We start from the raw sequence: 143,233 nt of genomic DNA on the forward strand, positions 1-143,233 counted from the left end.
ATTCTTAAAAACACTTTGCTAATGTGTAGGCAATTTATTAATGTTGATTAACACCTAATTATGAGTATTTAATAATCAAAGTAACTCTGTAAGTTCAAGTATACAATAATTTTTGCACCATTTGCTTAATTTTATGAAACTATCATGATACAAATAAAATTAAACACTTACTTTATAAAGAGATAATATTAAATATTACCATAATTTCTAATTAGCAGCAATTTTAAAAAACACTTGAGAAAAACGACGATTTTTTTGAAAGCAAACATGTTTCAACATTATCAGAATGCCATCTTCAGTGCAGAATGGTTAGTGTTAAGTAATATGATACGTAATATGATATGAATAAATTAATTACAATGATTAGGATTATGATTTAGTTACAAAATTATAAAATATTTACAGAAAAGGAAAAGAAAAATAAGTATTAAGAACTTATAACGTAAATATAGTGTTGTAGTGGTGAACTTGGATATTTAATTTGGATTAGTTTTATTAATAAAAAAGAATTAATAAAATTAATTTATTCATATCATATTACGTATCATATTACTTAACACTAACCATTCTGCACTGAAGATGGCATTCTGATAATGTCGACAGATGTTTGCTTTCAAAAAAATCGTCGTTTTTCTCAAGTGTTTATTAAATATTACACCATAATACTGTAAAAGGCAACATTCATTCTGATGTTATACTTGAGAATTCCATTATGAGTGCATAAGGAAATCAGCAAAAGTGTGTTATGCAATAATCTTTATTTAAATAAGTTACATATTTGATAAAAATACGAATATTTGTTTTGTAGTTGCTGATGAAATAGTTGATGATGTTTTGGAAGAACAATTAGATTTGGAAGAAATCAGACTAACAAAGACTCAAAATGAATCATTGTGCACAGAACCACAGCTTGGAGAAGAATCGCATTCCACAACTTTGGTTGGACAGTCATCTATTGATGATGCAACTTTAACACCACATGCACTAGAGAACCTTCAAAATTGTGATGCTTTTGAGATGAATACTTCCCAAGGTTTGTGAGTACTATATAGTCTACTTGTTCTTGTCAGTCTTTTTATGAAAAGGATGCTCTAGTTACATATTATAGAAGAAAAATATCCACTAATTTGATGTTCAATTAATATTTCATGAAATGATGAATGGGTATTGTGATAATCGTGCAAAATATCATTGGGAATTCATTCAAAGAATGTGGATGAATGGAATTTGAAAATAGAATAGTCGCAAATGATGTGGCTTGTCACCCATCTTTAGTATATTAAGTGTTGTACATTGCAGGTGAAAGTTTGCCGTGTGGTTGCCGGCTTAGAATTGCGCCAACGTATCCTCTACGTGTCGGAAAAGACGACTAACAGGGGTTGGTGTAAGGAAGGGCATCCAACCGTAAAACTTTTGCTCCAACAAAATTCATGAACTTTGGAAAAGAAGATATGGCCCCCAGTCCCCGGCAGCCCTTCAGTGGGCAGGGGTGCGAAGAACTCCGGATCGAATGTTGGTGGAAGTGTCACCCTTCGGTAGGTACAGTGAACGTTGGGACAATGAAGGGAAAGTGCAGAAGTGGCGGACATGTTGAAGAGAAGGAAAGTTGATGTGTGTGGGTTTCAGGAGGTAAGGTTTAAAGGTGAAGGTACGAGAGTCATAAAGGGTGAAGATAATGGAGCGAGATTTAAGTGGTTTTGGAAGGAAACGGAAGTGGCGAATGGTGTTGGCTTTGCGATAAGAGAGGATCTGGCGAAGTCGGTTGTAGCAGTGAAGAGAGTTTCGGACAGAGTCCTGAGAGTTGATGTAGTTATTGAGGCCGAAGTTGTGAGTTTCGTTGTGGTGTGCTCCGCAGGTTGGACGAAGTGAGGAGAAGGAAAAGTTCTACGACAGCGTGTATGCAGTGAGAGCAGACATTAGAGGGCGATGTGTGATGGTGATTGGAACGACATGTGGGAAGAAAAGGATACTGTGCATGGAGGTTTTAAGGATTGGTGATATGAATGCTGAAGGCAAGGCGTAGGTTACAGCAGTTGTGGGATGGTGGTAGTGAATACGTGGTTTATAAAGGAGAAAACAAGCTGTGACGTAGTATTGGTGACAGTAGGACGGTGGTGGATTTTAATTGAATGAAGAAGAAGTAAAGAGGATAAAAAGTAATTGCAGGAGAAGAATGTGACTGCACAAGCTGCTGGTCATGGACTGGAGAAATCAAGAAGGTGAAGGAAGGTTGAGGGTAAAGGCAGGCTTAAGCTATGGATTGATCGAATAAGAAGAAACAGGTGTTTCGTGACAAAATGCGACATGAATTGAGGTGAACAGTGGAGGAATGGACGTGCTTGGAGAAGGGTGTTTAAAGGCAGCGGAGAAGGTATGTTGTAGAAGTAAAGGCGGTGTAGTAGAAGAACAGGCATGGTGGTGGGATCAACGAAGTCAGCAGAAGTGATTGGCGCGAAGAAGTTGACATTTAAAAGGTGGAAAGTCGCGGACTGAAGCAGATAGGATCGATACATCCGGTTCAAGAAAAAGGCGCGAAAGGAGGTGGCTAAAGCGATGAAGGCATCGAAGAAGCTTCTCGTAAAATGCAGGAGAATGGACGAAAGCGTTGTTTAGAACGGCTAGAAAAGCAAGAAGGAGGAACGATATTTTAGGTGCTCCGGCGTGCAGAACCACGATGGGGAGTTGAAGGTGTTATGGAGACAGGTTAGAAGTGGAGGGCGTACTGTGACCGTTTGATGAATGTGAGAATGAGGTGGAATGGAGAAGTTAAACGGATGAAGTTTGGGGCCGTGGAAATAGTGACTGTTGATGAGGTGGCGGCGGCTCTGCGCAAGATGAAGAAAGGAAGCAGGACCGAGTGAAGTGGGTAGCGAATGTTGGACAATTAACTATGCGTGAAAGTTGTGTAATGTAGCGAACGAGGTTTTGAGGCTCAAAGATGCCGAGTACATGGAGAAAGAGTCTAGTGGTCCCGCTGTACAAAGGAAAAGGACAGCGACGGTATGTAGAGATTACAGGACTATTAAGCTGATGGAGCATGCGTTGAAGATAGTAGAGAAGTGTTTGAAAGAAGGTTGAGGGAAGTTGTTCGGATGGGGAAGAGCAGTATGGATTCATACCGGGGAGAGGAACGACGGATGCGTGTTTGGTGTTGAGGAGGCAGCTGGGAATTTTGGAGAAGGACAGAGACTTGTATATGGTGTTTGTAGATTTGGAGAAGGCGTTTGATAGAGTTCGAAAGGTGATCAGTACGCGCTGCGTAAGAAAGGTGTGACAGAGAATATGGTTCGGGCAGTTATGGAGACTTATGAAGGTGTAGAGGCGGTGGTTACGGAGGAAGGTGTTAGATCTGGTGTTTTGAGGTAAAAGTTGGTGTTCATCAAGGTTCAGTCTTGTCGCCGTTACTGTTTGCTTGTGTGATGGATGTGACAGAGAAGTGAGAAGAAAGAAGGATGCTGGTGTTTGTTGTATGCAGATGACATTGTCTTGGTGGCGGAGTCGAAGCAGAAAGTCATGGAATGGTACCGAGAATGGAACGGCAATAGAAGTCAAGGGACTGAAAGTGAATGAGGCAAAGACGAAGGGCATGAGATGCTCGAGGCAGGTGGAGGTGAAGGACAGTGATAAATGGCCATGTGGTGTGTGTGGGAAAAGAGTTGGGTGAATTCGATAATGTGTGGGAAATGCAGTAAGTGGGTTCATGGAAGATGTTCAGGTGTCCGTGGTGCATTGACAAAGTAACTGATTTTGAGTGCGGGACGTGTCGAAGTGGTGGGCGAGTCGCGATTGAACGGTTTTGAACTGGGTGACGTGAGTTTGGAAGGTGTATCGGGTTTAAATATCTGGGCGATGTGTTAAATGATGGTGGAGGGTGCGAGCAAGCGGTGAGGAACAGAGTTCAAGCAGCGTGGTGGAGTTTAGAGAGTTGTCAGGAATGTTGTGCGGAAAGTCGACTTCGTTGAAGCAGAAGGAGAGAATTGTACAAGGCATGTTAGAAGTGTTTTTGGGATATGGAGCAGAGTGTTGGGCGCCGAAAGCAGAGGACCTGAGAAGATTGGCGTCGACGGGAAGGAAAATGCTTAGGATGATGTGTGGTGTAACATTGATGGATAGGATTCGAAGTGAAGAGATTAGAGAAAGAGTTGGTGTTGAGTGTATCGAGAATTGGGTAAGGCGCCAGCGTTTGAGGTGGTTTGGGCATGTGAAAGGAGGGAAAAGTGCTGAAATTCGTAGAACGTTGCATATGAATGTTGATGGAGTCACAAACGAGGTAGACCAGAAAGAGATGGATGGATGCTGTGGTGATATGAAGGCGATGGGTATAACGAGAGATATGAAGAAAGACGTTTGGCGTAGAAAAATTCATGGACCGGTCAACCCCCCTGGCGGGGATTAATACTGGCCAGTATACAAATGTTGTTTGTTTGTTGTTTTGTATTGCAGGTGAAAGTTCTGAAGGGTCTACTTTTGTCCCAGAAAGTATGGAAAATGAGGTTATGGAGCGAGAAGTGTTGCTTATTCCTCGTTGCAATGTGAAAGCTGACTTGCTGCACTATTTTGAAAAAGATGATATTTTAAAGAAGTGTGTGGATGTCAAGATGATTGATTCCAGAGGTGTTGAGGAAAAGGGCGAAGGAGTCGGCGTTGTCAGGGATGCATTTTCTCTGTTTTGGAATGAAATAATTTCATGTCCGTCGAGGATGAACGAGTCCCAGTGATTCGTCATGACGTTTTGCGGGAGAAGTGGCAAGCGATAGCTAGAAATCTTGTGTAAGGTTACACTCAAGAACGCTATTTTCGAATCAAAATTTCTTGCGTTTTCTTGTGCTCCTGTCTTTTTGGCGAAGATTATGTCTCAGAAGTTATGTACCTGAGTTCGTTTATGAAGTGTGTTTCGACCACTGAGTCTAGTGTGGTTAAAAATGTACTTTCTCATTCTCTTGCAGTTTATGATGAAGATGTACAGGATTTTTTAACAGGGTTTGAGTGCAAAAATATATAGCGTTTATACAGCGTTTGCTGTATAGCTTTTTCCCTCGGTGTTTTCCCGTATAGCTTTTTCCCTCGGTGTTTTGCCGTATAGCTTTTTCCCTCGGTGTTTTGCCGTATAGCTATTTCCCTCGGTGTTTTGCCGTATAGCTTTCCCTCGGTGTTTTTGCCGTATCTTTCCATTCCTTCCATTTTTTCCCTCCCTCCTTCCATCCTCTTTCCATTAATTTTTCCTCTTTCCCTCGGTGTTTTGGTATCCTTTTTCCCTCGGTCCACCAATCATATATTCCCTCAGTTTTGCTGTAAGGATTTTCCTCGGTGTAAGCTTTCCCTCGGTGTTTTGCGGTATATAGCTTTTTCCCTCAGTGTTTTGCCGTATATATGTTTTTCCCTCGGTGTTTTGCCGTATAGCTTTTTCTCTCGGTGTTTAGCTGCCGGAGGTATTATGTATTCCAGGTCGAAAATCGCGCAAATATTTGTGTTTTTAACAATCTTATAAAAATTTACACAATAGCTGCTTTTATCGGCCTCGAAATCGTCCCAAAGGTTTGGTGTTTTTATATCACCTAAACTCTTCGATATTTTAGGCATTTTTCGTCCGTACGTATCTACAAGCTTCTAATGAAACGAATGAAGTCACGTTAGACGAGATTGAAAGAGTTATTGACGAAGCTGACAGGTAAATTTTATAAGAATTGTCCTCTTATATTAATACAGCGCAAGATAAATTTTTAAATTCTTTTTTAGGTTTCTATTGGTACGTATGTCTTGAATGATTCAGTGACGTAGTTCTAGTTTATTTAAGGTTCAGTTAAGTCAGTTTTAGAGTTTACTGACACCATTTAGGTCAGTTTTAAGTATACCTAGGGCTTATCAAGTTATATTTGATGCAATTAATACATAACTTTTGAAAGCAATTCCCTTTTATTACATCGCCTATTCGTGTACTCTTTTAGCCATTGTACGCAAGTGCTTACATATTGGCGTCGGTTTTGTCTTTCTGCGAATAAATGTTTTAATTTTACGTATGTTTTAAAAAAAATTCTGAAATAACATCATTCAGCTTTGTTTTCCTTTTCTTCTATAGATCGTCTCTTCTTTCTCATTTCTTTTGGGCAATGTTTTCAATTCTTCAAAGTTATAAATCCTCGATCAATTTTGGTTATCTTGCAAGTAGATGAACAGTTCAATAGTGTTGTTTACCGTTAGATTTACATCACGTGACTGAATTTGGCTTTTTCTTTGTTGTATTGTCGTACCGTGGTATTGTATCCTAAACACCATTTGCTTTTTTTTTAATATACCATATCTTATAAGGAACATTCTACATCGAACAATGTTAGAAATGTGCACCACCACTTCATCAACTTTTTGCATATAGTTTGCGTTATTTCTTTACAAACATTTTGTGTAACTGCATGGTCTTTTGCACTAAGTTCTTTCCATGTGGATTTGTTTAGAACAAAGGTTAGTCAGCAATAATGTCTTAAGCGTGTGTATCAAACTTGTACATAATGAGCGCTATCATTGTGAACAAACGTAAAAGCAACGTAACACTTTGCGAAGATTTCTTATAAGTTTACAAGAAGAATTTTTGCTTAAATTTTATAGAATCAAATCACTATAAAGTAAATCCCATCCTCAGTAGTAACCATGCAAAGGATCTTGAGTGTGTTTTATTAATCTGTCATATAAGATATTAAGAAGCGTCAGAAAATATTTGGAGAAATACTTACATGCAAACCTCCACCTATACAGGAAATGTTACGCAAATACTACATTCACTGCATGATGGTAGTTCTAACAGTTCTTAAAAAGAACTGTGAGTTACAAACATTCTATCACACATGCCCAGTATTATTTGAAGTAAAAGATGTTTTGCAAAAAATAACTAAAACAACTATAATCGAAACGAATAAATTTAAAAGAAATTTTTCAATTTTTCTTTTTACATGTATTGCTGATTAATTTCTAAATTCTCTTCAATTGATTTAATCGATTAAGCTCATGAGGATCATTAGACTAAAAATACATGGAACGCTACCTTAAGAAAATAATTAAAGCCAATTCTTACACCCAGACACGCGAGGTTTTACACCAGATACGCTTGTGTAGTGTTTCGAGATTCTCTCGCGGAGTGAAAATTGATTGACTACACACGCGTGTCTGGGTGTAAAGTTTGGCTTCAAAAAATTATTAGGCTTTTCTATTACTGGTAGCGTTCCATGTATTTTAGTTCAGTGGCTCAGATCGACTTCCACATTTTCACAGGCTAAAGAAAACCCAGCTGTTGACCAAGCTGCGTACGCGTTTTATATTGTTGTTGTGTTATAAATGATCGACAAAAAACATTTCTCTTTTTTTTTCAGTAAAATATGTTCAAAGGAAATATTATTAAAACTAAAACAGACAAACTGAGTTATTTCCGTGCAATTTAATTCGTATATTGTATGACGTCAGGGACGTCGGAACGTCGATAATTGAAGGGGGAGAATATTCATATATTCGTAGTCACATCTCCTAAAAAACAATTGATTTCAAAAGAAAGTAATCATCTGAAACACACATGTATGAATATTTGCCCTCCCCCCTATTATCGACGTTCCGGCGTCCATGTAGAACGTTGAATTTCTCCACTAACATGTAACTTGCCTTTTCAAACAAACTTACGTATGACAAATTTCAGTACCTTTAACAAAAATATATGTATGCTAATACTTCAAACTAGAAATAGGTTATGGTCACAGATTTGGTTACGACATTTTAGTGCGCACAATTCTGAGAGTACTGCAGTAGCCTGCCCTTCCAAGTAAAAAGTAGGTAGAAATACTAACTCACTTTAACTTTTTCAATTGTAGTTCCTGTCTCATCAGCTGCCTTTTGAATATTGTTTCATGTTTCTCCTTTGCCATTCCCTGATCGTAATAAGACTTCAAGATAGCTTTTTGCAAGTCAGTTAATACTTCATACTGTTTTCCAGTTGCCGCCATCTAGATATGGTACACGTGTGTCGTGTGCATGTCGTGTGTTGATGATATATAAATTGGTGCATATATAAATTAAATATGGCGTCAACAAGAACGCTTAGAGGATCTCCTACATCATATAAATGCGACGTTCTCAATTTGAGAAGTCTTGCTTCAGACGATTTAGAACATGCGACACGGGTGATGATTTGAATTTTTTTCAAAACTGGCTTTTAATGACAAACTGTTATTTGTAAATAGACGTCTTACCTACAGATATGTAGAATGATCTGCAGGTAGTTAACCAATCAAAAGTGACATTGCTTACTTATTGAATAATGATGTAAGATAATTGCATGACATACATGATACACCAAGATTGCGTGGAGCGTGGCGAAAAGATAAAACTAGTTACTTACAGACCAATATCTAATTAAATGAGTGAAAAGACGTAACATTAGAGTCATATAATTACCTAAATCACCTCTAATTTTTAAGGAAAATATTAGAAAATTATTATTTCACCACAGCATTTTTAACTATTTTTTGACGCTTTTTAAATAGACAATGATTATAAAGGTTCTTTTAAAAGACATAAAAGCTAAAATGTTTTCATTTTATGTTGAAAGTTTCATTAGAAATAATTATCAAATTTATAACATCACAGTCTTTGGAAATTCTTTATGGTTTTATTTTCATCTCAGTAAACGTTAAAGATTTATTGTTTTTTTTCCAATAATACCGAACCACACCACTCCAACTGCTGTATGCTTCACTATAGTAGTGCCCATTCAGGTTAGATTGATGACAAACATTATACCACCAAGCACCTTTCCAGCATGAGGCACAGTTTCCACTATCTTTATCATTATCTGAATCCTTGGTTGAAAACGCCATGCCATTATGATAATGTAATGAGTCTCCAGCAGTTCCTAAGAAAAGTAATACCTTTGAAAAATCGCATTTAATGCAGTTATAGAATTCTTTTGAACTTGCAGAAACTCCCCCAAAAAGGGTTTTATGTCGTTGGTAGAAGATTTTTATAGCGGTCGTTTGTTTTGGGGGCTTTTGTGAGATTTGCCAATCAGTTTTGTTTTATTTTAGTAGAAGAGGAAGGACTGATGTAAGTGTTAAAATATATTATATAACACTGAGTTTTCATTTCACATATTCTGGTGCATGTGGGAGATCCAACCACAATCACATTATAATATTGTTACCATTTGTCATAAAGTTGTTATAGCTGACTTATTTAACAACTTGCTGTAAATCCTTTTTCAAAATGGAATAAATAAATTGCAAAGGTAAAATTTGTCAAAACTCTGACTTTGATCCTACTTTCATTTCCCAGAACATTATTTCTACATCCAGCCTTAACTCATTGCTCTCACTCTTATGTTAAGTAATGAATGATATTTAATTTGTATTATAATAGACCTTTAAAATTCTTTATTGACTTGATGATATGCCTGTAGTGTTGTCCGAGACTTAATTTATATTTATGTTTTTCATTCTTCTTTATATAACTTTATCCAAGGAAACTTTAATGAATTTGAGTAACGTTTATATATGTATAAAATAATTAGGAAGTTTATAATTTATGATTTTCCGTATAAAACAGTGCTCGATGCCCGAGAGCAGAGCGTAAATAGTGATAAGAAGAAGAAAATACACAAAAACTACAATTTCATCCCGACAAGCCTGTTTCGTGATTTGCTCACTCTTCAGGGAGTTAATGATGATTAATTCATAATCCCTGAAGAAGTATCTAGCTGGCTGTCAAGATATATGAATTTTAATAATATCATTATATTATATATTTATACCTATTTATAAGGTAAAATAGTTGGATGTCCCAGGCTTGTGACCGGTATAGCAGAGTATAACTCTGGGACTTGCAACGTAAGGCTCTCTGCTTTTGAGTAGACTTGTTTTGTTTACAAGGAAGAGGAGTGGAAGGTTAATTTTTCAATGTTGTTAGATAAGGTCGTTATTGTTTGTAGTTGTTGGATAGAGCATTATGCTATCATTTTTTTATTTATACATAAATAAATAATCTGGGAATGGAAGCCTGAATTTACAATCATATACTACAGGCTTGCATGCATTTGATATTTGACATAAAATGTTTTAATGTTCATTTAAGTCCACATAATTTAGCAATGTTTTAATCCACGATGTTTAGGCGCATGCTCATTACTTGTTTACAAAGCTTCAATTCAATTTTTATTTAATCTTAATGCTATGGTAAGCACAATCCATGAATGATCTTTTATTGTAAGTCAAAAATTCTTGTCGTAGGGTGCAACTTAGTTATTCACACAACAAAATGATTTTTTTGTCTGTTTAATGTATTTTGTTGTAAGTTTGTAAGATCAAATTGATTATATTTTTTAAGATCTAGCAAGACTTCCGCTCAAAGTCAACCATTAAAATATCTATGTTTTTCCCAAAATTGCAGACCTGTCTACGCAAACTGGAATCACTCGAATCATTCCGACGTATAATGCTTACATCAAAATATTGCTTAGAAATTTGTCCATAAAATGTTTATATTTACTAATTGACTCACCAGAATGTGCACCAAGACTCAACTGATATTTATGTGTTTCATTCTTTACAGCAAAAAAATCATATTCAGCATATGCTTTGTTTCCTGACCAGTCTCCCAGGTCAACACGAAGTTTATTTCTCTTGGCTGATGTTAGTCGGTATATTTTATTCAATCCAAGCCAGAATTCAGAAGCAAGATTACCAAATCCTTGTGTATAGTTTTTCCAATCTCGATAAAAGTCTACTTTTCCATCTTGACGACGTTGAAACACGGTCCAACCTCCACCAGATGACGTCATATCACAGAAGACACTGAATCTGCCCTGGCCATCTGGATCAATTTCATAAACTCCGTTCTTTCTTTCACCTTTTTTGTAGAGACCTGCACAGTCTTTTTCCTAAATAAAAGTTTTATTAAAAAGCTATTGCAATGTACGTCTTATGGGTTTTGTAACTCATTAAACCTATAAGCAAATTGCTACGCAGCTTTCCTGCGCATACATCCATTGTGCTGAATAACTAGTTTGTTCATTTTATAATTAAATCTAAACACAAATTAGAAATAAAATTGACTCAAGATCATTACAATTGCATTCTTATCCTTGAAATCAGGAGAATTTCAGTAACTTAAAAGATCAATTTATTTTATAGGGATTCTGTGACCTGTGGCGTGTTTAATTTATTGTAGAAAACAAATATATCTTCTGATACTGTCAGTTATCATTCGGCTGTCTAACGTACATAATGCAGAGCATGTTTAAATAGAAAGGTTGGTATTAATGGCTTGTTACAAAAATAGATGCATTCAACGTCTCCTACCGTAAACTTTCATTGAAAGAGCACAAAACCTTTTTAAACTGGTCAAATGTAGTAGAAACAAAATCTTGAACATTTTTGAATTTTACATTTTATATTAGAAATTCACCAATGCACAGTTTCCATGCATAAATCAGTTAATATTATTATTAAACATTATTTAGGATGCTACAGGCGTGGTAAAGTTGGTTAATGAACTACCGTTCCGATTTATAGACAACTTTCTTTATTAGATTAAAGCCCAACTTTTTATTTAGGTAATGTTATCATATTTTTAATATAAATGATTGGCAATTAAGCAGACAAATTGAATGATATCAACTGATTCGAAACATCAACTGATGTTTTTATTTGATGAAGACTTAGCGAGCATTTCAGTGATCATTAATATATATCTCTTAATAAAGGAATAACAATGTAATAAGTACATAATTTTCCACCAGCTATATTTTCAAAATGACGTTGGTATTTTATATTACATTATATTAAAAATGCAAGAAAGAGTAATATTTATCGTGCGTTGCTTTAATCCAATATGCTTTAACCAATGCAGTACTAAAGAAATTTTAAAAAGAAAAATATGCCTGCAGGATATTACGGGGGTTTGCAAGAAGATGATTTCGAAAACGAACACTTGATCAGGCTAACAAAAAAATGAGCAAAATTTTCTTTTTAAAAGAACTTTAAGTCAGATTTAATATAGTTTTGCACAACACTTACGTAGAAAAAATTAGCCTGAATTATCAATTATTTAAAATAAACGCAAAATGCCCACTTAAGAAACATTTTCCAATCAACTAGCTAATTTCTTTATTCTTACCGTCGGTAGTTGAGTTTGATAAAAAGTCCATTTTCCTTCTGAGGCAAGTTTCGTTAAATTGCTGTTTGTTGTCATGTTAGTAATTTGGCAGTTTATCTCATGTTCTTTTGCATCAAATAAGAAATTGAAGCCAACACATAGCTTCTGTTGATGACATTTCTTGAAACATTCAATGTGATTGGGAACAGTATAAGTTGAAATGATATCTTTCGGTGAAAGAGTCTCACCTTAAAATAAAGAACAAAACAGAATACATTACAATAGGTGTAAATTATGCACAAAGATAACAAAGTCCATTTTCTAGTCAGTATATACAAAATAAAATTAAAATTTACAAAATTCAATGAGACAGGAAGCAAAAGAAAGTCCCAATTATCTTCGTTTCTCAAAAGTAACCAATCATCATTTCTGTTCAAACGTAAACGCAAAACTTTCTGTACGTATATTACATAGACGGGGTGATACAATGGTAGCTACGACATTGCCCTAAATTTGCCAAACTGTATTTTGCGTATGAATCGTCATCAGTAGATTTTTTAGTAATTTTCATGACAACAATCATAAAAACATGAAAAGGAACTTATTTTGTTCATAACATGCCATCCACACGGCAAAAATATTAAGACTTTTGCTGCCTTAGTTTATAAATGAGATATGAATATGTTTTTAATGTCTAGGGTCTTAAGTTTTAGAATTTAAAAAACACGGACATCTCATGTAAATTGAATACAATATTTTCTCATATTGTATTATGTTAGCGAGCTTTGATTGGCGTAGAAAAAATTTTTGGCGATCAATTACTTTCCCGTTCTGTCTGTCTATTACACGTATAATTTTAGCTATAAATGTAAACAAATTTTGTTAAGCAAATATCAAAAGTTGCACAAAATGTGGAACTCGAACAGAGCTTGTAAATTTTTTTAGTAATTTTCATGACAACAATCATATAAACATGAAAAGGAACTTATTTTGTTCATAACATGCAATTCACACGGCAAAAATCTTAAGACTTTTGTTGCGTTAAGTCATAAATGAGATATGAATAACGTCTAGCGTCTTAAAATGCCTGAAACTTCTCTCAGGTATGAGGGAGGGTGGGTGAGACAACTCTCCAATCTTTACAATCTTTGGACTAGTTGTGCGAATTTCAGGAGTTTGTTGGGAAAATTTTCATAATTTCACAGTTCCATTATTTTAAAAAGTACAACTGGCAAGGTTTTGTACTCGTGTATATAAAATATGATTACAAACCATTAATAATTTTGAGATGAAGCCCTACAAATTCTTTGGCAAATGCATGACGTGTCAACATGTTTTGTGGAAACTCTGTTTAATTTTACTGGGAGAAGCTCAGCGAAAGCACCCAATAGTGTCAATTTATCGTTAGTTTGCAACATTAAATTCTTTGATCGTATGTTTGTATAGTTGTATTCACATTATTGTGCATGTTACTTTGTCCGTTTTTTTATCCGTGTATAATTTATTTTCTCCTAAGTCCAATTTGTTTGACGTAAACAAACCTGAGTTCAACGAAGATTCAAATTCACACGGGCTACTTTTTTGCATTTGCTGACCATTAAAACCCAGGTTTAACCTTGGTTTGACTTAACCCATATCAAGAAGTGGAATGAATTAAACCCAGGCCAAACCTGTGTTAATAGTGTTCACACGCAAAAAAAGGCATACAAGCATTCATTTGAACCTGGGTTGAGCCCAGATTAGCTAATGTCGTGTGAATTAGGCTCAAGTTTGTATCAACGTATAGTTAGTTGTTTTTACTTGTAGTGATTGATGAATTCATGCATGCATTGTTAGATGTAGAAAGTCAATATCAACTTTAGACGTGAGATAGATTCTGTAACACAAACATAAAGATGAGAAATTAAGAATAATGTACGTTATCCACCTGCTGTTAACAAAAAAATTCTTGGGCTACACTACATAAAGACGCCTTCTATAAATAAATTTAAATGAGCGGAAACTTTTAGGCGTATAGTTTTATTGTATTTCCAATTATATGTTCCAGCAAAAGTGTAAAGTTATGCTTGCAAAACTGCATGATTTTGATTAAGCGTCAGTGGTGGCAGATAAAATTTCTGATTAACAAAACTAATAAACTTTATAACTATATATCTATCGGATGATTTACCTTTACAAGCTTTTACCTACCAAAGTTTTTACACAAGTTTCGGCATTGAACGCAAGCAATATACGAAAATGAGTCGAAGAAATTAAAGACACAAAAAAGTAGGTTTTATTAGTCAGATGTGATGACACAATTTCAAAAAAATTATTTTGCTGACAAATCAAACTAAAGACCAACAAAGCTAGATAGAAAGCTTTGTTTCAAGTCATGTAATAAGCCAACCAAACTTGTCTGCTCGGTCATTACCGTTAAATATTGGATTTTAGTCTTTGAGTAGATAACCTCGCCGTACGGGCTCTGTATAAAGCTAAAAAGCCCTTGCTCGGATTTATCTTGGTGAAGACCTTGAGCTTTGTTAAAGGTTCAACGAAAAATATGTTTCCCTCGCGTCAAGTTAATAAAACATAAGAATGGTTTTTAAAACACACGCGTTTTACGACATACGAGTTTTTTATGTCCTTAAATTCATTTACGTAATTATATCTTTGTTATATTGTAACATACCGTTGTTTTTTGTCTTTATAAAAACACTTTGTGAACTTTGACAAGCATTATTTGATGCATTGTAGAAAGCAACTATAAGAAAAATCACAAAAACACGCATCAACATCTTGCATAAAAGAAAGAAAGACTTTATGTTTGAAAAATGTTTTTGGAAACAATTATATAGCCACCATCATGAAGAATAAATTATATTTTGCACATGCAGCTGTGTTCAATTTTCGTAAGTTACATAAAACAGCACTTTCCCAATATTTTGGGCATGTTTCAAGGCCATAAAAAGCCGATTTTTGTTTAGCTCTTGGAAGCTTGTAGAAATATTTCCTCGCTTGATGATGATGGAAAGATTGGTTTATTGGTGAACAATACAGTAAAACATTGTTCACATTAATTACATCCTATGTGATACACAACACATTAAGTTAAAACTCATATATAAATCATTGAGTACTCGAATATGTCTTGCTTTCACATATATCATAGTTAATAATTAATAAAAGTCCATCTGCTTTGCTAGCTAAAACCTTTGCTAGCTACAAACCTTTGCTATCTAAAAACCTTTGCTAGCTAAAACATTTGCTATCTAAATCCTTTGCTAGCTAAAACATTTGCTAGCTAAAACCTTTGCGGGCTAAAACCTTTGCTGGCTAAAAACGTAGCTTCTACAGACGTCCTGTTGTGTTTTGTGGTTTGAAATAAAATTTGCTAAAGTTCCATCATGGGTTCTTTAATTACGAAATCTAGCTATAATATTAGCGATAATGCCCGAGAAATATTTTTATTGTCAAGTGAATGCAAATTAAAGCTTTTAGGGTACAATTATTGACGTGTTGTTTTTATTATTAATGTCACTATACAATAATGATAAATACTCAGTTCATTAATAACGACAGTCACTCAATCACAGAACGGTCATGGGGACTGGGGAGAAACGGCAAGGTCACATGGGGGGGAGATCTTTTTGGGAAAATAGTGTGTTTACAGGTGAGGTATTTACATGATTTTGTGATTATAGTTGAGATCATACATTGTGACTGACTGAGCGTACGTACGATGTACGATTAGCTAGAAAAGATGTACGTACGATTAGATGATACAGACGGTTTCCTTTTTTAAAGTTGCCATAATCTTTGATTTTCTGGTATTTTGAAAATAAATTTACAAAATATTTTTGAAGACACGGCTGCTAATTGGTTGAATGCCCGAAAACCCCGTGTTTCAGAAACTCTATTACAGTCTCGTAAAAGTATCACAGATTGCATGGTTTGTGCGGAAACTTTTAATGAGACAATTTTTCAAACAACATGTCAATAAATTTGTGTTTTTAATATTGCTTTAATAGGCTATTTTATGAATGAGATAAAAAACATATGTACTTGTTTCCATTGAGTTATAGAATTACGTACTTGTGAAAGTGTTTGAGCAACTCAAAATTGCTCGGAAGCAATCGCCGTCGCAATTCGTGCAAGCTGCCACGCAACTTTTTGTTTCTCTCAAACTTTCTCGCGTGTAGAAACACGGAAAATATTTTCTATTTCTTACATGATAAATGAATGCTTATTTTTATACGTAGCTACACACGTATGCATTACGTTTTCCTTCTCTGTTTAAGCTACTACTACTAGTAGCAGTCACAGTCTGACAACGATGCTAAAAAATGCACGCTCCGTGCCTGATAACGTCGTGAATGTTAGCACATTCCAGTAAAAAGAACTGAGATCAGGAACTTGTTATGTTAATAAGAGCTGCCAAAATATGGGTGGCTTGTTGTTGTAAAAGAGTTAAGATGTGAATGATGTGATTTGAGAGAGATCAACAATAAAAGGCAATTACTCAAGCTCAATTTGGACTTCCTCGAACTAATTGTGAGAATCGAACGAAATTCACCTCAATAAAGATTAAACATCTACGTCACGATAGAATAATAATGGCTTCTTATTTTTCTTGGGTTTTTCTTTACGAAGCCTTTGGACTACGTAGCCATTACTTAAAAATTACGACAAACAAGAACATTATATTGAAGCAATTGTATAACGTGTAGCTCCTTACTCATTTGGACACACAGTCAACCAACCACAGTCAATTAATGTCTCAAAGTATTGTATTAAGTAAATACGTGACTGATTTGTTCTTATGTGAATTGTAAAGTGTACTTGTTCAAAAATCTATTGTTTTCATTCATTACTTAAACTACTGAAAAGTCATGCCTAAAACATATACAAAGTTTATTAAACTGGAAATGCTTATGTGCTCAACTGATATTTTATGATCAAGTGTTGCTAACATTTTTGTTATTTTGTTGTTGATGTGTTAGGCACGAGGTTAAAAACAGCCAATCACCAGTTCTCTTCTGCCATAATGACGTACAACCAAGTAATGATTTACAACTAGGTTATTGTGAATATTACAGACTCTTAATAATGGTAAATATGACTTAAATACTTACAAGAAACGTGTTGGTTAACGCAAAGGAAGATCTTGATGAGACAAAAATTCGTGTGCTTGATTTCGAATATTCTTGTTATAATTACTGGTCAAAATAATAGAAAGATTGTTTTCTTTTGAACCACAAATGAGGAAAAAAGGAAGGAATGTCTTTTCATCTTCGCGCTGCGTAGAGCTGTCAAATATTATGATAGTAAGATTTCCGTTATGTGCAACCATTCTCTTTGGCGAGAACAAGATTGTTTCATGACAAACCAGATAATATATCAGATAGTCGCATGAAATGCATGATAAATCCAAGATGGCGTGAGAACGAGGCAAAAACATCAAAATTTTTTGCAATTATCTTTCACCACCAACTTCAAAGAAATAAAAGAAAAGACGTCACCGCAAAACTATATCATTAAATCTACTATCATTTGGGGAAGAAAAAAATTTATTTTTTCACCACAGCATTTTTGAACAATTTTTTCCACGCTCTTTTAAAAGAATGATGTTTGTAAAAGATCTATTAAAAGATTTATCAAATGTCAATATTATGCGAAGTTTCATAAGATATATTCATTAAAGTTAAGGAAACACAATATTTGAAAATTCTTTATGGTTTCATTTTCATCTCTGAAAACTTTAATGAGTAAAAGTTTTTCCAATGATACCAAACCACACCACTCCCACTGTAGTATGCTCTACCATAGTAGCGCCCATTCAGGTTGGAATTATAACAACCTTTATACCACCAAGCACCTTTGTGGTCCGTGGCACAATTTAATCCATGATACTTATCATTATCTGAATCTTTTGTGGTAAATGCCATACCTTTATGATAAGATAATGAATCTCCAGCAGATCCTAAGAAAATTAAGAGTTCCTCATAAACTTGTATTTAATGTTGTTATACAATTCTCCTTTTGAACTTGCAGAAATTCCCCTATCTAGGGTTTTATGCAGTTGGTGCAAGATTTTTAGAGTCTTTCTGTGGTCGTCTTTACTGTGGGGGAAGGGGGGGTATGAGAGTTGTCAATCAGTTTTTTCCTCATTTTGTATAGTAAAGAAGGAGGACTGATGTAAATACCAAAATATATTATATAGTACTAATTTTTCATTTGATATATTCAGGTGCATGCGGGAGATCTAACGACAATCTCATGAATATTGTTACCGTTCGAAGGTAAAATTTGTTAAGCTGCTGCTTGACTTCGATCTCACTCTCATTCCCCAGAACATTATTTTTACATCCAGTCTGACTAATGACTGGTGTTTAATTTTTATTTGAATAGCACTGCAAAATTTTTTATTTACTTCATGATATATCTGTAGTGTTGCCCGAGCTCATGCTCATTACTTGTTTACAAAGCTTCAATTGAATGTTCATTTAATCTTAATGATACGGTATCCACAATCCATGAATGATCTCTTTTTGTAAGATTTTTAGAGTCTTTCTGGGGTCATCTTTACTGTGGGGGAAGGGGGGGTATGAGAGTTGTCAATCAGTTTTTTCCTCATTTTGTATAGTAAGGAAGGATAACTGATGTAAATACTAAAATATATTATATAGTACTAAGTTTTCATTTGATATATTCAGGTGCATGCGGGAGATAAAAAGACTCATGAATATTGTTACCGTTTGAAGCTAAAATTTGTTAAGCAACTGCTTCATTTCGATCTCATTCTCATTCCCCAGAACATTATTTTTACATCCAGCCTGACTAATGACTGGTATTTAATTTTTATTTCAATAGTAGTGCAAAATTTTTTATTTACTTCATGATATACCTGTAGTGTTGTCCGAGACTTAATTTTATATTTATGTTTTTCATTCTTCTATGTGTAAATTTATCCACGTAAACTTAAATGGATTTTAGTAACGTTTTAGGTTCTTGTCACGAGTTCATAAAAAAAAACTTTGCCTTTTTGTGATGCATATATATTGGAGGCCTGAATTTTTAATCATATACTACAGGCTTGCCTTTTATATTAAATGTTTCAGTGTTCATTTCACAAGGGTGTGAATTCTTTTATGTACAAAATAATTTTGTTGTATTTTATTCCACGATGTTTGAGCGCATGCTCATTACCTGTTTACAAAGCTTCAATTGAATTTTCATTTAATCTTAATGATACGGTAACCAAAATCCACGAATGATTTCTTATTGTAAGTCAAAATTGTTTTCGTAGGGTGCAACTTAATCATTCTCACAACAAATGATTTTTTATGGTTGTTCAATGTATTTTGTTGTAAGTTTGTAAGATCAAATTGATTATATTTTTTAAGTTCTAACAAGACTTCCGCTCAAAGTCAACCGTTAAAATATGTATGTTTTTCACAAAATTCCAAACCAGTCTGCGCAAACTAGAATCACTCGAATCATTCCAACGTATAATGCTTATATCAAAATATTGTTTAGAAATTTGTCCATCAAATTTTTATATTTACTTATTGACTCACCAGAATATGAACCAAGACTCAACTGGTATTTATGTGTTTCATTCTTTACAGCAAAATAATCATATTCAGCATATGCTTTGTGTCCTGACCAGTCTCCCATATCAACACGAAGTTTATTTCTCCTTGAAGATGTTAAACGGTATATTTTATCCAATCCAAGCCAGAAGTCTGAACTAAGATTACCAAATCCTTGTTTGTAGTCTTTCCAACCTCGATAGAAGTTTACACTTCCATCTTGACGTCTTTGAAACACATTCCAACCTCCACCAGATGTCTTCATATCACAGAAAACATCGAAATAACCCTCGCCATCTGGATCAATTTGATACACTCCGTTCTTTTTTTCACCTTTTCTGTAAAGATCTGCACAGTCTTTTCCTTCAGATCAATGATAAAGAGGGAATTCAAATTCAAACCCTTCTTTTCTTACAGAGCTTATAAGTTATATACGTATGACAATAGACAGTTATATTCATTCCCTTGTCTTCTTAAAATAATTCTTACCTTCTATTTGGGTTCGCATGAGATTTTTATTATTCTTGAAAAGCTCTTTAAATTGTTTTTCAAGACTTTTTAGCTCCGTTTGGGCAGTTGCTATTTTTGCTTCAAGTATTTTCATTTGTAATGATAGCTTAATCATTTTAATTTCAAACTTCTTGATTTGTTTTTGTAATTTTAAAAGCTTACCCCTTTGTTCATGTGTGTTGTTAATTTTGGACTGAAGCTCTATCTTAAATGTTTGAAGGTGTTTGTTTTGCGTGCCAAGTTTTTTGTGATATGCTTGAAGTGCAGCTATTTGTGCTTTTATAGATGCAATTTGTGTCTTTAATGTTACATTTCTATGTCCAGATTTCAAAGTGCGTTTCATGTCGAAACTTATTGATGAGAAATCCTTTTTTGAATGATCTCTTACATTGTTTGCTCTCGCTCTATACAGAAATAGAAAAAAAAATAATACAAATTACAATAAAATCATCTTTTATACGACATATATTACAAATATGTAATAATTCACCGCCTTTAAAACCTAAAATGTATTTATTACAAACATTTACATTCAGTAAATTTAAAACAAGTTTAAAACTTACTCTTGCATGAGAGCACCAATGCAGCCAAATACCCACAATGCACAAGTAAAGTTCGTCATCTTGTGAACTATCTAAAGCCAAAGCAAAAACTCTGCGTGCAGACAAGATAGGGGAAGCTCTATTTATGTGTTTTGAAAAATGTAAAATTCTTAACAACTTGATGGCGATAACATGTTTTTCCTGCTAAGTATCTTTGATCAATTAACTTGTTTCAGCAAATCTTGAGTTATGAATAATTTATTCTTAAATTGTGATAGCCACTTAATTTTTGACTATAAGCATGAAGTAAACTGAGCTTTTGTGCCAGATTGATTTTATACTTACTAGGGAACTATGTTTTATACAAAGTTCAGTTTGAAAATTGCTCGCCGCTATATTTTTTATTGATTAATAGCATATTAATTGATAAAATATCAGACGGATAACTTCGAATAGATTTTATTTAGGAAATGCAGAACACCAGAATATCTCTTTATGATTCATAAAACATACGAAGAGCAAACGTTAAAACCTTCAAACTCTAAATAAAAATTATACAATATTTTAGTCACGTTATTTTGACCAACAATGCTGCTAAACTATGAAATACATGATTAAGAGTAATTTTTTAGTAGATGTAAAGATTTAAAGTAATAATATAGCTGGTTTGTTATGATCAAATTCAATTAAAGCGTTTTTCGAATTACAATTCGTCCTACTACTGAATAGTAATATTCTGGAATGTTTTATTGGGGTCTGCCTTTCATTATCCAAGTGTGTACACTTATGTATGTATGTATTCTTCACAAATTTGTTCAAAACATAATTCGTTTTTGTGAACAGATAAAGACAGTCGTGCATTTAGAAACTCAAAAACAAAAAGATCAGAAAAGTTCTTTGTTGTTATGCATTTTTCAACGTAAGTGCAGAATTCTATACCGTCCAACGAAATTGCACATAGTTGTTAATAATAAAATGTTATCGTCATGGAGATAAGAGCAAGAAGGTTTTATAGTATTTGTTAGAACTTTCTAATATGGTTATGAATCAACATGAAAGATGAGCTGACAATCAAAACAGAATGAAAAATGTACCAGAAGCACATCTTCAATCAAGATAACTGTTCTTTTGGCGATCGGTTTGTGATATATAAAAGGCACAATAATACCTTCACATCATAAACTATTTATTATAAGTCAATTGTTAAATTTCTGGTATGTTAAATGATAAAGCAGGTATATTAAGTTTTGAGAAAATATTTTTGTTAATATATCACCACTTTTTCACGAGGGTACATTCAAACGGCGTCAAAGTTTGCAATTTTATTCTAATGCCAAAGTCCATTATGAAAAGTGAAGAGGCAGCTAAAGCCGTTTATCTTCATATAGGATGGAAAAACTCAATCAAATAAAAATTAAACATTGTACAAAGAATTAATTATTTTGGTTATCTTTGAAATAACAAAATGAATTTATCGCAATTTTGAAGGCTTTTCTGTAGCATTTTTGTTTAAGTATGTATGTAATTAACTTTCATTAACATATCTATAACTTTATACTAACGACAACTTCCTTTAGCACCATTCATACCTGACTATTCAATTTTCTAAATCAAAAGTGTATAAACTCAATTAAAAAAACAACAATTTTATAGACTTTATTATTTCAATCACCTCATTTCAGATTTTTTCTTGCTTCTGTGCTTCATATATATTTGTTGTACAGATTGCCTGCCCATTACTGGACGTTAGTATTGTAAAGAAACTGCTGCTTCTGCATTTTTCATTTCTCCATGAAAACACTGCTCAATTAGCAATGCCATTGGCATTACATATAAACTGATAAAAGGATTCAAAGAGGATGCTTGTAAATCACTGGTATAATTGCTTTTTGCTATCATGAATTAAGTATTCTCAAATTACAAAAGTATTTTACATAAACGTTTTGTTCTAGTAAACAGATAATACAACAACTTATACATACATTTTAAATTGACGTAGTATATAAACAAAAGAGGAGTAAAGTTAACATATAAGCTACGAATACATCTCCAGAAAAATTTTGGTATTGAACTTATTGATACACACGTTGTTGTCACGGAGACAACAACAGAGTTTCGTGAATAAAATTTTGTACATCGATCTGTCCAGCATTTATTACTTTTAAGAATTACAAAATACGTTAATGTGTTAACGTAATAAGAAATGCAAAAATAAAACTTCAATGAAAAATATTTGTACAACTAGTCTGCTCCACAGAAATTACTGGTTTGATATTCAGTATAAGGAATGCGTAATTAATGAAGTGTTTACATTCTGGTAGATTCAGAAATAAAACAGGTATGTTAAATAACGCCTGGAGAAGAATTTTCCAAAGGTATAACAAAAATTTCACACGTAGGGTTACAAGTTTTGTTAAGTTGTGTTACTAAAATAGAGTAAGAAAAAACAGAGAGGCTAAAACCTTTTATCTTCTTAAAAAAAGAAATACTAAAATGAACAAAGGTTGAATTTAAATGATGCAAAGTACTTTGACGCCATTAAAGAACAGTCAAAACATTAAAAATATTTTATTGCAAATTAACGCTAATTTATCTTGTTTCTTTCGTAATTCCTTCGAAGCACATATCTCTGAACCAACATCAACATAAACTATTAACCTTGCTCATTCTTAAAGATCTTTCTGAACGCGGATTGCTCGCACTTGAATCTGTAATTGTTTGTTCAAAGAGTGCAATTGAAAAATTTCAGCAATACAACAGCATTAATACTAATACATATACTACAACAGCATTATTACTAATATAATGCTGAATTTTTTTTTAGATTATGAAATTTTCGGACTATATCATGAATTATTACTGGTTTATGTAAATGATTTCGAACCCAATCCTCTAGATGTCTAACTACCGTGTCACTCCATCTTGAAAGGTAGCAAAAAGCAAATCTCAAAATGAAAAACAATCTAATGTTCAGATTTCATTGAATTCGCTTACAGAGTCAAATACCACAACGGAACTGTTTGCATTACAAGAGAAATCACATTAAAACTAATAAGCAATCAAAATTTGTAACTTAAGACAATCTACCTGTCCACTGTTCAGTCTACAATGCGTCTTCCTGTCTCTCAGCTTTTTAGCGTTCATCAATCAACGTATCTATAGAGCAAAATCTAATTTTTGCAAATTATTTAATCATAAATGTGCATGCATATGTTTGTTTAATAACGTATAGACCTAAGACTTTAAGAAAAACTTCCCTAAGAAAATTACCTGGAAAAACTCCATTGATTTGGAATTATTCGATCTGTTCATTGTTTTGACTCAAGAGAGATACTGACTCAGTAACCATTTTAGAAGAAAACAAGGCATGTCGTTTGTGTCATGTATTCAGTCAAAAAATAAACAACACGCGGGCATTAAGCACACAACTTAAAATATTTCGGCATATGTCAAATAAAGCTTGTATTTTGATATCTTGAAACGTCCCAATACGAATCAATATAGCAGCATAATAACTAAGAAAAAATATTTGGTTCTTTCGAAGTATAAATTGAAAATAGAGTAGTTAAGGCTTGTTGGAATTTATGTATGGATTGAATTTAATTATTTTCAAATATATAATCATCAAGCATTACAAATCAAGTCACTTGGCTTTGGTTCACAAAGTCTAACACTTTCTTCACTTAAAGTATTTATGTTCTATATGGAATTTATTAAAAGCTTAATTTAAATTGTCTCTTGTTCTGTATAATCTGTAGTTTTCAAGATTGTGAAAAATATATGGCACAAATACAAAGAGCCAAGCAAAGAGAAGTTTGTTAAACATGTTTAGATAAGACTGTAAGGTTGTATTTCTTGAATGCGTTGAAAAGCATTAAGTAATGACCAAAAACTAAATCGCGTAAAGACAGAAAAGCTGTTTACATTACACTTATTTATGTTTGGATTTATAACACAAAATTTATTTAAGGAGCATTGCAGAAACCACAAAAAATACCTGCTTGTAATTTTTAATGATTTGTATGAGGGCCTTTTTACTCTTTTTAACAAAGTTTCCGAATGGGTTCCATGGTGGTTAAATTTGAAGAAAGGAATTTGATGAAATAATTCATGAAACCGTTGTACTTCTTTTACCGATGTGGGGTACGCATTTACATGTTCGCCCTCATTTTCTCTAGGCTGATCTTCATTCCGTTTCTGATCAAGAAATATGGCCTGTGAACGCTATATTCTCCATTTTAAGTTTGAGCTTGCCAGGGCTGAGCATAATTCTTCCTTCCCCCTCTTTCTTTCATTGATCAAGGATATTCATCAAACATAAAATCATGGTCTTCTCTGTCGCAATCCTTGTGCCATCAACACCATTTATAAAATAAACACAATGAAACGCGTGCGGTGATTAGTCTAGAGCCGTGTTTACATTTACCTTTGCAAAACACATCTGAGCTCAACCAATCAAATTAATCATAACAATCCATTAGTCAAAGAGAATTTGCAAATCGATCATGAATACATTTTAGAGGAGAAATTAAAATTTTTGTCTTTTTCGCATTATCATTATTATATAAAAGAAATAAAAGATGTTTTTCGTGTTTGCACTGGCTTATGCAAGCCTCAGAGACGTTTGTGAGAACTCGAAAGCAGGTGCTTTTTGACCTTTTGCATTGCGACTAACTAAGGCTTGGTTAAATTATTTTGAAAGATCTCGACTCTCAGGACTGAGAGACTAAATTCATGGTATCCGGAGCCATCTGCAGCGAGTTTGGGAAGGGAAAATAATTGTTAGCATGCAAGATTCAGTGTTTGAGTTGTAGTGAAAATATGACAGAGTTAATTGTGGAGAGAACTTTTCCATTAGAAGATTCACCAAGATCAAGGACAGGTAGCTGAAAGCACTCACTCTGGAGTAATTTCAGCATTTGGCAAAAGAGTGGATGTTTAGGTGCTTTAAATCACTCTTTGCTAAAGAAAATAAGACGTTGAAATCATCATTCAAAATTTACACCCTTTCAGTCAAAAATCTGAAAATGATCTCAAAGCTTACAGTAAATAAAGTATGTACTCATAGTCAGATCCAACATCATATATGGTAAATCAATTCTTGACTAAACGGTCTGAACCCCATGTGATTCAGTGTGGTTCATCAATACAAGGATTAGCCAAACTATAGAAACGAACAAACATCATGTTACATTTCGTGTATGAAGGAGTTTGAGTGTTCCCTTTGATGCTTCTACAAAGTTGATTGCACCAACTTGCTGTAAAGATTATGTGCAGAAAATTAGTGTAGTCAACTGTGTCGACGAGAGCCAAGAAACGTATTTGTTTCAAAACTTGTGTGCAAATTCATTTTTCTGGTTTTATTAATGGTTCACTCTAGCCAACGTTGGTTGATGGAGGCTCTATAAGGATCATGCCTATGCCAAGTAAGGTTGTTTAACATTGTAAATACCATTCTATGCATTTATGTGCCCATTACCCAAAATGCTGAAATAAAACGTTAAATGTGGTGATGTGTATTTAACTATTAACTTATATTCTCTGCTGATAACTTTGTAAGTGAATTGTATTTCAAATGAAATAAGTAGGCCTAAAATGAATATATGAATATACAACCACCGACCTAACCATCCTCACTCCCCAATGAACGTTATGCCTCTGCTTGAATGACAGCTATATACAGTGTTTAAAAAACTGGAGAACACTGATTGATACATACATATTGAATTAGTTTGCTGCATAAATTTAACAGTATTCTATAAAATTCATATCAGTTTCATGCATTGTCAAAGCCAATACTTCCCAAGGGAATGAAATAAGACCTGTCAATGCTGTTTAATTTATGCAGCAAAATAACTAATTCAATCTGTATGCATGCATAAGCGTGTTTCGACGAACAATTTCGTTGTTTTTGAAGTACCTTATATATGTCATTACAACAATTTCACACATAGAGAGAATACAAAGATGTAACCAACTCTAATAAATTGTGTCTAACTTCAATGTGTGTGTGCTTCGATGTAAGAGAATATATTTTCATTTTCGGCTAAGATGATCATCTATTGATGGACAGTTGACAGCAGTTAACTTAAGTGACTTTAGACGACTTCATGCAAGGATGGTGATTATTTTGTCGTAGGAAACACATTGGTAGGGTGCTTGAGACTTCATGCAAGGATGGTGATTATTTTGTCGTAGGAAACACACTGGTAGGGTGCTTGAGACTTCATGCAAGGATGGTGATTATTTTGTCGTAGGAAACACACTGGTAGGGTGCTTGAGACTTCATGCAAGGATGGTGATTATTTTGTCGTAGGAAACACACTGGTAGGGTGCTTGAGACTTCATGCAAGGATGGTGATTATTTTGTCGTAGGAAACACACTGGTAGGGTGCTTGAGACTTCATGCAAGGATGGTGATTATTTTGTCGTAGGAAGCACACTGGTAGGGTGCTTGAGACTTCATGCAAGGATGGTGATTATATTGTCGTAGGAAACACACTGGTAGGGTGCTTGAGACTTCATGCAAGGATGGTGATAATTTTGTCGTAGGAAACACACTGGTAGGGTGCTTGAGACTTCATGCAAGGATGGTGATTATATTGTCGTGGGAAACACACTGGTAGGGTGCTTGAGACTTCATGCAAGGATGGTGATAATTTTGTCGTAGGAAACACACTGGTAGGGTGCTTGAGACTTCATGCAAGGATGGTGATTATATTGTCGTGGAAACACACTGGTAGGGTGCTTGAGACTTCATGCAAGGATGGTGATTATTTTGTCGTAGGAAACACAGTGGTAGGGTGCTTGAGACTTCATGCAAGGATGGTGATTATTTTGTCGTAGGAAACACACTGGTAGGGTGCTTGAGCCTTCATGCAAGGATGGTGATTATTTTGTCGTAAAACACACTGGTAGGGTGCTTGAGACTTCATGCAAGGATGGTGATTATTTTGTCGTAGGAAGCACACTGGTAGGGTGCTTGAGACTTCATGCAAGGATGGTGATTATTTTGTCGTAGGAAACACACTGGTAGGGTGCTTGAGACTTCATGCAAGGATGGTGATAATTTTGTCGTAGGAAACACACTGGTAGGGTGCTTGAGACTTCATGCAAGGATGGTGATTATATTGTCGTGGAAACACACTGGTAGGGTGCTTGAGACTTCATGCAAGGATGGTGATTATTTTGTCGTAGGAAACACACTGGTAGGGTGCTTGAGACTTCATGCAAGGATGGTGATTATTTTGTCGTAGGAAACACACTGGTAGGGTGCTTGAGCCTTCATGCAAGGATGGTGATTATTTTGTCGTAAGAAACACACTGGTAGGGTGCTTGAGACTTCATGCAAGGATGGTGATTATTTTGTCGTAGGAAACACACTGGTAGGGTGCTTGAGACTTCATGCAAGGATGGTGATTATTTTGTCGTAGGAAACACACTGGTAGGGTGCTTGAGACTTCATGCAAGGATGGTGATTATTTTGTCGTAGGAAACACACTGGTAGGGTGCTTGAGACTTCATGCAAGGATGGTGATTATTTTGTCGTAGGAAACACACTGGTAGGGTGCTTGAGGTCCTCTAAATTGTAGAGTCTGGACTAAAGATTTTTACAATTATATCCAAGATCTGCAGCGGTAAGTTTTCCAATATCAATAATATGTATATTTTACATCAAAATATAAATCTCATGAGAGTATACTGATTTTACTTAACAGATAATTGGTGTGTTGAGTTGAGAAATGTCAATTATAGAAGCTCCAATGCTCAATTAATGTAATGTTTAAGTCTCTTTTACTATATTTGTATTTACGTTTTGCCAAACTACTCCAATACAAAGAGAGTTTCTCAATAGTTACCTGCTAGTGTATGGTTGTTTTAGAGCCTAAATTTTTTATGAATTAAGGACATAACAGAGACTGGAGATTGGGCTATAAATATAATGGGAGGCTCAATACTCTATGTTTTGTATGATCTCCGAACGTTGTGAAAACAAACTACTACAGTCTACAGGGCTTGACATAATTTTAACTGTTCTGCAGTTTATAAAGTTGATGTAAATGACCTGTGTCTAGCGAACCTCTAGGGGTTGACTAATATCAGTGACATTTGGTGATGTGTGTATAGAAGTGATGTACTCATTTATGTACATATTATTCGGTCAAATGGATGAAATTGTGAAAAAGAAAGAAACAATCTGGATAGCCAAAGTTTCACTTACTTATGATTGATGAATCAAAAAATTAAAAACGAGAAGATTTCAAGCATGGCGGAACAACATTTTATGATAGGAGCACCAAGTTTATGAGCAATTTTTTTTCCATGGTGACTTTTCCAGTATTTCAACTGGTTATGATGGGATTTTTGTCTAATGAAGTTGTAGCTTTTTTGTCGCATTTAAATTTTTTTGCAATTCATTATTTATTCAAAACCTTTGTTTAAATGTTAACATATTTACCATATTTAACCATATTTACCATTTACCACAATACATTAACAGTAGAATAACACAGTTTGTTCATATATTCTTCATTGACGCAGCTTTTTACAATGTTTTGAGTTGGTAAAGTTTTGTGACCTCATAGCGATCAACCGACCTCTTCAAAATCTTAACTTCGTCAATATATCCTGCATGAAGATCTTGTCCATAAATTCTGCCACCAATAACCACATCGGAGTTGCTGCTGACGATGTTACCACGACAACAAAGGCTATCGATAAGAGCGAGACGATTGTTGTGGTAAAATGAGACAGTGTGTCCGTCATACGTCATCACGAAATGATGCCAGTGATCGATGAATGGCATTGTGATGTTGTACCAAGATTTCCTGGATTGTGACGTGACTAAAGTAGCTCTTATGGTGTCCATTGTCCCACCGTTATTGGAAACAAGGATTCCCCAACTTCCAGTAGAATCACTTTGATTATTGATGAAGTTGGTGATAATATTGCTTGATATACCACCTGACTTTTTGAACCAAATACTGATTGTTAAACTTGAAGCCCACTCATATCCATTTAGAGTTGGTACATGTAGCTCGGAAGAACGCGAATTGAATTTGGCAGCTCCACGAACGATTCCACTTGATGATTGCAAAACATCTTTGGATTTACCATAATGTAAGGCATTATTACCTTGGCATACATCTCGCAATGACTTGTCAAATTTGTAATACGCGATAATATCCTCGTTACATTCATTGTTTTGAATGTATTGACCTGAAATGTAAAATGGAATTTGAAGACTAAATTATCGTTAAGTACATCTTTTGCAAAGGATACTCAAAGAATACTTGAGGGATACTGAAGGGATATTCAAGGATAGTCAAGGGATACTCAAGAGATAATCAAGGGATACTCAAAAGACATACAAGGAGCACTCAACAGTATATTCATATGCATTTCATGCGTTAATTGACTCTATCTTGTACAATGTATATTGATGTAGAAAACTAATTTGAAAATGTGTATCTTGTTATTTGATCTCTTATCAAATTACTTATGCAAAAGCATTAATTGATGCCATTTGATAACGACTGTCACAAGTTTCTTCACGAGATAAACACGTTTGCACGAGATGAATCATAAATTTAAAAATAAAACTGTAATTTACACGATTATATAAACTAGTATGGCAAATACAAACTAACTTTTCATGAAGTTACAAGTAAAGTTACAACTTCTTCTATCAACTTTTTATTTTTATATAGTTTTAATTTTAAGCATTTTAATGCACAGCTGGGTAGGTTTAAGGTAGAACAATACAAAAACAAACGAAAACGAAAATTCTTTGTTACCTTTAGAATAATCATAATGCTACACATACATTCAAGGGATAATAATTTTACAACATATCAAACAAAAAATACTTTTAAAGCCTTTTTAAAAGTCAAGCGCTCAAAAAATGTTGCACAAATACTTGCAGGAGTTTATCACGAGATTCTTTTATGTTTTAAACACGTATTTAACAAATGCTTCTTTTACGCGCATTATTTACTGCTTTTCTGGAGAAAATGAGTGAAATAATTATAATTGTGACTGACAATTGCAAAATTGTTTTGAACTTTACGAGGACATTGCTGTGAACGAAAACAACACAAAAAATTACCGGTCATACGCAAGTATATCTGTGCAGTATATCAGGGTGTTCAGCAATCAAAGAAACAAGATAACTTATGATTCTTTGAAAGGAATCTATGAACTTTATTTTATCTTACACGTAAAAAGGAAGTTTGTGACAACAGTTTCTTTCTCGTCAGAGTAGAGTTTGAATGCACAAATCTTACCTATAGCGTCTTTAACAAAGCTCCAACTGCTCCATGATAAGGACGAAGCACTGCTGATGATCATACACACCACAATGATGTTTGCAATTATAAAAGATTTTGCCATTTTTTTTTGCAGGTCATCTAGTATTGTCGCAACTGCTCGTTAGCAATGAAATATAATCAAAATGCAATTGATATAAATCCCTTGTTTACTGACGTAACCTCATACAACCAGAACTGGGTCCCATTCCTCTGGCTTTCTTCTGTCACGCTGACATTTGATAAACAATTTTTATTTTTCTTTTGTCAAATGATACTTGCCAAAGAGTAATTTTACAACATAAATGCATGGAAATTGATGTCCTGTAAAGTAAGCTTTTGCAAAAATTAAATTTATTTGAATAGAGGGAGCAATTATTCCAAGTACGAATATGCACACGAGAGAAACCGAAAACTGAGATAATATTGCAAAATAATCTCTTTTATATCGACTGCAGGCTATACATATTACATATGTTATTCGAAACCACCTTGAATGACTTTCACGAAGTGGCTTGGCGAATGTAAAATTCCTCATTTGCCCCATGAACTTGAATCAACAATATAAAACACAAATGTAGTTAAATATCGCTGCTTGAAAGAAGCTTGTGATCAGAATCGCCACATGATCGTTATGAGAACTTTATCAAAATTTTCATCTGTAAAATATGCTATCTTGCTGTCTATTTTTTGCATTAGATAATTAACTGCAAAACGAGTACAAATCAATATCCTTTACGCAAAACATATAAAACATATTTTATTTTAGTGATAATTTCAACAACTGAGTAATTAAATTAATTAAGAATACATTGACTGTCTATATAATTCCCCGTAAATTAATTCCAATCATGCAATTACCTGATCATTGTCAATAATTCTGACTGTACCATATATCTCCAAAAGTAATTTAGTAAAGCAAAGTGCTCTATAAAAGGGATAGAAAAATAATCATGAATGTAATTATAGGAAAAAGAACTCAAATTATTAATTAATAATTAATAATTTTTTTCATAAAAACATGTTGAAGCACGGAATAAAACAGACAAATTTCACTTTTTAATACCGTAATTACCAAAATGTTTTTGTGTTTTGGGGAATAATTCATGATGATTTTTATGATTGCAAGATCAAAAGTCGGGATTGTTTTTAATACTACTTTGTAATACGACCTTTGACTTTGTGAAATCTTGTTAGGTGAATTGTAGTAAAGAGAATTCTAGTTAGGTGAATTCTAGTTACGTGAATTATAGTTAGGTGAATTATAGTTAGGGGAATTCTAATTAGGTGAATTGTAGTAAAGAGAATTCTAGTTAGGTTAGATCGAGTTAGGTAAATACGTTATTAATTCGTCTTACAAGAACAATAGAAGTTGAGGAAAACATGGTATTACATAATTAAAATCTGATAAAAATTCAACACAAGAATGAGTGTGGTTTTATAACAAACAAGATGCTACAAAGGCAAGTATGTCATATACTTCAACGCACACAATTCTCATTTAAGTATAAATACTATTTGGTATCTTTGACAAAACTCTTTCAGTTAAATTTATTACAATTCAACCAATTTTAATATTTACCTGGAATATTTAACCCAGTATGGATGCTGCTCCATTTTTTCGTTGCCATTTCCTTGCTATTTGTCGGAATTTAGAAAAACGCCTTGGCATTCTTCGAGGAAAAAGTGGGGAATGACGTGGCCATGTCTTAAAAAACTTGGGGGAACGGTGTCGTGATTGTCCCGAAAACTTAGGATACTTTTGGTACTTATTTGGCCATTTAAGTCCAGGTGACTTTGAGTTTGGTGACAGATTTGCACGTCCAAAAGCAAGATTCTGTAGAAAAATAGCAAAAAAGTTTCAATTCAAGAATTACCATACGACAATTTAAAGACGCCAAATATTTTAAAAAACATCACTTACTACAGGTCAGTAAAACGTTTAGGGGATTAGGAATGAATGACAAAAAATTAGTTGTTTGTTGAAACATGCATATATATTTGCAATAAATGAAAAATTTGTAGACGGCTACGACGAACAATAGCTACGTATCCAAAAATTCAAAAATTAAACGAGACTTAACTGTGAATTGAAGTTTCATTGCAATTCTGAGAGTTACTGAGCAAGGAAGCTAAGGAGTCGCGTGATTCCTTAGTGGCGTAGTCAAATTACGAAATAGAATAAAAGTTTTATGTCACTGTAATTGATTATTTTAAACCCCATTGTTTCTCCTTAGTCATTGAAATGAAATCTATGAGCATGACGAAAAACCAACGACATAACCATTATCGAAACAAAGATGACAAACATCACCACGATCTTCATATTATTAAAAACTATAATGCTTAATGTTGGTTCCACGAGGTGATTATAAACACACACAAAATTGGAAACGGGAATCTTGATGTCACATAGTCCAACTCATATCATAATTTCAAAATTCTCATGAGTTTTTCTTAGCCTATCTGTAGGGTTTGGAGGAATTTGTCCCTTGGCAATAACCTAACCGATTTTAAAGGGGATCTTTAATCAAGGAGATCGGCAAAATACAATCGTACCCATTTAAAATCATGGCTGCATCGCGTGAACGCTTACCATAATCTATTTACAATAATCTATTCACAAACCTTCAGCTGTGACAAGAGGCCAGATCCCATTTGTTTTAAGCTTGAAACGAATGGAACACCTTGTATCTAAAAAAACATGAACACAAAATGAGCGATGCTGTTTTTACTCCCGCTATACATGCAGTGTAAATTTTGATGTCTCAAATTTAAAATACGAATGATTTCTATAGTTAATTGCATTCATTCTTTTCCCAATAAATGAACATTATTATATGCATGTGTTTTGAGAATAAAAACCAGGCTGATTTTGCTAATACATCATGGAAAAAGGTCCAAATTGTAATAAGCCTTGTACGTTTTGAGACAAACGATTTCAGCAACAGTTTCGTTTGATCTTCATGTACTTAAACATGATTATCATTTTCCATGTTAGTAGTATCAATGTGCATAGTTTTGTCGTGACATATTTATTAGTATATGTACTTTCTGTTTTCAGAAGATGGCAAACTCACCTTGCATTGTCTCAAGCACTGAAATTTTACGTCGTTAGGATTAAGTAATCTGAGGCGACACTTGAAATCCCAGAAACCACATTTCATATTGGAGTTACATGTTTTCTGAAATATATAAATATTGCTACTTGTTCTGCATTAATGTCCTTTACATACAGCTGCACTTGTATTACGTATTTTTTACTTTAATTACTTTAATGCAATATGAACACTGTTCTACGCAAATCTGGCTTTTTCATGTAAAAACAAACTAGTCAAAATAACCAAAAAATATTACTCTTTTCAATGCACTTGAACAAACCAATTATTATGGTAGTTTTAAACATTTTATTTTCATTGATCATAGTTGGTAGTATAGCCGGGCTGATACCTTAAAGTAATAAGGTATTGCAATTTAAGCATTGTAAAGAAAAAATAGTATTAGATAAAATTGTATTAGTTTTGTGAGGGAGCTCTTGGTTTCTACCCAAAGACTGTCTAGCATTTACTTTTTTCTTCAAAACAATGAATGTTATAAAAAGATTGTTACAGCCATTGTATGTATGAGCACAGAGATAATTTTTGGTGTTCCTAAAAGTGTAGCAAAGGTGCTTAAGACAAAATGCTTGCACTTTGGTGAAAATAGACCAGAATGATTGAGAAAATTTAAAAATACCTTATGCAGAACAACCCGATATCACATACCAAAGATTCTACATTTGCAATAGATACGAGACATCTTAATACATACTTACCATACACTTGAAAAATTTGTTGAATTTTTTCAAATGTTGGTCCTATAAAACATAAAAAGTTGAAACAACGACATCAAGACGACCATACATTTTAGAAAAAAACATACCTTGCAGTTCTTGGTGCATGATACTAAAATATCATAACACTTGTACACTCCTCCGCTGCTTTCCAAGCATTCGGCAAATGCTTCTCCGCATTTTTTCTATTTTATAAAATAAACTTAAAATCAGCCCTTTTTTCCTTTGGCATGTATACTTGCGTGGTCATTGAAAAGAGGGAAACTCTTATCTAGTGGTAATAGGGGGCTTGTGAAAGAAAGAATATATTTAAAAACTTGCTAATTGTTCAAAAATTAAAACCAAGTTACTGATGCTAATCCCACGAGTGCGTAAGCATGGACAATTTAATCAAATTTCATGCTTTGCCAAATGTGTTAGAAATGATATTGAATTATCAGGAGCTAAAACGCATGTATGTGAGCAATAATGGTGATAACTGCATGACTATGTTAACGTCTAAATGGTATAGAGTATCGAATGGCCTAAGGGTCGATCATTCTGCTTATAAATATATATATATATCTAATCAAGCAATGCTTTCTATATTGGTTGCAACAGCTAAGAGCTTAAGTTGAGATATTGACAATTGATTTAGCCATGGTAGGCATGGTTACATGAATACGTTTTATTAAAAACAAATTAAACCGCCGGAAACATATGAAACTGAGCCAATTGCATAGGTGTAAATCCTGGGTTTGACCAAATTAAATACTGCTACCTTTTTTCTCGCAAAATAAATACTACGCCCTTTTTTTTGCAAATAAAATCCTCACCTCTATCTTAATCTTAAGAGCCAATTTGTGTCTCAATAAATTTGAGAAATTTTACTCACCTTGCATTCGACAGCTTTGCTTATATTTGGTAAATGTTTCTTCTAAAAAATAATTATAGACAATCAAAACTACATTATTACTATACATAACCATACAACGCTATTCTTACCTTGCATTTCATGAAACTTGATTCATACGTTTTATAACATATATCTTTATCTTTGCTGCTCTTCAAGCATTTAATAAACGATTCTGTGCAATCTACCTGTTTGATGAAACAAATTTTTAAAATCAGCCAACTTGTTTCATTTCATATTGTCTTACATGCATAAACTTTTTGCTGCAGAAATGATTTTAGAGCATCAATTCAGACCTTTATTAGCACGAAAAATATGGATTAATAAAAGTTTGAATCGAAATACTCAAATTTATCATTCAAAATTTAAAAAACAAACCACTTCCCTTTCAATTATGATATATTACTAGCAAAAATAAAAAGGCGTTTATAACCATGTGAAGCTGGTCAGTTGGTTGTCGTTTAGTTTTTTGTCGTTTTTTGTAGTCGGAAAAGATTTACAAGAATAGCTTTCGTGGGTCTCATGGCAAAGATACTTTTAAAGTAAACGGTTTGAACCCGGGAGTATCTTTACATGTTTGTAAATGTAGATCGTCTAGGTTGGTATAGTCCTGAGAAGGATTGTTTTTGTTGTTGTTGACTGACGTTTCGACAACCTTAGCGGTAGTCGTCTTTATTTTGACTCTGGAGAGCTTTCGGGGGTCTCATGGCAAAGATACTTTTGTTAAATCAAGCCCATAAAATATATACTTGTTTACAAATCATCGTACTGTTTAAATTAACAGCAGTAAAATGAGATTAGAGTTGATTGCACATTATTTTTACAATTGCAAATGATAAAATTTGAACCAATTGAACATATGCAAGAATTTGTTATTTGGGAGCACTAACCATACATTCTTTGAATGGTGAAATGGAACTCATTGGATAAGAATCGCTCTAAAATTTTAACGAAATTTGTCCGTTATTTGTAAATTGATAAAGATATCCTTCATTAAATTTTTCCATGCGTGTATGAATAGTTACCTTGCATTTCATGACGCATAAAGGCATCTTTTGAAAACACATAGAGAAATCTTCTGTACTATTTAAGCAGTTTATCAATTCATCGGTACAGTTGTGCTGTTGAAAATAAATGCGAATTATAAATCACTAAAAAGTCTAGTAAGTGTTTACAAAGACTTCAAAACAAAAGAACACTTTCGATTTTTAAATACAATATAAACGTTTTTGACTTTTAAATTGGTATACAAATGCTTAGCGGTGATTGGAATCTTCTGATTGGTTGACTCAATCATTTCAGATCATCAACAACAAACAACATTGTTATTTTAGAAAATTTGCCGAAGTAATAACTTACCATACAAGTCATGCCAAGAGTGTTGTTCGCAGTGAAGTTCTAGAAATACGGATGGTAAAAAACTAAAGATGGTAAATCTGTAAATGAACCATAATCCAGGTCTACACTCGTGACGCCACTTTTGAAGCTCAGTATTACTGTGGCTTACAAAATTGCATTCAAGACCAATTTTTTAAGCTTAAGATGGATGGTTGAGATAAAAATTGCAAACACAAGAGTAATACTTCTCGAAGCCGTGAAAATTAATAAAAATTGTCATAAAATGGAAATAAAGTTTAGCAACTGTATAATTATTGTGATGAAAATTGAAATTAGAACAAAAGCATTAACGAAAGCTTTCAATAACTCGTAAGAATTTGTTTTCTTTTCGCATTAAATCCTTTGATTACGAGCATATTTCATAAAAATGGCTATCGGGCTTGGGTCACAAAACTCCGTGGTGAAAATAAAAGATGACATAGCGAGAGCATAACAGAGCAAAACATGAAAGTTTCAGCTGACAGGTAGTTTTAAAAATTGGTTGTAATTCATCGGTTTTTCTCAGAATTTTAGCTAAAAGGTCCTTATGAATATTATCGTTTTTGGTACATGACTTATGTACTGCCATTCTTTATAAAATGCTCATATACCAACCCATAGTGAGTCAAATCTTGTGCAACATTATTAGCAAAAAAACATTTCATATTATTCATGCTATGAGCTTAACTTTGTTGATTTGCCATTACCAACCTGCCGACAATCATTTATGCAGAGTTTAGCTTGCTCCACACATTCTTTAGGAGATCCTTGCGTCATAATGCACTGCGACACAGACATAAAGCATTTTTTCTGAAAGACATATTATTTCTATTGATTTGGCCTCAAACAATTTCATATCTTTTCATAAATACTTACGATACACATCTTTTTTGGATGCATTGAGAACGGATAATGCTCCTGTAAAGAAAAAGATTTGAAAATTTTCATTTCTACTTACACGATGCATATGTTATGCAAGTTATATTAAAAAAATACTTCATGTTTTTATTAGTCATTAGGCGGAATTTAAGCCACGTTTCAGCCTCAGAACTATGAAAATGACCACCACTAAAGTCATCCAAACTCATAAGTCAACAGCAAAAGTCTTTCTCAGAACTCTCAGAACTATGAACATGACTACCACTAAGGTTGTCCAAACTCATAAGTCAACACCAAAAGTCTTTCTCAGAACTTCACTAATGAAATTGAATAACATCTACAAGCATGTAACAATATACTTTTATAAAAGTGTCTCATGTGACTAATACACAGTTATGCACAGTCTTTTCCTGAGCACTCAAAGATCATGCTTTCCTACACCTAATTATCAAAACTAAAATGATTTTTTAGTTTTGCTTTACCTTATCTAAAGCTAATAATATGGGGAAAATGTTTGCCTTTTTTATTTTTCTCAAACATACCAGAGTAAAAATATGAAATATTATCTGTCTGATTACTCGTTATTAAATTTGAATTTCCGACAATTGTTTGAAAAAATGCTCTTACAGAATTTATTTGGAACTAACCTTTCTTTTTTTACATGTCTTCATACACGTTACAAGAGAATTATAGTATTTGCCGACTTCACCTTTCGTTATATACTTCATGGCTGTGTCCCTGCATTTCTGTATGATAAACAAAGACGAATCCACGTATTCAGTTAATTTCCGGAGTATCAATCTTCCATTATATATTATTTGGCTATTGTATATTTAACATTGATAATAAAGTTTATATTTATAAAGTTAATTTGAATGTAATTTAGAGTAAACTTAATGTTGACGTTATGAAATAACAAGTGTTCTGTGTAGCTATAAAAGTTATCTGTTGTTGTCAAAAAAGTAAGCTACTTCCTTGTCTTATCGTGTAAAGTACGCAAGAAATGCACGACTTCAATAATTGAAAAAACTGTTGAGATTATGTAGGAAGTTGTGTTGTGATACTGTGATATAATACTGTAATATAATACTGTGATCATTATGAGCACCACTATTATATTAAAGCATCACTTTTCTAATACAATCTTACGTTTTCTCCTTTTACTATTATATAATTAATGACATATAAAGAAAAAGTACAACTTAGACATAAAAACAATGGGAAGAATTTAAGAGTGCCCCAAAAATCTTCGAGAGTGCTGGCTGAGAAAAAATACATTTATATTATTTTCCATTTCATTATCTCGTCATTTTGAAATATTTTAAAAATATTGAAAAGAAAACCTTTTCAACCATAATAGCGAACTGGCAAGAGCGCAAAGTGAAATAGCAAAGATATGGCAATATAGGAAATCTGAATCAAACCTTTGAGCACTTTGCCTTTTCATACTCATCGTCTTCTTTTTGTTTATAACCAACCGTAACATTAAATGAATCTATCGTATCTTTCACAAGAGTATTCACTTCATCTGTATCCACACTAGTACCCATTCCACCATTAATGGGTTCATCTTCATCGTCATCAAAATCATCCTAAATGATTAAAACAGATATCTTCATCAAAATCATGTCGCTTTTATGAATTTTCAAGTGACATCAAGATGCTATTTTAGAGGAAAGATAAAAATCCCAAATCCATCTTTTATAGTCAATATACCATATCCTCATCCTTTTAAAATAATGACACAACTCACAGCACTATAGGGAGCAATAGGGATAAATGACACTATTGCTGGCAAAATGGATAAAAGGAAGGGAAGAATATGGATAAAGTAACAATATTGGGAGCAATAAGGGTATACTAAAAATATCTCTTAATAAGGTGTCAATAAAATGGGAAACGTTTTGCAATTTTGATGTAAATTACATCAAAATTGACATTCTTCTCGGTTGTCAAGGTCACGCGCAAGTTGTCAAAAATGTTTGCTATGCAGTTTGTTTGGATTTTTCGGTCCAATTTTCTAAAGTTTCAATGTAAATGAAATATTGAGAATGGTGTATTAAATGACTGTAATTCAAAGTAAACAAAGCAATTTTTGGCGGATACTTTAGCCTTGGTCAAAGGCCTTGGTAAACTGTTTACAAAATACAAAAGAAGGAACACTAATGCGATTAATTTGTTAAAAAGAGGAAGAAATACAAATGGCATTCAATCCATGATTATTTTTATATTCTTCATTATACAATAAATTTCGCTTCATGTCGAAGTAATTTGTTCGATGTGGCATAAGTTTCTTGAATGTACTAATCAAATCTTAACCTTGGACTAAAATAGTACTTAAGACTTGTACATACTTTTGTGATCTTTTCACGACTTATGTTGCGTGATGTCTATGTGTGAGATGTAATTCAATACACGCATGCAGAATGTGAATATGGATAGATTACATATTGGTTGTCGTCTGCAAATAGGTCTTCCATAGAGTTTTATCTGTAATGTTACACCTATGAAGCAAGTAGATTTCATCCTTTCTTTTTGTTTGTACAAACGTTTTGTGTGTTTTTCACACAAAAAAAAGTACGTTATGTGAATTTTTTTATTGTCACCTATTTATTGACACGTAACATATAGTGTCAATTTGCGCGCATGTAAAATTGTCTATCAAAATTGGTAAATATTGTAAAAGTACATTCATGCATTTGCATATATGTACATGAGTCGAAAAAGCAGAAATTGAACCTTCCTAAACACTTTGAAATTATCGAAATGGCGTACTATATTTCTAAAATTTATAATAGCGCGATGATGAGAAAGAATTGATTTGATGTTTACCATTCCATCATAAAAATACTTGAGTCTTGAAATACATAATCGTTTTGATAAAAAATGGCTTTTGAATAGGAAGATGAACAGTTTGATAATGTTTTCTTGAATATTTGCCGTAAAGATTTTCATTATCTTTATATAACAGTGCATTAAAAGTTACTTTAGTACGCGAGTCAATACATTAAAATAAAAACCTTGATATAAATAGTATATCAAAAACATTATATATTTTATAATAACAGTTGTTCTAACTGGTCAATCTGGCAATACGTCATGAACGATTTTTTGATTTTTTTACCTCGATCTCTTCTGTCGTTGGTTCAACAGTTACATATTTTAGAGATAGAACATTTGCAGTGAGAAGAACGCAACCAAAAATCACTAAAAGAGCAAAGGTCCTCATGATTTCGTGATATCGGAACCAGTATGACTAAAGAAAATGAATTTGACCGAGATTTTAAAGTGATATGCGATCCTGTTTACGTCTTTATTGGCGCAAATGACGCAAAGCCTCTCCTATAAATTTGTCAACACCACCAGCTGTGGTGAATAGCACTTTCTAATTTCAGCTGTCTTCATAGACATTTATAAAGCGTTTCATCTTTTGTTTGATACCAATGAACTGTCAAATAGAATCTTATTTTTTCAAACGACAGTGTGTATTGTATATTGTATTGAAAAATACGTTATAAAATAACAAATAAACACTTTTTTGATTGAAAGAGAATTAACATAAACCAGATGAGTTCGCTAAAAAGAGGACGAAATTTAGATGGACCCAAGCTGTGACTATTTTTATCTTCGTTATAGACGTAATTAAAATTATAAACTTTACATGTTTAAGTAAATCTTGTTTTTTTACTTATGCTAAAATTTATTACCCTTGATACAGATCTTTTGTTATATAGATGATATTTTCATAAATTTAAATTTAAACTTGCTAATGTTTTGATTGACGTAGCAGCGTTTGTAAAATTAAGCAGATTTAATTGCAACTCAGCTGAAAGTCGGGCTGATGCTTAAAAATTCGTGCGAAGCATTTAATTGCATTTTATGTTTCAATAAGTTAATTTTTGAACAAGTATGATCCGTCACAATTTCGTGTTTTCTTACAAAACAAGTTCGTTTTTGTTGTGTCTTCACATCATACAAAATCATATTGGTATTTTACTTAAACATCTTAAAATGATCATGACATATGATATCATTAAGTTTTCAGACAGAAAATAAGGTCTCTACTACTTCACCTTGCTATGAAGAACAAAGCTCATGCTAATTACGTATGCCAATGTTGCTATCGAGAATTCCTTTCTTAGAGCATTGTCATTGTTTGTATTTTTGTTTGAAGCCACAGCTGATGGCTATCAGTTCAGCTGTCTGATCCAGCAGAACAATTACTAGGTCAAGGTTAAACTCGACGTCAACCGCGGTAAGCTGCAGTCAAGCAATGTGACAGATTCGTTGGATTTGTTGTTTTGCAAAGTGCATGGAGTGTGATGCAAATTCCTGTAATCATTAGCAAAAATGATCAAAAACTTGAGAATTTGCTAAACTTCTTAATTTATCACCAACATTATAAAACATTTACATTCGCTATTTACAAATGTCTATATCAAGAGAACAGTAATCAATTCTCAGCACAGCAGCTTCTTGGCCATCCTTTTATCTCTAGAAATCCCATGTCGCACAGCTTAAGCAATAACATCACTTCAGATAAGCTTGACGCTGAAAAAGATCACGGTAGAAATGAAAATGGCTGCGATGATGAAGATAAGTCTCCTGATTTGATGCCTATTTCTTTCGGGTACGCTGCGAGAAATTTAAGATATCGAAATGAATTTGAGGTGTTGCAAATGCTTGGAGAAAGAATGGTTTGCTTCAGTTGTGAAGGTAACTTTTTAATACATACATCGTTTAAATAGACAGAAATTTGCTCATTTGAAGGAAATTTGTACTTGATTTAGAAATGCTTTATATACGCTTAGGTGCGTAATAAATTGGACGGCTATCTCTATGCGATCAAATGAATTCCTTTGAATCCGAAAAGTGTTCTGTTAAATCGCAAAATAGCTCGAGAAGAGAAGTTCCTTTGTAGTTTGAATCATGAAAATATTGTAAGGTAAAAATATATTTACTATGCAAAATGAATCAAAATTTTATAACATAAAGGTTGAAAGCGAGGTTCAATTAATACGATGCAAATTGCTTGTTTTATTAATTGTTATCTTTGTAAAAACTATTATAAAAAAGTAGATAATCCTTTTTTTCATGAAACCCATGAATGCTTATGTTCATGATGAGAGAGTTATATTGAATAAAGAGGCTCTCGTTCGTCACGAGAGAGTTTTTCAGTATCCTTGGATGTTCTAGTTTCTTTTACGAGATGAACAAAAAGATAAAATTCAAAAGCAAAAAACCCCGTTTTCGGCCATGCTTCCTGATACCTTCTTAAGCGCAAGGCACTAGAACGCTGCATGTTGACGTCTCGGTAGGATATTTCGGCCCCTCCACGCTATCCTACTTGGAAGATGCAATAGCAAGCCTCTGCCCATCAGATGATTTCTCTATTAAATTGTTACTAAGCATGCTATTTACTTCAAAATCGGTTCTAGTAGATGCAATTGGTCGTTGCCATGACCATAAACTTGGACAGCTAATCAATACGACTGCGCATGTTCAAGCCGACCGCGCATGCGCAGATGATTTATTTAAAAATTTATGTCTGAACCAGTTCATTATTCCATAATCGATACTAGTACGTACAGTTGGTCGTTCTCAATTAATTTGTGACCGAGCGAGCTCTGAAATTGGTGCTTGTATATGGGCTTAGCAAATTTTCAATAATGTATTTTTGGCATGCTCTTTGTCTTCTTAAGTTGTTTTGACGAATGCTTATCAATTTCATCAACACTTTGTTACGCCACTCGTAATATCTGTGACAATGTTAGAGATGTTTTCTTTTTCTCCATAACTTTGTATCTGTATATTTTGTGCATAAACAATGCTCTAATATATATGACAGATATTATAATTCGTGGATTGAGGTAGAAGAAATACTTGAAAATGAAACTTCCAACAGTGAAACAAAATCAAGCGTGATAGAGAATAAACAACGACGCCAGGTTTAAGATACCTTAATAAAATTGAACCTAGTTGTGCAAGCACCTAGTGTACGCTTGAAAGTTTTGATGTGGACTCGTTGATCAATGAAATTACAAATGATTCCAAGCATGTTGATGAAGATAAAAGCTTTAGCGAGGACGAGGCTCCAATACCAAAATAATCAATTAATAACACGGAGTCTACTGAGGAAAATGTGAGAAATATACGTTTAGCTCAATAAATATTTATATGAAGACTTACTATTTGCTAATTTTCATTAATTCCTTTTAAATAGAATAGGGTATGATTAAAACAAACGCGTTTGGACTTTTTGGTTTTCTTTTTTACATTTTAAGGTGTTTTTTTAAAAAGTTAGCTAATACAAAGGAAAAAGAGTTTGGTCTTTGGATGAATTGAAAAGCTCTTTTTGGACTTCTAAGTTCCATTTCATTCAATAGCATTTCCATGTAGAAAGTTATCCTTGTTGGAATATGTACTTGCAAATTATAATGATAGCCATGCTTAAAAACTTCCACCTAAGGCTTCCACTTGATAATGTGAAGAACATGAAGAAAAACAAGCATTAAATTGACGAAGACTTTATAGCTACTGTCTTTTATTGTCATATACTTTGTATAGATGTCTATATCCGGAGAACGATAACCAATGCTTAGCACAGCAGCTTCTTGGCTATCCTTTTATCTCTCCAAATCCCATGTCGCACGGTTTAAGCGTTAACATCACTTCAGATAAGCTTAATGGTGAAAAAGATCAAGGGAGAAATGAAAATGTTTGTGTTGATTGAGATGAGTCTACTGATTTGACGCCTATTCCTTTCGTCTACGCTGTAAGAAATTCAAAAGTTCGGAATGAATTCGAGGTGTTGCAAATGCATGAAAAATGGAAAGTTTGCTTCAGTTGTCAAGATAACTTTTTATTATATACATCGTTCATTTAGACGGTGAAAAATTGCTGATCGGCCTTCGTTTACCATTGAAGACCTTTGTATAATTTCAATGCCTGTTACTATGTTAAGCCCACAGATGGTTAAAATGTTGTATCGTTGATGCAAGCACAAAAGCTTTTTGTTTGCAAGTATAGAATTTTATTTACTGCTCTATGGGGATTAATTACTTCTAATTGATGAATCATGCAAATTCTAAAACTTGGCTGATTTCAAAGATTAGCAGTTTTTTGAGACACTGTGTATAGCCACAACCTAGTAACTGACCAATCAGAACACACCACGTTTACGACACACCTAGTCAATAACCAATCAGAACACAATAGTTTGTGAAACTTCAGCTATACTCTAAGACTACGAAAGAACATGCCATTTGAACGGGAACGTGAACGTGAACGCAAAAGTCGGTAGTCGTACCAAGAATAGTTGACCAAAGTCGAAATTAGTCGTTTGTGAAATATCTCTTGGAGTTCTTTGAAACCATTTTAAGGTAAATGTGTTGTTTCTTGTTCTGAGTATAAGTGTACTACACTGAGTACGAATTGAATTGAGACCCGCATGTGATGTCCGTCTAAGCAAAGTGCGGTATGGCCTTTCCTTATAGTTTTCGTCCTTGTAACTTTTCTTTCTTTTGTGTTTGATTTTAGATATGAACATTCTTCTGTTAAAGGACAAATGGCCATCAGTTGAGATGAAGAAACAACAAACAAATGTTGGTGTATTCACTCGGCAATTAAAGAAAATGGTTGTTGTTCACAGCGATGGAAGAGAATTGTGGCTGTTGTAGACCATTTTCTCGAGAATGAACAATATACATTGATGGTGACCTTTGAACAATGATCAAGAATGAACAAGATACTTTAATGAAGTCCTCTGAACAATGATCAAGAATAGGCAGTATACTTTAATGAGGTCTTCTGAACAATGATCAAGAATAGGCAGTATACTTTAATGAAGTCTTCTGAACAATGATCAGAAATAGGCAGTATACTGTAATGAAGTCTTCTGAACAATGATCAAAAATAGGCAGTATACTTTAATGAAGTCTTCTGAACAATGATCAAGAATAGGCAGTATACTTTAATGAAGTCTTCTGAACAATGATCAAGAATAGGCAGTATACTTTAATGAAGTCTTCTGAACAATGATCAAGATTGGACAATATACTTTAATGAAGTCCTCTGAACAATGATCAAGAATGAACAACATACTTTGATGAGATTGAAAAACACGTGACTTCTATTGTCCTAAAGGCTATCTCTACCAAGAATGCAAACACTAAGCACTATTGATGAGTAATGCATCCATCAACCTGTTTCCATGGAAGAGCCAATATTATAACCTTTTCAAAAACATTTTTCGTGGACATTATCCTGCGAAGATCACGACTGGTCAAACATTCGCAACGATGAATAAAACCACGCCACTATCGAACGCCCAAATTTCAACATTATTTAATTCAAAATTCTTCGTAAAAAAAAACATGGAATTTCTTTGACGTGAAAACGCAAACCTAAAAATCCTAATTTTCCGACTGGCTGTCGATATTTCCGTTTTAATGCCGTAGACGACATGCACAGTTGCAAGAAATGGCCAATCTTGCTTCTGTACTTGCCGTCGTCGACATTAAAGCGGGAATGTTTGTCAGGTAGCCTGAGAATTGGATACGATGGTTTCACCATCAATGTTCTGAATTTTTCAAAAAACTATTTTGGGCTTTTTTGTGGCTGTCCTTGCTCAGTATCCGATCGTTTCATCTTCGTATTTGGCAAATAATTTGTTGTTAATCGTTGTCTATCATCGAACTGCCAATGATTCTGTCGTCAATCTGCCAAGGATTCGTCGAAAACCGTGAGTGTAATAATAATAAACCTTTACTTAGTTAGGCCTGTTAACAGGTCAAATCTCTGATATATTTAGGACAATAGCCACAACAAATCCTGGTGCTCAGTATATTCCACATGAGGCTATTTTTTAATGCAGGAATGCAATTTCAAGAAACATCTAAAGAAATTAACATCTGCATTTTCAAAATAGTCTTGATTAAGAGGTGATAAAAATGTTCTTTCGGTTGAAATAATCCAATTGTGTTTTTTTGTGCTGCATTAATTATATTAAAAAATAGTATATTAGTATTCATGAAGTTGTATCAACTGTGTTAAGTCAGAGACTGACGTGCAATTGTGTTTGTTCTATATATTTTACCTTCGAAAAACCTCTGTGTGAATATACTGATTTAGGGAGCTACGCATGATCGCAGCGGCTGTTGCCTCGCAGAAGAATAGACAGTACCATATAGCTTAGAATCGGAAATGCAAGTGAAGTTTGGCCAAAGGAAGGCAACTTCAACTTGGGGTTAGTGGGTACAAATGGTACCTTAGCGTAGAGGATGCAAATAGCATCTGTAAGAAGACCTTTAAAGACTGGATCTAGCGAGCAAGACCTATTGAAGACAAAGGAAAGATGATGGTTTTGCTGAAAAGACAAAATATCTCTCCCCTAGTACGGTAAAAGCATGCAGTTGTTGTAGTTGGCCAATTTCATGAATGGCTTTCTACAGTGACTATTAAGGCACTCCTGGATCCCCTATAATGCATGAGTAGTTCAACCCACCCCGGTTGGAGGTCACCCGTAGGTGAAACATGCACTAGGTTAGGTTAAGTTAAGGGCATGATGGGTTACCTCCTTCAAGGGGCATTCCTTTTCAGGGCGGAATTCCGGTGTCATGCGCAGGTAGGAAGTTTAGATAGCTTAGGCGTGCGCTGTAGTTGCGGCGGGTAGTTGCTACGCTCAGGTAACGAACGTGAGGTTTGTACCTTTCAAGGATGAACCTCACTATCAAGATAAATGAGTGAATTTTAAATGTTTGGAAGAAAACTTTCAATCTTTTCTCTCATTCCTAAATCAACAAATAGATACTTAAAAAAGTATCTAATTTGTTAAGACATTTACAGTTTAGGGGCGGCGTGGCCATTACTGTAAATGTGTAAAGGGATATGTTGTCTTCTGTTAAAGAAAACTACATTCCTGGGAATTTCAAAGCTGCAAGCCACAGCGAAAGTGAGCATAAAAATAAATTAGTACACCAGGTCTAAGTATGCGGAATGCCTTCATAATAACCTAAAAAAAAGACTGTTGTTAGTAAAGTACATTACTTCGTGTTTTTTTGTAATGTTTACTATGAAGACAAACCGCAGACGTTGTCACATATTTAACTTAAAAGTTACACGAAGGTTTCCATGTTCACCAGTCGCGTTTCTATGAAAGTCATGTATGTGATAATTGTCAAAGTAAAACATACTTTAAATAAAGCGCTGCCGGTTGTTTGGTTAAACTATCACCACTTATTTGATAACCAAACTTTTAACGTGTGCTTCTTCAAGTGGTTTCAAAAAACAATGAATTTCGTCTGATCGTAAAACTAACTTGAAGTATTATATAATCTAATCCATGTCATACAGCCAGCGCTTGCTCCAATTTTAGGCGTTAGTGGCACCGGGCGCGCAAAGCACTGAATTAAACGGTGCAAAATAGGGGCGCTTAAGTGGCGCTAGGTGCGACTGACTTGGATGTGGATTGGATAAGAAAAACACACGTTTAATGAAATTCCCATCATTTACACAATTTTCTCGTTCAAAGTAGAAAATTGTCCGGTTCGGTGATCGATTTACGTGTAGTTAAACTGAAATATGGCAGCTTCGGTTCGTTATTTGTATATATTCAAAATGGCGAAAAACTTCAAAAAAACAAAAATACCTTTAAAAAACTAACAAATTGTTAGGCTTGAAATGGTATGTGAAAATTTGCGTTTTTTTTTGTTCTTGGCTTTTTGAATCGTTGCAAAGTAAGTAAAGTTTTTTGTTTGTAAGGGCCCCTGGGGTGCGGAACTTCGGCTAAAATCCCTAGCGGTTTTTTCCTGTTCAGTATTCTCCAAGTTCTTACGACTTCGTGTTCGGTCTTGGTTTATACCGTTCAGGTTTTTCCATTAGGGATTTTATATTTCGGTTAGGTCTTCAAAAAAAACAGTGACCTTGGTGTGGGACTAAGTTTGTACTACGTTATCATATCCAACAATGTACCTAAGGCCCCGTTTACACTATACCGGAATAGCTTTCGTAGCAGCTTGAATATTCTTTGTATTAAAAAGCAATGAAATTGTTCAAAGTCAGAAACACAATCAAATAGACTAAATCTATCAGCTTAATAAGTTTTCACTCCGAACAGTTAACCCTTTAAAGCAAATGAAGATGTTGTGATGAGCGAATCCGGTATAGTGTAAACGCAGCCTAAAGAAATACAATTTGAAGCTTAGGAACGCTTAGCTAAGCGAGCCTAAGATATATCAGCTAAAATTTACAGCCATCTTCACTTTCGTTAAAAAACTAGCGTCATGTTTAAGCTATTCCGCTTTTTGAACAGTTTGGGTGATTTTAGTTTTAGGATTTGGCATATTTGTGTTTAACACATAATGTAAATGTGAAAGTTTTATTTGCGTGTAATCGGGGGCTCAAAGTTGAACATTTAAGCATTTTAACGTTAAACCGGCAGTATAGAAAGGCTGGTTATTTTTGTTTGTGACGTTAAATAATGAAGTGTAGTGCGAAGAAAACATCCATGTTTTGAATGACATTAAGAAGCTTTTCGCCTGTTTTTTTACTACTCCGCTTAAGTAATAACTTAGCAAGTTTGAGCCTCAAAACTTCCACGAAGATCAAATTTTGGAACTATAAAACATCCATAATATGTTCATAGCCAAAATTTTCTGAACTATACGAGAAAAACAGCCTAGATCCGGTATTTTCAAAGAGTGGTACAATTTAGTCTTTGGGTTCGATTCCCAATGCACTGTTTTTTTTATAAAACTAAGTAACATCTTTATTCTTTTTTATGTTAAAGAGTTGAACGTTCAATATCTACATTTGTATTATAGAGGAAAGCGTATTTAGGGCAATATATATAAAATAATTTCATTTCAAAGATGTATATTTCTTGACAAATACACGTGGTCTGATTGGAAAACTAATATCTTCGACATTGATTTACTCAGAAGAAGTCTTTAACAGAGAGAAAATTTGTATTCTTGGCGAATGTCTCATGAATTTCTTTTTTTACAAATCTGATTAAAGTGGCTTTAGTGTACGAAAAGAATTAAAACCTATATATTTTTTGTAAACATGAGATAAAAATATCCACAAATGTTTCGTTAAATTTTTTGTTTTCAAAGAATCTATAGATATGACTATTGATACTTCCTTCAATTTTTGATTATGTTCAAAATACTCATTTACAGTCCTTTTCTGGCTATATACAATCCAGGCTTAGAGCTTCATCTACACAAGTTGCAATGTACTTCACGTGATGTAAGTATTGACTTCGCGTGACGTAAGTAATGACTTCACGTGATGTAAGTATTGACTTCGCGTGACGTAAGTAATGACTTCGCGTGACGTAAGTAATGACTTCATGTGATGTAAGTATTGACTTTGAAATCTTACGTATATAAATGCATACTTTTATGTAAGTGCTTCCATAAGAAATATCTCCTGATAATACACGTCCTTCAAACTTTATTAATTTCTTTTTTTCATTGAGTTTCTTTAGTGTCGTGTTAGCATTCCAATGTGAACAGCAAATTTTCTTGTTTTAACATGAGCAAGGTGCAAAATACATCATATATTAACAGACAATATAAATCATATAATGTTTGATAGTATGAAAGTCATTCTATTTTATTTTCAGAAAATCTGTACTTATAAAGCTGATAGCTCCGTCTATAGTCATTCATATTCATATTGTTATTGTTGTATATAAAATTAATCGCTTTGGTTTCGTGCGTCGCATCTGATGTAGAAAATTTTAGACTCTTCGCTAATTGGAAAATTTTGTTAAAAATACTACTTCATGGAATAGCTAAATACCAATTATTGATTACAAATTGTTAATGACTACCTTTTGAGCCAAACTCTGATTGGATTGCAACACTTTCTGTTTTACAACTTGAACATTTTGAATAGCATGCAGTTACGTTTTACACATGAATAGGAGTTGTGGTTAGCAATAAGTTTATCAAACTAAAGAGTAGAGTTATTAAATAGTTAGATTTGTGGTTGTGCTAGTGTCAGAGTTAGCATTAATATTTCCTAAAAGTGTTAGTGTTGGATTTGATGTGATGATTGCATTAGAAACCGTAGATTATGTTAATATCAATTTTATTACAATTAATTGATATTAAAATTGTTCATAAGAAACAGCAAATGAGAGAGTTAAATCAGAAACATATCAACCAATCAAAATTGTATAAAACATGTTTAAGGTTGTCTTTAGATGTCGAACTAAACTAGGCCTTAAATTACAAGTGTCTGAAAAAGGCACAGTGTCAGAAGTAGTTAATTGAACATTGCTTGGTTTATTTTATAAGAAGAACTCTTGTAAACAAAAAGATGAAATTCGAAAGCAAAAAACCTGTTTTCAGTCCATGCTTCCCGATACTCTCTTAAGCGTGTAAGGCACTAGAACGCCGCATGTTAACGTTTCGGTAGGAGATTTCAGCCTCCCCACGCTATCCTACTTGGGGATGCCAATAGCAAGCTTCCGCCCATCAGACACCGAGATCACCTGCGATAGGCTTTCCTCGAGTTACGCAGGGAGAGTGCGGTCGCGACCGATGTTTGAGCCCCTAAGCCATTGGATACCTTATCGTACCCAGTTTCCACTGCTAGTTGACGTCTACTTGCCATGACCATGAACTTGGGCAGCTGGTCAAGTCGACTGCACATTTTTAAGCAATCTGCGCATGTGCAGATGATTTATCTAAATAATTTTCACTGAGCGAGCTAATTACTCCATAATGGGTGCTATTACATACAGTTGGTCGTTGCCATGACCATGAACTTGGAGAGTTGGTGCAGTTGACTACGCATGCTGAGATTAAATCTCAAGCGAGCGAGCTCTGAAATTGGTGTTTATATATGCGCTTAGCAATTTTCACTCGCTATATAATTTTCACTTTATTACAAAACCATTCATCGAATATTCGTTGACTATTTTCGCACAGCATGGCCGTGATTATATGAGTATATATGGTTAAGTACAAAAACGATTACATTTCTTCTTTCTTGACAGCATATTTTACGGTAGTTTTTCTCCCCTGTACTCGTCTTTTATATACTGGCTTCTCGATGCTCAAATATTTTATTCATATTCTTCTCTAAATACTGTCCATGTGGAGCAAATTAACTGTTCGTTGAGAACACTTTATAAAGTCATGACGGTGTTTTACAATAACTGGTCGATGTGATAACTTCAACATAAACAGCATGCCTTTCATATGCTTAAATATGGTGCGGTGTACCCACTGACAAATAGCTTGCTTGGTCGACGTCTTTAAAACTCTGCATTGATAACCTGCAGTGTAAAATGGAATTTCGTTGAGAATCACTTCTTAACTTGACATAATAGTCGTTCTACATGCGGTCTCTCATCAATATTGGTAAACATTTCGGCTTGCTCTCGACCAGCTCATTGCCCAAGTTCTCGTCAGTTTTCGAGTAATGTTGAAAGCGTCAATCAATTACTTCTTATCTTCTTGTGTACTCCCATTTCTCACTCTCTCAACCATTGTACTTCTTGTCGTTCCGTTAATTCACAGGTCTTAATTTACGGGCTTGTTGTTATTTAGATATATCCTTGTGCTTGGTTCATACGTGTCTTGAACGATAAGACTTTTTTTCTTTATCGTAGAGGTTTACAAAGACAAAGAAATTGGGATTTTTGTATAAGTCTCGCAACAGTAATATATGGGTCTACCTTTGTGTCTACCTTTATCTTCACCTTTATGTCTACCTTTATGTATGTCTAACTTTATGTCTACCTTTATGTCTACCTTTAGGTACGTCTACCTTTATGCATGTCTACCTTTATGTATGTCTACCTTTATGTCTACCTTTATGTATGTCTACCTTTATGTATGTCTACCTTTATGTCTACCTTTATGTCTACCTTTATGTATGTCTACCTTTATGTATGTCTACCTTTATGTATGTCTACCTTTATGTCTACCTTTATGCATGTCTACCTTTATGCATGTCTACCTTTATGTCTACCTTTATGTATGTCTACCTTAATGTATGTCTACCTTTATGTATGTCTACCTTTATTTATGTCTACCTTTATGTATGTCTACCTTTACGTATGTCTACCTTTATGTACGTCTACCAGGGTGCGAATCAACGGTGTGCAATGTGCAATTTGCACATCGTTTTGGCTAAAATGAAAATAATTGCACATCACTTTTTCAAACGATGTGCAAAAAAAGTTTTTCATTAATTACTATCACATATATTGAAAAAAAAGTTTTTAAAATCTTAGGCCATGTAATTGGCCATGTTGACACAATGTCATCAAATTTAAAAACGTCGTCACTTTGAGACTGGAAAGTCTGTCAACAGTCGACATAATGGTTGACATACATGGTTCTTCTGACCATATACGGATGTAATTCATTTATAAATATTAATTTTTGCATTGCGCTGTTTTGTAGTTTGTACATCATTACTTTTGGCATCATAGCTATTTTGAGTGTTTTCGATAAAATCAGGAGACATTTTCCTTCTGATTCCTAAAAAAACCTTTAAAATTTTCAAATTTGAAAAATAAGCCAAAAAGATTTTTGGGAGCGAAACCAAACTGGCAACCTTGATTAACCGTACTTTTTGCTTTTACGCATTGTTTGTAATATGACAAAAATATTTTTTGTTATAAGTAAACATCAATAAAACATATTAGATAATCAGAAGACAAAAGTAGCTATATGCGGTGCATGTTTCTTTTGTCGCTTTTGTTTTTCTTGCCATGATGGCTTCTTCGTCGAAAGGTTGTACTAGCAAAATTAACACAGTAGAAAAATGGATAGAAACATTAAATGCCGACTGGCTTGAATACGAGAATGATGGCCAAGTGGTGAATTCACTGCGCTGTAAAGTTTGTAGAAACAAAGAGGACAGAATAACAAGTGCAAAAAATTTCTCTCGTACATTCATAACAGGATCAGCTGTTGTAAAGAAAAACACAGTGGTAAATCATATGAATTCTGATCAACATAAGATGGCAGTTAAGCTAAATTTGAAAGAAACGTTGAATGAGAAATATGTTGAAGAATACTTAAACGAAACTCCCATTGGGCAAGGACTCGACAAAATGGCAGTTGCCGATCGCGAAAGCATGGAATATCTCTTTAACACCACTTACACTGTGTGTAAAGAAGAGTTGCCTTTCAAAAAGTATATCCCCATTTGCAAGCTCCTGGAGAAGTGCGGCGTTGATCTAGGTTAATCGTATCGAACAGACCGATCAGCTGCTGAGTTGTCAGATCACATTTCTGGGGTCATAAAAGGAAATCTTGATGAAGATTTGAAGGATACTAGATATTTGTCAGTTTTGTGCGATGGCAGCACCGATACGAGTGTAAAATTACAACAATTATTTTACGTGTTATATGTGAATAAGAACGGTCATAGTACTTGCTAATTGATGTCGGTTGAAACAGTTGAAAACGAAGATGCTGCAGGGCTGAAGGAAGCTATGAACGAAGCTTTTGCCCGTTTTGGCATCACAAACTTTGAATCGAAACTAGCTGCAACTGGTCTAGTTGGGGTAAGTTTTAATATGGGGAGAAATACTGGTTTAGAAGCTCGTCTAAAAGAAGTCGCTCCTTGGCTCACTGTCGTCCACTGCTTCAATCACCGTCTAGAATTTGCTGCTGCCGACGCATTCAATGCTACGTTTTTTGCACAAGTAGATGAAATATTGCGTCAACTGTTTTCTCTGTACCAGAAGTCACCGAAGAAACTGAGAGAGCTGAAAAAACTAGCTGAAGTGTATGGAGAAACTGTCTATAAGCCCATCAAAGCAAGTGAGACAAGGTGGATAGATCACAAAGTGCGCGCCACGAAGGTTTTCCTGGAGAACTACGGCATGTATATGCAGCATCTTGAACAGGTAAAAATGGGTAATTTTCCAACTTTTGCTGTTTTCCATCAAATTTGCATCGCCTCCTTAAATTTTCTAGAATAAAGTTTGCCTGTAATAACAGTAATAAGCATTTTTATTAAATTATTTAATGTCATGTAATATGTTACTTTTTGTTTCTTATGTAGGCCGCAACTACTTCACCTGATGCCCAAAAGCAGAAGATAAATGGATTCCTAGCTAAATGGAAAGACGCTCGTTTCCCAATGTATGCTTCTATCTTTGTGGACATTATTGGTCCTTTCGTGTTTTGTCTCTTGGACTACAAACTGACGACAATGATCCAGTTAAAGCTTTAAAGAGAATCAAGGAATTTGACTGGACTATGGTCAAGCTTCAAGGTAGTACATTTGGCAAGGCTACTTTCGATAAATTTAGGAAGGATTGCAAACCTACTGGTGACGACAAGAACCAGATTTCGTATCAAGGTGTTGTGCTCACAAATTATCCCCGGGCACTAAATGGAGCTGCGGGACAACGACAAGAGTGGATAGATGCGATTATCCTCTGTTTGGGCAATCGCTTTAGTGATCTTCAAGAGACACCAGTTTACAAACACCTTTGTCCAATTATAGACACCCAGTCCTGGCCAGGTAAGGAAGTTCATTTGGTGAGCTATGGAGACGAATCGGTTACGCTACTTGTCGACCACTTCATTCAGCTTTTGAAGCATAACGTATGGGATGTGTCGAACGATACGATGCCGACAGAAGAATGGAGTGGGCTTAAGTTGTTGATTTCAGAGACGTATGGCAGAGCTATACCATACTTAGATGTTTGGGCTGCCATTCTCTCTTCACCAGTTAGTAAAGAAAAGTTTTTAAACGTTCTTAACATTGTGGAACTGTTATTAATTACGCATATCTCTAATGCTGTGGTTGAGCGAATGTTCTCAACAATGGCCAAAATAAAGCCACACCTACGTAACAGAATGTCAAGAGGAAGATTGGACAGTCAGCGAATTAGTGAGGAGGGTCATCACTAATTCGCCGAATTAGTGAGGAGGATCAGTGGAAGAGTATGATCCAGCTCCCGCAATAGAGCGGTGGTATGAACAAAAGAAACGAAGGATTGGATATGGAGGCCATGCTTACCCAGAGAAGCGAAAGAAGAAAGTCGATACGTTAGAGGCATCAAGCTGCAGCAAACATGCTTATTTTTCGGACTAAGACTCGTCAGAAAGTAACTAGTCGTGTACTATAACATGATAACTTGTAAAAATGTATACGTTGATAAAATGTTATAAAAATATTACGTTCTAAAAATATTAATTTAGTAAATAGTGCAGTATAATAATTAATGTAATATCATTTGATTATGCCTCTGGAGAAAAATTTTTGTCGAAAAAATTTGCACATTGTTTTTTCTCAACTAATTCGCACCCTGACGTCTACCTTTATGTATGTCTACCTTTATGTATGTCTACCTTTATGTATGTCTACCTTTATGTCTACCTTGATGTATAACTTTATGTCTACCTTGATGTCTACCTTTATGTATGTCTACCTTTAGGTCTACCTTGATTTATAACTTTATGTCTACCTTTATGTATGTCTACCTTTATGTCTACCTTTATGTCTACCTTTATGTCTACCTTTATGTCTAACTTTATGTCTACCTTGATGTATAACTTTATGTCTACCTTTGTGTCTAACTTTATGTCTACCTTTATGTTTACCTTTATGTCTACCTTTATGTCTACCTTGATGTATAACTTTATGTCTACCTTGATGTCTACCTTTATGTCTACCTTTATGTCTACCTTTATGTCTACCTTTATGTCTACCTTTATGTCTACCTTGATGTATAACTTTATGTCTACCTTGATGTCAACATTTATGTCTACCTTTATGTCTACCTTTATGTCTACCTTTATGTCTACCTTGATGTATAACTTTATGTCAACCTTTATGTCTACCTTTATGTCTACCTTTATGTTAACCTTTATGTTTATTTTTATGTCTACCTTTGTCTTCCTTTACGTCTACCTTTATGTCTAGTTTTAGGTCAACCTTTATATGCGATAAATATATGAAAGCAAGATTTATCATCGATATTTTGAATTTGTTGTTTACAAAATTTTACAGCTTGCTTTGCTTGAGAGATTTTAGCACTGCAATTTGGCATTTGGTAGGATTTAGCTTTCATACTTTCGCTATAATACATTTAACACTTCCTTCGTGTTGATATTAAGTAAAACGCTTCTCAATGTTTCGCTTACTTTTGTGGCTTGATCCAAACTCTTGGGAATGTTTAAACCGAAAAAATGACTCGACTTCTGCTCATGTTTTCCGACATTCTTTCAAGTTTTGATCGGATCGTCAAAACGGAAATTGTTTGATCACCAGACGTCTTGTTAAAAGATAAACTAAATACACTGGATATGTCCCATCTCTCTGGCACTCCATTGAACTAAAATACATGAAACGCTACCTGTAATACAAAACCTTAATAATTTTTTGAAGTCGCGCTATAACCCCAGACACGCGAGATTTTACCCCATACACGCGTGTGTAGTAATCAATTTTCACACCACGAGAAAATCTCGAAACACTACTCACGAGTGTCTGGGGTAAGGTCTCGCGTGTTTGGTGTAAGATTTGGCTTCAATTATTGCTTCAGGTAGCGTTCCATGTATTTTAGTTCAATGTGCAACTAGAATGATGAATCATATTGTTTAAAACAAACGAATAAATACCGAAGGAAATGACAAGAAAAACATTGACTTTGTATAAATAATAGAAGTGTATACGTACATACGACCACCACACCACCACCGTCACCAAAATACTGAATTTATTGAAATTTATTTCACTCAGTATGTTACGCTATAACATAATTATACTATATGTTATACTATATCATTACACAATATTGAATACATCGAGTTCTAAAAGACCTATGATTGATAAATAATTTTTACGAATTCAAATAAAGACTACAATTATTATGAAATACATTGACTAAAATGACTATGTAATGACTAAATGGCCAGCTGGATGACCATCGTTCAGTTCAACAGATAATGGCCGTTCAGTTCAACAGATCGTAGAGATTGCTATCATCTTGGTTCACGTTATTGGAATTCACCTGATTTTGCCTCATCGCTTCTTGTGTCAGAGTTGCCTGCGACAACTGTTGAGGACGCGGTACAGTTGTCAGCGGTTGCGTCTTTATTTGACTTTGAGGACGTTGTGCAAGTTGCACCAGAATATTACTATTTGATAATGCTTGTTTGACGAGAGACTGTTGCTGCGTCTGCTGCTGTTGCAATTGAAGTTGCTGAGTTGGTTGCAGTTGAATGTGTTGTTGCGGGTTGTTGTCTATTTGCATATGCGCAGTAAGCTTATCTGCCTCCTCCTGAAGATGTTGGTGGGGTTTTGGCTCCTGTAAATCATGCTGTCGCAACTGAATTTGTTGTGTTTGGTGCTGCAGAGCATGCAATTGTTGCTGCTGTGAAGTCTGCGTTTGCGTCATTTGTTGTTGCTGACTCAACATTTTCTGCTGTTGCAATTTTTTGTGAAGTTGCTGCATGTGAAATTGCTTTTGTTGTTGTGAAGTTTGTTGTAGCTGTTGTTGCGAAAACTGAAGTTGTTGTTGCAAAGGCTGCTGCTGTTGTTGTTGTTGTTGTTGTTGCTGTTGCAAAGGCTGCTGAAATTGTTGTTGTTGCATCTGCTGCTGCAACTGTTGTTTAGATTTTTGCATTTGTTGAAACTGTAACTGCATGTTGTTTTTTGCAACCTGAATCTTGTGTTGCTGGTTTTGCTGTGGAAATTGCTGTGGAAATTGCTGCATTGTAAGCTGAGTACTGGTCTGTTGTTGTTGTTCTTGTTTTTGTTGCAGCTGCAGTTGGTGATGTAACTGTTGTAACTGTTGCAATTGTTGTAAGTGTTTAACAGGTTGCATAGGTTGTGGGACATGGGAGTTCACTTGTTGCAAAAGAAGGCGCGCTCGATTGGCATTGATACGGTTAATTCCTGCAGTGTTATTTCCAGTTGTTCCTGAATTTGAAGCTTGTTGTTGATGCATCAGTTGCTTTCGCTGAAAGAAAAGAAAACGAATATTTCAGAACATTTCCATTAAAACATAAAGATAAAACGAGTAAACTTGTGAAAAGCAAACATCACATATCCTCAATTTAACACGGACTCTTTCCTTTTTTTAAAAACTCCCCCTCTGGAAAGGTCACGAAAAATTAAAACCCAGAACATTGCAATGTGGAGATGCATCATGATCTTAAATATGACGAATGTTTGACGAGTAAAAAAAATCAAAATTGAAAGTCCTCTAGGTTACCTCCGTTATGTTCACATTTACACTTGACTGGGTGATTAATAGTTATTGAATGGAAGCGTCACTTCCGGTTAAATGGTGCGCTTTGATTGGTTCAAAAACATTTTTGCCGGTCAATATTTTCCCGTAATCGACCACGGTCCAAAACGCGTAATTTTACAGTAAAATGTAAACAAACTTCGTGATGCAAACAGCAAAACGCAAAATAAACGAAACAAAAAACCGTTTACGAATATGATTCGAAGGAAAAACACTTGGAAAACAGTTTAACTATCCAGACGATACAATTTGAAACAATTTATTTTTTATGATAGAAAACAAGAAAAGTGAAAGCCAACTCGTACAAAACAGCAAGGACGAGAAAGAAAGCTTAATTTCAGGTCAAATAATGCCATATAATAAACCTTTTAATAACCTCGCTTTCTCCGTAAAGACCTTGCGCTCGGTTATTAAAGGCGAATACAATATTAGTTATTCATATATTTTTTATTTTAATCATAGATTTAGTTTCCTCCTGTTTAAATTCGCCTTATTGATAACGCTTTCCGTGCCTCCACTTTCAAAAGCTTCACAATGTTTAAGAATGATGCCGAAATAACTGGTTTTGCAGGTCCACTTTCGATTTCGCCAAAGTATGACAACGTTTTTTCAAAATAGACATGTTTCGACATTATTTCGACATGTCTATTTTAAAAAAACTCGTCGTGCATATTAAATGTGCATATTAAATGTGCATATTAAATGTGCATATTAAATGCGCAATAGTGCTTCTACGATATTACAACGTTAACAAAAAAAAAGATTTCTGTACTTCGGAAGTAGCCCCTTCACCAAGTGGAAGCATTCATACCTGTTTAAACAACTGTATCAAATCTTGACCTGGCAACTTGTTATTAATTTGCTGATTCAACATGTTGCTGCTAATACTTTGTTGTGGTGTACCAGCTACCGACAATGTACTGTTGCTTAGCTAAAAATACAGTTCATAAGTAAAATGCGAGAAGTTAAGTTTAAATAGTAATTAAAATTTTCCAAACACTAATCAAAAGCTCGACTTCTCCACTTGTATAATTACAACAACACGTTTTGCTATACATATATGAATATATTAAAAAAATAATATTATTCATATACTCTGGCAAGCAACAATGAGAGCAGGAAAAAAAACAGCTGAATGATAATAATGGAAAGTCGATTAAATTGTTTAAGGTGATATAGTAACCACTCCCTTCGACATAACGAAAAAATTAGAAGAAAAAAAAACCATATAGAGTCAAAATCATTGAAATAAAATGCATGTAACGCTTCGTGTAGTACAAAACCCTAATAATTTTTTGAAGCCGTGATTTTACCCCAGACACGCGTGTGTAGTCAATAAACTTTTACTCCGCGAGAGAATCTCGAAACACAACACACGCGTGTCTAAGTGTAATCTCACGTGTCTGTGTGTAAAATTTGGCTTCAATTATGTGATTCAGGTAGCGTTCCATGAATTTTACTTCAATGGTTTAAATATACACGTAAAAGTTGGCAAAGTACTCAAACATTATCTCTTCAATAAAAAATTTTGCTATTTTACCTGCATTGATGTGTTTATGTCTGCAATTGATTTTTTTGGAGATGGATTGACAGGCAAACGAATAAGCCTTGGTTGCAATGGTTGTTGAATCTGTTGTGCTGACTGTTGCTGTAGCGCCTGTCCTGGCGTTGGTTGCATCGGCTGTTGCATTGGCTGTTGCTGCAACTTCTGTCCTTGTCCTTGCAATTGTGGCATTTGTTGTGGTTGCATTTGTTGCGGTTGCATTTGTTGCGGTTGCATTTGTTGCGGTTGCATTTGTTGCTGTGGCGTTTGCTGTTGTTGAGCTTGCTGTCGTTGCATTTGCATTCTGTAAGCTGCTGCGTTCAGCTGTGAAGAGCAAAGAAACATTAAATATTCAGTCACGAAGTAGAATAAATTTTCTGGAATAATCCGTAAACGAATTAAATTGGGTTATCCGAAAACTGATGATGCTTTGAAAGGAGGAAAAGCTTGACGTGTGATATAAGACAAGAGTTGTTTTGTCAGAAGTGTGGTGTAATCAGTGAAATGTGATATGAACTGAAGCGACAACTATTTAAGCACTCATGGATTAGATTGTCGCCGATTGATGAACTGGAAAGGCCTGTGAAACCCAAAATTTCCATGGCAACTTCGCATGGTCGTACACACTGTTTGCACGTCTTTGACTGTGGACATTTTTTACGTTAATTTAATGTCTGGATATATTTCGTGCAAATATATTCTTACGTCTGTGATTCAAAAATGGAGAATATACGTATGACTAAAAAGATAACAAGGAGTAATATTATTTAATATATTTTTCTTCGATATTTCCATCGCATTAAAAAAAAGAAATGGCGCAACCTAATGACGTCAAAAATGGCGGCAAAGTTATTAGTCCAGTTAATATTATAGATCACTGGGGATAATATAATCAATGTTGTAATGTTTTAAAGAATAATTCAATTTCAACTGCGGCAACAAACGGCAAAATAAAACTGTTTGCAAGCTGCTGTTAAACGTGAATTTCAAAATTTGACACTTTCCAATTTCATAAATTTTAAATGAGATATGAGACAATTTATATGAGAAATTTTAAATGAGACATTCATTCATAAATTTTAATAAAACGCATAGTTTTCACACATAGTTTTGACAAGTAAAGCAAAACAGTAAAGAAAAATATGACGTGGGATCGCAAAGTCAGCAAATGGTTGGCTTGAAATCATAGTTAAAACTTCTCAAAAAAATGAACACCGATGTTTGGTATAACCATAAACCAACTGGAAACCGTTTCGGAGTTAATGACTGACAAAGTGGAATAGATAATTTACGTATCTGATAAATGCATAAATTATTTGATTAATGTATAAGACATTATCTGATCAATGCAAACATTATCTGATCAATGCATACATTACGCACGTATCTGATCAATGCATACATTATCAGGTCATTGCATACATTGCCTGATCAATGCATACAATATATCAGGTCATTGCATACATTATCTGATCAATGCATACAATATCAGGTCATTGCATACATTATCTGATCAATGCATACAATATCAGGTCATTGCATACATTATCTGATCAATGCATACATTATCAGGTTATTGCATACATTATGTGATCAATGCATACATTATCAGGTCATTGTCTGATCAATGCATACATTATCAGGTCATTGCATACATTATTATATATAACTACAACAATTAAGAAGATACCAACCATTTGTTGTTTTCTGTGATTTTCCACCAACCTCTAAAATAAGTGGAATAAATGTAGAAGACCGTAAATGTAAGAATTGATTATTAGTTAAAACAATTGATTGAAACTAGAAAACCAAAACCGCTATGAAATATGTAAATGAAAATTACGTAAAATTGGACTTATCCATAAAAAATTAAAGCTCAAGAGAAATCTTACTTAAAATGAACGTCTATAACATACCCTCATTGCAGCAACAAATTTGTCCTAAAAAAAACACATAGATAAAACAAAATAAAAATATGCAACAACCACATTACCAAATGTTGTTTCAACACACAACAATTTACATAACCATGCGTTGTTTTGACACACAACATCACCATGTGTTGTTTTAACACACAACATCACCATGGGTTGTTTCAACACAACATTTTATTTTACATTACCATGTGTTGTTTTAACACACAACATCCCCATATGTTGTTTTGACACAACATCACCATGTGTTGTTTTGACATACAACATCACCATGTGTTGTTTTAACACACATAATCACCATATGTTGTTTTAACACACAACATCACCATGGGTTGTTTTAACACACAACATCACCATGCGTTGTTTTAACACACAACATCACCATGTGTTGTTTTAACACACAACATCACTATGTGTTGTTTTGACACACAACATCACCATGTGTTGTTTTAACACACAACATCACCATGGGTTGTTTTAACACACAACATCACCATGGGTTGTTTTAACACACAACATCACCATGTGTTGTTTTAACACACAACATCACCATGTGTTGTTTTAACACACAACATTACAATGTGTTATTTTAATACACAAACATAACCATTTTATTATAACCTATTCAACCTGTCATACGTAACTACAAAATTTCTTACCTGATCAACGGGTATTAGTCCAACAAAAGCTCTTTTTCTTGGACTGAATATCAAAAGTAAAATTTTCACATCGCATTGTTGAAGGTTTGGAGCATTTCTGAAGTGCACGCAACCAGCCTAAGAAGTAAAACAAAATTAAATTACCTACTTATACCGAATCTTACTTAAGAAATAAAGATGTTTACTGTGTTTGCACAGGCTTATGCAAACCAAGGAGACCTTTGGGAGAACTCGAGAGCAGATCAGTGCAAGCCCGAGGGTCGAGGGTTGCACATGCGGAGACTCCGAGGTTTGCATAAGCCAGTGCAAACACGAAAAACATCTTTTATTTCTTTTATAAAATAACAATAATGTGAAAAAGACAAACATTTTAATTTTTCCTCTCGAATGTATTCATGATCGATTTGCAAATTCTCTTTGACTCATATTGATTGTTATGATTGATTTGATTGGTTGAGTTCAGATGTGTTTTGCACAGGCTAATGCAAACACGGCTCTAGACCAATCACCGCACGCGTTCTATCGTTTTTATTTCATAAAAGCTTATAGTTAGCATAATAATAGTAAAATATATTGCAACATGTTTTTCTGTTAAAAACAAAATTTCATGTGCAAATAACTTAGCTATGTTACTATTTAAGATATCATCAATAATACGTACGTTACGTAACGCAAAACGAACAGAGAAAGGGAAAAACGGTATCAAACCCCATATACGTAAAATTATCGTTATCTCGACATAGGTTCGTGGCTTAAAATTCCTTAGAGTTACGTAGCGCAAAAACGAACAGAGAAAGGAAAAAACGGTATCAAACCCCATATACGTAAAATTATCGTTATCTCGTCATAGGTTCGTGGCTTAAAATTCCTTAGAGAAATGTTATAAAAATGAACGCTAATTGCTGAAGAATAAAAAACAAAATTTTGACAACAACTTTAATAACAAAATAAAAAAATAAAACTCAAGATAAAGCAGGCATATTGTTGACGTCTTGCTATTGTTGGTCTGGAAGAGTAACCAACCACCGCATAAAGTTGCCTATGAAATGTGCGTATGAACTTATGTGGGTACGTATGTACTTATGTGGGTACGTATGTACTTATGTGGGTACGTATGTACTTATGTGGGTACGTACGTAGTTTTCGAAAGAACTCCAATACAAAAACTGGATTTTTTATTATATATCGACATACGCAAAGTTTTGTATAAGTTTTTGTTTCTAACAATTAAAGATTATTAAAGATCATAAAGAATAAAGATTATACGCAGAATAAAACAAGTTAGCTTTTTAATTCATCACACATTGACTGATATCATGTAATTTTACAGGGGGGGCTATTTTGTTGTGCAAGACTCCACCCCTCCCCCCCCCCGTACGTGGAAAAAACGAAACAAGAGTATTGAAACGAGGCTTATGTATTACAGTCAATGTAAACGAATTTGATAGGATTCACACCACTTGATCGGATCCACACCACTTAAGTAACAATCTCTCTTTCTCTCGTGCAATTATGAGAAAATTACTAATTGATCAATTGTTCCTTACTACAGATATCATAAACCTACTTACAAATCGAACTTTGGTTGTTGCCATCACCCGATATAACGCTTTTAATGACTCTGGATCATTTGCAGAAAAATGAAAACTGACAGTCTTGGAATTATGAAGGAGCGTCCCAAGAGTTGTCTGTAAAGAAAACATTAAAATAGAGACTTCGTCGTGGTGACAAATTCAAAAATTGTTTTAAAAAGAGCAAATACCATGGTGAATGGTCAAAATAATAACATGACAGTTCTTAAAAGAACTGTTTAATATCAGAACACTGATTCATAGTTCTAAAAGAAATGTTTTTAAAGATAAAAGACACTATGCATTTCGGCAGACTACTCATCATGTGTCAACGTTTGCTGAATGAGAACTTCAAAATCATGCGATATTTATGATGGTAGGAAAAAGTTAACATCATCTCTAAATTGAGAGACGACGCTTAAAACAGAGATCAATTACGCAAGTAATCCTATAGTCGGCAGAGATAAGAGTAATCAACTTAATTAATACTTCATGACGAACGTAACTGAACGAGCGACGTTTTTTTAAATAACTCGAAAATTACGGTCAGAATATAAATTGGCTCTAAAGATTTGCTCTTTTTAAAAAAATTTTAAAAAAAAATTTCTGAAAATTGATTACAACGTGACGTTATGAGAGAGGACTTGCTGTTATTGTAACTAAATTGTACAAGCATTTATACAACTGAGGCACATGACAAATTCTTCTACATATTTGACAAATACTAAGACCTTAACAGAGTTGTAGATAACTTATGCATAGACATAAATAAGGGCTGATGGCTCTTGAGGTGATGCTTTTGCATGAGAAAGACTCATGCGCCTATTGTTTCTACAGTGAGTGAAGATAGTGAAATTTACACAGCAGGACCAAACTTGCGGGCTCGCTACGCCACTGCTCAGGCGTGAATGGTGTAGAAATACTTACCAATAAGGATTGAGGTATTAGCTGCATAAGTAATTCTTGAGGCCATTTATCAGTTTGTCTAAAATGAACGATTTTGTAATGTCAACAGGTTTTCGTAAAAAGTAAATTTTCGTCTATACGCTCTACAACGTACGTGTCACATGTAACATGTCATTTATACGTAAGTCACATGTAACATGCCATTTATACGTAAGTTACATATACATGGAAATCCAAAGCATACAACTCGTTAGTTTAGGATGCATGCAATTGACTCCTAACTTGACTTGTACGTTTTGTTTCTAAGGCAGTTCTCGGCATGGTTCATTTAGAGATGGATCCATGAAGAGTTTGTAAGAGGGGTAGGGGGTATGCTTTAGTTTTGATACGATTTCGATGGCGGCATGCTTCATTGAGAGATGGATCCATGAAGAGTTTGTAAGGGGGGGTAGGGGTATGTTTTAGTTTTGATACGATTTCGATGGCTGCGTACATGTTGCAGTGTCCTGTTAGACTTTTTGTCAAATTTTGTCACCTAGTATTATAAGGAGATTTTGAAAATGCTCTCCATCAAACAATAATCACAATTGCTTTTGCTTAATTGTTTGCTATAACAGTATTTGTTAGAGAACTTGGCACATCTCCTTAGATCCATCCCTGACCTCATGGTAATGTTTATGGAAAGTTAAAGTTGAGTTCACGAGTAATTTCATCGCAAAAATACGTATAACGTCCTTTACAGTTTATCTTGTATATATGTTGTAGTTCAAATGTGTTAAATGGCAGAACATGAAATCGTTTCGTGCAGTAAAAATGTGCTGTTATGTGATAAAATTTACTTACAAATTATCAGAAGGAGAAGTGCACACGTGACATTTAAGCGTTCTCTTCACAGAGTTGCTTCCTGTTTCAGAACGAATCTATTTAAATGAAAGAAAAACGATCAACAAGTTTTGAAATGTTCTAAGATAGTTTTAAAGCAGTTACCCTGTGCCAGTACGCAAAATATTACCTTCATGAAATCAACATACGTACGACGTCACAGCAAGTATTTTTGAAAGAAAAACACAAAACATAGAAAACAAAACGCGCATCAGGCGTTGACTGAGGCTACCAAATCTTTCGCTTACAATCATAAACGTAGAATTTAAATCTCATAAATTTTCAATAAAAAGTAACACCGCATAATTCAATAGCGTGTGTTCATTGCAGAATACTAACAAAGAATTTAAGCCGACGAAAAAAATACAAGTTTAACATGTTCACAACAGCCTTTTTCATGTGGAATAAGTGAAACTCACACATGTTTTTTTCTGCAGTTGATATTTCCCAGCAATGTACACATGTACATGCAATTTTTTCCTACGTAGTTTGGTCAGATAAGCTATCACAACTGTTAGGAAGTTCTAGGAAATCCCATCCCTTGAGGACCAGTCCCCTCAATATTTCATTACGTGTCCGCCACTGGTAGTTTTACAACTGCTAGGATATTTTAGGAAACCCCAAGCTTTGAGAACCAGTCCCCTCAATTTCATTAAGCGTTAGCCAGTGAAACGATCACATAGTTGTAAAGTTCAAAACAAGGGGGGAGTGTTTAAGTTAAGCTCATGCGACAGAGTCTACGTAGTAAAAAAACTTCATACATAGTCACACAGCATCTCAGTATACCGAGTTATTTACTAGGTTATCATTACCATTTCTTGCCAAATCTCAGTATCCTGAGTTATTTACTAGATTATCATTACCATTTCTTGCCAAATCTCAGTATCCTGAGTTATTTACTAGATTATCATTACCATTTCTTGCCAATGTAAACATCCACTCCATGCCATTACTTGTGTTGTACCTCCACTTGTATTAGTATTTCCTACAAAGTACAAAAATTATTTTATATAAACAGCAAATATAATTTTCTTTCGTATTTTAATGTGAATGTGAGAAAAACTCCTAAGTACGTATGTAGTCTCAGTTCTTTTTAAAACACGTGCGAAAATTCGAAAACTGACAAAATACTAATTATTTCTGGTTTTTATTATTTTGCCTTTGTGTTAACAGATATTAAACAGGCTAAAATCCAACATGGATACATATACGAAGTGAAAAAAACGATCCAGGTTCTTTGAAGAGAGTAGAAAAGAAGAAGGGAAATTAAGAAAGAAAAGAGAACACGAAAGAGAAGGAAGGATGGATAGGAAGGAGAATGGGTAGGAGGGAGAATGGGTAGGATGGAGAATAGGTAGAAGGAGAATGGATAGGAGGGAGAATGGGTAGGAGGGAGAATGGATGGAGGAGAATGGAGGGAGAATGGATAGGAGGGAGAATGGGTAGGATGGAGAATGGATAAAGAGAATGGATGGGAGGGATGGATGGGAGGAAGATGGATGGGAAGGAGAATGGATGGAAGGGAATGAGGATGGGAATCGGAAGGAGAATGGATCAAAAAGTGAATAGGAAGGAGTATAAAAGTGAAAGAAAGTTTTCTAAAAAAGGATTTAAAAATACAAAACAAACCTGGCCCTCAGGTAGTGATACCACACTAAACTTCCGCTACTACAAAAATGAAGCAAAGTAAAGCACAATTTAAGACATATTTTTAATGTAACTATTAAACGTTTGATAATTTTGATTCAAATTAAATGAAATTAACATAGTAATGTGACAGACATGGCCGAATTTTCTTACATTCTGAATATTCAGGTTTATGTGAAGGTGCAGGTATTTCAACATTTGGAACATCAGTAACTGTAAAGAATGTTATAATATGAGAATGTTGAAATTCGTTGAGGGAAACAAATAATAAAGTAATATAATCAACTGTTTTCACAGTCAAGTAAGGTTGACAATTGATACAAGACATTGTATGATGTTGCACAAGAAGTATTAAGAGCGACAAGATCTTTATATTCTTTTATATAATCAATTACATATGCTTAATTGGAATCCTTGGACTGTAGCAATTTTCTCCTTTGCACGTTAGCACAAAGCAGTTATGCGTCTGCCGATTCGTTTTTGGGACTGTATACTATCCTACTGTACGCGCAGTCGACACACAATTCTCAATTTTACTTACACACAATTCTCAATTTTACTTTTACAATATCACAGATAATCTTAAACATTTCAAGCTTTACATTTACAGCCAGCGACAGAAGAGACTGACTTTCAACGTGTCACAACTAATAAAGTATAAACATAACTTCCTATTTCCGTTCTTCCATAAGTTCCTAGTATCAAAAAACAATTATCTATTACTTATTTACATAAGTTCCGACATGAACGAAACCACTTTGACCAAAGTGTTGGTCACGCCATTTTAAAAAACTATTAAAAAACATAGAACCTAATTTACTTGCGCACTGTACGTATTGTTTGGCTTCTTATAAAAGAGACATCACAAACTACAAATTTTTTAAAATACGAAAAATTGTCTGTGATGGAGCTTCTGTTTGGGACACAATTCCAACAGAAATCAGAAATAGCGAAAGTATGTCTCTTTTTCCATATAAAATTGGATTGCGTGATTTAGTTTAGTTGATCATAATATTTAAAGATAGAATTAACTTCATAAATACATAAACCTATCGTAAATTGTTAATCGTATATTGTAGGATTTTTTTCTGATAATTTTGTTGTCGGAAAATATCTCATTTATCTCTAAAATTTCCGTGATATGCCCTCTCGACATAGTAAAAAGAACAGACAAAAAATGTCCCATGTTACATATACCACCAGAGGTTATACCACCAAAGGTTATACCACCATAGGATATACTACCAGACGTTATACCACCATAGGTTATACCACCAGACGTTATACCACCAGAGGTTATACTACCAGACGTTATACCACCAGAGGTTATACCACTAGAGGTTATACCATCAGAGCTTATATCACCATAGGTTATACCACTAGAGGTTATACCACCATAGGTTATACTACCAGACATTATACCACCATAGGTTATATCACCATAGGTTATACCACCAGACGTTATACCACCAGAGGTTATACTACCAGACGTTATACCACCAGAGGTTATACCACCAGACGTTATACCACCAGAGGTTATACCACTAGAGGTTATACCACCAGAGGTTATATCACCAGAGGTTATATCACCATAGGTTATACCACTAGAGGTTATACCACCAGAGGTTATACTACCAGACGTTACACCACCAGAGGTTATACCACCAGAGGTTATACCACTAGAGGTTATACCACCTGAGGTTATACCACCAGAGGTTACATCACCATAGGTTATACCACTAGAGGTTATACCACCAGACGTTATACCACCAGAGGTTATATCACCATAGGTTATACCACCAGAGGTTGTATCACCATAGGTTATACCACTAGAGGTTATATCACCATAGGTTATACCACCAGAGGTTATATCACCATAGGTTATACCAACAGAAGTTATATCACCATAGGTTATACCACCAGAGGTTATACCACCTGAGGTTATATCACCATAGGTTATACCACCTGAGGTTATATCACCAGAGGTTATAAACATTAACTTGCATGCATGTATGCTAGAAACAAGCTTTTTTTCTTGTATTTTTTTGTGTGAGAAAAGCAATCAAAGTAATCATTCAAACAGTAGAAGTAAAACAAGAAGATCATTGCTACTTTTTGTCAAAGCTAACTTAGTACCCCTCTATTTTGCGTTTTTTGTATTCACACAAGCAATTCCAAAAAGCTTCAACCAACAGAAACAATGTATCAATGAACAATTATTTACAATGGCAAGATAATTATGCAGTACATAATTAATGCTTGTGCATAAGTAAATCTTTAAAAAATATTCAACAAAAACTCACCATGGAAGTCTATTCCTTTCAGACAAACGAGGTGATTTTTATCGACGACAAAGTCTTTGGGAAGGATGGATTTCTTGTTGTCGTAATTGGCCTTAAACACATTACAGAGCTGCAGTTACGTGGGTATCTCAAATAAAACGACATGTCTATTTATTTAAGAAGTACAAAACCTACAGAGTTTAGAAACACATGGGGAAGTTTGGGAGAAAGAAGAAATTGCGTGGCAAGCGCTAACACAAAGTGGGAGTGTTTCCAAGCAAGTTCAAGTTTCTTCCAAACTTTCACAAATGTTTATATAACTTAGTAGAAACAAGTAAATATGTTTTATATTTCCTTTAAAAGGTAAGCCTTTTAAAAAAATATTAAAAAGATAAATTTATTAATTTTAATGACACAATGTAAATATTTTTGCAATTAAAATTGCATGATGCCATGCAAATCCCGCAACTTGCAAGATTCTTAGAGTTTTGATTTTAATGGTTTACTGAGAATTCAAACAATCAGCACCCATGTATTCAAAAGTCTATTTTATAATTCAATTAAACTTGTCAATTCAACACATATTGCCTACTATGGACTATCCATCCGCATTCCTTCCTAAACTTGATAAATTCTTATCTTTATCCAAATTTACATACCTCACTAAACCCAAGTTATTTCAACATGTATACTATTTGCTTAACCTACCAAAAAGCCAACTTCATTAAACCTATTGCCTAAATTACCAGCTAAATCTCATCCCACTTCATATTTTTTAACAAACACACACTAACTTGGTCATCATACCTTGTCAAAGATGTTCTGAAATGTTGCCATTTTGTGTGGTGCAATCAAAGAAAGATGTACTCCTAACTGAAAGAATAAAATTCGTAAATACAATATTTCGTTTTGATATCACAGCACTCTCAAACATTTGAATCTGAACAAATGTGTGTTGTTTACAATTGATAAGACATACTTTAGTTTCAAAGTTTGACGTATCTTATTTTGCTTTGTGTTATGTGATATATTCATTTTCAATGATAAAATATTTTTTCAATGTTAATGAAGATATTAAGACTTCCTTTATACCATACGTATTTTCAGCAATAAAAACAGAACTGACTTCTTCAGCAAATCCATACAAACTAAACATTGTTCTCCTTTACACATAGATTGAGTTAAAATTTCATAAAATCGGCACCCAGATAACAAGCAAATCAGTCATTGTAAACATGTTATTTAACAAAGCCAGTAGGCTACATATATATTTGCGGGTGTCGAGCAAAGATCCATGAAGACAAACACAAACAATCTATGTACGTAATGTTCTTAATTCATAAATACCTGTCCCATTTTCATAGCAAGCTCATCAATGGTAAGATCGCAGAAGCTATTTCCCTCTAAACTCGTCGCGTCAGGATAAGGTGGTGCCATGGCAACAATTATACAATATCTTTGTACATTACAATCCCTGTGAAACTCTCGATGTCCTGAAGTATCTAATATTTCTAAAGCAATACTCAGACCATCTGCCAACAGTGCATAATACTCTCCTCCACCACCTTCACATTTGAAATTTTGAATTTTATCAAGAAATAAACGACTGTTAGTTGTATCCAGTAATACATTCACGGGAGGATGTGGATAGTCGTCTTTTGTGCCATACGTTACCAAGTAATAGTTGATGTTTTCAAACTAAAATTGAAGAAAATGAGATAAGCTTTTGTGAAGACTGGTTCTACAGTACTTAAGAAAATTTTGTTTTCTAAACAAACTCCTTTCATGTTACAATGTACATAATCATTACATGTTTGTAAATGTAGATCGTCCAGGTTAATATAGTCCTGAAAAGGACTGTTTTTGTTGTTGTTGACTGACGTTTCGACAGCCTTAGCGGTAGTCATCGTCAGAGTCAAACAATGTACATAATCATATCCAAAGTACATAATCATATTAAATTTAATATCCATATCTAAAATTTAGGACATTTAGTGACTTTTGGATGTTGGAATATTGCTAATTTTATGCTGTAAGGCTTAATTTATTGTTAATATGCATTTTAATCAATTCTTTAATTGCATACAGCCAATAAAAGAGTTAGAAACGATTTGCTCTGGGTGAATCTTTACTATATCTGTTGTTCCAACTTGCCTTAGAAATATATACCTCAATTCTAGCATTCATTTTAACAATATGAATCACTTTAATTTAATCATAATACTTAATTGAAACATCTTTCACATAACAAAAGTAGGTCTAAAGTTTGAAGTTGTACAAACAGTAAAACCAAGATAAAAGTCTAACAATTGACTTTCAAAGTGATTCTAAATTTTAAGTAGAAAAATGATGCATATAAATATTGAAGCACAACCATGTAGACTAAAGAAATTGTGGAATGATTTAACATCAGACAATTAGCAATTGAATACATCATTGTTGTCAATTGAAATCTCCACTACGAAATGTGAATAATTCTCAATATAACAAGGTCTTTGGGGAGAAAAATAAGCTTACGTAACATCTATGAGCATGACAACAAAGTTGAAATTGAAACATGAATTTGGTCGATAAAAACTCTTTGGGCACATTACATGGTAAATTTTCTCGTATTTCTTGACATGAATTGAGACAAACAATTACAAATATTTTCTATTTGCTAACATTGGCTGAATTAGTGAGTGAACTTTACGTGTGATTATAGTACGAACTGTCGTTTTTAAGTTTAGACATTGTTGTAAGTGAGTCAACTTACATTTGAAGCAATGAGTTCATCATTTGGTACTGCACCCTCATTGAAATATCTAGTCGAAGAAAAACGATCTTTAGAATGTTAAGAAGTCATTGTTTAATAACATGTAATATAAAAGATAAATTTCTCGTTTCTTTACGATCACTCACTCGATTAATTTCTCAAGATAAGGCTTGAATTTTGAATAATGTAATCCTAGATTCGACGTTCCCTCGATTAAGAACACAACATCTTTTTCGGTGTAAATAACCATTTTATTATTGTGAAGAGTTCTACACTTCAAATTGCTTCAATCATCACTAATGAAATCACGCAAGTTCATCCAATCTCTTGCCACGGCTGATGACATTCATCTTGTATGTTAGCACTTCATTGTTTTACAAACCATTTGTAATTGTAAACGCGACGACTTCCTACTTCCTTGTAACATGACGCCAGCACAGCTTGCAGCAGGTCATTAACATTTCATAATGTTCTTTATTGCCAAATTATCACAATCAGAAGGGAAATCACCTGACCTATTTCACCTAATCATTATGTAGAACGTCCACAAAAAAATTCGTGTAACTGCGTGGATAGAGTAGAAAATGTAGGAAATCTTGAAGTTCTCACTTGAACAATCTTCTAAACGGGAAAATATTTACAAGACTAGCTTATGTACATATATTATATAATATAATTTTGATAACAAAGTAAACAAACAAAAATGAGTAAATAAAAAAGTTAACTTTCAAATACATTTTGTGTAACCGCGCAACCTGCGAGAACTCTACGAGACTAAAATTCTCGGGTTTTTCGAGCATTCAACCAATCAACTAAAATCAAAGCTTAGTTTAAATAATGTAATTAAAATCAATAAATTTAGAAATATAATGTTGCTTTTAATATTGCTATGCATTGTTGATTCTCTTTACAGGCTTCTAAACTGAAAGATTTTTAATATTACTGTCGTTGACGGTATGTTTTAGAAATCTTTTCGCTTCTACCTGAATTCATGTTGCTCTATTGTATTTGAAAAGGAATCACTTTTCATTCCACACAGACAAAATTGACTCGTGCATGTTGTCATTATTCATCATATTTCAATTATTGGAAACGGCAATCTTGGTCGTACCTAATTCAAATTTTTTTGAAATTAACTCTGTTCATTACGCTACTGCGGGTGATCCAGTTCTTTATTCGCACACCTAACAATGTACCAAAATATCAACATATGTGGTAACACTTTAATACCCTTGCCATGAAGAATATAGAGCCGAAAGCAATACGCAAACTTAAAAAAATACTTACCATTTAAAATTTCTGTAGATTACCCAATTTTCATACATACAATGATATCATTATGGACATGAAATTGATTAGTCGTACAGGGCATTAATACTTACTTTCCAAAAAAGAGGAGTGGTCTATAAAAGACCCGGTGTTTTTTACATATTGTATAGTGATTTTTTTAGTAATGAATACGTAAAAAAATTTCTCCATTGTTATTGATAAAAGCAGAGCAATTTTTTGAATACCAGTGCAAAAAATAGTATCTGACAGAATTAAAAAATACTATTTTATATTTAATTCTTAAAAAGTAATAGCATATTGGAAAACAAGCCCTTGTGAGTTTTTCATGGACTATAAAAATTGCATTCGTTCTTTGTGTTTGTTATATGAAATTTGTAAGTATTTTGGGCGTTTATAGACAGACAAAAACAAGCAACTATTTAAAATGCCTTTTAGTTATGGCTGGCTATGACTCCTTTTACAAAGGGAGCCATACGAATCAGTGGCAGCAGAACTTTGACAATAGGGAGAGAGAGCTATATTTTTATAATTATTAGTTATAATCTGTAAACAAAATCGATTTCAACAGAAAGTAATAAATTGAAACATGCATATATGAATAATACCCCCCCCCCAAATTATTAATGTTCCGTCGTCCTTGATACGAATTATTTTTTTGCTTTCGTCTATGGCCGTGTGTTACGTTGCGTTGAAAGACTGGGCTCTACTTGCATAAAATTTCAACTGACGTAGCCTTCCATCTATTTTAGTTCAATGAGTTACTGATCCTGAAAAAAACAAGGGACTCTATTATTTGGTTGGTTAAAAATTGACAAGAAGACTGGAGGCTGTCTGAAAAGGATAAGAAACATAATAAGCAAAATATAAATTGAAATAATATAGTTATTTTGTAGTCTTTGCGCAGTTAGACTAGTGTACTAAAATTGAACACAAGTTAGTGTACTGTTATGCAAACGTTAATTCTTACATATGTTAACGGGAGTTAAGCTGCTGACGCTTTAAGACGGAAAGAACTGTTCAGCAGTTGATTTAACAATTCTGTCTCCAGTTATATCAATAAATTTCTTCTTTGGCATCTCTTTCCAAGTGGCATTGGTGATATAATGAAAATGATGTGATTCACCCTCCATAGCTTTCAGGATATATTTTGCAATATCCTCCCCACTTTGAGCCTCTGAACTGTGTTTTTCAAACCACTGACCCATTTATATCAATTATGTACTTGGTGACGTCATCTCCTTCCTGTGCACCTCCATAACCTTTCGAATCCGTAGTCTTCACAAATTCTGTAACAACTGGACCAGGTTTGATCAATGATATGCTAAGAAATGCATGCATTTGTCTTTGTATAGTGAAGATTATCTCGAAATTGGGGAAAGAAAAATCTGTGATTACCATGGTCAACTAAGGGCAGGTTGCATTGAATAGGAAAACATAATCAATAAATTCCAATTTTGTTTTAACTCAACAGACTGCGCTGTCAGTTGATGTACATTTTAAGCCATCTAAAACCAAACTTGTAAAAATTTATGGCCAAACCTGGATTATATTCACTGGTGTAGCGAAGGGAGGAAGAAATAGGGGAGGCAGTCGCACCCCAAATAATAATCATTATGTTATCAATTATCATAACTTAAGTCAATTCTAACTAAATATGATAGCATATGATAGTACGTGTTTCCTTCAGAAAAGCAATAATAAAGAACACATTTTTCCATATTTAAGTATGTTTTATTTTAATAGTTCAAGTTTCAATAGTAATATTATAAGTAAGTAAGATTATAAGTAATAAAACTTTTAAAATGCTTATTGAAGTTGATTGCGATACTCTTTGAATAAATTTATTTTCATTTTGTCTCCTCATCTTTAATTATTATTATTTGGACAATAGTAATTGTATCATCTTTCTCTGCGATTCCACGTTTGCATCTTGCATTTTTACAGAAATTTACGTTAAACTCAACGCCAGAAATGCACGTAGCATTTTCATTTTTAAGATTCAGTTTTTCCATTTGCAATTTTGTTCTTCGTTCCACGTCCTCACTCACAAATCCAGGAAAAAGCTGACTTAGCATTTTTTCAGCCTCCACAACCTCACTGCAGGGCATTTTCTTTAAAAACCTTACTGTGGTTTGCCTTATTGGCTGTCATAAAAAACACATAACAGTTAAAAATATGTTAATATACATGAACACTGCCAATGGTAAGTAGATACTCTTTAAAAATAATAGTGCTGTTAAACAAGCGTTCCAAGAGAAAAAACGTCTGAATCTCTGCCTAAGGTTGGGATATGGTTCCCTTAGCTCCTTCAAAACTGAACACAAGCAATACTGGACGCCATTCTTTTAGCTATAGTATCACTTAACTTAATCAGAAGATGCCATTATGACGCATGCATGAATAGAAATATGCCTAAATTATGACTGCAGCCTATCTTGTAGATTAAAATTCATAGACTGATAATTTTGAATAAAACTTTGAATAAAATAGATAGTTTTGAGTATAACTTCCAGATGTCAACTTTACCATTACTGTCATGTTGAAAAAGCCTAGAGTAAAATCGCTGGCCCATAAAACACTGTTCAAACCGGGGCCAATCAACAGATGGAAGTTAAGTATTATGGACGAGGGAGAGGTGAAGAAAATTGTGTGCAGTGAAAAAAATTTCGCCTTTTAAGGTAATATTCAAATTTGTCACAGCGAAAAAATCTTTGAAAGAAATATCATCAAGCGCGAGGAAAAGACAGAGACTGGTTGTTAAAGATTAAGCGGATGGATTAATGAAATAAAAGAGTTACAGTGAACTTGTTGCTGTGAACTTAATCTAAATGGATATGAAAGTTTCCTTGAAGCAAGTTAGTGATAATTTTGTTGACGTCATGAGGAGCAAAACATGTATTTCGCAACACATATTTGACACTAAAGATATAGTATTAGCAGTCGCTTACCTGATTCAAAGTCGGTTACAGTCTTTATCTCTGTAATTTTTTTATAACCTAAATTTGGTAAATCTGCCTGGTGAATAAGTTCTTTTATCTCTTGTTTTGACCAGGTCTTTGCCATTGGATCAAAAATTCTGATTTCCATCAATTCGTCTACGCTGGCATCTATAAGTAATAAAACATATAGCTTGATTCGTCCTATTTTGACAACCTGAAAACGTTTCTATATAAATATCTATAAGCAGTCTCTATCGTTTCAAAAGATTTGCTGTATGCAATGTAGAATGAAACTTTGAATGAATATAATCTCTACAATGAGGCTTTTTATATGAAACAAGGCATGAAAATGAACATGTAAACTGTTGACAGCTGACCACAATCTTTTTTCCGTTGACGTAATTGCAACGCAAAAATATAGAGATAGAATATTCTTTTCTAGCTGTAGTGAAGTGCAGGAGTTCTAGACAGAAAGACAAAAATTTTTCTTTGACCTTCTGTGGTTAATCCTCATTAGAAATTAGATATCTATTTTCTATTTCAAGAATCGGAGAGTCCTGTTATGTATTAGATAAAGACCTGATTAGCTTATACAAATTTTGTATGTTGAACGATTCTTGATAAAACTGTGAAAAACAGCTTTGCAAACAAAAATCCGATTCTGCGAATTTCTTTTGCCCCCTCACTTTTCAAACCTCTCTGTGGCCCCTGTCTGACGTCGTCTTTTGGATCAGGTTTTAATTCCAATCAACTGTCCTTACAAGGTGAAGTACGGAAAAGCATTACGCTAAATAAACCTGTGAATAAAACAAGGAATGGAGTAATCTTCCACATATACGATTTTTTAGTTTAGTCGAGTGAAAATTTTTTTTAAAACGAAACACAAGCTTTTTCGCTTGTTTTGGTCATGCTATTTAAATCTTAACAAAGAAAAGGTTACGTAGCAGAATTAAATATTTGGGTGTGCTTCACCACAGCTGTGAAATGGGAATCGCTCATTTATGTATAAACTAAGAAAAGTTCTAAACTTAACAATGTGATCAACTTTTGATTGCCAAGTAAGCGTTCAGGCCCTTTGACCGGATGGAAACCTTGTGAAGCTTCACTTCCATTATGTTCACAAAAGTAGCTATCTATAAGAATTTTTGAACGTTTTTTTAAAGTGAATAGCTAGTATTGGAAAAAGCTTGAATGAGTAGCAAAAATATCTTTCACTACTTTTGCCGGTGAATAGACAGAGGAAAGTGAGAATCTATTAACTGTCAGTTAATGTGCACATGTTTTTTATGCAGGGTTTATGCATTCACAAGGATGGGTTTTAATTTACAAGTTTCAGATAAAGAATTTCTTTCTAGATTTGTTCTTAATGCATTGATATTGCTTGTTAAGATGGGCTTCTAGAAAGCATGAAATTCATTAACTGAATACCAATCAACACCTGTATTGATTGAATTTGAAAAAAAAGAAAATTAGTGAATTTAGTCGACATAAGTTACTTGTCAACCACTGGGTGCATGCATATGCACACACGTCAAACGGATGACTCTGGAAAAGTTTCTGAAAAGGAAGCCAAAAAGGTCATGAGCTTGTGAAAATCACATAAACTTTTAACGTCTTTGATATATTTGTGAATGTGTGGATTTTTCCAAATAGCTGACTTTCCAAATGGATTTGCTGTATGCAATGTAGAGTGAAACTTCGAATGAATATACGCTATACAATGAGGCTTTCTATATGAAACTAGTCATGAAAATCTACGAGTAAACTGTTGACAGCTGATCACAAACTTTTTTCTATTGACGTTATTATAACGTAGAAAGATAAAGATAGAATATTCTTTTCTAGTTCAAGTTAAGAGCAGGAGTTCCAGACAGGAAGACAAAAATTTTTCTTTGACCTTCTGTGGTTAATCCTCATTAGAGATCAGGGCTCTGTGAGCTATGTTATGTATTAGATAAAGACCCGATTAGCTTACAATTCAGTTGAACATGCCAAAAATAAATTGAAATATAAACACAGTATACTTATTTTTAATTTAACAAAAGGATCGCAATAGTTACTGTAAAGTGTACAAAATACTATATTATTATATATGGCTAGCTGAAGGTTCAATGTATATATAACATGTTTATTTGTTGACATTAAATCTAGAAAAAAAATGACGTCAATAAACACTATCCGTAAAAAGCTAATAAAAATAACTCAAATTTGACTGTTGAATGTCAATAAAAAATGTTTTGTTAACATCAATGATGACAAGACAGGTTTCACAGTGTAATTTTTTATGTAGCTATCATTTTTTAGCTAAAACCAGTGTTTTGTTTATACGTAGTACGAAAATAAAAATGTTCACGTCCTTTCTGTTGTAATAAAAATGTCTAAGAATCTGCTTCTTTAGGAATAAGCAGCCACTCAGCCAGCACGGTTATTAAGTAAACAATGTTATCATTTATACACTGGTCACAAGAGATAACTAATATGTTGAGCAAGGTTTTACACTTCTCTATTTTAAACCAATAATATTGCTAGGTATAAATACGAACAACACTCAAGCGAAACCGGAAGAATATAATCGTGAGAATTTTACATTATTTTAAGCAGCACCAATGTATTTTGAAAAAAATGAAATATTTGAAAAATTGTCTTTTGAATCAGGTTTTAATTCCAATGAGCTGTGCTTGCAAGGTAAAGTGCGGAAAAGCATCAATAAACCTGCGAATAAAAAACGAATGGAGTAATCTTCCACATAGACGCTTTTTTAGCTTAGTCGCAGCACCGCCATCTTGCTTATTTTGCTCCCGCAATCAAGACATGACATCATTAATTTCTTTAGGTTAAGATTAAGTTTAGGTTAAGATTAAGTCTATCGTTTTTTTGCAATGATTTAACACAAAAAAATTTACGTAGTAAAATTAAATTTTGCCTACAACTGTTGAAATGTGAATCTCACATGTATTATTGATGTGTAAACTACAAAAGGTTCTAAACTCAACAAATGTAATCAGACTTTGGTTACTAGCTAAGTTAGCTTATATCAAAAGATCTCCTATCCCGGCTCAAATACATTCACTAAAGTAACTATCTATATCATGAATTTTTGAACGCTTTTATAAAATAAATAGGTAGTAATGGAAAAAAGCCTGTACGTACGAGGTTCAAAATTTTGTTTCACTGTTTATTTGTTTCATGCATGCCGGCGAATAGACATATGAACTAGAAAGAGGAGAATAAATTGACAGTAAGTTAATATAAATGTTTTTCTACATTGAGTGCATTTACAACAGACTACATTTAGTTGTCGACTACGGAAAGTTGTCGACGACAAAATACCTGGTCTGTGGAGGCCCTGTTCTTGATGCCGCGATACTCGGCATGTTATTAATATTGTCCACTATAATGCTTGAAATTCACAAGCATAAATCATGACCTTTTGATTCAATTAACTAGTGAAATCTGTCAACAGAGTTATTTGTCTATCACTGGGAATGCTTTGCCACATACGTCACATAAGGGACTCTTGAAAAGTTTCTGAAAAGGAAGCCAAAAAGGTCATGAACTTATAAATATCACATTAACTTTAAACGTCTTTGATAAACTTGTGAATGTGGTGGTTTTTCTAAATAGCTAACATTTTAATAAGGCAGTTTAATCGAATTAATTTGCAAAATTTCTAGTCAAGGCAGCTATAATTTTGCATTGAGTTTATTTTATGAAATAGTTTTAATGTGTCTGATTTGTATGAAACACAAAAGATGGTTTTAATCTACTGAGATCAACAGGTTAATGCATTTGTGGGACAACATTCCTAATTTGACATTGACGCAAATACTTCTCCTTCCTTCAGAAATTTTACGCTGAAACGGAAAGTCTTTTAACAAACATCAAAACAAGCAAAATAATCAAAAACAAAAAGTCACCACAGAGTTAGCCGTGATGCATCATAGAAAATGCATCTAGCTTATGTGGACGGAGTAGCTAACACAGAAATTCAATTAGAAATTTTTGTGATCCTGTTTACTCCTGCTTTTGAACTACTATAGAACTTTCTATATCTATCTTTCTAAGTTGAAATTACGTCAACGAAAAGAAATGTTTGTCGTCAGCTGTCAACACTTCACATGTTTGTAATCATGCCTTGTTGCATATAAAAAGCCTCAGTGTCGAGCATAAGTTCATTGAAAGTTTCATTCTACATTGCACACAGCAACTCTTCTGAAACAATAAATAATAAAGGTGCAAACGTTTCGTTTTGTAGACAAGAAAAAAATGTTCAAAGCTTTCATTACTATAGCTTGCATACTCTTTATTCATGGCGCTGGTAAGTTTTTTACTCCATAATTTCATGAAAATTTCTAAAAAATACCTTTTGCCTTTTTTATTATTTAATTTTTTAGTTTATGTACAAACAAACTTATAACTGCTCTATAGCTTCATCGAATTTCATTTTATTGTGAAGATAGAACTCTCGATGTTTTCGATGATCTTTCTTTTCTAACCCTAGAATGGGCAGAACTAAGCTTGTATCATATAATTTTCAAATGTATAATGAGCTGTGGGCTCATCGATGCAGGTGTATAAAGAATAATCTTATGCCATTAAATTTAATAAAGTATCCATAATCCAACTGTATTGTATATTTTACAGTTGCCAACGTAAATGAATCGATGACAATCAGGATTTTTGACCCGGATGTTGAAACCATTTCAAGGGAAGAAGTTGAGAAACTTGTTCAGCAAGCAAATTTGTTAAGTCTAGGATACAAAAAAATCACAGAAATTAAGACCGTAACGGACTTTCAGTCAGGTAAGCTACGAGTAGAAGATTCAGGATGTTTTTCTAGGGTTTTTTCCGTATAACTCCTGGTGAAAGTATTTCATGAAATAAATAGATCAATTATGTCAAGTCAAAGTGCAACTCATCGAGCTAATATAGCTTTACAGCCTGAAAAATCTACTTAGCAAACATTTTTAGATAAGTGGACAGAAGAACCCATTGTATTTAATTATGTCTTCCTGCTGCTTTCATAGGAGGGGCTTACTGAAACTTTTTTGCGTTTAGGATTACCAGTAAGGAAAGAGGCGTTAAGGTTTTTAAAGAAAATGCGCTGTAGTGAGTTTGTGGAGGCTGAAAAACTGCTGAATGAGCTCTTTCCTGGATCTCTGAATGAGGATGTCGCACGACGAACGAAATTGAAAATGAAAGAATTACATCTGAAAAACAAGCATGCTATGTGTATCTCTGGCATTGAGTTTCATTTCAGTGTATGTGAACAAGGAAGATCAAAACGTGCAGCTAGAAGACACCATTGCTGTAGAAGAAGATGTTTAATGATTGATGAAATCGAACAGTAATGACTTCGATTCGTATTTTTAAGGCTTTTGATATTGGCATAAATTTATAATTAATGAAATCACGATAGCAAACTAGTATGATTTGAAATAAATGATTTTGGAACAGCATTGCAATTCATATCAAAATGGTTTTGATTTTAAATTCCTGGAGTTCGACATTTAGTAATTATTTACGTCTTAGACAATCTTAGTTCAAATTTCATAATTTTATGTGCACACATTTTTTCATTTAATTATTACCGTTATTGGAGCAATTACAAGAGCAGCCTTTTGACAAATGACAGATCAATATGTCAAATGTTAGATCATATTACTTCAGGAATTCAAATGCTCTTTTCCATAGCAGCATATGCATTGTCTACTTGGTTTGGCGTAAAATATGAAATGCTATTATATCTTCTTACTATTTTTTATCCTAAAATACTCGAGCTAAAGCGGTAAAACTAAAGAAAATGCACATGCAAGTGGTAATTATATACGGTGTTGTTGAGTTGACATAATGTGTAAACACCACATTTAATCAATGCACATATCTCCTGATAAATTTTAGCATTAATTTTTATTGCTCTTTTTCTTTTCTTCAATAAAACTACACTGGTAGAATTGGCATAACTATGACAACATGCATAACTACACAGATACTAGTAGATATGCATGTTCTTAAATTAAATGTTTCTGAATTCAGTTGTCTGATCATCAGCATAGCCCCCAATGTCAGATTGTGAATGTCAGATTACTGCATCACATTTTGAAATACATTTACATTTCTAAGTCACTCAGAGACAAGTCCATTGGTGAAATTATATTCTTTAGAAATTCAAAACCAATAGTGCTATTTTAAAAGCACTTTGAATTTAAAATTAAGCAACTTTAATTTATTTTGCTCGCTGCTGCTCGCTGTGACAACCCCAGTACCCCTAGATCCGCTACTGATCCAAAACAAACTATCTTCCTCGTTATCGTAAATAGTTATCAAGTACAAACAAGTGCCACCGGAGAGTAAACATTTTCCATGGCCAGAAGAGTTAAGACTTCGTTAAGGTCAACAATGACTCAATAGCGATTTAATAGCGTCGCTCTCCTCCATTTCCACAAACACAGAACAGATAAACTTTGGCTAATACAGGCAGCAAATGAGTTCAGTTGAACGAAATGAAAATATAAAACGGAATTTTGGAACATTACTGACACTAATTGCAAATAAAGGAACACCGACATGGTTGAAAAAAATGAAAAGTTCCATTCTAATTCCAAGATTTGTTGTATAATTATAAATAAATAAAATAAAGTAAATCCACAATTTTAGAGTTGAAGGATTCTTCGAAAAAGGATGAATACTAGGAAAAACATGACAAAGCAACAATTAAAATTGATGTGCCGAAGAATTAACAAAACTCTTAAAGACAACTCTTAATGTACGACATGATTTTTCTGCATTTGACCCATTTCCATCGTACCCTTCACCTCCTCCATCCTTCCTCCTTACTAATTCTAAACCCCTCTTCACTCCATCCTCCCCCCTAACTACCTACCACACCTTACTATTTTTAAGCCCCTCCTCACTCCATCCTACCTTCTTAACACCTACCACACCTTACAATTCCTTAACCTCGCCTCATCCCACCTTTAAAAAGCTCATAAAATAGAACTCGTGCAGAATATTGTTTACTGTAGATTTATTGCAAAAGAACGGCTCAGAATTAGTTAAAACATGTTTTGAGGCGGCTTAAAATGGAAAGAATGGATGAATAGGGACGTAAAAAACGTAAGGAGTCCCTTTAAGTAACACCATGGTAGCAAGGCTACTTAGTTTATGTTGTAGAAAGCCTTCTCACCACTTAATCCCGTCCTGAACGTAATAATTGATTTCTGTTTCATTTATTGACGCTATTTTGGTCCAACTTCTCATAATCAGATTTTAAATTGAAAATGTAAAACAGTAGAATAACAACCAGAATGCCAGATGAACAGGAATATGCCACAAATGTCATCTGAGTTCCAAAGAGATGAAACAATATTCCCATTAAAGTAGCTCCACCGTCATATCCAATTGCAAAGATAGTTTCTTGTAGACCTTAAAAAAAAAGTGTACATCGTATGTTATATAAAATTCCTTATAAATACCTCGCAAGGAAAATAAGTGTAAGAGGTCATTAAAAAATGTGAGAGGATTGCCTAAAATACAAAAGAAGAAATAACTAAATCTCGAAAGATTGAAAAGTCAAGATTTTGCAAATATCATGCGTACATGATCTGTAGGATTGAAGAAATGCAATTGACTCGTTTAAGTCACGTGCTACAATTTGATTGGATGATAGAGCAAATAAGCGAAGACTGATTGATTTGCTTAAAATTTGTAATCGAAGACAATCAAATCGTCATGAGAAAACCTTTTTTCATTTCTTTTTGAATACGTCAACTGCTTTTACTTTTTCATAGCCTGCATTTGACCATTTCAGAGATTTATCTGAACGCAATGTTTACGTTCAGGTAAACATATTCTAACATAATTCAAGATGTAGATCGTTCTGGTTAGCAAAGTCTAGAGAAGGACAGTTGGTGTTGATGTTGACTGACGTCTCGATAACCTTAGCGGTAGTCAGATAAAATATAACATTATATGTGAACGTACTTACTATCGACTTAGGTGTTCATCAGACGAGCTCATTGCTTTTCTGTATAATTGCTTGATGTGAAATCACTGTTCGCCAACATTTCACTTGATCTGGCACTGACTTCTACATAAACTCTTATTACAAACACCACTGACGTACTCTCACTACCAACATAGGATATTATGGAGTTACCGGAGCTATGCCTTACCTCGACTTACTTCCAGTACAATAGTTAACGCATGAAGCAATTATACAGAAAAGCAATGGGCTCGTCTGTTTCTGTTTTAGGTGCTGAAATTGTCAAGCAACGGGCGCTCGCGACGTACCTTCACGAACTAATTTTTGGTTCCGCTAAGTAGTGCAATAACAGCACTATACATAGACAAATTTCATGATATTCATACTAACATCAACAAACAAAACTGCCACATAACGTTCCTGAAGAAAATTCCTGGCTGTTTAATAAAAAATGGCAATCAAAAACTACAAACCACAGTTAATCGAATCCCATGGCACACAACGACCAACTACTAAAAACAATTTACTTTTGACAAAAATAACTATTACTCCGACTTAATCAAACGCTATACCAACTTAGAACAATTAAGCACACTTCTTTAGATTATTTCACAAAAGATAATTGCACCCACACATTTCCTGCAAACACAATACGATAACTTATGAACCAGAAATCAAAATCGGCGAACCGGTCTTTTACTCCTCTCTGCACTCTGAAGATGACTAAAGCTGAGGTTGTCGAAACGTCAGTCAACATCAACATCAACAGTCCTTCTCAGGACTTCACTAACCTGGACGATCTATATCTACCAACATGTAACAATATACTTTGTTTTAAACCATTTACTATATTAAGAAGCAATTAAGCACAACAAACAATTAAGCACACTTCTTTAGATTATTTCACAAAAGATAATTGCACCCACACATTTCCTGCAAACACAATACGATAACTTATGAACCAGAAATCAAAATCGGCGAACCGGTCTTTTACTCCTCTCTGCACTCTGAAGATGACTGAAGCTGAGGTTGTCGAAACGTCAGTCAACATCAACATCAACAGTCCTTCTCAGGACTTCACTAACCTGGACGATCTATATCTACCAACATGTAACAATATACTTTGTTTTAAACCATTTACTATATTAGAAGCAATTAAGCACAACAAACAATTAAGCACACTTCTTTAGATTATTTCACAAAGATAATTGCACCCACATTTCCTGCAAACACAATACGATAACTTATGAACCAGAAATCAAAATCGGCGAACCGGTCTTTTACTCCTCTCTGCACTCTGAAGATGACTGAAGCTGAGGTTGTCGAAACGTCAGTCAACATCAACATCAACAGTCCTTCTCAGGACTTCACTAACCTGGACGATCTATACCAACATGTAACCTTTGTTTTTTAGATAAATCTTACGTGGTTGATCAAAACAACCAATGAAATTAAATTTAAAATACGGGTTGAAGCGCAGAAATGTAATCTACTTACCCAAAATCATATTGGAGTTTTCTTTGATGCTTTGAAAAATGTAACCATAAATCCATCATATCGTATCGGTCATCGTTCGAACAAATGCAAGGGCTAGATAGGAACACGCATAGAATAATAGCGAAATACATAATGTTTTCAATTCACCAATGGTTGTGATCAAATAAGTCGAAGAATATACTGATAAAGCAAGAATAGGCCTTCGAACTATTGCTGCAGTTCCCAGTAGCAATGGAGTCGCAGACAGCTTATCCAAGTACCAAAATTCCCAGAACAACAGGAATGAGACGCACATGCCCGTAAAAGCAACAAAGCAAACATGAAAACATAATGTACGCTGAGAATATCTTTTCGAACTCTGACCATTTGAACGATCTTGTTTCGCTGTATTCATATTCAAACCAAGGTAGCGAAAACATCGATAATAGAAGAATTATTCCACCTGTTACAAACGATACAAAATATCCATTTTCTTCAGTAGCGCAGAAGCGTATTTGTATTTCCTTGGCCAGAAATGATGTGGAGAAGATAAAGAAGGCGGCACCAAAATGAGCCCACATCAAATAAAAACCTATCTTTGCTCGATTTTCCTTAAGATGAGTAATTAACGCTAAGTTCATTGAACTCAAATTAACGATAACTGCAAGTGACGTTACTGTCCTTGAAATGGTAAGCATGAGAAACAAAATAGTCAATATTCTTGGTTGCTTGCGTACTTGTGTATGAGATTGTTTCATTTGAATGGTTTTGTTCGATTTTGAAGAGTATTGCGATTTTTTTTGTGACGATCCATTTGTATTCGGGGGCAAGCTAAGTGTTTTTCCATATTTCATGTGTGATCCATCTTTGTCAGTGCTGGCAGTGAATACGTTGTCGGATGTCTCCCTCAATGTCACATTCACGGTGGTGGTTTGTGCATCAAACCTTGAAGAATTCTGAGCAAAGTGACTCAATTCAATTGACGATACATCCACACATTTTGTTTTCAGTGAAGGTACAACCAATGACAGGAGTGGTAAGAGTGTCATAAAAAATGCGATGAAATTGTTTATCACGACCAATTTTTTCCTTGCTCGATATTTCTCACCAAAGTAAAGATAAAACGGAATAAAAAGATAAACAAGTCCGAACAATGTGTTCAATCCAATCTGCCCCGGATTGAAACCAAGTTGTTTCAAAAATAAATTGAAATACTCGCTGTAAACTGCTTGAAAGCCGCAACTTGTAAAACAAAACCATGCCAACATAATTGATCTTTTTTTTAAAGTAAACATCGTTTCACTCACGCAGGATACCGTTATATAGGTCATAGAGTTCCCTAGACAATACTATGACTGTGTACACCAGAAGGTGACTTATACATACGTATAGGTAATTATAAAATATGCAATTTAATTGGTCGAAACATGTGTTGGATGATTAATCAAATTTTATCATTGGCTAATGATAGGAAAGTGTTAATTTCCTCTCAGTGGCTAAGTGCGCAGTGGACCAGTACTACTATAATTATTTGTTATACGTACTGGAGTTCAAAAATTTTATTTTTTTCTAGTAAGTATTGCCGATTTTTTTTCGGTTTCTTGAATAACAAATAAAAGTGTTATCACCGCTATGTACAAATCAAAGGCAAAGCTAGAATGTATTCAATCATGCCCTGCTGATTTGTTTGAAAGAAATCAGTAGGGCATAACTGAATATATGAATATACACGTTCAATCAACGTTCTGGTTTCGTCTTTTATGAATTTATATAATATATCGAATAAGTTTAAAGTTTGATAATCCATATTTTGTTAGGTTTTGTGATGTAGCCATGTTCTTCTTTATTATAATTTGACTTACACCAACAAATGTTACAGATAACTATACGATCACATCTAAAGTTCAACGTGTTCTATTTTACAATGATTTAACTACTTCTATTTATACAAAATTTACGTAAGATTATTTTGGGCTCTGATAGCAAATAAGGTTTATTGACGTCAACGGAAAACTACTAGGAACTATAAAAAATATTGTCTTGATAACATTATAAGTATCTCTTAACATTAGTCATCTAATTACTTACACTTGAATTAATGTTTACTAATCACGGGAAGAATATGAGAGCATATCTTAACATATTTAATGTATAAAAAAAAGTTTCTCTGGATTGTATAAAATGATTTTATTGAGCTTTCATCTCGGTGCTGCGAGCCTTCATCAGAAAGATATAAGAAGTTATATACAGTAAATGGTTTGAACCCGGGAGTATCGTAACATGTTTGTAAATGTAGATCGTCCAGGTTGGTAAAGTCCTGAGAAGGACTGTTTTTGTTGTTGTTGACTGACGTTTCGACAACCTAAGCGGTAGTCATCATCAGAGTCAAACGATCTTCATGTAGATCCCGTCAGTTGTATCATGAATTGTTGTTTTGTCCTTATGTTTGGTGAAACATGATTTGAGTTTTTGTGTAGGTTTGTGAGCGACGTTAATATTAAATGGTCGAAGAAGTCTGGCAGTCATTTCTGATGTTCCGTTTATGTATGGCAGGGGTCTCCAAACTTTACAGCCATAGGGCCACACGAACTTTCATCCAGCATGTTGAGGGCCGACGAACCGTATACCGCTGGTCAAAGAGCGAATATTTTAATAAAACGAAGTACATAACACAAGCTTCATTAGTTAAGAAAATAGCTCCTTCCTTAGCTCAAAAACCCTTGAAAGCACTTTTCCACAACTTAGCCATCTTACTGCAGTGTAATATGGCATGTCAACAGATTCTGTCTCAGTAGGAAGTTGGGACAAAAATTGACGTAAGCCACTCTTGCTAGTTGGCTTGCGTCATAACGTGAACTTTCTGCACAAAGTTTGTTTTGTCTAATGATATTATTATTTTTTCTTAAGTGTCTCTGCGGGCCGGATTGAGAGGCCCAACGGGCCGTAGTTTGGAGACCCCTGATGTATGGTAATGTGACGATTTTTACTGCTTCGTCCGGTTTCTTGTTGCTTTTGTCGGTTTGTGTTTTGTTTTGTATTTTGTTTATAGTTTTATTTATGAAGTTTCTAGGGTAATTGTTTTTAATAAATGTGAAGTATAAGTAATTGCGTTCCGTTTTCTTGGCTTTATCAGTGTTACGAAAGTGTTTATCCTGTTAAAAAGTGTTCGAATGCAGCTTATTTTGTGTTGTGTTGGGTGATTGCTGTTGAAATCAAGTATTTGGTCAGTGTTTAGTGTACCGTCATCTGTTCTGGTAAGTAGTATGTCGAGGAAAGTAAGTTGTTTGTCGTGCTCTTCGTCTTTAGTGAAGGTTATGTTCTTTGTGGTATTGTTTATGGTGTGTAGGATTTGTTCAGTTTTGTCTTTCTTGACTATGGCAAAGATGTCGTCAACATGTCTTTTCCATAGTCCGATGTTTGTGTTGTTTTTGTTTCGAGGTGTTGCATGACGGCTTCTGCGAGGAAGGTGGATAGTGTTGACCTCATTGATGTGCCTGAAATTTGTCTGTAGTATGAGTTTTGGAAGGAGAATTCAGTGGAGAGGCAAAGGTTGAGTAAGTCTAGGATGCCATTTTCGTCTAGTTGTGTTGTATTTTGCCAAGTTTTGTCGTTTGTTAGTAGTTCGTTTGTAATTTGTTTGGCTATGTCTAGTGGTATGGATGTGAAGAGTGATGTCACGTCATTGGATATCATGATTTCGTCTGGTCGTAGTTTAATGTTTTCAATATTGGCGAGGAAGGTGGAGGCACTATAGAATATAACCGTACGTCCTGTGTCCCAAGTGCAGGAGTCACCATTTTAATATGGTGATAGCCGGGAGGGCACATTGTATATACACTTTGTATATTACGCTCACTACGCGTGCGTAGTTTGAGCACTGTCGGATTGTGTAGAGAGTCTCATATGGAGACGTTCACCGTGTTCGCGTTATGCAAAGCTCACCTTTATAGGTTTGAGCACTGTGGTGACTCTACAAGACAATCCATACGTCCTGTGTCCCAAGTGCAGGAGTCACCATTTTAATATGGTGATAGCCGGGAGGGCACATTGTATATACACTTTGTATATATATATATATATATATATATATATAAAATCGGAGAAACTATTGTTTTATGTATATATATATATGAATGATGATAAGGATTCTCTGGTTTTTATTTTGAAATCAAGAGATTCAAAATAAAAATCCAGAGATCCTTCATATCATAATATGCCTGGGTTACCAATTTTCAAATATATATATATATAGTATAATTAGTTTCGTCTATGAATTTACGTTCGCCTTATCGCCTGCATGGGCAGAAACCAGAACGTTTTGGTAGGATAAATCGGGCTTTATCTTTTATGTATATATATATATTATATATATTATATAATTAGTTAGTTTCGTCTATGAATTTACGTTCGCCTTATCGAGCGAAACCAGAACGTTTAGTAGTTTAGTAGGAGGGTGGGGGGGGGGGAATATTCGTATACGCAGCTCTGCTTGAATGATGTGGTTTGTTGGAGATTATAATTTTAAAAGAAATCAGCAGGGCAGAGCTGAATATATGAATACAGCCCTCCCCCCCCCCAACGTTAGTGAGTGCAGTGTATTGGTGTAGTGTACCAGTGAATGTAAACTAACATGATCATATTTTGCTTAGTGTTGTGTATACTTGTGTCAAGCATAAGAAAAATAACAAAGAAACTAAAGAAGCATTCAGTACGTAACGGGTAGCACTATACGTTTCTGCACCACAAAACGACGAAGAAAATGAATGGTTCCGCAGCTGTTCGAATAAAATGAATGGTTCCGCAGCTGTTCGAATAAACACTGTGTAATTCTTTTAAAAGCGCATGCCTAGATTCGAAATTTATCGCTTCGCGCGAAAAAATTCGCAAGTGGAAAACCGGCTTTAGATAAACAAAATTTTCAATGAAAATTCCTTGGCGGGAAAAACATGTAAATTAAATTAAAGCAATAAGTGTATTGTGTGACGTTTCGACGTTAAAAGTACCTTATGAATTGTGTCCGGTCGCACAGCTCGAAATGAGCTCAAAAATATTTGTAATTTCCTTATTAGTGGAGAATGGATGAAATATAGTACTACGTATAAATGTCTTTTTGCTGGCAGGCAGAAACATCGCAATGGATGTTAAGCATTGTTGCTAGTGTTTTCTAAATACATTACGACCAAATATGCGTGTCAGCAAAACGTAAACTGGGCAAATCGACGATAATTAATTTATTCAATCAAAATGTTGAAACGTCTTTGGTTAATATTTAGTTTTCTTTGAGCTTTCTGCTGTAGCCCCATATCGTTCAATACCATATTTTTTGTAAAAATATTCACGACTTTTACGTCCTTCTTCATGCCTTCTGTCCATTTCACGTCGCGCCAAAGTAGGTTTCAACTGATTCTCAGCCGTTGTTTTCGCATTTCCACTGTAAACAAAATTCTGCATAAGCGTTTTAGAATATACGTTCTAAAGATAGAGTGAGGTGGGATGGAGCAGGAAAGGATAGGGTGAGATTAGAATAGGATAGGAAGGGGTAGGGTGCCTTCGGTTAGTCAAATGTAGTAAAATCGTATTAAACTAAAACTTTCTTTAAGAGTTTCAATTCTTGCATACTTACCAAGTCTTGATTATTTTAATTGTTGCTTCTTTGCAGTATTCACCATTTTGAAGAATCCTTCAACTCTAAAGTGAAGAGTTTATATTATTTTATACAGTTATTCATTACCATCACATGCAATACACAGTCTCATACTATCTGCTACATGCCTTCATAATTCATGCTTAATGTGTATTATTTTGCACGTTCAAAGTATTCATGCTATGATGTCAACACAGTGCCATATAGTCGCAAATATCTACAGTGGTGAGCAAATTATTGCAAATTCAAATATACCAAATACGGGAATTGTTTTAAATATAGCAATTACCTTGGTGGATGACCAAAAAACACTAAAAGTCCAAAAAAACTATTTTACACTCAAAACATCATCGGGTCTATTAGTTTCAAAAACAATTCTATTTTTTAGAACTATTGGTTTTTTTTGCCATTCCACATGGCAATGCTATATCTTTAAAACAATTTTTATATTATTCAACACAATAAAGTCTCTGTTTTATCATACTAATCCAAAAATGTCAAGGTATTAAAATGCTACCTTGTTTGTTGTCGCAAATATTGAGTTGAACATGGACCTTTCGGAGTATGTTTGTTATTTTTTTACTTTATAAAACAGTCGGTTGGTATTAGATTTCAGCTCTCTCTCCCTCAAATATACCAGCCCCAGTGTCAACGAATGATATTACTGTTTAACGCTATTTTTTATAGGCATTCAAAGACTTCTTTTTTACAAGAGGTATAAAAAATATTAACATGAATATGACATACTGTACCTCGAAAGACCTTTCATACAAGTCATTTCTACATCACTAGCAAAATTCGGTGATTGGTTTTTAAAGGACGCGTTGTTTTTATAGTTTGTGTAAAAACCATCAAGCAGTGCTTCAAAAAACGCAAATATTTGATATTTCCACCGAAAGAATTTAGCGAGGTATGAATTTTTTTAGTGTTTTTAATTCAATTTTTACAAGAGCTAGATTCGCGATATGTCAGTGTTTCAGATCAAAGCCTATCACGAGTCCCTCGCTTTTCTTATTGGCAGTTCCTGAGTAAACACGTAGATACTCTGCACTTTCTTCAGACATGTTTTAATTTTGACAAGTAAATGGTTTGAAACGTCAGTCGAAACGTCAGTCAACAACAACAAAAACAGTCCTTCTCAGGACTATACCAACCTGGACGATCTACATTTACAAACATGTAAATATATCCACTATCAAATAAGGTCTCGTCTACTCCGGAGCACATGTATACGGATATTTTCGTATCCGCTACAAAAAAGTTGCGGATAAGCTTTTCGTACACACGCATCCGAATATTCGAGCGGGTAATCCGGAAACTTTTAAATCCGCTTCCTAGAGTGAAAATTTTCCTATCCGCAAACAATTTGGATGCGTGTGGACGGTAAATTCGGATATTTTGAACCACTATAGCGTAGCAAGTATTATAGGGCGCGTTTAAAATGTCGTCATATTTGCTTCAGATCCATTCCAATCGACTTTCTACATAGCGTTGGATGTTTTGAATTCTAGCGTGACTTTCAGTAAGAGTTCAACCTCAACATCAGTCCAAATGAAGGAGTCCGTCTGGCTTTTCTAAATTTTGTCTCGATTTCTGTCACAATTATGACATATTTATTCAAACAAAGCCGGACAACGTTTGCACACACCAACCTAATTCAAAATTGCTAACCAATTTACCGCCAATTTGCATCAGTTTCAAAATATGTGCTCTTATCATAGTTTCCACTTTATTCCAAAGCCATCATCAGAGAATGTATAATATATTAATCCTAACACAGTTTTAATATGCACATGAAAAACATGTGACTTGGACGAGATTTGAACACGCACCTTCGGGATACTAGTCCGCCGCTCTTCCTGTTGAGCTACCAAGCCCACAGGGATTGGAGACGAGTCAAATCTCTTCTAAACTGCATATGGACGAGAAGTTCTCGCCACTATAGCAGTTTACTGGATGGCACACCGTGTTTTGACTTTATCCAAAGCCATCATCAGAATATATATAATATATTTATCTTAACACGGTTTTCACATGTTTTCATGTGCATATTAAAACCGTGCAATCTCTCGCATATTAAAATTAGGATTAATATATCATAGTTTCCATAAGCCTTGCTTCTCAAATGGCGGACAAGAAGAATCCAAAAATCAACAAGTTACTAAATAATACGCTCAATCCTCTTGACTCAAAATTACAGGAAAACTGTGCAATTTTCCCTAAGAATTTTTCGAAGAATTTATCCCATAACATTTAAAAGTAAATTAAGGTACTGATTGTTTTATATAAACTATAGATAAAATGTAGCAGCCATTTCTTGTAATTGTTAAGATTACAGTTTATCCCGTTTGTGTTACCTTTTTTATAATACGCTGCGCATGTAACACGAGATAGACAATTTACTTAAATGTAGATATGATCTTCGCACTTTGCTGGACAATTTAAGCAATTGTCTCAAGAACCTGAAAAATTCAGGTGACTCAACGGGATAAGAAGGTTCTTGAGACATTTGCTTAAATTGTCCAGCAAAGTGCGAAGATCATATCTACATTTAATTTCAAACACCTCACTGCATATAACATTCTTGCAGATGGACAAAATGCCTCGTGAATCGAATGAGACAATTGTAAGTCCAGTAATTGTCTCCCGTATAACGAGAATCATATAAACTGATTATAATAACACAACCATTTTAACTCACTTGTCTCCAGTGACCTTTTCAAGAACACCATAGCCATGCATCTCGTCAAATTTCCAGCATCCACGATATATGTCACCATTAGGAAACATATATGTACCGTAGCCATGTCGTTGTCCAAAACAATTCCTTTCACCTTCGTAATGTGAGACAACTACTGTGTTGTTATCGTCATTTTGAACTGAACAGCAACAAATTTTACTTAACATGGCGATAATGTTGATGTCGAACACTTCTCCACCACTGAATCAATTTTTTAAGTATAACAATTTTCTTTTTCCTTACTTCAATTAACCATCCAATTTGGCAGTTTCATTTACGACTGAACAAAACTCAATGTCAACTTCCGCCCTTTCATACACCCAACTCAATTTCATGAGGCATTTATGAATTATAATTCTTTCGTAAAAGCACTGTTGCAAATGCGTATTTAATATACACGACTTTTTTAGAATAGACATGTTTCGACATCTCATGATGCCATCTTCAGTATGAGTGAGATAATAGGAAATGATACAAGGTTTATATCTAGTTCTGCTTTCCGTTGTTTGGTTTGAAGCTTTTCAAACTTCCGCAATGCTGCTGAACTAGATATGTCGAAACATGTCTATTCTAAAAAGTCGTCGTGTATATTAAATGCGAATTATAATTCTATAAGCTCAACTGCGTAAAAGCACTATTGATAATGCGCATTTAATAAAAACGACAAGTTTTTTTAAATAAACATGTTTCAACATCTCGCGATGCCATCTTCAGTATTATAAGGAATATTATGTATGTGATGAATATATATATGAGTAATATGATACTGTGATACAATTTATACACTTATGAATGGATTATATTACAATGAAATAGTGGTTAGAATTAATGATGAAAGTATTTACAGGCTGAATATAGTGTTAAAACGAAAAACTTGAACGTTGAGATTAGGGTTATTTTTGTTAATGTGAAGTGCTTCTTTGATTTTGAGTGCGAATGTAGTATCTGCAGTGTCGATGATTTTAAAGCAAGCGGGTGAATAGTTAGTTTTGCATGAAGGTGATTTTAAAAGGTGTCGAAAGATATGAGTTTTGTCACTTATCCACCAGAATCAGGAACACACCACAACTGAAAGAGGGATGGAGCTGCCTTGGGTGTTAAGTGAAGGTTTTAGTTTGGAGATGAGGAGGCTTTTGTGGATCATGTGGTCGAATGTGTCGGAGCAGGATGAGATGATTTTAAAATCGTCTGGCGAAGCAGGGTGGTTGGAGGAGTTACCATGAGAAAGAATACTTGACATTAATGGGTTAGTATAGCGTTTTCCAGTCAAAGGAGAAATCCTCAAGTGTTCCGAGATTCTGGTGTGTATATGTGTGTGGTTTGACCCGCATACGACGCGAAACACGTGTCGACGCAGTTCCGCATCGTGTATTTATACACGTGTCGATGCTGTTCCGCGTCGTATGTGGGTCAAACCACATGCCACTGTTTCCCGTTTGTTGTATGGTGTAGCCTTTTGAGTTTGTTTTCTACGCTTGGTCTGGGAAAAGGTAGATTGGCTAGCCTAGCTTACACTTCTTCTTCTGTCTCGGTATGGAGAAAAAAGATTTGGGGAATTGCACAAATTGCGTTGTGAGCTGTTTACTATCGACGATTGCATTATCAATGGAGACGAATACGATTGTGTATGATGTGAATGTGTTACATGTGATGACGAAGAAACAACTTGTGTTCTACTATAAAGGCTGGCATTTTCTCTAGCATCAAAATCTTTAGATGCAGCAATCAATTTCGTTACCTCTTTCAAAAGAGAAACAGCGCGATGCCGATCGATTTTGCTGTCTTCTGCCGCCATTAATTACTTACATCCATGCCACAGAATAAGATTATACAGAAAAGTCACTCGTGTCGGAAAATTTGATGTTTTTGTCCTCGCGCATGTCGTGCCGCGCATGGTGGCCGCCATTATTCTAGCCAGATGATGAGGGTTTTTGAGCTTTTCCCAACCTTTAAAATGATCCGAAGTCATTTCTTGAGTCAAAATATACTTGAATTCATTGTTAAGTCTTGACGTCATGTAATTTTAATATTTGGAAGCAAGTGAGAAATCCTAATCATCTGGCTGGAATAATGGCCGACATGAGGACATGTTGTACACCTGAGTGACCCTTCTGTATAGCCATGCAGGTGATGCGGCCATGATATTGCCATATTTGGTGGTGGAATGCGCGTGTCCGTGTTCCATTACCGTTCACAAATAAAATTGGTTTCTGAATGCCATTCCGAATGAAATGCTCAACAAAAGAGAGTTTTCATTGCAAAATTGTAGTTAAAAGAGTATAGTGAAATGACATTACTTAATAACGAAAACTTTTAACTTCAAATGTGAATAAATTAATATTGGCGGATTATACACCTCATAGCATAAACGCGCTGGGGTATGTAGTTATATCTATTTTACTCTAGGTATTTCATGATGGATGCGAAAGAGAAATACAAGAAATGGTCACTAAACGAAAACACCACTGTCGAAGATTTACTAAAACATTACACACAATTGGCGGCAACATTTGAACAGGTAAAATTGAATACTTGTTCAGATCAGATTCTCATATGACAAACACAATAAACCTATTTTGTAGAAGAACAGTATGCCCGTCTATTATCCCGAAGCAGATTTATTTTTTTTACATTCATCGCATTTACTGATAACTAAAATGCTCTCGCATTTCTGTGCGACATGGTCATATTTATTATATTACTGGCTGAGGTTAAACTTTTCACTGTTTTCGTCAGAAAATGCAGTTTGGTTTTTATTATGTTAATCACATGCTAACGCTGCGGAAATTTTAAAAAAAGGAATGTAATCTAATGATCGCACGATTTATGAAAACCTCTCTGGAAGTCTCGAGAAAAATACCCGACCCTTATTCTCTATCTACTTTTGACAAACGACAAAAAATGACCATTGATGTAGAGTGCTACTATAGTATTCTAACACGAAGAAGGGCATCTTCACTATTTTTTTGACTACACCATAATAGATGGCTTGTTTGAAAGCTATTTCGCCGCTAAGAAATTATTGAAACTGCTTTGACATAGCTTGAATAATTTTTGTATCTAACATTAAAATAACAAATCCAGTCATTATGTTTCCCCAGCTTTATAAATGTATTGCAGATGATTTTTACAATACGTTTTTATTTCAACGCCACTCATTTATGAAGTTATTTCTTTTGTTTCGATTTGTACAACAGGGGGGTGGGGTGGGGTGGGGTGTGCACGAAGGCCGAATAGTACTGTCCACTGGATGGCATATTATTTTGAACGCCTACAAAATTCCTTAAAATGGAAAAACATACCATTTAAATTGAGCAATCACTGAAATAAAGTATTACTTCTAGGATTACAATATTTCTTTGTTATAAGGAAAAATATAAACACCTTATTTACAAGTTTGAAAATTCTACGATCCAATGGATAACACGATCAAGAGCTTCGTGCAACCTGCCCCAAAACAAAATACGCTCATGTAGCGAAGTAACTCATTCATTCATGGATGATGTTTGAAAAAAACTTTTCTAGACTCGTAAATCACGCTCTAAATTTTATTTTTTTATCTGCAGAGAGCGCTAGATGATGAATACATCGGACCATCAAAAGGACCAAAACAACTTAACGAGAAGCTGAGCGAGTATGGGTACAAGAATGATGCCCAAATTATGGATTTGGGTTGTGGTACAGGATTGGCGGGCGAAACTCTGTTCAAACTAGGATACAAGAATGTTGATGGTCTGGATTTTAGTGACGATATGTTAAAGATTTGCAAAGAGAAGGGCATTTACAGGTAAAACCTAACTAGACGAACAATAATTAAGGTTGAAATTTCAAAGTTCTTAAGGATACATCATTTCTTTCCACGCATTTGAAACAAATTTCATTCAAAACAATTCATCAGGTGGAAGGAACTCCTATATATTACTGCAATAATTTAATATTTATAATCTTTTACAACAGGTGTCTTTACAAGGGACTTATGGGATCAGAATTTTGTAGTGAGTTAGGAGTTGCCGCTGACCAGTACGATGCAGTCATGGGTATCGGCGTGTTTGCTCCGGGTCATGTCAAAGGCAAGGCAATGGATGATTTTGTCTACGTCGTCAAATCTGGAGGTCTTATAGCATTCTACATCAACGATATTGTGGAATTTGATCTTAATTATGGGTATCACAAAAAAATGGATGAACTATCTCAAGAAGGAAAATGGAAACTTTTGTCCAAGTGCCATGAACCGAAATATGACAAAAGAGTTGGAGGAACATTTTATATATATCAAAAACTGTGATTTACTTTCAGTTAGTTGGAGGAGCATTTTATATATATCAAAAACTGTGATTCACTTTCAGTTAGTTGGAGGAGCATTTTATATATATCAAAAACTGTGATTTACTTTCAGTTAGTTGGAGGAGCATTTTATATATATCAAAAACTGTGATTCACTTTCAGTTAGTTGGAGGAACATTTTATATATATCAAAAACTGTGATTCACTTTCAGTTAGTTGGAGGAACATTTTATATATATCAAAACTGTGATTCACTTTCAGTTAGTTGGAGGAACATTTTATATATATCAAAACTGTGATTCACTTTCAGTTAGTTGGAGGAACATTTTATATATATCAAAAACTGTGATTCACTTTCAGTTAGTTGGAGGAACATTTTATATATATCAAAAACTGTGATTCACTTTCAGTTAGTTGGAGGAACATTGTATATATATCAAAAACTGTGATTCACTTTCAGTTAGTTGGAGGAGCATTTTATATATATCAAAAACTGTGATTCACTTTCAGTTAGTTGGAGGAACATTTTATATATATCAAAAACTGTGATTCACTTTCAGTTATTTTGATTAGTCTAATTTATTATCCTACTTCAAACACATTTTCCATGATTATTATAAATTGGTTTGGCAGTCTTAGATTACCATCTTGCGCAGATTGTAACGTAACTGCTGTGCACGATGATGTGGTGATTAATCTTAAATCCGAAATCTGACATTATTATCGTGCGTAACTGCTGTGCGTGATGATGTGGTGACTAATCTTAAATCCGAAATCTTAATTTTTTGACGTACTAATTTGTAGAATACATGTTGAACAAATAAAAACGCTCTTGCGTCATGTCTAGTGGGTAAGCATTTTCAGCCATAACGAACAGATTTATAGAAAAAGGTACCCTACCCTGTTTGCAGTTCTCACATGAGAACGATGAAAAAAAAATGTTGAATAAAAAATGTGACACTCGGGCACTTTTTATCCAACTTGCATGCAAAGGAAATTGAATCAAAGGAAAATCAAGCTTACACATTGTGCAATGAATATCTTAGATACTTTGCGATAGTGAAATAATACACAAACCCTAACACCCCTTATAACGTTTTCTGCCTATTAGTATCAATTTAACAATTCTGAGCACACAAAACAAATTTTGAGAAAACTCATGAGATAAATTTACAAAATAATGAAGCAAAAAGAAATAGGAAAATTTTCATCACAAATTCTACTTCTCTATTCCATTGCAGAAGTCCACATCCCGTTTTCGTCTTCATTCCACCTTAAAGCCTCATTGAATCTTGCTTAAATCAACTGCCATTCTTTTGTCCTTTTTCCCTTTTATTTTTTATCGTTCGCTTTTTTTCTTTTCAAATTCGGTGACTGTTCTATATCCTGAACAGAAGTTATGAAAAAGCCTTATTTGGTATTGACAACAACTAAAATGTTAGCATAAGAAGTCAACAACAAAATACTAAAATGTTTTATCCGGTTTTTGAGAGTTTCCATACCGAAGATTTGCGTTTTGATGGTTTGTCACTAAAAAAGATAAAGTTTGATTAAATTCCAACAGGAAAATTTTCGTTGTTATTAAAATACGAATAACACAAGACGCGAACAATAATACAAACCGCGCAAACAGAAATCAAAATTGTTTAAATTATTATGAAATAACATGGATATCATATGATACGTATTTCGTAAGGACAATTCATGAGCAACGCAGCACAACCTTCATGTAGGTACACTACAGGAACTGCTGTCGAACCTTGCACTGAATTGTTAAGTTGCAAAATATACAAACAATGGCCTTCAACATGAGTTTCAACGTTGAAAAGCAATTTTATAGAGAAAAATATATTTCATGTTAAGACATATAATGGCCAAAGATAGGCTCGTGAAGAAAGCTTCCTTTTTCTTTCACAAAAAAATGAACAAATTCTTAGTTAAGACACTTGAATCTTGCACAAAAGGATAGACTCATGGTGATGATTTTTCAAAACTCGTTTTAAATGCCATTTTACAACGCACATTTCTTCACAATAAAAACAAAAAAACAACTGTGTTGTTTATCGTTTAGCTCGGTCCGTACTTAAAAAATATTTTCACACGGCCTCAAAAGCGTCAGACGTCGTGTAAATACTTCTTCGGTACGGACCTCAAAGCCGGTAAATAACATAAAAATGTACAAACAATGTGGCTAACCTTGAGATACTTATCATTGAAGTTGATGTTTTAGTCTTCAAGGCCTGTTTCCATTCGTCATCCTTTCCTGCGATGGCGTACCTAAGGTAGATCATATATTTACATTTACGCATGCATACAAAACATAAAGTTTGATAATTGTTTGTCGTTTTTCTGTTTTAATATTATGTACTTAATAAAATAATAATATTCCCTAAAATATTTCTCAACTTTGATTGGTTCATTGCAGAGCAGTTTATGTGTAATTGCAATGTGAAAATGTGTAACTGCACTGTAGAAAAGTGCAATTGCACTGTAGAAAAGTGCAATTGCACTGTAAATACTGTAACCTGATTGGTTAAAAAGCAGTGTAAGCCAAACAAGCTTCTTTTCAATTAAAAAAAAACATGGTGGCAGTTGTAAGTACACATAGATTTCCACAATTGGAATCGTTTGAAATACAGGAATTACACAAAAATGCAAAAGAATAAAAACAAAACAGCAAGTACTGCTTGTTGGGTGAATGTTTAACAGGAGTCGAAGCTTTCTTAGCAGAAGCAGGAGTATTTTTAGAAGGAGCCGAAGTTTTTTAAGCAAAAGCCGCAGCATTCCTAGAGAAGCCAGAGTATTTTTAGCCAGAACAGGAACCGGGGAGGTAAAACACCAGGGACTTTGCAAAGCACCATTTCTTTATTTCGCTTATGAAAATGGGAAAATGGCCATTGCAAATGTTTCTCTTTAACGGATAAACAGAGAAAAGAATAGTCAGAGAAAATATCTTTATCACCAATAAACCCAAAATGAGGCGAAATAGCTACACGAAGCAACCATTCATACACAAAGAAACAATTAATAAGACGAAAGAGTGGTCATAATATCAATATCTCACTGGCTCAAATCCATCTTCTGTAAAATTTCCGTTTTCTCCTTGTGTTTTTGCTTTATTTCGTCAGCTAATTCCTCCTAAAACGGAACATTTTTAAAGAACGTTAAATTACTGCTAAGTTTGTTTTCTTACAATGTACTTACAAAAAAAAACCCATCATGCATAACCATATTTTTTATCATAAATTTTTCAAAGGGGATAAGAGAATAATGACAGCAGCATCAACAATTAAAAAAAGCTAGAACTTCGTCATTTAAGCGAAAGAAACGAACAACTACGATTGAAAACGCCTAACATATGTACGCAGATGTTTAGAAATCAAAAATTCACAAAAAAAATACAACTCACAAGTTCTTCATTTAAATCTTTTCTTAAAGGTTCCATAATAACTTCTCTGCTCGTCGACAGCTCACTGTCAACAGCTAACTCCACAATTTCAGTGAAATTCTAAAATATTGATGGAAAAAGTTGATAGTATCAAAAATAAAACACATAATATAAATAAAATATGCTGATTTTAATGCCAACTACCAAACATGTTACCTTAACGACCTTTCTCATGATTCGACTAAAAGACCAAGAAGTTGGCTGACAGGAAGCTTTAATTCTTTCTAAAACAATAATTCAAGATCAAAAAATAAAATGAACGTAATGTAATATTACGATTTCGAGTACAATTTGGAAAAATTATTGACGAAAGATTTTTCCTTAGCCGACTAGAAACTCATTGACGTCACTCATAGGTTATTTGGGTGGGGTGAAGGGGAGTGACAATACCATATTTATACATTCTGCTATAACTCGCTATTCTCTTTTAAAACAATTCCACGACGCATCCCCAATTGAGTGGCGATTGATGGCCATGCATACACTAAACTCATAATCCGTAATACATTATTGAAATACATTACAGAAACTTTACTACACGATGATTTTAAGTCAAATTACACTTGAAAAATTCATTCAGAAGTTTTAATGTCTAAAAATCATGTGTTATTTTTAATGACAGTACATACATCATCACTGAGGAGTAAAGTCGCATATAAATTTCACGCAGTAAAACTTATGATAAGAAGTCTAACACAAAAATTCTTGAAAATGGTAATTTTTTTCACTAGATACACGCTGACCCGTTCAAACACCATATGCTTAAATAACTGAAACATTTGGAGCACGCTGAAGCAGTTTGGTCAGGAGAAAGCAGACTTGGTAATATATAATAAACTGCAGTTCGTGGTATCAAGTCTTATACAAAACTTCTTTAATATTCACCTCAAGGTCTTCCATGGTCTTGTGTTGGAGACCAATACCCATCATGATGGCCTTGCGATAAAGAATTTAGCAAATTAAAGAATTCAATAACAAAGATCACCAAAAATGTAATTATGTTCAGATTGTAAAAGAAATCGTTGACATTATGAACAATTTCAAATCGCAATCGTATCGAACGCACAATTGTGACAAAAACTATTTTAAGGATTCAAATAAGATAACAAGGTCATTTAAACTTACATTGTACTCCAGAAAGATGGAAATTCATCTTCTGCAGGAAGAACAGTCTCGCAACTGTAAATAAGAAAATCACAATAAAAATAAAACTTTTCAGATTAACATGATATTGAAAAAGTCATCCTAGAATGAGATCATAAGAACAGGGCACAAATAAAATCTCCAAATTGCCCGATAATAACACATGTTTACAAGAACTGATTAATAAAATGTCGTCAACCTGGTCCTTTTTGGGAATGAGCACGCCACAAGTAAAATAATTTTGCAGAAAAATCAGTTTACAATTATTATTCCATTTCTACTCCACCAAATGAAATAATCCACCTTCCCCATACTAGACACACGCGCCACAAAATACGAGATCAAATTACAAAATTCGGACAATCAAGTGGTCGGACATAGTATTGTTTATGTAGAATAATGGCAATAAAATGGTTAGGTAATGCTTGTGAGTTTTGAGGCATTTGTGAGTTTGATTCTAATTATTATTTATTATTATTTATATTGTATAAAGAGGCTCCCCTTCATCACGAGAGAGTTATTAGAAAGTTACATTGCAAAAAAGTAACAAGTAAAAAACGTGTAAACATGTTTAGAGTTGGTGTAAATTATAAGTCAAAATGGCAGAAGTTCATTGAACCTTTGCAGTATCCTTGGATGTACTAGTTTCTATTATAAGAAGCACTTTTGTAAACAAAAAAGATAAAATTCGAAAGCAAAAAACCCCGTTTTCGGTCCATGCTTCCCGATACCTTCTTCAGCGTAAGGCACTAGAACGCCGCATGTTAACGTTTCGGTAGGAGATTTCGGCCCCTTCCACGCTATCCTACTTGGGGATGTCAATAGCAAGCTTCCGCCCATCAGACCCCGAGATCACCTGCGATAGGCTTTGCTCGGGGTACGCAGGGAGAGTGCGGTCGCGACCCGAAACGTCTGGACCCCTAAGCCACTGCATACATATCGCACCCAGCTTCCACTGCTAGTTGACATCTACTATCCATATATTTAGCTTTACATTTATATACATAAATTTAAAGGCCTTACGAAAGTTGTGGTATTATTAAAGTCACTACTGCGCAAGCGCAGATGATTTCTTCAATAGTTTGTGACTAAGTTAGCTAACTGCCCCAAATGTAGTGCAAATACATATGGCTAGTCGTTGCCATGACTATGAACAACTATTCGAGTGGACTGCGCATACTCGAGCGCATGCGCAGATGATTTCTCTATGAAATTGTTACTAAGCATGGTAATTACTTCAAAATCGGTGCTAGTAGATGCAGTTGTTTGTTAGCATGACCATGAACATGGGCAGCTGATCAAGTCGACTTTGCATGCTCAAGCAGACGCCGCATGCGCAGATGATTTATTTGAAAATTTGTGACTAAGCGAGCTATTTACTCCACAATCGCTACTAGTGGATCCAGTATGTCGTTGCCATGAGTTGGTGGATTTGACGAGGGGTGCTCAGATTAATTCTCAATTAATAATCTCACGGGCTCCGTCTACAAAAAGACCTCGCGCTCTGTTAGTAAGGGCTTATTAATTTGTGACAGAGCGAGCTCTAAAATTGGTGCTTGTAGATGCGCTGAGCAAGTTTTCAATCATATATTTTTGTTTTTGTTTGCTTTTGCAAACAAAAACAAACAGCTTAACGAAAACAAGCTCTTTGTTTTCTTTAAGCTTGTTTTGACTAACGCATATCCAGCTCATTCAAAACTTTGTTACATCTTCTTTCTATTTTATTGCCACTATTATACATAAACAATACTATGTCCGACCATTTGATTGTCCGAATTTTGTAATTTGATCTCGTATTTTTGACATGTGTGTTTACCGTTGGAAAGGTGGATTGTAAGTGCAGACTTATGATAGGTAAATTTCTAAGGAGCCACTCTAAAGTAAAACCTAAATGTAATTATTTAATCTTAATGTGACGTCAGATATGAACTATTTCAAGTTGGGGCTGTATATCATTACTCCCACAGTGACGAACACAAAATTTCTAATTCAGCACAAATTACTTCTTAAAAATATTTGACCAGCGTATATAAGTCAAAAATCGTATATAAGATGTCGATATTCTACGATCCTATCAGCCATACGATGCACCATTGGCAATATTCTGAATAATTACGTAAATAGAATTTAAATTATTTTGAATTTATGACACAAATTAAAAAGTTATTTTTGTGCAGAATAACACAAGTGCGACAACAGTTTAACGCATTGAACTAAAATACATGGAACGCTACCTGTAATAGAAAACCCTCAATTTCTTGAAGCCAAATCTTACACCCAGACACACGTTTGTAGTCCAATCAATTTCACCCGCGAGAGAATCTCGAAACACTAAACACGCGTGTCTGGGGGTGTAATCTCGCGTGTCTGGGTGTAAGGTTTGGCTTCAATTATTTGCTTCAGGTAGCGTTCCATGTATTTTAGTCCAACAGTTTAACGCAATCGTGCTATAACAAAGGTCTACGACTTGTTACCTGCAGGAAGTAAATCCGTGATAAGATGGTAGTCAGCTAAATTCTTTGAATACATATCCAGTCGTTTTAAATCATACTTCGTAAAAACACTGTAGAGCTCTTCTTGCTTTAGATCTATAACATACAATTATAATGAATCTCAAGTTTTTAATAGCATTGCGAAGACATGTAAAGAGACGTGAAAAAGTGAAATGTTGTAGAGACTTTGGAAACATTAAAGATCCATTAAGTGTAAAGTTATTGCATAAACACTGAAAAATCGCTGAGCGCGAGTTAACATTATCTACCCATCGGAGGATTTACATTAAGAAGTATGTACGACTGAACCAATTGAATTTTCGCCAATAATCATAGTATCACTAACCACATTTATTCGACTTAAATACTCTATTTTGTAAAAACAATTAGACTCAGAGTTGTTGAACATCACTCACTAAATTTACTCAACCTACTTCATTTAAACACTAGTGATAGTATTCTAATAGCTTCCCATGTTCATACTCAGTGAGTGCGGCTTCAGAATCAACTCATTGAAAGATGGTATTTTTACTGTAATGTTTGCTTGATTTGAAATATTTTAGCAATAATATTACCATTAATGCGAACTTGGGTTTTACATTGAACAGTGGTAACGCAATTCCTGTGTCGCTCTTTTTGAGTGAGAGTGTGAGCGAGTTCTTAGAATACAGACGTTACCCCCAGAGCAGCTGAACACAACCACTTACCAAATTTGTTTGACTCAAACACTTTATTTTGTAAAACACTTAAACTCAGTGTCGATGAAAACTTGCCAAACTGATACGAAAGCAAGGATAGAAAGCGTCGACGGAAATCTAAAGACAAATAGCGATGTCTTAATGTTTAAGTATAGAAGACAGTATAGTCAAGTCAAGTGCACATTAAATGATGTAAACTAAGGAAAGTTGACGAAAATTGGTAAAATTTGTGGTATTTGAAGACAAAGTCATTAACGTGTACCATTTACTCAAATTTACTCTTTTTGGTAAACTAGACACATCATCAAAACTGACGATACATTTTTAACAAACTAACCAGCCCAAAATTCTTTTAACCAATTAGAAACGTTATTTTCATCCACGTGATTTAGATTTCGTAACATGATACACGAATGCTCTCCAGTAAGTTCGTTCTAAATCACACAATGAATCAAATTTTGAATAAAATTTTCAACCTCTTCCTAACACCATACTTTAAAGACGGAAACTTAAAAGAAACGTCGAAAATATTAAAACAAAGTAATGGATGAAACGTTTTGCCCACACCCATGTAGGCCAAAGCATACATAGTTAGCCCCGCCGAACATCTCCTAGGGCCAAAAGCAGAGTATTGTCGTAGTTATTTGTCAAAAATAAGATAATGAATATAAATAAAGTAACCACATTCATTGCTTGCTTGTGTAAGTTAAAGCACACTGGCGACTTTGAAATACAAACTCTTCTACAAAATGAAATAAAGTGACCAATGCAAAAGTTCCCATAGTGCAATACTGCACGACGAATGCAAACGTCACCGTAACTATGGCTACAAACGGAAGTCATTATAAATGCAAGTTTTGACATGTGACATATATTTTATACACAAGACATCCAACATTATGGCTGCAAACAGTCCTTCATTCATTTTTCATGGCGGCCAAAAGAAGAAAGTTTACACTTACGGCAGTCTGCCTCATATAAACTGGAACGAACAAAGATTTTTTCCAAAATCTAAAATAAAAACGTACATTTTAGGCGAATAAAAGTAAAGGCAAGATGTAACAATCAAGGAGGCAATAAAAAATGACTTCATATAAATAAGGATAATTGCTGACGTAATAAGGCCTTATAAGGATAATTGCTGACGTAATAAGGCCTTATAATTCGTAATCACTGTAATCACTAAACACAACGTGTTTGATTATTTCTGCCCTACAAAATTGTACATTTAATAGTGTCTCAGACACAAGAGTTGTAACTAAAACACGCGTACGTTGCAATCGTCATGTGAATACCTTAACGTTAGCTTGCCAATATTAACACTATTTATTAGCTTGCCAATATTAACACTATTTCATTACACCATTAGCTTGCCAATATTAACACTATTTATTAGCTTGCCAATATTAACACTATTTCATTACACCATTAGCTTGCCAATATTAACACTAATTATTAGCTTGCCAATATTAACACTATTTATTAGCTTGCCAATATTAACACTAATTATTAGCTTGCCAATAGTAAGACTATTTCATTACACCATTAGCTTGCCAGTATTATAATTATTAGCTTGCCAATATTAACACTATTTATTAGCTTGCCAATATTACACTAATTATTAGCTTGCCAATATTAAGACTATTTATTAGCTTGCCAATAGTAAGACTATTTCATTACACCATTAGCTTGCCAATATTAACTTCAATTATTAGCTTGCATATGGCACTATTTATTAGCTTGCCAATATTAAGACTATTTATTGAGCGCGTAGTAAGACTATTTCATTACACCATTAGCTTGCCAATATTAACACTATTTGTTAGCGCCAATATTAACACTGTTTATTAGCTTGATATTGGCACTATTTATTGGCGCCAATATTAACTATTTATTAGCTTGCCAATATTAACACTATTTATTAGCTTGCCAATATTAACACTATTTATTAGCTTGCCAATATTACACTAATTATTGAGCGCCAATATTAACACTATTTATTAAGCTTGCCAATATTAACACTATTTATTAGCTTGCCAATATTAACACTATTTATTAGCTTGCCAATATTAACACTATTTATTAGCTTGCCAATATTAACACTATTTATTAGCTTGCCAATATTAACACTATTTATTAGCTTGCCAATATTAACACTATTTATTAGCTTGCCAATATTAACACTATTTATTAGCTTGCCAATATAAACACGAACACGCATCTATGGATACGACTTTGCACAAATAAATTTCATGATTATAATGGTGCTACGTGATAACAATGAATATGTAACCTTAGAAGATCGTTGGTAAGTCCAAAGGAGACACCAAGATAGTCTAATTTCTCTGCTTTGCGTTCAGTTAGCTTCAACAGCAATGGTGGTAAATTATGACGTGGTGAAATCGTCTCTTTTAAAAGATCACCAGACTATAAAATAAAAACACAGCAGACTGATATCATAACAGAAACTTTTAGAACTTCACCAAGGCTGTCACGCTTTATATTTAATATAGAAAATCGATGAAAACAACATTGGAACAAAATAAAATATATTTGATGAAAAAAGTCAGTGTACTTAATTTCAAATCAATCATTGAGCTGCGTATTTCAGCACCTTAGCGACCGTACACACAGCTCAAATAAAAGATACATTGCCTTTCGCCATGTATATCTATCTAACCTCACTGAATTCAGTGGAGTGTATTTCTTGATCTTGAGAAGGTAAAATATCTTCAGAAAGATTTGCTATCTTGCCCTCGTAATATTGAATAAGTTGGAGTACTGCTCGCCTACCGTAACCCATCTAATAAAGATAGAATTATATTGACCTGATAGTGAAAATGCTGTAGTTACGTAAAATGACAAAGTGAATTGATTATATGATTCGTTAAACTATACATCTTTACGTATAACCAGGCATAACTAGTCAAAAACAACAACAACATTCCCTCTAAACACTGAACGATATACTCACTCCTTGATAATCTGGATGGGTGGCAATGCGAACAATTCTCCCACCAGAGAGACTTGGAAACTCGTTGTCATTAAACTGAGAGAGAGATCACATTAAGGCATTTAATGTCTACGTGTCGTTAGCTAGAAAAAAATCTACGGCAGGAAATCTTATAGTCGCTTTGTGTTCAAACAGGTCATCAAAACATTCATTTTGTAAGCACATTTTGAAATTTATATTGAGCCATGGTTGATTTCAAAAAGAAAACTAATAGAAATATTTACACTCGATGATCAAGGTAATTTGAGCTTTGTAGGCAAAAATAACAATGTGTTACTTCCGCTTCGTGCATTCGTACTGAAAGGCTGCAAAAATTGAGCTACAGAATGACTTGATTGTACTTAAGAACTTTGGGAGAACTCGAAAGCAGATCAGGGTAAGCCCGAAACCTAAGGTCGATAGTTTGCACCTGTTTCTCGCGTTTGTCTAAGACAGTGCAAATACGAAAAACATCTTTTAATTCTTTACAAAATAACAATAATGCGAAAAGACAAATTCGAAACAAACGTTTTGATTTTTCCTCGAAAATGTATTCATGATTGATTTGCAAACTCACTTTAAACTCACTGATTTCATCGATTGAGCTCAAATTGGTTTTCACAGCCTAATGCTGACAACTCAGCTATTTTCTTTTTTTATATTACGAAATACTGTAGTAAATACAATACATTGGTACCTGTTGTGAAATAGTCCATGGTATCAGATCACCAGATGCTCTTTTACCACGAGCTAAACTGCTCATTATTGATTTCTTTGATATTTCACCTTCCAAGCAAACCTTCAATAAAGAACGTGTTTGTTCACAAAGAAATAGCAAAACACACTTTAGCATAAAGGTGGATTGCAACTAGTTCATTATTTTTTATGGGAACTACAACTGAAACAGAAAAATGTTCTTGTGAGGAATGCAAGCAGCGTATGAGTTTTTTAAATGCCGTGGAAAGGGTTTTGGTTGCATTCATCAAAAGGAAATGACATATTTGGTTACCAAGACGGTACTTTGTGTAAGTTCTCGATATAAGATGGCGTCATTTTTGCAGTATTATCTCAATGCACAAGATGAAAATTTTAAAATTTGATACTGAATATTTTATGAATGACATTTTCCCCCTGTGTGTCATGGCCTTCAATGAAGCACAAAGATACGGTTTCTAAAGCATACTACTGACGCTTTCTGTCAACAAATTATCATATTTTTTAAATTCTTGTGTGCCGTAACCCATAAATAACCAAAAGATTGGCGAAACTTGCTTCTAATCCTGGATACTACAGAATACAATTTAACAAGGCGTGCCAAACGCTCGACGCGATACTTGATGAAATACTACAACTCGACTTATAGCAAAACAAGATATGCAGTAGAGTCAGGATTTAAACATTCGGGGAAGAAAGAACGATCATGAAAACATTTTATGGTTTTCTGTTTTCTAAAAAAAGTATCAAACTCTTCAGAAACATTAAAAGCAATTAGTACAAAAAAAACCTTAACTGTATCATTAAGTTGTGATATACGTAACCGTCGTGGTAAGCAGTTACCTGGATGACGCAAAATATTTCCGGTAAAGTTTTCTTAGCGACATCAACAGGTCCAAGTAAACAAAATATATGATGAGCAGGGGCATCTGACAGCAATTGTAGATCGTTAGGAGTATTCTAAGAACAAGTGCAAAAAGATAGGAAATTTGCATTGTAAAACTTTGAAATCCTTATAAATACATAGTTAGTTTTGGTTGTGCAGCCAGCACGCAAGTTTTGGTTGTGCAGCAAGCACGCAAGTTTTGGTTGTGCAGCCAGCACGCAAGTTTTGGTTGTGCAGCAAGCACGCAAGTTTTGGTTGTGCAGCAAGCACGCAAGTTTTGGTTGTGCAGCAAGCACGCAAGTTTTGGTTGTGCAGCAAGCACGCAAGTTTTGGTTGTGCAGTCAGCACGCAAGTTTTGGTTGTGCAGTCAGCACGCAAGTTTTGGTTGTGCAGTCAGCACGCAAGTTTTGGTTGTGCAGCAAGCACGCAAGTTTTGGTTGTGCAGTCAGCACGCAAGTTTTAGTTGTGCAGCCAGGACGCAAGTTTTGGTTGTGCAGCCAGCACGTTGGTTTGTTCGTGCTATATAAATTTCAGGACATTATTATTATTCATTTCTTTTCTAGTCTATTGTTTATACAGTAGATAGACACACAAAACTCTACATAGCACGACAAAATTTGCCGGACAAAATTTGCGGGCTGGCAAGGCCACAGCAGTCTGCCTAAATACTGGTAATTAATAACAAACCTTATAATGAGAAGAAACGTATAGCGACATAATTCTTTGAAGGAAAATCTCCGATGCTTTGTGATAAGAAAACAGAGTGTCCCGATTTACATAATATCTAATGCGTACGTTCGACGTTAAAAATCAATAACATAAGATAAAACCTTATTAACACGACATAAACTAATCTGGGTTTAACTCAGATTTATTTTCTTGCGTGTAAACACTACTAACCCAGGTTTAACCTAAGTTAAATTCAACTTGGCTCTTGAAATGGGTTGAGTTTAACCCAGGTTTATTTTCTTGCGTGTAAACACTACTAACCCAGGTTTAACCTAAGTTAAATTCAACTTGGCTCTTGAGATGGGTTGAGTTTAACCCAGTTTAAACCTGCGTTGGCAGTGTTTACACGTAAAAAAATAAACCTGAGTTAGACCCGGGTTTGTTTATGAAGTGTGAACAGGAAGGGCTCAAGCGTCAAATAATCGAGTATTTCTTGTTTGTATGTTACTTGGTGATAGGTCAACAAAAATCCATGTGAAACAAAACGTTAGTAAAAACGTTACTTAACAAAATACAACCGATAAAATTACGTAGGCATACGCACCGATGAAAAAACATGGGTAAGTCAGAAAGACAAATGTACGTAACTACCCTAAAATACAGTCACCAAACTACGTAACTATCTCTCGACCCAGTCTCAACTTCACAACCACACAACTTTACCTACAAGTTATCGCACTGACTTAATACTCCTCAAGCCGTTATCCCTAGCCCATTAAATCAGCAAATATTCCTAATAATTCAAATCCTCCGTTATCCCTAGCCCATTAAATCAGCAAATCTTCCTAATAATTCAAATCCTCCGTTATCCCTAGTCCATTAAATGAGCAAATCTTCCCAATAATTCAAATTCTCGTAATACAACGTGACGTCACTTTGAGTACAAAATCGGACATCACAAAACTTCAATATTTTGAGAATGCAAAGAGATAGACTAAACTGTTTTAGAAAGTCCACTGTCATTTTAAAAGTTCTCTTCAATGAAACTATAATTTTCATAACAAAATTTTCGTTTGACTACAACCCCTAAGATCGGTGTTGCACAGGCTAATGCAAACTTAGGAACAGACCAATCTGCGCACGCATATTATCGTTTTGATTTTATAAAAAATAATAAAAATATAAAAGGATACAGATCACAAGAGTCTGGAACTGGACAACCAGAGGAAAACTTAGGAACAATTGTAGCATCGAGGCAGAGTAGCTGATTAAGCCAATCTTCAACTGAATCATCGGGAGAATAACGTATAGACTCATTAAGTGATATCTCTGAAAGTATGCGACCATTAGAGCTTCCACTATTGTCGTCACTTTTACCATTGGTACCAGTCCCCGAAGTTGAATTCTGAGATCGTAACTGACTAATTAACTTTAACGATAAAGATCTTCCAGTGCCTTCATACCTAAAATAGAACGTTTTCACGAACGACTGCCTTTTTGTTACAAATTAAAACTTACTCCAAAACAACTTGAATATGGAAATATTTTTCTAACGATATCATCGTTTTTTGAGACGAAGAATACACTGTGGTTTTCATCACCAGATAGTCTGGTTATCTCAACAGCACACATTACGCCTGTATTCACTCCACTTAAGTTAAAATAAGCAATTTCACAAACCCGTTAATAGTAGAGGAGAGAAAAACCAGATATGGTCCAAAAAGACTTTTGACCAGCGGTAATGGTATGGCAGCAGCCTCGTCAACAACAACTAATTCGGCTTGACCCAGCTTCTGAGCATCACCAGGATGGATGTACTACAAACAATATAATGGAAAGTTTAACTAAATATAATGAGTTACTTTCGAAGGTGAGCACCCTCTCAAAAGTTCTCGCAAACGTCTACGAGATTTGCAACTTTGCATAAGCCAGTGCAAACACAAAAAACGTTATTTATTTCGGGTTTTACTATTGTTATTCTACATCAAATGATATTGTTTATATAAACCTGAATTGTCTGTCTGTGTTCTCTGAACACATTCACCCTTATTACAGCTTTATTGAACTCTGGATTCGTCGATTGTACCAGTTCATAGTCTAGATGTTCCTAAACAAAATTTTGCATTATGGTTAATGTGCATACGTAATATTCTTCCCATGAAAGATTCAATACGATGTGGCACGGCAACTAAAATGTAAATTTTTCTTTTTTCGAAACAATATCTTTTGCTGCTCATGACAGTTAGGAGGACAGTGAGTGAAAGGTTTACAGATATTGATTTAAATGATATACTTGTTAAGTTGAGAATTAAAAATATGATTTGGGTGTTTCACTAAAAACATTACTCACAATAAGCTTAGTCGACTTATTGTTAACACAATATCTTTGGTTTTTTATGGTGAAATTAAAACCTTCAAGGAATAACTTGTTGTGACAAAAAAATCCGTGTAATTGAGACATTAGAGACCTTAAGATCTAGGACGCCAGTGGTCCAGGACGGGTAACGGAAGTAAATAGGCAAAAAAATTTCAAGTGCGCATGCGTTTGTCAAACTGCACCTAACGTCGACAACGTGAACATTAGCAGTTTGGCGTCGTATCTGGAAAGTGACATTTGAAGCAATATTTTTGTTGAATTATAGTTATCTTTCTTAGAATAAGTATGATTTATGTTTGCCTGCTATTTGGTTAATAAATCACTCCAGTATTTGAGTATTTTTAAGCTTGTTAATGTGTATTAAGCAATAGCCTGCCTAAAATCACAGGTGCACGTTGTTAACCTTAAATGGTTGCTTATGTCGCCGTCGACGGGGTTTTCGTTCCAGTCCTCTACTCGGAATCAACGTCGACGTCGACGGGGTCTTCGTTCCAGTCCTCTACTCGGAATCAACGTCGACGTCGACGGGGTCTTCGTTCCAGTCCTCTACTCGGAATCAACGTCGACGTCGACGTTAAGCATCTTAAGGTCTCTGTTATTAAATAGCCTATTTAAACCAAGAAATGTTTGGCTAATGCCTTAAAATACCACATGCAGAACGTGTTAGTGAAGGAAAACATTGTGTTTGAGAGACAATGTTTTACTGACAGAGATCTTCTTTTGCTTCCACTGGTGTAATTTTGAACTAGGTGAAACTTATTCTCTGTTATGTAGGTCGTGCAGGAAAGGTGGTAGTTATTTTCAGTTAGGTATGTAGGTCGTGCAGGAATGGTGGTAGTTATTTTCAGTTAGGTATGTAGGTCGTGCAGGAAAGGTGGTAGTTATTTTCAGTTAGGTATGTAGGTCGTGCAGGAAAGATGGTAGTTATTTTCAGTTAGGTATGTAGGTCGTGCAGGAATGGTGGTAGTTATTTTCAGTTAGGTATGTAGGTCGTGCAGGAATGGTGGTAGTTATTTTCAGTTAGGTATGTAGGTCGTGCAGGAATGGTGGTACATGTTGAGAAAAGTTGTACCTGGTAGTCTAACGCATCAAATCCTTTGAAAACAAACTCAAACAACGTATGAAGGTTCTCTGGACTTGGGGATGACACGAATATGTTGGAATACCTTAAAATGAAATGACAAAAATAAGTTTGAATTTAGATCTTTTTATCCATGAATCTCCTCTTCCGCTTCGGATCCGCATAGATCTCCCTTGCTTTGCGACGTTTGTTAACATTCACTTTGTAAAATTACGCATGATGGACTGCCTGTTCATTACAGCAAAGTATTTGACCGGCAAAAATGGTTCTGATTCAATCAAAACACGACTTTCGAACGGAAGCGAACGCTTGCCGTACAATACAGTGAAGGTACGTGTTGCGAAACATGCATATCACGTGAAATAAGAGTAGGTAGTAAGGTTGTGATAACGTTGTTATTTGACTAACGTTGTTAATTTCTGAGATGTTCCACAACAACTGAGTAACAAAAATTCGTGCTTACCCAAATGCAATAGCAGCCGCCATTGCTAGGCCCAGGGCAGCAGATTTTCCACGACCTCGAGCTGCTGTTAATGCAACAGTAGTTCTTAATGTTTTCTCAGAAATCGCTTCAATAAATTTTAAAACTGCTTTAGCCTGAAACAATTAAAAAATGGTGTTTCCTTTTTTAATTTTTTCTTCAAAGATGGCTACGTTTTAGCTACAGTGTATCGTTTACAACAAAAACTCCTAAAGTCAGTCCACAATATCATCAATTTCGGAAAATTAAATAAACGATTTAATTCGTGTTTAATAATTCATGGTTAAATATAGTTGGAAATGGTGGATTTTTTTCAATTATATCGAAGTCTGTAGAAAAGATATGCGATATAAAGTTATAGAATATACAATTCTTGACTTGCAATTCAGCCATGTTGGTAGCATGATAAAAAAGAATATTTTATCAGTGCACTGTTATAAACAAAAATAATAAATTACTTGATCAAGAGTCTTGCAACAATTGACAATCACGCCGACGGGAGGTGTATCCTCCAATGAAGATTTCAACTCTCGTAACTCTACTTCGTTCGGACTTGTTGATTCCTCCTACGTATGAAAAATATCCAGTAAAACAAGTATCAAACAAATGTGTTTACAATGCTGTTTTTATTCCCTATTTACGTATGTAAAACTATTACAAAAGCGGTAAGTAGTTAAATACATCGTCCAAGACCCGACGATGTTGAGAAATATTTCAGGGAACGAAAATCACGTGTACGTTGTACCTAGTGTACAAGGATTGTCAACCGTTGGACGTGATGTGATAAAGGATCTTGACAAAGGCAAAGGAGGTACTCTCAGTGCTACATCTAGTACTTGTTAGTTAGAAAGGTAGTAATATATGAGCTGTTTAATTACTTCAACGTTGTTTAATTTTGTTTTAGACTCACTCGAACATCTTATACGTGGTATAAATATGTTATTTACCGGTAGGGAGGTTCGTACGGAAAAAATATTTTCACGAGGTCTCGAAAATGGCTCGAGGTCGAAGGCCGAGACTAAAATTGGATTGTTTTCAAAAAAAAATTCGCTTCGTCTTGATAGTAAAATTCACTTTTGCTATGATACGTAACTTTCATCTGAATACACTTTGCCTACTCGTTCACCAATTTACATCGCTTTCAAATCAATTTTAAAATTTATATTTCAGTTCGTAAACAAATACATTGCGAAAAAATATGTTTCGCTTAAAATTGGATTGTTTTCTTCAAAGTTCGCTTTGTCTGGATAGTAAAATTCACTCTTGCTATGATAACTTTCATCTGAATACACTTTGCCTACTCGTTCACCAATTTACATCGCTTTTAAATCAGTTTTAAAAATTTATATTTCACTTCGTAAACAAATACATTGCGAAAAAAATCCCTTCTGCCCACGGGAAGATATCGTAAAAAGCCGCCCGCTCAGGCGGCCAATCAATTGCTGGAAATAAAAAATATCGCTTTGGAGCGCTAAATAAAAAATATATACCGATATTAAACAATACGATGCACTTGCAACTACATTGATTCGTTGTAAAAGTTTTTAAAAATTGCAAAGTTTTGAAAGGTAGATCAATCACCCATAGCTACGCACAAAACTTTGACATTTGTGTAAGGAGACAAATCTTGAGTGTTTGCAAGAATATAGGTAAAACTTTGAATGAATCCCCAGTCACCATGCATCGTCTACAATAACTACAGAACACTCACACATTAGTGCAAAAGGACTGATCTTGTTGCAAAGATATTCGCAAATCATTGAGATAACCATATATCACCATGCATTGTTTACAACAAGTTAAGTTACAGTACCTTTGACATTGGTGTCAGAGGACTTATCTTCAGTGTTTGTGAGGTTATAGGTAAAACATTGAGAGCGTCGTCAATCACCATGCATTGTTTACAGGAGCTCAACGACAGAAGAAACCTGTCACAAACAAAACACATTTAATAAAGTTTTCAAGTTTAATTTTCATTCATACATGTATAATCAGTGTGCGAATTAGTTAAGAAAAAACGATGTGCAATTTTTTTGACAAAAGTGTTTCTTTAGAGGCATAAGCAAATCGATATTACGTTATTTATTATATAGCGCTAATTGCTAAATTAATACTTTTAAAAGTGAACAAATTCATATGATTTACGACAGTGTTTTTCGTTAAAACTGCTGATTTTTGCGCATCGTTTGAAAAAGTGATGTGCAATTGTTTTCATTTTAGCTAAAACGATGTGCAAATTGCACATTGCACACCGTTAATTCGCACACTGTGTATAATATTTTTTAAATAAAGACGTAAAATCAAACATACCTTTCGTTAAAGCGACCAACAACATCTTGATGTGATTCTGTTCTATATCGAGCGTGAACATCCTTAAGAAAATTAGCAAGAACTTCATGTAGAAATTGGAATTGTGTAAAAAAACAAAGTTAAAATAGATAAATGTTTCAAGAAATCATTAGTTACAAACCATAGTCAAGGTGTAAAGTTGCCTTAGTGATGTCATAGTTCTTAACAAGACCACAATGATACCACCGCCCTCAACTGTTTCGATTGTCCGAGCAAGAAGATTTGGAGTTAGCGCCTCAAAATCCTTCAACATAAAGAGAAGGAAAGAATGATTAAATGATTGCTTTTCTCTAAAAGTCGTCGCCATTCAAAAGTCATCAGTAAATGAGCAGAAATATTTTATGATAACAAAACATTTTTGAACTACAAGCAGACAATTTCAAGTAATACAAAATAAAACAAATTCCGAAGAGGGACATCTCGTTTTCTTGATATTCAAGATAGTACAAGAGTTTGAAACAAAAGATGGTGTAATATTTCGTCTTTATTCCAAAGACATCATCAGACTTATAGTTTACAATGCAGGCTGCGAAACATTTATATATTTACAAGCGGAAATGACAGTTATGTAATAAGAGAACTATAAGACTAAACAATCAGGCAGTATACTTACATTAAAATAGAGATAATTTCTTGCAAGCTTTAAGACCACTATTAAGTTGTGGCATATTGCGTTTTGTAGTGGTCTTAAAGCTTGTGAGAAATTATCTCTATTTTAATGTAAGTACACTGCCTGATTGTTTAGTCTTATAGTTCTCTTATTACATAACTGTCATTTCCGCTTGTAAATATATAAACGTTTCGCAGCCTTCATTGTAAACTATAAGTCTGATGATGTCTTTGGAATAAAGACGAAATATTACACCATCTTTTGTTTCAAACTATTGTAATATCTTGAATATCAAGAAAACGAGATGTCCCTCTTCGGAATTTGTTTTATTTTGTATTTTTGAACGACTGACCTGTAATACACACATTCCATAAGTATTTCCAAGAATCTTGTGTGTTTCATTGTAATAGCAGTATCTTATGTTTGTTGATGATATGAACAGCTCAAATGGATCATCTTTGTTTAAGTCCAACGTTCCACTTTTAATTTTCTTTTGTAATTGCTTCATTCTTTTTTTCCTGTGACTGAAATGATTTTAATTTTATACATGTAATTGCTACATTCTCTTTTTCCTGTGACTGAAATTATTTTAATTTTATACATGTAATTGCTACATTCTCTTTTTCCTGTGACTGAAATGATTTTAATTTTATACATGTAATTGCTACATTCTCTTTTTCCTGTGACTGAAATTATTTTAATTTTATACATGTAATTGCTACATTCTCTTCTTCCTGTGACTGAAATGATTTTAATTTTATACATGTATATGCTACATTCTCTTCTTCCTGTGATTGAAATGATTTTAATTTTATACATGTAATTGCTACATTCTCTTCTTCCTGTGATTGAAATGATTTTAATTTTATACATGTAATTGCTACATTCTCTTTTTCCTGTGACTGAAATTATTTTAATTTTATACATGTAATTGCTACATTCTCTTCTTCCTGTGATTGAAATGATTTTAATTTTATACATGTATATGCTACATTCTCTTCTTCCTGTGATTGAAATGATTTTAATTTTATACATGTAATTGCTACATTCTCTTTTTCCTGTGACTGAAATTATTTTAATTTTATACATGTAATTGCTTCATTCTCTTCCAAGGAAATTCAAATTTCCAAGGAAAATGGAAATTTAAAAATGACACTACATTTTCTTGTTTCTATGGGCTTTGCAGTTAAGCTTTCCAACTTAAGAGTAATCAATCAATATGTAGCTGAAATTACTGATAAGATAAAGAAATTCACATTAAAGTAAGAATTTAGGATTCACCTGCTAAACCCAAGTTCCTTTTTATAACACCATAAAACATTTGGTCTTGCTTTTACAGTTGCTTTTGACAACATGTGATGAAGGATTACTACCTAAATTAGAAAAGGGAGTGTTTTGACTGCATTGATAATAAATTTAGTAAGGACATTCAAGATAACACAAATTGTTTTCAATGCAAGACTAAGAACTTTTATTAATGTAAATGTTTCTTTTCAAAATGTTTACTGTTTGCAAGCTCTTCACACTTTAGATCTTAATGAATATAATTTTTTGATGCTTTATTGCCTCTTGTGAAAAGTTACAGTCTTTTTGATTATGTCGTTGCGAGAATTAGATAAAAAAAAGTTAACATTATAAACCTAGTGATGTGTTTGTGCTTTGGTGAATGTTATTTTTGCTTGAAATGTGTAGCTTCTTTGCTTTCAAAATATTGTGTACCATTTTTGACTCGGAATAAACAACTGCAGTCACGAGTCGAATGACCAGGCCTTTATCATGGGTAAGCAGTTGAATAATGAAAGATCGACAGAAAAGTTTATTTGAAATGAGCTTGCCCAAGACAGCATCAAACAGAAATTCAAATTTCACCTCGATTATCTATCACTAATTGTGACACTCATGCAAGAACAACAAAGCTCAACACTTACATAGTAATACACAGTAAAATCATTGACAGATCCAGTGTACCTCAAAATAAATTATAACTCCTCAATTTTAAATTCAAACTACATACAGAAAAAAATATTGGTTTTAATTTCCAAAGAATATAATTTTGCCAATGAATTGTCTCTAAGGTGCTTGGAAACGTAAATATACGCCAAAATGTGCTGCAGTAATTTATTTTGACTTACTCTAAATCTGTCACTGTGTAAAATGTTCCATCAGGTACCGACCACGTGTTAATATTTTTGGTGAATGCATTACGTGTATGGATGAAGTAGATTGTTTACGTTTTCTGGCAGGCAGATTTAATCCAAGGGAGCTTGAGCAATGTTGCTAGCGTTGTCTAAAAGCACTCGACTAAACCTGCCTGCCGAAAAACGTAAACAATCCAACTCATCTAAAAATGCACATGGTTTTATAAACACCGTCATACCTGGTCTCTTCCCTTGTTTCCAACAATAAAAAACATGGAACGATGTCGCAAATGGACTCCATTTTCAATCAAAACTCGAATTCTATTGTCAATTTTCTTTAACACCATTTCACACAGTACTGAAGGACGCAAATAAACCGTCAAATAAACCCATTTTAAACTGTTAATAAGTTAATTTTGAAAATTAGTGCCAAACCGCTGACAATCTTTTAAAGATGAAGTACTTCATGTTGAGGTCGCATAGTTTTGAAAAATAGGTACACACGACACGGGAACTTATGGATGAGGTACACGCGTGATTATTATACTAATATTAATAATATACCCTAATAAAGTAAATGGTTTGGACCCGGCAGTATTGTAACATGTTTGTGGATGAAGATCGTCCTGGTTAGTAGAGTCCTGAGAAGGACTGTTGGTATTGATGTAGACTGACGTTTCGACAACCTTAGCGGTAGTCATCATCAGAGTAAAAATGACTACCGCTTGAGTCAAGATGACTACGCGTTAGAGTCATTGATGTGTTTTAAATTTTATGCAGATATTTCTCGATATAAATCGATTTAATGAAGACTGTCAAAAACAAGTTTCAGGTATAGGCGGCCCAATAAGTCACTTAAATTGTATAAACAAACGATAACTCTCCCCATTCCATCGAAACAGACCATGCTCAGTAAATTTGTATTAATTGATTATATATATATATATATATTGATAAGAAGAAGAAAATACACAAAAACTACAATTTCATCTCGACAAGCCTGTTTCGTGATTGCTCACTCTTCAGGGGATTTAATCTTCTTATCAATATTTACGCTCTGCTCTCGGGCAACATGTTTTGTACGGAAAATCATAAATCATAAACTTCCTATATATATATATATATATACATACAAAGTGAAGGAAATACACAAAAACTGCAATTTCATCCCGACAAGCCTGATTCGTGATTTCTCACTCTTCAGGGGATAATATTAAATGAATACAAAAGCATATGCTAGATTATATATACAAGAGGAAGTTAGGGTAAAAATTAAGATAGAATTACATAATATATTGAGTGTACGATTAAAAATTGGATAAAAGTGCCTTGTGTCTATGGCGACAAGAGGAGATAAGTTCGTTACGTTTGTTGAGTGATGATAGTTGTGGTTGGTAGGTGATGAAGAATTTTTCTTTCAGGCCTATATATACATACTAAATTATTCGTTGACGCTACCTTGGTCTACCTTTTTATAATCATTAAAGGATTTTTCATGGTAAATATACAACATTAAAACAAAAACCAAAATGCCAGATGATGATGAATATAAAACAAATGTCATCTGAGTTCCAAAGAGATGAAACAATTCTCCCATTAAAGTAGCTCCACCGTCATATCCAATGGTGAAAGCAGTTTCTTGTAAACCTTCAAACAACAACATTTTATAAATTGCAGCACATAAAACACTCAGACTTGTTTGGTTATGTTTCCATATTTTGATTGTTGCCAAACAACATAACGAAATTTCAAAGCTATGCAATCACACATCAAGCGTGAAATGATCCAGGAATATTTTGATTGGTTAAAGGACTTAGTGTCAGTTATGCAGCCCGAGTGAAAAACAAAACAAACTTTTATTAATTTCTTTTTCATTCAATTTTCATCCACATTCAAACGAGTTTTAAACTGTCCTTCCCTTACCCCGTAAATACATATAAACTCAGGTGAAAGCCTAACATCTTGGCAGAGGTTATAGTACAAACTTTATGCATGCGTCAAGTCTCACAAAAATGTTATGAAATTATTAAAATTATCAAAATAAACACAAACAAAGAGAATTTCCTGGACAAACCTATAATCATATTGGAGTTCTCTTTTGATGCAGCTTTTGAGAAATGCACGACAAATGCTGAGTGACAAAATCCATAAGCAGTCGCTTGTAACGTGTCGATAGCTATAACCAACCATGCTGTACGAGCAAATGCAAGAGCTAGATAGGAACACGCATAGAATAATAGCGAAATACATAATGTTTTCAATTCACCAATGGTTGTGATCAAATGTGTTGAAGAACATACTGATAAAACAAGAATAGGCCTTCGAACTAAAGCCGCCATTCCCAGTAGCAATGGAGTCGCAGACAGTCTATCCAAGTACCAAAACTCCCAGAACAATTGAAATGACGTGCACATCCCCAGAAAAAGCAACAAAGCAAACATGAAGCCATAATGTACGCTGAGAATATCATTTCGAACTCCTGACCATTTGAACGATCTCGCATCACTGTATTCATATTCAAACCAAGGTAGCGAAAACATCGATAATAAAAGACATATTCCACTGACTATAAACGATACAAAATATCCATTTTCAATGGTATCGCAAAATCGTACTTTAATCAACTTTGCCAATAATGAAGTACTAGCAATAAAGAAGGCTGCGCCAGCGTGATACCACATCAAATAATAACCGATCTTTGCTTTACTTTCACGAAGATAAGTCGCTATTGCGGAGTTCAACGAGCTCACATTCACAACAGATGAAAGTAAAGTCAATGTTCTAGAAACAGTTAGCAAAAGAAATAAAACGCTTATGATACTTGGTTGACTGCGCCGTAGGTAGGAGTATTTTATTTGATTGGCTTCACTTAATTTTGAAAAGTTTTGACGTCTCTTTAATGACAAACGATTTACATGGGACAGCAGAGATATTGACCTTTCAGATTGGTTTTGAGATGATATTGTTTGCGATTGAGTATTATTACCAACACGTCTCAAGTTTAAGGCACGATTTGACAATGAATCTGCAGTATATAGAAGTGAAGAACGTCCTGACGAATTCTGAATTGATTTATTCGTTATATCTGACGATATCACACATTTTGTTTTCAGCGATGGCACAATCAATGACAAAAGAGGTAAAAGACACACGACAAACATCATACAATTGTTAAATACAACCAATACCTTTCTTGCTTGATATTTCTCGCCGAAGTAAAGATAAAACGGGATTACAAGATAAACAAGTCCGAGCGATGTCGTGAATCCTATCTGCCCAGGATTGAAACCAAGTTGTTTCAAAAATAGATTAAAATACTCAGCATATAATGATTGAAATCCCAAATTGCAGAATGCAAACCATCCCAACATGAAGGATTTTAGTAAAAGCATCGTCACAGAATACAAACAACCAGTAATGCGGAACACAAGCACATCTAGGAGTAGCCATAGCGAGCAGTAGAGCGCAAAATAAATTAAAGCTGCTTAATTTGAAATTCAAATACTTTCAGAAAGGCACTATTGGTGATGAATTTCTAAAGAATATAATTTCACCAATGAACTAGTCTCCGAAGGGCTTAGAAATGAAAATATATTCCAAAATGTGCAGCAGTAATTTACTTTTACTAACCCTAAATCCGCCACTATTGCGGAAAGCTATCGAGCTTAAATTTACTAGTTGAGATCTATAAAGCGACAGTTCACTCCAGGAAATCCATACGCCAGAACTTATAGACTCGTTGCAGTGACGTCACATACAGTAGCGGATTCAGCGTCAGTCAAAATAAATTATAGCTCCTTAATTTTAAATTCAAACTATTTCTGCAAAACATCATTGGTTTTGAATTTTTGAAGAGTGCAATATCTCCAATGGATATGCTTCAAAGACTAAATGAAATGATCTCTTTTTAACGTTACCAAAAGTAATACAAGTGATGTCATGCGGTAGTGTAACAAGCAGGCAAGTTTGGTTGTGTTATAAAAATTTAAGAACATCAGCAAATTTAAATTTGTTGCTTTTGAAACCTAATGTCGTTACATTGATTGAAATATTTAGACTAGCCGACATTGGAAAATATTGGTAGGCAATGTTAAGATATGCTCTCATATTCTTCTTGTAATTAGCATATAATTAAGTCAAGTGTAACTAACTAACTGATTATTTTAAGAGATACTTATGTGCAATAATCACAATATTTTTTATAGTTCCTAATAGCTTTCCGTTGATTGTAAATTAACCATATTTAGTAAAAAACAAATATATCCATACGTAATATCTTGTATAAATAGAAGTAGTTTAACCATTGTACGATAGATCGTAGACCAGAGACATTGACGTTGAACATTAAATGTGATCATAACAGTTATCTGTAATATCTCTATTTCTTGGTGTAAGTCAATATATACTAAAGAAGGTAGATGGCTACATCACAAAACCTAACAGGCAAAGTAAAGATTTTAGGATGATAAAATCACACAGATGGAAGGCTACTCGAAAGATTTCTTTTGGGAGAAACAGGCATTATTAAAGTTTCTTCGGCTGTGCTCCAGTATTGGTTTGATTCTGGAGAAACTTCAAGGTTGCATGCGTGGCAAGCACGAGCAGGAAGTGCAATGTTTCCAAGAAATTTTGAGCAATTTCCAAGCAATATTTATCATAAAATAGCTTTTTAAAAACATCATTAGAAAGATAAATTGATCGATCTTTTTTAATAACATTTTGTCTATGTTTTCACCGTCAACTTTACGGTACAAATGGCGTTAGAGTCATTGATTTGTTTTAAATTTTATGCAGACATTTCTCGATAAAAAATCGATTTAATGAACACTGTCAAAAACAAGTTTCAGGTATTACTATAGGCGGCCCAATAAGTCACTTAAATTGTATAAACAAACGATAACTCTCCCATTCCGTCGAAACAGACCATGCTGCGCAAAATTTGTATTAATTGATTATATATATATATACTCGATTATTCGTCGACGCCACCTTGGTCTACCTCTTTATAATCATTAAAGGATTTTGTATGGTAAATATACAACATTAAAATAAAAACCAAAACGCCTGATGCTGATGAATATAAAACAAATGTCATCTGAGTTCCAAAGAGATGAAACAATTCACCCATTAAAGTAGCTCCACCGTCATATCCAATGGCCCAAGCAGTTTCTTGTAAACCTTCAAACAAAAACATTTTATAAGTTGCAGCACTTGAAAGCACTCAGACTTGTTTGGTTATATTTCCATATTTTGATAGTTGCCAAACAACACAACGAAATTTACAGCTATGCAATCTCACATAACGCGTGAAATGATCCAGGAATATTTTGATTGGTTAAAGGACTTCGTGTCAGTCATGCAGCCCGAGTGAAGAGCAAAACAAACTTTTATTAATTTCTTTCTCATTCAATATTCATCCTCATTCAAACGAGTTTTAAACTGTCTTTCCCTTAACGCGTAAATACATATAAACTCAGGTGAAAGCATAACATCTTGGCAGAGGTTATAGTACAAACTTTATGCATGCGTCAAGTCTCACAAAAATGTTATGAAATTATTAAAATTATCAAAATAAACACAAACAAAGAGAATTTCCTGGACAAACCTATAATCATATTGAAGTTCTCTTTTGATGCAGCTTTTGAGAAATGTACGACAAACGCTGAGTGACAAAATCCAAATGCTGTTGCTTGTATCGTGTCGATAGCTATAACCAGCCATGCGGTACGAACAAATGCAAGAGCTAGATAGGAGCACGCGTAGAATAATAGCGAAATACATAATGTTTTCAATTCACCAATGGTTGTGATCAAATGTTTTGAAGAACATACTGATAAAACAAGAATAGGCCTTCGAACTAAAGCCGCCGTTCCCAGTAGCAATGGAGTCGCAGACAGTCTATCCAAGTACCAAAACTCCCAGAACACTTGAAATGACGTGCACATGCCCAGAAAAAGCAACAAAGCAAACATGAAGCCATAATGTACGCTAAGAATATCATTTCGAACTCCTGACCATTTGAACGATCTCGCATCACTGTATTCATATTCAAACCAAGGTAGCGAAAACATCGATAATAAAAGACATATTCCACCGACTATAAACGATGCAAAATATCCATTTTCAATCGTATCGCAAAATCGTACTTTTGTCAACTTTGCCAACAATGAACTACTAGCAATAAAGAACGCCGCGCCAGCGTGATACCACATCAAGTAATAACCGATCTTTGCTTTACTTTCACGAAGATGGGTCATTAATGCGGAGTTCAACGAGCTCACATTCACAACAGATGAAAGTAAAGTCAATGTTCTAGAAATAGTTAGCAAAAGAAATAAAATGCTTATGATACTTGGTTGACTGCGCCGTAAGTGGGAGTATTTTATTTGGTTTGTTTCACTTGATTTTGACAAGTTTTGCCGTCGATTTAATGATAAACGATTTACATGGGACAACAGAGATATTGACCTTTCAGATTGGTTTTGAGAGGATATTGTTTGCATTTGAGTATTATTACCAACATGACTCAAGTTTAAGGCACGATTTGACAATGAATCTGCAGTATATAGAAGTGAAGAACGCCCTGACGAATTCTGAATTGATTTATTCGTTATATCCGACGATACCACACATTTTGTTTTCAGCGATGGCACAATCAATGACAAAAGAGGTAAAAGACACACGACAAACATCATACAATTGTTAAATACAACCAATGTCTTTCTCGCTCGATATTTCTCGCCGAAGTAGAGATAAAATGGGATTACCAGATAAATAAGTCCGAACATCGTCGTCAATCCTATCTGCCCAGGATTGAAACCAAGTTGTTTCAAAAATAGATTAAAATACTCAGCATATAATGATTGAAATCCCAAATTGCAGAATGCAAACCATCCCAACATGAAGGATTTTAGTAAAAGCATCGTCACAGAATACAAACAACCAGTAATGCGGAACACAAGCACATCTAGGAGTAGCCATAGCGAGCAGCAGAGCGCAAAATAAATTAAAGCTGCTTAATTTAAAATTCAAATACTTTCAGAAAGGCACTATTGGTGATGAATTTCTAAAGAATATAATTTCACCAATGAACTAGTCTCCGAAGGGCTTAGAAATGTAAATATATTCCAAAATGTGCAGCAGTAATTTATTTTTACTAACCCTAAATCCGCCACTAGTGCGGAAAGCTATCGAGCTTAAATTTACTAGTTGAGATCTATAAAGCGACAGTTCACTCCAGGAAATCCATACGCCAGAACTTATAGACTCGTGGCAGTGACGTCACATACAGTAGCGGATTCAGCGTCAGTCAAAATAAATTATAGCTCCTTAATTTTAAATTCAAAGTATTTCTGCAAAACACTATTGGTTTTGAAATCCTGAAGAGTGCAATATCTCCAATGGATATGCTTCAAAGACTAAATGAAATGATCTCTTTTTAACGTTACCAAAAGTAATACAAGTGATGTCATGCGGTAGTGTAACAAGCAGGCAAGTTTGGTTGTGTTATAAAAATTTAAGAACATCAGCAAATTTAAATTTGTTGCTTTTGAAATTTAATGTCGTTACATTGATTGAAATATTTAGACTAGCCGACTTTGGAAAATATTGGTAGGCAATGTTAAGATATGCTCTCATATTCTTCCTGTAATTAGGATATAATTAAGTCAAGTGTAACTAACTAACTGATTATTTTAAGAGATACTTATGTGCAATAATCACAATATTTTTTATAGTTCCTAATAGCTTTCCGTTGATTGTAAATTAACCATATTTAGTAAAAAACAAATATATCCATAAGTAATATCTTGTATAAATAGAAGTAGTTTAACCATTGTACGATAGATCGTAGACCAGAGACATTGACGTTGAACATTAAATGTGATCATAACAGTTATCTGTAATATCTCTATTTCTTGGTGTAAGTCAATATATACTAAAGAAGGTAGATGGCTACATCACAAAACCTAACAGGCAAAGTAAAGATTTTAGGATGATAAAATCACACAGATGGAAGGCTACTCGAAAGATTTCTTTTGGGAGAAACAGGCATTATTAAAGTTTCTTCGGCTGTGCTCCAGTATTGGTTTGATTCTGGAGAAACTTCAAGGTTGCATGCGTGGCAAGCACGAGCAGGAAGTGCAATGTTTCCAAGAAATTTTGAGCAATTTCCAAGCAATATTTATCATAAAATAGCTTTTTAAAAACATCATTAGAAAGATAAATTGATCGATATTTTTTAATAACATTTTGTCTATGTTTTCACCGTCAACTTTACGGTACAAATGGCGTTAGAGTCATTGATTTGTTTTAAATTTTATGCAGATATTTGTCGATAAAAAATCGATTTAATGAACACTGTCAAAAACAAGTTTCAGGTATTACTATAGGCGGCCCAATAAGTCACTTAAATTGTATAAACAAACGATAACTCTCCCCATTCCGTCGAAACAGACCATGCTGCGCAAAATTTGTATTAATTGATTATATATATATATACTCGATTATTCGTCGACGCCACCTTGGTCTACCTCTTTATAATCATTAAAGGATTTTGTATGGTAAATATACAACATTAAAATAAAAACCAAAACGCCTGATGCTGATGAATATAAAACAAATGTCATCTGAGTTCCAAAGAGATGAAACAATTCTCCCATTAAAGTAGCTCCACCGTCATGTCCAATGGCGAAAGTAGTTTCTTGTAAACCTTCAAACAAAAACATTTTATAAGTTGCAGCACATGAAAACACTCAGACTTGTTTAGTAAAATTTCCATATTTTGATTGTTGCCAAACAACACAACGAAATTTCAAAGCTATGCAATCTCACATCACGCGTGAAAAGATCCAAGAAATATTTTGATTGGTTCAAGGGTTTCAAACGAGTTTTAAATTGTTTATTCCTTACCGCGTAAACACATATAAACTCAGGTGAAAGCCTAACATCTTGGCAGAGGTTATAGTACAAACTTTATGCATGCGTCAAGTCGACTCACAAAAATGTTACGAAATTATCAAAATTATCAAAATAAACACAAACAAGGAGAATTTCCTGGACAAACCTATAATCATATTGGAGTTCTCTTTTGATGCAGCTTTTGAGAAATGTACGACAAACACTGAGCGACAAAATCCATAAGCAGTCGCTTGTAACGTGTCGATAGCTATAACCAACCATGCTGTACGAACAAAGGCAAGAGTTAGATAGGAACACGCATAGAATAATAGCGAAATACATAATGTTTTCAATTCACCAATGGTTGTGATCAAATGTTTTGAAGAGCATACTGATAAAACAAGAATAGGCCTTCGAACTAAAGCCGCTGTTCCCAGTAGCAATGGAGTCGCAGACAGTTTATCCAAGTACCAAAATTCCCAGAACAATTGAAATGACGTGCACATGCCCAGAAAAAGCAATAAAGCAAACATGAAGCCATAATGTACGCTGAGAATATCATTTCGAACTCCTGACCATTTGAACGATCTTGCATCACTGTATTCATATTCAAACCAAGATAGCGAAAACATCGATAATAAAAGACATATTCCACCGACTATAAACGATACAAAATATCCATTTTCAATGGTATCGCAAAATCGTACTTTAGTCAACTTTGCCAATAATGAAGTACTAGCAATAAAGAAAGCTGCACCAGCGTGGCTCCACATCAAATAATAACCGATCTTTGCTTTACTTTCACGAAGATAAGTCATTATTGCTGAGTTAAACGAGCTCATATTCACAACAGATGAAAGTAAAGTCAATGTTCTAGAAATAGTTAGCAAAAGAAATAAAGTGCTTATGATACTTGGTTGACTGCGCCGTAATTGGAAGTATTTTATTTGATTGACGTCACTTGATTTTGAAAAGTTTTGCCGTCGATTTAATGAAAAACGATTTGCATGGGACAACAGAAATATGGACCTTTCAGATTGGTTTTGAGATGATATTGTTTGCGATTGAGTACTATTACCAACACGTCTCAAGTGTAAGGCACGATTTGACAATGAATCTGCAGTATATAGAAGTGAAGAACGCCCTGACGAATTCTGAATTGATTTATTCGTTATATCCGACGATACCACACATTTTGTTTTCAGCGATGGCACAATCAATGACAAAAGAGGTAAAAGACACACGACAAACATCATACAATTGTTAAATACAACCAATACCTTTCTTGCTTGATATTTCTCGCCGAAGTAAAGATAAAACGGGATTACAAGATACACAAGTCCGAACGATGTCGTCAATCCTATCTGCCCCGGATTAAAACCAAGTTGTTTCAAAAATAGATTAAAATACTCAGCATATAATGCTTGAAATCCCAAATTGCAGAATGCAAACCATCCCAACATGAAGGATTTTAGTAAAAGCATCGTCACAGAATACAAACAACCAGTAGTGCGGAACACTAGCACATCTAGGAGTAGTCACAGCGAGCAGCAGGGAGCAAAATAAATTAAAGCTGCTTAATTTGAAATTCAAATACTTTCAGAAAGGCACTATTAAAGTAAATGGTTTGAACCTGGGAGTATCGTTATATGTTTGTAAATGATGATCGTCCAGGTTAATAAAGTCCTGAGAAGGACTGTTTTTGTTGTTGTTGACTGACGTTTTGACAACCTTAGCGGTAGTCATCTTCAGAGTCAAAATTTTGCTTGCAAAACGTATGTAGTCGTTAGCAAGTTGTTCGCTCTGTCGTCCAAATGATCGTAATAAAGTAAATGGTTTGAACCCGGGAGTATCGTTACATGTTTGTAAATGATGATCGTCCAGGTTAATAAAGTCCTGAGAAGGACTGTTTTTGTTGTTGTTGACTGACGTTTCGACAACCTTAGCGGTAGTCATCTTCAGAGTTGTCTCTGGACAATCATCATTTACAAACATATAAAAGCACTATTGGTGATGAATTTCTAAAAAAATACAATTTCACCAATGAACTTGTCTCCGAAGGTCGTAGAAATGTAAATATATTCCAAAATGTGCTGCAGTAATTTATTTTTACTAACCCTAGATCCGCCACTAGTGCGGAAAGCTATCGAGTTTAAATTTACTAGTTGAGATCTATAAAGCGATAGTTCACTCAAGGAAATCCATGCGCCAGAACTTATAGACTCGTGGCAGTGACGTCACATACAGTAGCGGATTCAGCGTCAGTCAAAATAAATTAAAGCTCCTTAATTTTAAATTCAAAGTATTTCTGCAAAACACTATTGGTTTTGAAATCCTGAAGAGTGCAATTTCTCCAATGGATATGCTTCAAAGACTAAATGAAATGATCTCTTTTTAACGTTACCAAAAGTAATACAAGTGATGTCATGCGGTAGTGTAACAAGCAGGCAAGTTTGGTTGTGTTATAAAAATTTAAGAACATCAGCAAATTTAAATTTGTTGCTTTTGAAACTTAATGTCGTTACATTGATTGAAATATTTAGACTAGCCGACATTGGAAAATATTGGTAGGCAAAGTAAAGATTTTAAGATGATAAAATCATACGGATGGAAGGCTACTCGAAAGATTTCTTTTGGGAGAAACAGACATTATTGAAGTTTCTTCAGCTTCGCTCCAGTATTGGTTTGATTTGGAGACAGGTTTCACAAACATATCTAGTAGGTACAGTATCTAACATAATAATACGTTGATATTAACATGTCACACAGTTTTTTTCTATGTAAGTTGTGTAAAAAAAATGATGTAGTAGTTAGTATGTCGAAAACACTTTTTTGAATACCCGAGAATGTTTACTTGCATAAATTGTCATGTCTTCCGATGGAAATGGCAAGATAAAACTTCCAAAATGTTATCTTCAGATTCATGAATAAAGCTCAAACCCTTGAAACAATACAAAGCTCCTGCGCTTGGTGGAAACCGAACTTTAGTTGAGGCGGGTTGGAAGCGATTTACATGTCACTTGCTCAAGAATTTCCGTTACAATAGCCGTGGGAAACTGGGATAGAGACTCCAAGTCATCGATTACGAACAGATAGAACTAAGACATATTTTTCTACATAAAAAGCGAAGCGCCATGGTTTTTTCCAGGCCAAGCTTCTTTAGCATATTTCTTCTTGGGGGCTTCTTGAGGGAAGGAAGGAGCTTAAGTGTGATCATGTACTGTTCTATTCACGTCAGAGAAAACCAATCAAACATATTAAAATAAATAAGGGATACAATACGAATTATGGCAAATGCAACTGTATAGAAATTATAACTAATAGTAATGATCCAGTCAAAACATTTCTCCCAACAATCTTGCTCACAAATGCATGTCATATAACTAATAAAATTGATGAACTACATGGAGTCGTCATGAATAATGGTCCTGAAGTTGTACTGATTACAGAATCCTGGCTTTCTCCAAATATCCCAGACACAGCAATATCGATTAATGATGAATACAAAATATTTCGCAAAGACAGACCCACCCTTGGCGGAGGAGTTCTTACTTATGTACATCAAAGTATACCTGTTAGTCGTAAGTTATTTGATGAAGACAATGATAAAGAGGTGCTATGGTTAGTGCTTAAACCTAAAAGAACGCCTCGCCCATTTAGTGCAATTATTATCGTCGTTATTTATTATCCACCTGGACAAAGTGCCGAAAAGAACATGATATGATTGAATATCTCATCAAAAATTTAGATCAGTTGCTATGTGAACGTCCATCCTCTGCAATTATAGTTGCTGGAGACTTCAATAAATTAAACTTGACTAATCTATGTAATTGCTTCAATTTAAAAAAATCTATCCTATACCCAACCAGAGGAAAAAACGTTTTGGATCAAGTCTTGACAAATATGCGAGATATGTATAAACCAACACAGCATCTACCACCATTGGGACGTTCTGATCACAATTGCCTTCTATTAGTGCCAAAACAGAAAGAAAAAGCACCAACAATTCCCAGAAAGGTAAGACTCTTATCACCTGGAAAAGTAAATGTCTTATGCAGAAAACTTATTCTTGAAGATTGGTCGGAGGTCTTTAATGTAGAAGATGTAAATGAAAAAGTAAATGCTTTTACCTCAATGATGCTTAGTATTATGGATGAAACTATTCCTGAAAAAACAGTACGAATGCATACTTCAGATAAACCTTGGATGACAAGCTTTATAAAATCAAAGATCAAAGCCAGACAACGTGCTTTCTCATGTAATAATCAAGCACGTTATGAAAAACTATGTTCTGATGTCTCAAAACTTATAAACAACGCCAAAATTTCATATTACAAACGAAAAGCAAAAGACTTTCGTACGACTAGCCCTCAAAAATGGTATAAATCAATCTTCTTAATGTTGGGAATTAATAACGGGAATAATGTAAAAAGAAATGTTTACGATGAAAATGTACTGGAACTAGCTGAAAAATTACAACAAGTCTTTACAAAACCTTGGTTAAACCAATTACCCAACTACGAAATTGAAGATAACTTGATCAACCAAACGCTTAAGGATATTAAACCTCCTTTACCATCTATTGGACAGGTCAAGAGCTGTCTACAGCACCTAAATCCTAGAAAAGCAACAGGTGATGACAAAATTCCGGCATGGATACTTAAACGTTTTTGCGAAGATCTTGCACCAGTCGTACACAATATAGTCACCACAAGTATAAAACAATGCAAGTACCCCAGCCAATATAAACATGCACTAATAACTCCAGTTGCTAAAGTTAATAATCCAAGCAATGTTGAAAATGACTTCAGACCTATATCTGTCCTTCCTCAAATGGCTAAAGTAATAGACAAACTTCAACTCCATTTGAATAAATCAGATTTCAAAATAAAGACTAACCAACATGCCTTTACTCATGGCCGATCTACTGTATCTGCTCTAATATCTATGACACAAAATTGGTATAATGCAACAGATAATTCTCAATTAGGTAGAAAGGGAGTTCACGTATTATTTATAGATTTTCGAAAGGCGTTTGACATGGTGAATCACAATATATTACTACAAAAATTAGCATCTATGGAAATTAATAAGTCTTTCTGGCAATGGATTCGAAGTTTTTTTGACAGGAAGAACGCAACAAGTCAACCTACAAGGAGCCATGTCATCCATCCAACCTTGCTCTTTGGGCGTGCCACAAGGCGCTGTCATATCACCAGTGCTCTTTAATGTATATATAAATGATTTAAAGGACAATATTCCTAAAGAAATAGATGCTAATACATGTAAATATGCGGATGATTGCACTCAGAACCAGATTGTTGAAAGAGGTGAATGCAGTTCCATGCAAAAAGTAATCGACGAATTACGGAAATGGGCTGATAATAACAGAATGGCTCTGAATCCGAAAAAAAACAAAGGATATGTGGATATGCTTTACGGACTCAATACAAGAACCACCCTCCCTATTTATTGGAGAAGAAGAAATAAAAAGAGTTACTAATTTCAAACTTCTTGGCGTAACATGTCAAAATGATCTTAAATGGAATGAACATGTACACCAAATTACATGCAAGGCAAATAAAAGACTATATCATCTTCGACTTTGTAGGAAGTCTCAATTACCTTCAGATGTTGGATTATTAACATATACATCAAAAATAAGACCAGTATTAGAGTATGCATCGGCAGTCTGGGCAGGATTTCCACATTTTTTACAGCAAGAAATTGAACGTGTACAAAGAAGAAGTTTAAAAATTTTACAACTAGATAAAAACTACTTGCCCTCCTTGAAAAGCAGACGTGAACTAGCAACTACCCAAGAGATCAAAAGGATTATAGAGGAACCTGATCATCCATGCCAATTTTTAGTACCTTATCCTAAAGAAAATTCGCACGAGTTGCGTAAAAGCAAAACTTATAGTATTTTATCTCGGACCAAACGTCATAAACAATCTTTTATTGCTAGATCTTGTAAATATATATATAATAAAGTTAACATGTAATTCTTAGTATACTATGATTAATATATAGAAAATCAATGTAAATTCATCGTACTTTTTAATCTGAAGATGAATAATAAAAACCTTTAATCACTAATCACATAATCACAGTATAATCCGGTCCCTCGACATCCGGTGCGGCGGTGACTCTACTTCCGCTTTGTACCGGATATAAAGCAATATCATGTTCGGAAACAGACGGTAAATCTGAGTACAATCCATCTTTATAAGCAAAGTTGTTCATTCGTTTGGTAATGGTCTCTGTCATGCTGCCTGTTTTCATAAGGTTACGAGGTTCCTATGACAAAATACAGGACAAATCAGAAATCATCAAATGATAAACCCCCATAAATTATGAAATTGGCAAAATGAAACATTAAAGTAAAAACAAATATTTTCTCTAATGGAAGTTTCGTGGAAAGATCTTGCAAAAATTAAAGTAGACACAAGCAAATTTTTTTCTCATCACTTACTAGGTAGATCGCCAAAAAGATCTCTACATTCGTCAGATGATCAGACAGTGCACAAAATCTGTGGGATGTTGTACAACAAAAGAACATCTTATGTTATGGTTTCTGGTGATATCTTCAGAGCATTTTTGAAGTATTGGGCGAAGAAAACGGAAAAACACAAACATAGAAATGCATCGTAGTAAACTAGGTTGTAGTTTATTCGTGTATCATTCTGATACTGTCCAAATTCCCACTAAATCAAGGACGATACGATGGTTGAAAGTATTTTGCTGTGTTGCCCAAGTGACACAACATATATCTCATAATGGAAATATAATTTTCATCTTTATAATAATTTTTATTTCTCTATGATCCTTCATATTTAAAATCGCTTGCTCAAATTTTGGACTGCTACATTTAACGAAGTTTCTATAAAGATGTAGAAACTCCGGGAAAGTTATGGAGAAACTACAATTTGCATGCGTGGCAAGCACGTGCACGAATTGCAATGTTTCCAAGCAATTTTGAGCAATTTCCAAGCAATATTTATCATAAAATAGCTTTTTAAAAACATCATTAAAAAGATAAATTAATCGATCTTTTTTAATAACATTTTGTCTATGTTTTCACCGTCAATTTTACGGTAACAAATGGCGTTAGAGTCATTGATTTGTTTTAAATTTTATGCAGATATTTGTCGATAAAAAATCGATTTAATGAACACTGTCAAAAAACAAGTTTCAGGTATTACCATAGGCGGCCCAATAAATCACTTAAATTGTATAAACAAACGATAACTCTCCCCATTCCATCGAAACAGACCATGTTGCGCAAAATTTGTATTACTTTATATATATATATATATATATATATATACTCAATTATTCGTCGACGCCACCTTGGTCTACCTCTTTATAATCATTAAAGGATTTTGTATGGTAAATATACAACATTAAAATAAAAACCAAAACGCCTGATGCTGATGAATATAAAACAAATGTCATCTGAGTTCCAAAGAGATGAAACAATATTCCCATTAAAGTAGCTCCACCGTCATATCCAATGGCCCAAGTAGTTTCTTGTAAACCTTCAAACAAAAACATTTTATAAGTTGCAGCACTTGAAAGCACTCAGACTTGTTTGGTTATATTTCCATATTTTGATTGTTGCCAAACAACACAACGAAATTTACAGCTATGCAATCTCACATAACGCGTGAAATGACCCAAGAAATATTTTGATTGGTTCAAGGACTTAGTGTCGGTTATGCAGCCCGAGTGAAAAGCAAAACAAACTTTTATTAATTTCTTTCTCATTCAATTTTCATCCACATTCAAACGAGTTTTAAACTGTCTTTCCCTTACCGCGTAAACACATATAAACTCAGGTGAAAGCATAACATCTTGGCAGAGGTTATAGTACAAACTTTATGCATGCGTCAAGTCTCACAAAAATGTTATGAAATTATCAAAATTATCAAAATAAATACAAACAAAGAGAATTTCCTGGACAAACCTATAATCATATTGGAGTTCTCTTTTGATGCAGCTTTTGAGAAATGTACGACAAACGCTGAGTGACAAAATCCATATGCAGTCGCTTGTATCGTGTCGATAGCTATAACCAACCATGCTTTACGAACAAATGCAAGAGCTAGATAGGAACACGCATAGAATAATAGCGAAATACATAATGTTTTCAATTCACCAATGGTTGTGATCAAATGTTTTGAAGAACATACTGATAAAACAAGAATAGGCCTTCGAACTAAAGCCGCCGTTCCCAGTAGCAATGGAGTCGCAGACAGTCTATCCAAGTACCAAAATTCCCAGAACAATTGAAATGACGTGCACATGCCCAGAAAAAGCAACAAAGCAAACATGAAGCCATAATGTACGCTGAGAATATCATTTCGAACTCCTGACCATTTGAACGATCTCGCATCACTGTATTCATATTCAAACCAAGGTAGCGAAAACATCGATAATAAAAGACATATACCACCGACTATAAACGATACAAAATATCCATTTTCTATCGTATCGCAAAATCGTACTTTAGTCAACTTTGCCAATAACGAAGTACTAGCAATAAAGAAGGCTGCGCCAGCGTGGCCCCACATCAAATAATAACCGATTTTTGCTTTACTTTCACGAAGATAAGTCACTATTGCGGAGTTCAACGAGCTTATATTCACAACAGATGAAAGTAAAGTCAATGTTCTAGAAATAGTTAGCAAAAGAAATAAAATGCTTATGATACTTGGTTGACTGCGCCGTAAGTGGGAGTATTTTATTTGGTTTGTTTCACTTGATTTTGACAAGTTTTGCCGTCGATTTAATGACAAACGATTTACATGGGACAACAGAGATATTGACCTTTCAGATTGGTTTTGAGATGATATTGTTTGCGATTGAGTATTATTACCAACACGTCTCAAGTTTAAGGCACGATTTGACAATGAATCTGCAGTATATAGAAGTGAAGAACGCCCTGACGAATTCTGAATTGATTTATTCGTTATATCCGACGATACCACACATTTTGTTTTCAGCGATGGCACAATCAATGACAAAAGAGGTAAAAGACACACGACAAACATCATACAATTGTTAAATACAACCAATACCTTTCTCGCTCGATATTTCTCGCCGAAGTAGAGATAAAACGGGATTGCCAGATAAATAAGTCCGAACATCGTCGTCAATCCTATCTGCCCCGGATTGAAGCCAAGTTGTTTCAAAAATAGATTAAAATACTCAGCATATAATGATTGAAATCCCAAATTGCAGAATGCAAACCATCCCAACATGAAGGATTTTAGTAAAAGCATCGTCACAGAATACAAACAATTAGTAGTGCGAAACACTAGCAGCCCAAGTAGTCACAGCGAGCAGCAGAGCGCAAAATATATTAAAGCTGCTTAATTTGAAATTCAAATACTTTCAGAAAGGCACTATTGGTGATGAATTTCTAAAGAATATAATTTCACCAATGAACTAGTCTCCGAAGGGCTTAGAAACGAAAATATATTCCAAAATGTGCTGCAGTAATTTATTTTTACTAACCCTAAATCCGCCACTAGTGCGGAAAGCTATCGAGCTTAAATTTACTAGTTGAGATCTATAAAGCGACAGTTCACTCCAGGAAATCCATACGCCAGAACTTATAGACTCGTTGCAGTGACGTCACGTACAGTAGCGGATTCAGCGTCAGTCAAAATAAATTATAGCTCCTTAATTTTAAATTCAAAGTATTTCTGCAAAACATTATTGGTTTTGAATTTCTAAAGAGTACAATTTTCCCAGTGGATATGCTTCAAAGACTAAATGAAATGATCTCTTTTTAACGTTACCAAAAGTAATACAAGTGATGTCATGCGGTAGTGTAACAAGCAGGCAAGTTTGGTTGTGTTATAAAAATTTAAGAACATAAGCAAATTTAAATTTGTTGCTTTTGAAACTTAATGTCGTTACATTGATTGAAATATTTAGACTAGCCGACATTGGAAAATATTGGTAGGCAAAGTAAAGATTTTAAGATGATAAAATCACACAGATGAAAGGCTACTCGAAAGATTTCTTTTGGGAGAAACAGACATTATTAAAGTTTCTTCGGCTCGCTCCAGTATTGGTTTGATTTGGAGACAGGCTTCACAAACTTATAAGTAGGTACAGTATCTTACATAATAATACGTTGATCTTAACATGTCACGCAGTTTTTTTCTATGTAAGTTATGTAAACAGAATGATGTAGTAGTTAGTATGTCGAAAACACTTTTTTGAATACCCGAGAATGTTTACTTGCATAAATTGTCATGTCTTCCAATGGAAATGGCAAGATAAAACTTCTAAAATGTTATCTTCAGATTCATGAATAAAGCTCAAACCCTTGAAACAATACAAAGCTCCTGCGCTTGGTGGAAACCGAACTTTAGCTGAGGCGGGTTGGGAGCGATTTATATGTCAATTGCTCAAAAATTTCCGTTACAATAGCCTTGGGAAACTGGGATAGAGACTCCAAGTCATCGATTACGAACAGGTAGAACTAAGACATATTTTTCTACATAAAAAGCGAAGCGCCATGTTTTTTTTCAGGCCAAGCTTCTTTGGCATATTTCTTCTTGGGGGCTTCTTGAGGGAAGGAAGGAGCTAAAGTGTGATCATGTACAGTTCTATCACGTCAGTATAATCCGGTCCCTCGACATCCGGTGCGGCGGTGACTCTACTTCCGCTTTGTACCGGATGTAAAGCATTATCATGTTCGGAAAAAGAAGGTAAATCTGAGTACAATCCATCTTTATAAGCAAAGTTGTTCATTCGTTTGGTAATCGTCTCCGTCATGCTGCCTCTTTTCATAAGGTTACGAGGTTCCTAAGACAAAATACAGGACAAATCAGAAAATCGTTGAATGATAAACCCCCATAAAACATGAAATTGGCAAAATGAAACATCAAAGTAAAAACGAATATTTTCTCTAATGGAAGATTCGTGAAAGATCTTGCAAAAAATTAAAGTAGACACAAGCAAATTTTGGTTTCATCAATTACTAGGTAGATCGCCAAAAAGATCTCTACATTGGTCAGATGATCAGACAGTGCACAAAATCTGTGGGATGTTGTACAACAAAAGAATATCTTATGTTATGGTTTCTGGTGATATCTTCAGAGCATTTTGAAGTATTGGGCGAAGAAAACGGAAAAACACAAACATAGAAATGCATCGTAGTAAACTACGTTGTAGTTTATTCGTGTATCATTCTGATACTGTCCAAATTTCCACTAAATCAAGGACGATACGATGGTTGAAAGTATTTTGCTGTGTTACCCAAGTGACACAACATATATCTCATAATGGAAATATAATTTTCATCTTTATAATAATTTTTATTTCTCTATGATCCTTCATATTTAAAATCGCTTGCTCAAATTTTGACTGTTACATTTAACGAAGTTTCTATAAAGATGTAGAAACTCGCGGGAAAGTTATGGAGAAACTACAATTAGCATGCGTGGCAAGCACGAGCACGAAGTGCAATGTTTACAAGAAATTTTGAGCAATTTCCAAGCAATATTTATCATAAAATAGCTTTTTAAAAACATCATTAAAAAGATAAATTAATCGATCTTTTTTAATAACATTTTGTTTATGTTTTCACCGTCAATTTTACGGTAACAAATGGCGTTAGAGTCATTGATTTGCTTTAAATTTTATGCAGATATTTCTCGTTAAAAAATCGATTTAATGAAGACTGTCTAAAACAAGTTTCAGGTATTACCATAGCGGCCCAATAAGTCACTTAAATTGTACAAACAAACGATTACTCTCCCCATTCCATCGAAACAGACCATGCTGCGCAAAATTTGTATTACTTGATTATATATATATATATATATACTCAATTATTCGTCGACGCCACCTTGGTCTACCTCTTTATAATCATTAAAGGATTTTGTATGGTAAATATACAACATGAAAATAAAAACCAAAACGCCTGATGCTGATGAATATAAAACAAATGTCATCTGAGTTCCAAATAGATGAAACAATATTCCCATTAAAGTAGCACCACCGTCATATCCAACGGCCAAAGTAGTTTCTTGTAAACCTTCAAACAAAAACATTTTATAAGTTGCAGCACTTGAAAGCACTCAGACTTGTTTGGTTATATTTCCATATTTTGATAGTTGCCAAACAACACAGATCGTGACTAAAACACCACACGAGTACATACGAGTACATACGAGTACATACGAATACATACGAGTAATATACGAGTACATACGAGTGACATACGAGTACATACGAGTAACATACAAGTACATACGAGTAACATACGAGTACATACGAGTGACATACGACTATTTTCTGGTCAACAAATGAGAAACAACACAATTTCTTCAATACATTGATATTTGCGTTTATTTTTCCTTGTATTTGTGTGGACTTTGGGGCAACCATTTGATGGATTTAAATGCTGAA

The 143,233-nt window shown here is 34.3% G+C and overlaps 15 protein-coding genes and 3 long non-coding RNA genes across 26 annotated transcripts in view; 5 read left to right on the top strand and 13 right to left on the bottom strand.

Moving 5' to 3' along the window:
- Positions 1-8,283: 8,283 nt before the first annotated feature.
- LOC124454915 (angiopoietin-related protein 7-like) lies at positions 8,284-11,015 on the bottom strand. The gene is made up of 3 exons (XM_047005667.1): positions 11,010-11,015; positions 10,528-10,906; positions 8,284-8,887 (listed from the first exon to the last, which is right to left on the bottom strand). The coding sequence occupies exons 1-3, from the start codon at positions 11,013-11,015 to the stop codon at positions 8,637-8,639; spliced, it is 636 nt and encodes a 211-aa protein (XP_046861623.1). The 3' UTR covers positions 8,284-8,636.
- A 1,171-nt stretch (positions 11,016-12,186) lies between these two features.
- On the bottom strand, positions 12,187-14,867 carry LOC124454788. Its single transcript, XR_006951608.1, has 2 exons — positions 14,795-14,867; positions 12,187-12,371 (listed from the first exon to the last, which is right to left on the bottom strand). It is a non-coding gene; the product is annotated as an uncharacterized LOC124454788 (long non-coding RNA).
- A 2,787-nt stretch (positions 14,868-17,654) lies between these two features.
- Positions 17,655-20,919, bottom strand: LOC124454714 (angiopoietin-related protein 7-like). Of its 2 annotated transcripts, none has more exons than XM_047005490.1 (4): positions 20,771-20,919; positions 20,187-20,611; positions 19,683-20,063; positions 17,655-18,085 (listed from the first exon to the last, which is right to left on the bottom strand). In XM_047005490.1, exons 1-4 carry the CDS (start codon positions 20,827-20,829, stop codon positions 17,835-17,837), a joined length of 1,116 nt encoding a protein of 371 aa, XP_046861446.1. In that variant the 5' UTR covers positions 20,830-20,919; the 3' UTR covers positions 17,655-17,834. The 2 variants fall into 2 exon arrangements, with proteins under 2 accessions (XP_046861446.1, XP_046861447.1); XM_047005491.1 differs by having other exon boundaries at positions 19,683-20,060; positions 20,771-20,910.
- A 1,690-nt stretch (positions 20,920-22,609) lies between these two features.
- Positions 22,610-25,120, bottom strand: LOC124454764. Its single transcript, XR_006951604.1, has 3 exons — positions 24,020-25,120; positions 23,837-23,905; positions 22,610-23,457 (listed from the first exon to the last, which is right to left on the bottom strand). It is a non-coding gene; the product is annotated as an uncharacterized LOC124454764 (long non-coding RNA).
- Positions 25,121-29,145: 4,025 nt separating this feature from the next.
- LOC124454066 lies at positions 29,146-52,326 on the bottom strand. Of its 2 annotated transcripts, XM_047004871.1 has the most exons (19): positions 52,319-52,326; positions 49,001-49,007; positions 41,161-41,292; positions 39,461-39,628; positions 38,684-38,782; positions 38,034-38,075; positions 37,869-37,967; positions 37,140-37,178; positions 36,806-36,901; positions 36,671-36,718; positions 35,873-35,968; positions 35,763-35,804; positions 34,978-35,073; positions 34,871-34,912; positions 34,137-34,241; positions 33,685-33,750; positions 32,639-32,893; positions 31,036-31,984; positions 29,146-29,968 (listed from the first exon to the last, which is right to left on the bottom strand). In XM_047004871.1, the coding sequence occupies exons 3-17, from the start codon at positions 41,263-41,265 to the stop codon at positions 32,648-32,650; spliced, it is 1,389 nt and encodes a 462-aa protein (XP_046860827.1). In that variant the 5' UTR covers positions 41,266-41,292; positions 49,001-49,007; positions 52,319-52,326; the 3' UTR covers positions 29,146-29,968; positions 31,036-31,984; positions 32,639-32,647. The 2 variants fall into 2 exon arrangements, with proteins under 2 accessions (XP_046860827.1, XP_046860826.1); XM_047004870.1 differs by lacking the exons at positions 49,001-49,007; positions 52,319-52,326 and adding an exon at positions 42,110-42,148.
- LOC124454068 lies at positions 42,287-44,291 on the top strand. Of its 2 annotated transcripts, XR_006951329.1 has the most exons (3): positions 42,287-42,752; positions 42,827-42,981; positions 43,885-44,291. XR_006951329.1 is itself a non-coding variant. In XM_047004872.1 (2 exons), the coding sequence occupies exons 1-2, from the start codon at positions 42,359-42,361 to the stop codon at positions 42,853-42,855; spliced, it is 402 nt and encodes a 133-aa protein (XP_046860828.1). In that variant the 5' UTR covers positions 42,287-42,358; the 3' UTR covers positions 42,856-43,030. The 2 variants fall into 2 exon arrangements, 1 of the variants encoding a protein (XP_046860828.1); XM_047004872.1 differs by lacking the exon at positions 43,885-44,291 and having other exon boundaries at positions 42,848-43,030.
- Positions 52,327-54,456: 2,130 nt separating the features above from the next.
- LOC124454916 (zinc finger protein 862-like) lies at positions 54,457-55,253 on the top strand. The gene is made up of 2 exons (XM_047005668.1): positions 54,457-54,924; positions 55,083-55,253. The coding sequence occupies exons 1-2, from the start codon at positions 54,457-54,459 to the stop codon at positions 55,251-55,253; spliced, it is 639 nt and encodes a 212-aa protein (XP_046861624.1).
- A 2,480-nt stretch (positions 55,254-57,733) lies between these two features.
- LOC124454917 (mediator of RNA polymerase II transcription subunit 25-like) lies at positions 57,734-73,902 on the bottom strand. The gene is made up of 17 exons (XM_047005669.1): positions 73,612-73,902; positions 73,466-73,514; positions 72,058-72,408; positions 71,518-71,583; positions 70,732-70,822; positions 68,582-68,641; positions 68,411-68,416; positions 67,696-67,766; positions 66,743-66,819; positions 65,921-65,978; positions 64,994-65,110; positions 63,423-63,539; positions 62,746-62,769; positions 62,524-62,556; positions 60,827-61,153; positions 60,098-60,217; positions 57,734-58,995 (listed from the first exon to the last, which is right to left on the bottom strand). Exons 1-17 carry the CDS (start codon positions 73,713-73,715, stop codon positions 57,988-57,990), a joined length of 2,679 nt encoding a protein of 892 aa, XP_046861625.1. The 5' UTR covers positions 73,716-73,902; the 3' UTR covers positions 57,734-57,987.
- Positions 73,903-76,464: 2,562 nt separating this feature from the next.
- LOC124454437 lies at positions 76,465-78,000 on the bottom strand. Its single transcript, XR_006951449.1, has 2 exons — positions 77,704-78,000; positions 76,465-76,899 (listed from the first exon to the last, which is right to left on the bottom strand). It is a non-coding gene; the product is annotated as an uncharacterized LOC124454437 (long non-coding RNA).
- Positions 78,001-81,874: 3,874 nt separating this feature from the next.
- On the top strand, positions 81,875-83,159 carry LOC124454056. The gene is made up of 3 exons (XM_047004863.1): positions 81,875-82,012; positions 82,339-82,497; positions 82,753-83,159. Exons 1-3 carry the CDS (start codon positions 81,961-81,963, stop codon positions 83,043-83,045), a joined length of 504 nt encoding a protein of 167 aa, XP_046860819.1. The 5' UTR covers positions 81,875-81,960; the 3' UTR covers positions 83,046-83,159.
- A 1,545-nt stretch (positions 83,160-84,704) lies between these two features.
- On the bottom strand, positions 84,705-125,337 carry LOC124454052. 3 transcript variants are annotated; one of them, XM_047004857.1, is made up of 2 exons: positions 123,975-125,337; positions 84,705-85,119 (listed from the first exon to the last, which is right to left on the bottom strand). In XM_047004857.1, exons 1-2 carry the CDS (start codon positions 125,290-125,292, stop codon positions 84,920-84,922), a joined length of 1,518 nt encoding a protein of 505 aa, XP_046860813.1. In that variant the 5' UTR covers positions 125,293-125,337; the 3' UTR covers positions 84,705-84,919. The 3 variants fall into 3 exon arrangements, 2 of the variants coding, with proteins under 2 accessions (XP_046860813.1, XP_046860812.1); XR_006951323.1 differs by lacking the exon at positions 123,975-125,337 and adding an exon at positions 87,176-87,203 and having other exon boundaries at positions 85,040-85,119; XM_047004856.1 differs by lacking the exon at positions 84,705-85,119 and adding an exon at positions 123,178-123,547.
- LOC124454055 lies at positions 96,932-100,385 on the top strand. Of its 3 annotated transcripts, none has more exons than XM_047004860.1 (4): positions 96,932-97,163; positions 97,945-98,056; positions 99,105-99,325; positions 99,496-100,385. In XM_047004860.1, the coding sequence occupies exons 1-4, from the start codon at positions 97,072-97,074 to the stop codon at positions 99,821-99,823; spliced, it is 753 nt and encodes a 250-aa protein (XP_046860816.1). In that variant the 5' UTR covers positions 96,932-97,071; the 3' UTR covers positions 99,824-100,385. The 3 variants fall into 3 exon arrangements, with proteins under 3 accessions (XP_046860816.1, XP_046860818.1, XP_046860817.1); XM_047004862.1 differs by having other exon boundaries at positions 96,932-97,084; XM_047004861.1 differs by having other exon boundaries at positions 96,932-97,028.
- Positions 100,836-122,364, bottom strand: LOC124454049 (RNA cytidine acetyltransferase-like). The gene is given in 31 exon segments (XM_047004853.1): positions 100,836-101,208; positions 101,325-101,352; positions 102,019-102,099; positions 102,887-102,960; positions 103,232-103,330; positions 103,427-103,458; positions 103,461-103,494; positions 104,156-104,206; positions 104,394-104,449; positions 106,888-107,001; positions 107,613-107,720; positions 107,941-108,037; positions 108,566-108,614; positions 109,897-110,030; positions 110,284-110,406; positions 110,578-110,652; positions 111,293-111,394; positions 112,153-112,269; positions 112,883-112,979; positions 114,058-114,327; positions 114,545-114,681; positions 114,873-114,971; positions 116,314-116,407; positions 116,786-116,919; positions 117,262-117,369; positions 118,617-118,731; positions 119,114-119,175; positions 119,274-119,396; positions 120,115-120,286; positions 121,044-121,135; positions 122,140-122,364. Coding segments are annotated over 31 exon segments (3,039 nt in total). The 5' UTR covers positions 122,248-122,364; the 3' UTR covers positions 100,836-101,154.
- A 1,062-nt stretch (positions 125,338-126,399) lies between the features above and the next one.
- Positions 126,400-128,878, bottom strand: LOC124454051. Its single transcript, XM_047004855.1, has 2 exons — positions 127,506-128,878; positions 126,400-127,078 (listed from the first exon to the last, which is right to left on the bottom strand). Exons 1-2 carry the CDS (start codon positions 128,821-128,823, stop codon positions 126,873-126,875), a joined length of 1,524 nt encoding a protein of 507 aa, XP_046860811.1. The 5' UTR covers positions 128,824-128,878; the 3' UTR covers positions 126,400-126,872.
- A 1,243-nt stretch (positions 128,879-130,121) lies between these two features.
- LOC124454053 lies at positions 130,122-131,631 on the bottom strand. Its single transcript, XM_047004859.1, has 3 exons — positions 131,157-131,631; positions 130,965-131,081; positions 130,122-130,610 (listed from the first exon to the last, which is right to left on the bottom strand). The coding sequence occupies exons 1-3, from the start codon at positions 131,614-131,616 to the stop codon at positions 130,405-130,407; spliced, it is 783 nt and encodes a 260-aa protein (XP_046860815.1). The 5' UTR covers positions 131,617-131,631; the 3' UTR covers positions 130,122-130,404.
- A 3,070-nt stretch (positions 131,632-134,701) lies between these two features.
- On the top strand, positions 134,702-136,301 carry LOC124454918. Its single transcript, XM_047005671.1, has 2 exons — positions 134,702-135,788; positions 135,928-136,301. The coding sequence occupies exons 1-2, from the start codon at positions 134,702-134,704 to the stop codon at positions 136,299-136,301; spliced, it is 1,461 nt and encodes a 486-aa protein (XP_046861627.1).
- Positions 136,302-137,442: 1,141 nt separating this feature from the next.
- Positions 137,443-140,109, bottom strand: LOC124454050. The gene is made up of 2 exons (XM_047004854.1): positions 138,768-140,109; positions 137,443-138,339 (listed from the first exon to the last, which is right to left on the bottom strand). Exons 1-2 carry the CDS (start codon positions 140,083-140,085, stop codon positions 138,134-138,136), a joined length of 1,524 nt encoding a protein of 507 aa, XP_046860810.1. The 5' UTR covers positions 140,086-140,109; the 3' UTR covers positions 137,443-138,133.
- A 546-nt stretch (positions 140,110-140,655) lies between these two features.
- The window catches only part of LOC124454681, a 4,989-nt gene continuing 2,411 nt past the window's right edge, over positions 140,656-143,233 (bottom strand). Inside the window, exon 2 of one of the 2 annotated variants that reach the window (XM_047005455.1) lies at positions 140,656-141,625. In XM_047005455.1, the coding sequence (XP_046861411.1) occupies positions 141,615-141,625 (11 nt within the window). In that variant the 3' untranslated portion in view covers positions 140,656-141,614. Of the gene's footprint in view, positions 141,626-142,116; positions 142,860-143,233 lie in introns of those variants that run through there. The other variant, XM_047005454.1, reaches the window with a different exon arrangement.

The sequence above is a fragment of the Xenia sp. Carnegie-2017 genome, unplaced genomic scaffold (assembly GCF_021976095.1).
Source record: "Xenia sp. Carnegie-2017 unplaced genomic scaffold, XeniaSp_v1 HiC_scaffold_3, whole genome shotgun sequence".
Classification (NCBI taxonomy): domain Eukaryota; kingdom Metazoa; phylum Cnidaria; class Anthozoa; order Malacalcyonacea; family Xeniidae; genus Xenia; species Xenia sp. Carnegie-2017.

Bases quoted from the DNA above. Each gene is read 5' to 3' on its own strand.
- LOC124454915 (XM_047005667.1), bottom strand. The intron at 8,888-10,527 runs GTGAGTCAATTA...TACTTTTCTTAG, and splicing joins GAGTCTTGGTGCACATTCTG to GAACTGCTGGAGACTCATTA.
- LOC124454714 (XM_047005490.1), bottom strand. From the start codon at position 20,829: ATGACGAACTTTACTTGTGCATTGTGGGTATTTGGCTGCATTGGTGCT. The intron at 20,064-20,186 runs GTAAGAATTATT...ATCATTGATCTG, and splicing joins CATGCGAACCCAAATAGAAG to AAGGAAAAGACTGTGCAGAT. The intron at 18,086-19,682 runs GTGAGTCAATAA...TAATTTTCTTAG, and splicing joins GAGTCTTGGTTCATATTCTG to GATCTGCTGGAGATTCATTA.
- LOC124454066 (XM_047004870.1), bottom strand. From the start codon at position 42,133: ATGAGCTTTGTTCTTCATAGCAAG. The intron at 37,968-38,033 runs GTAAGTATTTAT...TATGTCTTTCAG, and splicing joins ATCCAAAAAAGATGTGTATC to AAAAAATGCTTTATGTCTGT. The intron at 35,969-36,670 runs GTTAGTGCTCCC...TTCATCAAACAG, and splicing joins CACCATTCAAAGAATGTATG to GTAGATTGCACAGAATCGTT.
- LOC124454068 (XM_047004872.1), top strand. From the start codon at position 42,359: ATGCAAATTCCTGTAATCATTAGCAAAAATGATCAAAAACTTGAGAAT.
- LOC124454916 (XM_047005668.1), top strand. From the start codon at position 54,457: ATGTCGGTTGAAACAGTTGAAAACGAAGATGCTGCAGGGCTGAAGGAA. The intron at 54,925-55,082 runs GTAAAAATGGGT...TTTCTTATGTAG, and splicing joins ATATGCAGCATCTTGAACAG to GCCGCAACTACTTCACCTGA.
- LOC124454917 (XM_047005669.1), bottom strand. From the start codon at position 73,715: ATGGTTATTTACACCGAAAAAGATGTTGTGTTCTTAATCGAGGGAACG. The intron at 68,642-70,731 runs GTGAGTTTTTGT...CATTCTTTACAG, and splicing joins GAAAGGAATAGACTTCCATG to TTACTGATGTTCCAAATGTT. The intron at 58,996-60,097 runs GTATGAATGCTT...CTTTTCTTTCAG, and splicing joins TGATACAGTTGTTTAAACAG to CGAAAGCAACTGATGCATCA.
- LOC124454056 (XM_047004863.1), top strand. From the start codon at position 81,961: ATGTTCAAAGCTTTCATTACTATAGCTTGCATACTCTTTATTCATGGC. The intron at 82,013-82,338 runs GTAAGTTTTTTA...TATATTTTACAG, and splicing joins ACTCTTTATTCATGGCGCTG to TTGCCAACGTAAATGAATCG. The intron at 82,498-82,752 runs GTAAGCTACGAG...TTTTGCGTTTAG, and splicing joins CGTAACGGACTTTCAGTCAG to GATTACCAGTAAGGAAAGAG.
- LOC124454055 (XM_047004860.1), top strand. From the start codon at position 97,072: ATGGAGAAAAAAGATTTGGGGAATTGCACAAATTGCGTTGTGAGCTGT. The intron at 97,164-97,944 runs GTATGATGTGAA...ATTTTACTCTAG, and splicing joins ATGGAGACGAATACGATTGT to GTATTTCATGATGGATGCGA. The intron at 98,057-99,104 runs GTAAAATTGAAT...TTTTATCTGCAG, and splicing joins TGGCGGCAACATTTGAACAG to AGAGCGCTAGATGATGAATA.
- LOC124454052 (XM_047004856.1), bottom strand. From the start codon at position 125,292: ATGCTTTTACTAAAATCCTTCATGTTGGGATGGTTTGCATTCTGCAAT. The intron at 123,548-123,974 runs GTTTGTCCAGGA...TGTTGTTTGAAG, and splicing joins GAACTCCAATATGATTATAG to GTTTACAAGAAACTGCTTTC.
- LOC124454051 (XM_047004855.1), bottom strand. From the start codon at position 128,823: ATGCTTTTACTAAAATCCTTCATGTTGGGATGGTTTGCATTCTGCAAT. The intron at 127,079-127,505 runs GTTTGTCCAGGA...TTTTGTTTGAAG, and splicing joins GAACTTCAATATGATTATAG to GTTTACAAGAAACTGCTTGG.
- LOC124454053 (XM_047004859.1), bottom strand. From the start codon at position 131,616: ATGACTTATCTTCGTGAAAGTAAAGCAAAGATCGGTTATTATTTGATG. The intron at 131,082-131,156 runs GTGAATTGAAAA...TTGTTCGTACAG, and splicing joins ACATTTGATCACAACCATTG to CATGGTTGGTTATAGCTATC. The intron at 130,611-130,964 runs GTTTGTCCAGGA...TTTTGTTTGAAG, and splicing joins GAACTCCAATATGATTATAG to GTTTACAAGAAACTACTTTC.
- LOC124454918 (XM_047005671.1), top strand. From the start codon at position 134,702: ATGCGAGATATGTATAAACCAACACAGCATCTACCACCATTGGGACGT. The intron at 135,789-135,927 runs GTAGAAAGGGAG...TTTTTTTGACAG, and splicing joins AACAGATAATTCTCAATTAG to GAAGAACGCAACAAGTCAAC.
- LOC124454050 (XM_047004854.1), bottom strand. From the start codon at position 140,085: ATGCTTTTACTAAAATCCTTCATGTTGGGATGGTTTGCATTCTGCAAT. The intron at 138,340-138,767 runs GTTTGTCCAGGA...TTTTGTTTGAAG, and splicing joins GAACTCCAATATGATTATAG to GTTTACAAGAAACTACTTGG.